Raw genomic sequence first — 121896 nt, forward strand, 5'->3', positions numbered from 1 at the left:
ATCCTGAGAGGAAAGATAAGTTATCCCACACTTTAGAATCGAGTTAGCCGATAAGTGATCTGTTTATGCAGAGGATATTATTGATGACATATGTAGGTAAATCCAATGGGAAGTACTTTAAAAAATAAGCGTCTCAATAATTTTGCATAGGATAAAAAGTATCCCACCAAAAACATTAAATGTAAAAAAATGCCAAGTCTCTCGATGCAGTCTTTCCATCGTAAAAAGTTTTGAGATCTCATAAAAGCCAAGTCCTATTCAAAATATTTTGTAGTTATAAATCAACATTTAGTAATTGTATCAATAGTTTTCTTTATATTATAATTATAGTGACTTGGCAATGAGCACAAGAAGAAACAAATAAAACGGCATATTTGGATTTAATTTTCTTTTGGTTTATCCGTGTCGTCCCAACCGAATTTCGGCAACGGCAGTCAGTCTTAGTGTACTCTCGATTCATTTACTTTCTTAAGCGATGGCCCGTAAGGTATTCTTAATTATTGTATTGGAGCATGTAGTCGGTAGTGACCATCATGATTCACACATAACAAATAATCTGATCACTGGTCTCGTCAGTAATATTTGCACATAATTCCAGGCAGCAAGCAGCTTTTAATTTGTGCTCATTGCCAAGTCACTATAATTATAATATAAAGAAAACTATTGATACAATTACTAAATGTTGATTTATAACTACAAAATATTTTGAATAGGACTTGGCTTTTATGAGATCTCAAAACTTTTTACGATGGAAAGACTGCATCGAGAGACTTGGCATTTTTTTACATTTAATGTTTTTGGTGGGATCTCATTTATTTTTTGTAAGTGTATTTCTTTCTTTTTTTTCACGTTCCATTACACTATATTTACAATTACTACTATAACAATATATTAATAGGGCTTAAACTTATATATACCCACCCAAAACAATAATGTGAAAGACTGCCAAGTTCGCCTATAAAAGAAGTGAGATCTGAATAAGTACCAAGTTCCATAGTTACATATACCTCAGTTCAAAATAGTTACTTTTTAATGATGCTTCGCCCGCGACTGTGACCAAGAGTGGACGTGTGCATAAATTTTATAAAATTTATTAAATTACCACCCCTACCGGCTAAGGGACTGTCGCCTATCTGTTAACGCTGTTAACGAACAAATTCGTACTCGCGACGTGCTGACGTCAGGCTCCACAAGCGTGCTAACCGTGCGCCCGCTGCCACCGCTTCACCCCCGTGAGAAGAGGACAATCTCCATAATTGCCATCCCGCTCGCACAGAGACTGTGCGTTCCGTGACTCACAAACAGCGGTCGGCGCGAACGCCGGCAACTGGACGTCGTCGCAGCAAGTGATTAGAAGGTAGAACATATCTATAATTTGCGTAAACATAAATAAACATTAGCATGATAAAGCGTACGCCACCCCAATCTCCGGCCACCTCCGTTGCTAGCGATTCGGAGTTACTTCAAGTAAGAAATCCAACTGTTTCACTTACCGGTTCTACGCCGAATCTTAACAGTGGAGATACAAATGTTACTACTCGCAATAAACGCAAACGCGAAGATGAAATGGCCGCATTTATGCAAGAAATACGAGATTTACTACACTCGGCTACCACTGAGTCTAAAAATAAATTCAAATCTCTACAGGAATCCATGAATGAAATTATATTACAAAACTCTGAACTAAAAAAATCTTTAGCCTTCGTCACCAAACAATATGATGATATAATATTAAAAATGGATGAAATCAATAAAGATCGGAAAACCGACCAGGCCCACATTAATCACCTGGAAAATAAAGTTGAGCATTTGGAACGCATATTAAGTTTGACAAAAATTGAAATTAGAAACATACCGAAGAAGGAAGGTGAAAACAAAGAAGACCTACACAGAATTGTTTCGGACACCGCTAAAGTATTGGATGCACCTGTCATTAGACACGATATCAAGGATATATATCGCATTCATAAAAAAAGCGGTGGATCATCTGTTATAGTTGATTTTGTTTCGGTAACCACAAAGGAAAATTTACTACACAAACTTCGTGCTTTCAATCGCAAAAACGCCCAGGCGAAGCTAAACACATCACATGTAAATATACCAGGTGCATTACAACCAATTTTCATATCAGAGAGCTTGACTATGAAGGCGCAAAGATTATTCTATCTGGCAAGGAAATTTGCGAATGAAAATGGTTACAAGTACTGCTGGACTTCTCTCGGAAAAGTATTCATTCGGCAAAAGGAAGGAGATCAATATATACTTATCAAAAGCGAAGCTGATCTTAAAAACAAATTATCTAAATGACTATTTACTTCTTACTGTTTGTTCGACCCCTACTTTGTTTATGCAACGCTTGCTATTTTGATATCAATGTTCTTCTTTCTATGTAACACACATATACACAACCAACCAACACTACACATAATACAAAACAAAACCTATATCACCTACACTTATAATACAAAATGTTCTCGAGTACATAACATTCATAACCCAGTTTTATTCTCCGCGAGTTTTAATACGATAATAATTACACCCAACAAAATGCAACAAAAAAATAATAATTACTCCGATGGCTACAACTAATAGTGATTTCTTAACACTGATAGATAGTTTTGCAGTAGCATCTTCTTATCACTGCGACACCGACGCCTGTAATGAAATAATTAAAACCAATAACACCTCGCTTAAAATTATTACACAAAATATTCGTAGCATCTATAAAAATTTCGATGGTTTCCAGGCTCAATTGGCTAGACTATCATGTGAAATTGACATCATGGTTCTAACAGAATGTTGGCTGAATGCTGATAAACCGATACCAACTATAGCAAACTATACAACTTACTCTAGTAAAAAATGTCTCAATCAAAATGACGGCATCACAATATTTATCAAGAACAATCTTCATTGTGTAGTTGAAGAACCAGACCCCATTGGAGCAAACTTTCTCTTACTAAATATTGATCCTGACATTTGTATCTTAGCTTCATACAGATCTCCTTCAGTTTATTGTATAGATAGCTTCCTTAATTCCCTGGAAAACATTATTAGTAAAATAAGAGTGAGCAACATAATACTAATAGGAGATATCAATATTGATATAAAACCCGGCAGCACAGATAGGAACAGTCTGTCCTATCTAAACTTAACTGCGGAAATTGGCCTCTTACCGGGGCATACCTTCCCTACTAGACTGCACAATTGTCTTGATCACATAATGTTAAGTACCACTACCACAACAACGGTCATAGTTATGGATTCCACAGTTAGCGACCATGCCTCCGTACTGCTATGTCTAGAGAACACCCCCTCAAAAAATAAAAACTGTAAACACAATATCAAAATAAACTATGAGAGCGCTATCGAACAATTAAAAAAAACAGATTTCTCTTTTATTTCGCAAAATTGTCATGCAAATGAAGCTGCTACAAAATTTGTCACATGCCTCATGTCGGTAGTATCCCAAAACTCGACACTAAGAAAAGTTCCCAACCGAAAAGTAGTTCTTAAGCCTTGGATCACACCTGGCCTTTTACGGTGTATTCGACATAGGGACAATCTCCACCGAAAAACCCTAGCCGACCCCAAAAATGGAATTATCGAGCTATCATACAAAAGATATCGGAATCACTGTAATCTCCTGTTAAGGAATTTAAGAAACGCCCACGAAAGTTCTGCATTAAAGTCCTCAAAGAGCAATAAAGAAACATGGGGTATCATAAAAAACATCACCAAACAAGAAGGAAAAAAGTTCACAGCTCATAAACTTCTATCAGCCGCTGACGGTGAGGATGCGCTTAATTCCATCGAGCACATAAACTATTACTTTTCGAGTATCGGGAAGCAACTGGCTGAAAAAATTGTAAAGAACCAAACTCCTGCCCTGGCCCCATACCCTATACAAACACTCCCTGCGCGAGACTCTATGGTTCTACTCTCTCCGGACGAGGCTGAAGTAGAAGCAGTCATTAACAACCTCAAAAATGACTGTGCCACTGGATGGGACTCTATTCCGGTTAAATTGCTAAAGTTGGGTAAAGGTTTACTGGTTCCACCTATTACTAAACTTATTAATGCCTGCTTTGAACAAGGCGTTTATCCCCAAATCTTTAAAAAATCATTAATAACACCTATTCACAAGGGTGGAAGCGAGGACGATGTCAAAAACTACAGACCTATTTCAGTCCTGCCAGCATTGTCCAAAATATTGGAAAAACTGCTAAACCGCAGACTAATGAAATACCTGGAGCATAACAAAATAATATCAGAGACACAATTTGGCTTTAGGCCCAAGAAAAGCACCACCGATGCAGTCAACCAATTAGCTGACTATGTGACTGGAAAACTGGATGAAAAGCAAAAGTGCCTTGGAGTGTTCCTGGACCTCGCCAAGGCTTTTGACACCGTCTGTGTTCCCACTCTTGTGACTAAGTTAGAACATGCTGGAATCAGGGGTAAAGCTCTAAGCATGTTTTCAGACTTCCTCAGCAACCGGACACAAAAAGTAAAGATTGGTGAAGTTATTAGCAAGGAGACCGGAATTGAATACGGCGTGCCCCAGGGTAGCTGCCTATCCCCCAGTCTATTCTTAATTTACGTGAATGACCTGTGTCAACAGAAGCTAACAAACGGGAAAATCTTTAGCTATGCTGACGACACAGTACTCGTATTCCATGGAGCGCGATGGGATGATGCCCGAATGGCTGCGGAAACAGGCTTAAGTAAGGTGATCCACTGGCTGGAAGCTAACTTACTTACCCTCAACATCCAGAAAACATCATTTTTACAATTTTCTTTCGCCAAAATCAGACCTACAGCTATAGATCTCAAAGCACACTCATGTGATAATGCCAATTTCTCCATACCATGCTCGTGTCTCCCAATTTCGCAACAAAAAACAATAAAGTATTTGGGTGTGATACTGGACGAAAGGCTTAGCTGGCGCCCCCACATCGAGCAAACGTCATCCCGAGTTAGAAAACTTATATGGGCGTTCAAAAAACTGCGACAAGTGGCCGAATTCCAACTCCTACGCTCCATTTATCAAGCACTGGCGCAGTCCATCATAAGTTACTGCATCACGGCATGGGGGGGCGCCTGCAAATCTTACATGATAAGCCTCGAGAGAGCTCAACGATCTCTGTTAAAGGTAATGACCTTTAAGCCATATCGGTTCCCTACAAAAACACTGTACGAAGATTGTCAAGTACTTACAGTAAGACAACTATACCTTCTCAATCTCATATTGGCACAGCATATAATCACACCGATCAAACAAGGAATCCAACATAAAAGAACTGTCGGCAATGTATGTAGCACGATCAAATGCAAGACCGCCTCGGCTCGTCGGCAGCGGCTATTCCTATCCACATATGTGTACAACAAGACTAACAAAATTCTAAACTTCAACCCACAAACTAAAAATAAAACTAAAAAGGTACTTAAATCATGGCTTCAAACACTTGATTACGAACAGACGGAAAACCTAATGAAAGAACAGTACTCATGACGACAATAACACTCACACACACACATACATACACACATATACACACACATACACACACACATACACACAAATACACACAAAGAGCACAACCCATACATATTTACATTCACTCTCATCACACCACTCAGCAAAAGAGCAAGCATATTCATTTTTTTTTTTTTTCTTATGTTTACTTTACTTATTTTGTCCTTAGATTTTATTGCATATAAAGTGTTGTTCTAAAAAACGGGTGAAGACACTGGCTCCTGTAACACAGGTTTCACCTAGCACAGGAGCCAGGGCTTCCTTTGTAATTGTATTTTATTTTTTATGCCAATAAAACATTTATTTATTTATTTATTATTTATTATATATTATGTTCGTGGATCAAAGTTACACATTCGTTATTTTCGAAACTGACGCACACTTGGTCGTTTTCAGATCAGATTTTTACTTTACTTTGACTTAATACAAACCTTTGTAACGAATTTCAGATCGGTACGACCATTCGAAGATATATTATATAAATATAGATAAATTTAGTTCGTTTTAGTTCCTTAGGGGTATAAATTTACACCGGGTATAAAACACCTTCATCACAGTCTTGTCGTGCAAGCGACCGAGCGCGGACGCGAGACGAGCGGACGGTGCCGTTGTTTTTTCGATGACTCATTTGTAGTGAAAAATGTCGCTAATTACTGTGAAGTGCAATAGTTGCAATGTAGTTATAAATGAACTGTTGGCGTTTCTGCGAAATGTCCTTGACGTGATGGATGAAGAGAGTGTGCATCAGCTGTGTACCTCCTCCTTTACGGCGGAAGAGATAGTGAAAGCCAAGACTCTGCTGTTCGAGTCTATTCCTAGCGGGAAGAAGATGCCTGTACGTAGAAAGAATGGCAAGAAGAAAGTGTCGCGGGACCTAGACGACATGATATGTTTATTAAAGGGATCAGATCCTGAGTTGTTCCCGATTTTTGTGGCCAAGGAGTTGCACAAGCTCCCTCCAGTGTCATTCGATCATGTGGATGTCACTAAGCTGTTAAAGGACTTGCTGCAGCTGCAAAATAAGGTTAGTGCTTTAGAACAAAAAGTTATCACAACAGAACAATTTGATCTATTTAAGGCAGAAGTAGAAAACATGAAGTACTCTTCGATACATGACTATCCGGTAGAAAGGAATGTAAACATACGAAGAGGAGCATGTTTACAAAACAGTATCAATTTAGATAGTGGCCCTATAGGTTTACAATATATGCCCATAAAAGTTTCGCAAATAACAGCTGATTCAAATGATAACGGGTCGGCGAGAAAAAATACGTCATCAACACCTGATCAATGCGATAATAACTGCATCTCTGTTTCGCAAGAACAAAACAGGGCGACAGAGAATCGTAGGCATGTGGGCGAGCGAGAAGGGACAGCGGATCCAGTGAGTGCGAGCGAGAACGAGTGCGTGACGACGCATGCGACGTCCCCTACGAGTGGTCAGCGAGCGAATGTGGTCACAGCGGCATCACATGCGTCAGTATCGAGTGAGATATGTGGTCCGCCAGCGCCTTGCGATGCGGTGGTGGAGGCGACACAGAGTGCGAGTTGGCGTGATGTTGTTGTGAGTAGTGTGCAAACGGTAGGTGATGTGGACGTAAACACTGAGTGGAAATTAGTGCATAATAAACGGTACAAACAAAATCGAATATCTAGCCAAAAAGGAAGGGCTTTAACTGCGCCCGAGGGTAAATTTCGTGCCGCGGATATCAAAGTGCCGTTGTTAATTTCTAATGTTAGTACTGAAGCAAGTGAAGATGACATTATTAGTTACATAAAAGACAAAACTAGTGAAATCGTTACATTGAAAAAGATAAATATGAAATCTTTTAGAAAGTATAATGCGTTCAAACTGTATGTTTCTAAACACAAAGTTGACTTGTTTTTAAACGATGAATTGTGGCCTGATGGAATTGTGTTTAGACGTTTTGTACACTTTATGTATCGAACGAAACCTCAGGAACTTAAAGTTAAAGTCAGTTAGTCTTTTAATTAATGGATAATAAAACCAATAATAACGTCAAGTTTACTAGCTTTAATTGTAAGTCGGTCAAGCGATCCATAGATAATATTAGAGATATATGTATGTGGTCAGATTTGGTGGCCCTACAGGAGACTTGGCTTCTTCCCCATGATATTCCCATTTTAGGAACAATTTGTCCGGACTTTGAGTGGACGGGTAAGTCGGCTGTGGACACTTCCGAGGGCCTATTGAGAGGAAGACCTCATGGGGGGGTAGCCATTCTCTGGAGAAAGGGGATTTTTGAGTCTGTCTCGGTAGTTGAATGTATCAGTCCTAGATTAGTGGCTATAACGGCTACATCAATGGGGCGTACGATTCTTGTGTTCTCCATTTATATGCCTGTAAACTGACCAGACAACTTACCAATCTTTACAGACGTACTAAGTGAAATCAGTGCTACCATAGCAAGTAGTGATATAGAAAACGTGTTTATGTTGGGGGATTTCAATGCTCACCCTCACAGCTTGTTCTATAAAGAATTAATGAGTTTTTGCAGTGACCAGTCTTGGATTTGTGCTGACATAGAGAAGCTGGGGGTGGACAGTGATACCTACACTTTTATAAGTGATGTTTATGGAAGTAGGACATGGTTGGATCACCTTCTGGTGTCAGTGTCAGCTTGGCATACTGTAAAAGGTGTTGATGTTTCCGAAGATCTTTATGTTTCGGATCATCTACCCATTTGTGTTGAATGTAATTTAGAAGTAGTTAGGCCAAAGTTTCAGAGTCGAGGTTACTGTCGGAACTCTGTATTATGGGGAGAAAGAACAAAGTCAGAATCGCAAGATTACCATAACTTTTGTAATAGTAAGCTGCGAGACGTTAATTTTCCCCATGAGTTTGAGAGTTGCGGTAGGGGCTCATGCGGCTTGGCCGAGCATAAAGTTGTTCTGGACAGATTGTATGATCAAATTGTTGGAATACTATGTGCGGCGGCTAGGCAGTCCAAACCGGCACGGGAGGGGGCACCGAGGCGGGGTAGGCGCGTTTGTGGGTGGAACAAATATGTTAAAGACGCTCACAGAGAGGCTAGGTTTAGCTTTCAAACCTGGACACAAAACAATCGTCCCTCTTCAGGTCCTATCTATGATGAAATGTGTGAGAAGCGAAAATCTTTTAAAGTAAGACTGAAATATTGTCAGAATAACGAGGAACAGCTTATTATGGATAGGTTAGCTGAACAGCGAGTTACGAAAAACTTTGGTAAATTTTGGAAGTCCACTAAAAAGTTGGATGCGAAGACGGGTCTCCCTGTGACTGTGGGAGGGGTGTCTGAACCCGGAGATATAGCAAATATGTTTAAAGAACATTTTAAAGTTCAATCCCCACTCGGTCCCTCATCCCTGGTGAGCGATTCTGGGCCCGGCAGTCATGAAGGGAGATCTCCGATAATTTTCTCAGCTAAACAAGTTAGCAAAGTTATCAATAGTATGAGCCGAGGGAAATCTCCAGGACATGACGGGCTCAGCATCGAACACCTGAAGCACGCAGGTATCCATCTGCCGAGAGTTCTGTCTATGTTCTTCACAATGTGTATTAGTCATGCATACTTGCCTGCTGATCTAATGAAGACCATTGTGGTTCCCATTGTGAAGAACAAAACAGGTGACATCTCGGACAAATGTAACTACCGTCCTATTTCTCTCGCTACAATAATAGCAAAGGTGTTGGACGGTGTGCTTGATTCTTATTTAAGTGATTATATACATCTTCAAGACGCACAGTTCGGGTTTCGACCCGGACTATCAACCGAAAGTGCAATCTTAAGTCTCAAGCATACGGTTCAATATTACGTAGATCGCAAGACGCCGGTATACGCTTGTTTCCTTGATCTCTCCAGGGCATTCGATCTTGTCTCGTATGATGTGCTCTGGGGGAAGATGAGAGACAGAGGTATACCGGTAGATATATGTCGAATTTTCCAGTATTGGTATGGTAACCAAACCAATCAGGTGAAATGGGACGGTACACTCTCTGAGCCGTATGGGTTGGAGTGTGGGGTGAGACAGGGAGGTCTGACATCCCCCCTGCTCTTCAACCTATATGTAGATGACCTCATAGCGGAACTCAGCAGCATGCGTGTCGGATGCAGCGTTGGTGGAGTTAGAATTAACAACATTAGCTATGCAGATGATATGGTGCTGCTGGGTCCGTCAGCAGGGGCAATCAGAGAGTTACTTAACGTGTGTGAAACCTACGCTGCTGCACATGGTTTAATTTATAATGTTAAAAAATGTGAATGCATGGTCTTTAAGGTCGGTGGCAGGAGCCGTGAGGATGGACCTGATCTATATATTAACGGATCAAAAATAAAAAGGGTATCAACTTTTAAATACCTTGGTCATTTTCTTGCTGACGACCTTAAAGACGATGCAGATATTGAGAGGGAGCGGAGGGCTCTAGCGGTCCGAAGTAATATGCTGGCCCGTAGATTTGCTCGGTGTACTGACTTAGTGAAAATCACACTTTTCAAGGCGTATTGCCAGAGTATGTACACGGGCAATCTATGGGTCAGTTACACTAAAAGATCGCTGGATGTGCTGCGCATCCAGTATAATAATGCTTTCAGGATGCTCTTGAGACTGCCTCGGTACTGTAGTGCCTCAGAGATGTTTGTGCGAGCTCGCACTGATGGCTTCCACGCTATCTTGCGCAAAAAAACGGCATCGCTTCTGAGGAGAGTGAGAGACAGTTGCAACAGCATCCTGAGAACAGTAGGTGAGAGCTATAGCTCTCCAATCATGAGACAGTTTGTGCAAAGGGTGATGGGTACTAACACTAGATAATAAGTTTTCTAATAAGTTTTCTGTTATAGGTATGTTTTACTAACACTCTATGGATTATTTTTTATCCGAAATAAAAGTATTATTATTATTATCTTGTATGTCTCTACCAAACCTCGGGACTATAGAGTCCCGGATTTTTGGGAGGCAAACGTGGGGCCGAAGCCAACACGCTGAAGCCCTTTTGAGACAACTTTAATGAAATGGTGACACAAAACCGACGATTATCCCTGTATACACTATAGAAATGTACCCAAGGACAATCCCCGGTTCTGTGCTAAACTATTGCTAACTATGGATGAAAACTACTTGGGCTATTGTGATGGGATGCTAATGGACTAGGAATGGGGAAACTACGGGAACTATGGCACCTGCCGATAACAATGTAATAAATACACGTAAAAATGGCAGGTGGAGACTCGCCAACTCACTTACTGGGCCCCCGGGAATCAGTCACTGAAAAGCAACAAGAGGGCAACAGGTACATGAGCGGCTGAGAAGGGTGAGGATACCTCGGCGGACTTTAAACGCAGATCACGCGCTCCCTGTGGGTCCAGCATCACCGGCCCACTCGCCACTTACCACGAGGCACCTACCCTCCGAGCATTGCTCTAGCGACTCCACTCTGACCGGCCGGTGAAGGCAAGCCAAGAGGCGGGAGACCTATCCCCCGTCATGCTTCACTCCGGCAAGCCGGAGATGGGGGACAGTATACTCTCCCTGGAGCACTCGGATATATAGCCCCGCGGGGTCGCTACTCCCCGTCATCCGCCTCAGATGCCCTGCGGGGCTTATTATTATTATTATTATTTTGAAACCGACTCACACTTGGCCATTTTCAGATTTTTCCCTTTACCTTGACATAAAGACCTACCTCCATGCCAAATTTCAAGTCAATACGACCATTGGAAGTGGTCTAGGTTTTTGATGAGTGAGTCAGTCAGTCAGTCAGTCAGTGAGTGTATAGTAAAAATAGCGATTTTCTGACGTCAATATCTCAAGACCTACAATAGGTATATTAATGAAATTTTGTATTTTAGATAAGTGAGGGGGTCTCAACAGATACTAGAAATTTGGTATGCGTAAATAAAATAGATTTTGAGTTATAGGGGGGTCGAATTTGGCCCGAAATGGTTCGTGTAATATAACCCACGGCCGGTGTGTCGCTTTTTTTGCTCGAACTTGGCGGACACACTGCCGTGTGTCTAGATATGCACATATATATATATGTATAATAAATAACTAACTAAATAAATATATATCTACTAACTTACAAACTATAACTAGCTAAACTAAACTAAATAACACGTAAAGTTCTCCGAATATCAATTATCACTACAATATTTTTAGTTTCGAAATGGTTTTTCATAGACAGATGGCGCTATCAAATGAAGTTTATCGAACTATTTTGGAGTACTACTTAGACTGCGCTTTGTAACGAAACCATAGCGCGATTCAGACAAGTACAACGCCATCTATCGAGCGCGCATACAATATTTATCGCAATACAATGGAGTTTTAGCTTTATTAATTTAATGAATTATGAACTTTATGTATTAATTTGTATTAATGATAGTCTATGTATTACATTTATATTATTCTTTTCTATTCTATGTATGTATTCATCCAATTGAATAGGTACTTGAACAACGAACAAAGTTAACAATGCAGTCAAAATCCATACATAATGTTCTTGCCAAACCGCAAATATAAAATTGTTTTCTATGGCATATTATTTTTTAATGTTTTTATAATTTTTCCTTTATATGTGGCTAATGAACTATCTTGGTGCAAAATTTGAAGTTTCTAAGTCTGCTAGAAGTACCTTAGATTTTTGATGATCTGTCAGTGAATCAGTGAGTCAGTGAGTGACAAAATGGTGTAACTTTGATCGACCGTAACTCCTAAACTATTAATTCAATCGGCATGTAATTTCGAACTTAAGCTTGTTCTAATGCCTACTATTATTCACCGAAAACCTAAACTAATAGCTTTGTCCACATAGAAGATATAGGAGGGGCGAAACAGCCGCGAATCGCTTCGAGAAAAGATGGTACGGCCGTGCCCGTTTTGCTCGAGACTTGGCTGGGGCACTGCCGTGCCCCCAGATAGGTACCTAAGTACGTTACATAGCTATTTATGCAAGTGAAAATTAAATACATATTACGTTAATACAATCATCAGAAAATGATCACTTACTAGAGTAAGTCATCAAGATTTTATTTTTTTAAATAATACTTTTCCAGAATAAATTTAGCTAAACAATATTTAAGAAAATTGCACATTATAATACCTATTACTTTTAGATACTTCAGAACATTAGCATATCAAAGCAGCATATCTAAATGGACTTATTAAAAGCAAGGAGGAAGGTAACAAAGCCTATTACAAAGCAGTTTTATCACAAAGAGGTTCGATACCATTTTCTATTCATTGATTTCTAAAATGCGTAAACGATAAGAATCAGATACTTGCAAACATACCTACCCTTTTAAGCATGGGGAGTAGGCCAACGGTATTTTGGGCTATGAAAAAGGTTGAATTTCTTTTTTATACTAGACTGCTCTAAACGGTGTCGATCGTGTTTTGTCTATGTTTAAAGTGGCTTCCAAATTACGAACACATTTTTTGGCACTTTTTTGTTATTTGATCCTTTAATTCAGTTAACACAAACATGACATTGACCTGATACTCCCTATTTCACGTGGTTTTAGCCGTATCTCGTACAGACCCTGTTCCCTGATACAGAGCATCGGTAATCGTTCCCAGCGTATCGCCTATCACCATACCGAGCGATTTAACTGTTACGATACAAATTCACTTTGTTATATTAGCAAAATAACTAATATTGAAATTTTCTATTAATAAAAATTTAATTTCCAAGTCTCCCAAATCGCCAGCTCTGAAACAATCCTTTGTTAACACTCATAAATACCATAATTTATATTTTTATCTCACAAAACAAATGAAAGCACAAATATCATCGTGTTTACAGATATGGGATAGCACAGGTAATAATTTATGAATATTCATTAGGGACTATCATTGGTATAATTCACATTTTACCGCTGTTCGTGGTTGTGGTTTAAATCAAAGGAAAGAGCGTGTGATTTTAGGCTTTACGGGATGACAGACCAGCCTTATTGGCTTAAAGGTAATTAATTGGGACTGTGTGTGTATACTATTCGTCCTACTTTTATCTCCATAATTATTATACCATATGTAAATACAAGTTCGTTTTTATCTTAACTCTGTGCCTCACCATTGACAGTTCCTCAAGAACTACCCTTACTTCGTCTATAAGTAGATGCGTACCCCAAGTTTATGATAACAGATATCAAAGGATATGGATTTCTTATTTATAACAACCGGGCATTTGTAGAATAGCCTTAGAAAAAAAAAATCGCTAACTCTCACAATTTGCCCTTTTTACTTTCGAAGATTTTCGCCGAATTCCATTTTCCGGATTGACAGTCGAATAGATCCTTCAGGTGGTGACCTACGAGGCCTCTCGGGCCTCTAAATATTTGTAGGGGTCCCCAATTTTATGGGTCCATAAACAACGGACTTTGTTTCTCGTTACTTATTTCAATGTTGAAATGGAAATGTGTCCATCAGGACTAGATAGAATTACAAGGGTTACTTTTGATAGAAAAACATTTTGTATCAAAGATACGTATATGTACGTGTGTGTTTCGAGTTATTTCTATACGTGTGTGTTTTATACTGTTACTGGAAATCACATCTACAAGATATTTATATGGTAGGTAGGTACTACTTCCCACTAGTTTCATCTGCGTCCCGACATACAGTCAGACAGATCCATACTTTTGAAATTAAAGCTCATACACAATTTAGTTAACCAGTTTAAGTGTACATTGGCCAAAGCCTCTGATTTTGTGCCGTATTTAAAACAGTCAGAAAAGGTTCTTTTACTTTTTCTGCCTACATACTTTTGATCGATTGAAATATACAAAACCGGCCCTGAAATCTTGCCAATACAACCGAAAGCCGACAATGTATCGGTGGATAAAACGGTCCAAGTTTTACCTGGACCGCGAGCACTTTCTTTAAAAGTTTAAGATTTTCAGTTTACAGGAAATCTATTGTTTAAAATCCAAATGGAATTGTTAAAGTCTTTGAAGTTGGTTAACGTTCAGTACTTACAATATTTATGTACACTTTATTCAGCATGCAATTGGTCAAATGGGTAATTAACTGGTTATGATTTTGTAAAAGTGTTTTTTCCGTAAAAGTAGTTTTATTTCATTAAATGGTTATGGTTTGGTTATAGTTACATGGTGTAAAGGCTAGCAAAATTTAAATAAATACAAATGCTACAAAAAAAAAAAAATCTTTTTTAATCTCAAAAAGATAAAGTTTTTGTATGTCTTATAATCGTATCAAAGGTAAAGTTAACAAAAGGATACAGGAACAAAGTATGTCCGGTGCTTAGTAATGTTTACTCGGATATAGAAACTATTTCCGTTGTTGAAGACAAAACTATTTTGCTGTTATTTTGAAGCTATACCTACTAACTAGCTATTTATACCTACCTCAGTAATGTTATTTCAGAAAATATAATTAGCTATGTATAAAAAAGCACCAAAACAGTAATCTACAATGTTAAGAGTTTGCCACAAAAAATCCCCCTAAAATCCAAGTTAATTTCCACATTTTTCTCTATGCCATTTTCAATAGGTACGTTGACGTTCCACCGGACGCAACGTTTGCATCTCACATCTGCCGCCCACCGTCTCCGAGTGACGTGAACTAGAAATATGTTCACCGAGCCATATATCGAGAAAACTCGAGCATTCTACCGATTCGATTCGCTACAATAACTTCCAACTCGGAACGCTCATGCGTCATTGAGATATCGTATTGTTAAATCGATTAGGAAGTCTTTTGTTTTGATTTGTTGATTCGATTCCGAGTTCGGAACGCTGTTGGCTTTTGTTTTTCTCGGTTATGTTTTCCGATAGTCTAGACTTTTTGTCTGGAGGAATTAAAATGTTCAGTTATTAATACAGCGTACCTAAGGCTAGGTCTAGGTACGTAAAGAATAGTCTGAATAAGATCTATCATGTTATAAATCTGAGGATTTTGAATCATACCGATTGAAAACATGTAATTCAGTGTTTTTAGCCCATTTATTAAAGAAGACTATAGGCTGCTTTTTATATATGTGCGCAGAGTAGTTTTCAGGAAGCTAGTAGAATAATATAATAAATTGAAAAAAATAGCTACCTAACCATAAAAGCTTTATATGGTGAGAAAAATCACCTCTGCCTTTATCAGTAAGCAAAACAGTGTCTGATCTTTGTTATTTTGTAAACAAGGTTATAAGGAAAATCAAAGGTAAACTTCCACGCTCTTTCATAAATGAAATCAGTTGGCGGAGTATAAGGAAAACCGGTGTTACTTCAGACACACAATTGAGTTATACCTACTTATATAAGCCATCTTAATCTCAGTAAAAGAAGCAAAAGAATATTTTGTAGTTTGATAATAATAAGTTGCCTTAAGTTTTTTATGTAGATACAACTATATCAGTTTTCTTTTAATAATATGAATAACAGTTACTTACATACTCAATCAATCACCACCATTACCTATTTTAAACTGCAGTGTATTCGTGTAACAAAAGAAAATATTCGAATTGAGAACCTTCTCCTTTTTGGAAAGTTGGTAAAATCAAGTTGGTAGCATCAGTTTTCTGGTTTTTAAACTACCTAGATTTTTGTGTCCCCTGGTTAGTTTTACTATTTGTTCACGCGATGGCTATCGGTGGCGAGAAAATAACGTTACTGGGTTTTAGATTCACGCTTACACGTTTTGCACAAAATACCAGCGTTGGTCCAACGCTAACGATCCAATAAAATCACGATGTGCCCGTTTTTTTGGCACGAATTTGTGATTGGGCACAAAAGAATGGTGTGCCGTATTTTGTTTTGGATACAGCTTAAACTTGGAGTAGAGTCAAGCTTATTTTTCTCGGAAAGATAAGGTGTGTGCTTAATTTTTTTGCAAAACTGGTTTGCGCGATGTTTCTATCCATACTTGTATAGAAGGGAACATGGGGTAGGTACGTAATAAAAGGCCTTTTGAGTGTAAAAAGGCCGTAATTAATCCGTTACCTACATTTTATAAAAGTAACTGGTTCTTTTAAACAAAAATTCGATCGTTTTACTTACAGATGTTCGTTTTCTGACAAATCCTTATCGTGTTATAACAACCGTAAACCACATTATTGTCATTCGAAACTAGTAGAAAAATAATATCATCACAATCTATCCCTTTCCGATATTCAAAAATCCCTATTTATCACAAGGAAAACCTCCAAAAGTAAGTAAGCAATATTTTCAATCTCACAAAACAGAATTCTAGCAATTTATATCAGTATCGCTGAGGAAAATATATGAATTCAATCGCAGTCGTCCTAAAGTATGAGTTAAGGAAATAAAGTCGATGGATTCTGTACGTTTCTGCCTAGCCTTTTCCCAGAAATCAGGTCCAGTTGAATATGTTTTATTTCAGGAAAACGGATGAGCCAAACTGATGTGGACCTTCTCGCAAACAGTAACAAACTTGAAAAGAAAAGTTTAAAATGTCCACGAAACCTGGGGTGAACATAATGCTATAGACAAGTTGTCTTGCTCCGTATCATTTCTGCGCAAAAGGCAGAATTGCTCCATAGCGAGTGGTGCTAATGATTATAATTTCTGATCATCATCAGCTATTTTGTTCTCTTCCCTCCCAAAACCGGTTCATGTATAGAAGGCATCACGCAGTTTCTTTTTTTCCTTTAATCTTTTGTCGTAATTTGTCTTAAAAAGCCTTCACTAAAAAGTTAATTACATAATTAATCTCTAAGCCACTACTAATCTCTAAGCTACTACTAATTTACACAGTTGTTTGACTGTGTAAATTCGGCATCTAATTTAGAAAGCTTGGGATTCTCAGTTTCGGAAACATCGCTTCAGATACAAATGTTCAGCATATCGAGCGACTAACTTCGACTGGCCCAATTTGAATACTCACAACTGAGCTGCGAGAGATTAGTGGAATTTCTGTTGATTTGAGAACTTTACCTGCATCGGGTATTAGTTTTTGTTTGTAGCATTCAGCTTCTGATGAATTTTCAATAAAACGTGTTGCAAACAACAACTACCTGAAAAGTAATTACGTTAGGAGGGTTTTTAAATTGTCATGTTGCTTTTAAAAACGACTCAAGCAGTCGTAATGAACTTCTCTACGTGTGAACAAAACTAACCAGGTAATATATTCGATATAAATGTTTACCTATGAGTCGCCAAGAGTGCTGATTAACGCTCATTCCTTCTCTGTATGACAAGACGGCAGTGCCAGAGGTACCTACAGGTAGGGCTGCCATCTCGAATTTCGCCAAACCCGGACAAACTTTATAAAAACCCGGACATTTGGCGTAAATCGCATTTTTCCCCGAACGAGTAGGTACGATTTTTTTTTAACCAAATAATACCTAATTTGTAATCCATTTACTATTAACATATACTTAAATTCAATGAGGTGCTTCCTTACATGAAAAGTGTCCGGGTTTTCCCCGGACACTTCTTGAAACCCCGCCCGGACGGCCCCCGGACGGCCTCCAAACGAGGACAAATCCGGGGAACCCGGACGGATGGCAGCCCTACCTACAGGGGACAATATAAAGTGATGATGATGGTCACACTGACATGTTTACGACCAATTCAGTTACAGTCTTACGTAAGTAAATACAATTAAGTAGACATTTCAGAAATAATCATAATACATTTTTCGACGTAATCAATCATGTTCTTCTTTTGACAAGCCTGTCACACTAATATCAACCTTATTTTTCTAAAAATACGAACACAAATGAAATGAAAGCAAAAATATCTGTGATATTATTTACTTCTCTTATTTATGGAAGAGCCATTGTAAGAAATAATGAAATTGTCGCCGTTTGTGAATGGCGTTAAATAATGAGTTTGGAGATCCTTAATTATAAATTGTACTGTTTACACGAAATTATTTATGATAATGAACAGTTGAGGTTCTTTTGATGGTCCAAAAATAGCCCTCAATTTTTTTAATTGACTTCATTAGGTTAGGAACCGCTCCCAATATAATGAGGACCCAGAATGTATAAATTCGCTTGTTACATGAGTAATTTCCTTATCGCCGCTATAATTTGAAAAATACAATTCTTAAGCATATAGATAAGGTAAAGGTATAGGTAGGTATCAAAACACATGCCCATTTATAGGCAGGACCTTTGGTAAAAAAGACAGTGAAGATTGAAATCCTATTGAAAAATCTCAAAAGCTTCTAATCCACAATCTCATGAATTTACACTAGATTGCTTTTAAGCCGTTAAGAAAACAATCTCTTGGGTAAATCTCCGAATAATATATGCCATCTGATAATGTTGGTTTAAAAATGGTTTTATTTTATTTTTAGGCAATGTCTATTAATATGACAGGTGACATAAAAATGATCTCAATTTAACGACGATTTCGAATTTACCGCTTGTCTTTATTTCATTTTTATCATGTCAATGACACGTGAAATACAGACAAACGTATAAATCTGTCATTTAAAATTGATTTCGTTAGCGAAAAAGTCGTGCAAAGGAATTTGTTACGTAGATTTTGTAAGGTTAAAATTGCAGGAAAAATCTTACAAAACAGCAATTAAAAAGTCGCTTTGATTCGAAACTTAAGTAGAGTGGAACGACAACAATTTAATTAAAATGCTTGATACTATCTGACAAAAGTCCGATATTATCGGAATGGTTCTCTGGACCGCGCAGAACGCTTAATGGGTTATTTTCAACCAATAAATTGTCGGAGATTTTTACTAAGAGTTTATTGCAAGTGAAATTCCAATGTACGATTTAATTTCTTCAATGTCGTCTATTATGTTCATTATCACTACTAATATGTATTATACATGTGAAAGTAACTCTGTCTGTCTGTCTGTTATGCTTTCACGTCTAAGCTACTTAACTGATTATAATAAAATTTGGTACAGAAATAGAGATGACCTTGAGAAAGAACATAGGATAATTTTTATCTCAGAATTTTGAAGAATTCTCTTGGAAATACGATATAACCGGACTCTACGCGGGCGAAGACGCGGGCGGGCTAGTTTTAATTAAAATACTGTTACATACACATTTTATTGAAATCCAAAATTATACCAGGAAAAATTATCCGCCTCATTTAAAAAGCATCTTAAAAAACTTAAACTTAGTTAAGGAAAAATAAAACACTATTTTCTCAAAATTGTCGTGAAAATAAAAACGAGGCTCATAAAATTAAACCTCTGGAATCGCGCCAATGTTACCCAACATTATTTGTGGCCGATCTTTGAAAAAGAAAAGGGGAACCAAGTTAAGACAAAGGGATTTTGTATTAAATTGCATATTAGATTCGTCTCATCTTTCAAGAGTAAATTACGTAAAATATGACACCTTGTTTTCTTGAATAGGTAAGATCATAATAATTATCTAGTGCACAATGTTCGAAAGAGATTATTTTAATAATCACTACGTGCATAAAATTTCCTCCGCTTTTTTCGCCAAATTTTTCTGGCTCAAAAATAATATTCATTTATTTCAGACCATGATAGAAACATAAAAATAAAACAAATAATAGTACTTAATGTTATAATAAATTAATTTTATAATAGTACTATAGAAAATTAAAATTAAACTTTGTGCGGGTTCACTGTTCAGTAATACGTTAATTTTTTACCAGTGCTTGCAAGAACAGGCAAAAATACCAAACTTACAAAAATGATACACACTTGATAACTGTCCCGAAGATCTATTATTATCATTATTCGTTCAGACATAACCCTGAAAATCCCAAACATGTTCATTTGGTAGAACGTCGTAATCCAAGAAAGTATCACCTTGATATTCAAAATCTAAAAAATAAAATAAAAAATATATATTTTCCTAAAACTGTTTTACTATTTTACTTATTCGTGGCAAAAGATTGATCAATAAAACATCCCTGCTGAAGATAGGCATCCCCTAACGTGTATTCGCTAAAGTTATAGGCGTCTCGCAACTAACTTCCGAGCAAAGGCTCGCGCATGTAACCGATATCTGCTTTGGAGAAGATCCATCACCCCCCGTCTATGTACATAATGATTTCTGCAGTGACCGGTGCTCCTACACGCCATGAAGTTTGACGACAATACGGAATCTACCAGTCTTCTACTTAACCCAACATTTGTATATGTCACCGTAAGATTACAAACATCGTTAGATTACAATCTATCTCGAGAGATTGTAAACTGTCGAATTATTGTGAACTGTAACATCTGATTGCAATTTAACGCATTACTTTTCGCTATATTATAATCTATCGATGAGAAATTGTCAAATTGTCAACTGTCCGAAAGCTCTCCCTGATTGGTCAGTCTTTTTGTAAGATCGACCAATAATCCGTTCTGTTCCCATTGAGTTCCCGTAGAGTTAGGAATGAAATAGAGGTGTCAGTTAAATAAAATAAATGCTCTTCAAAAATTCTTCAAGGATTTATTATTTAGTACGAGTATGTAATTAATATTCCTGACATATGGAGAGAACAAATTGTAACGAAATATTTATTCTTCAAACACAAATTGAAATTGGAAACATATTGATTTCTGACACTTACGCGAATATTAGACATTTAAATAAAACTACTTTTACGTATTTTATCGCGGTTATATTATATTATTTAATCCCGACGTTTAAAACCGACCGCGATAAAATCCGTAAAAGTAGTTTTATTTAAATGAAACTGGAAAATTATAAGAAACTTTTATAAAAAAAAAAAACAAAACAATTAGGTAGTTTGTCTTCAAACACAAATTCATTCCTAACTCTACGGGAACTCCATGGCAACAGAACGGCTGGTCGTGATTGGTCGATCTTACAAAAAGACTGACCAATCAGGGAGAGCTTTCGGACAGTTGACAATTTGACAATTTCTCATCGATAGATTACAATATAGCGAAAAATAATGCGTTAAATTGCAATCAGATGTTACGGTTCACAATAATTCGACAGTTTACAATCTCTCGAGATGGATTGTAATCTAACGATGTTTGTAATCTTACGGTTACATATTACATAACATACTTGACAGCCTCATAAATCTATACAAATATTATACTTAAAGCTGAAGAGTTTGTTTGCTTGATCTTGATTCGATTTGAAAAAATCTGTCAGCGTTAAATAGCCCATTTATCGAGGAAAGATCGTTTTATCCGAATTCGTTTGGAAGTTCCGGCAGAAGTTAGTTCTCAATGAGTATTCTCTCAATATGTGATATTTTTGAAGTTAAATAGCTTTAAAAATAACAATTCAGCCGACTCCATGGCTGTCTTTGTCATACTTACGTTCATGATTTGCATTGTCCTTGAGGTCATAACATTGTCCCATATGCACTATTTGCCAAACTGAAAAAAACGAGTTATTCTGAAAGGTGGTTGATTAATACATCATTAATATAGGAAACCTTTGTAAGAAAATTCGAGTATTTTTATATACGTGAAAAGTGAAATTATTTCATGATATCAAGTGAATCATCATGCAACCATTTGATTCTTGAATTGACTAATTGTTGTAAATAGCATATAATAAAAATTACCTTCATATCTTTCCATACAATTTACATAATCCATCATGCAGTAGTTTTTAAATGATTGATAATTGAAAAAATATGTTCGTGCACAAATTCTTCCAGTTCTGAAACATCCGATTCCAACTTGTAAATAACTTTGTACATAAAAATCGTCTCGTAATTCATCACACATAGTATAGAACAAAGTAACGTAAAGTTTTTTTGTACCTTTGTACAATCCTAAATCTTCAAAACTACGCAACCCATTTTCATGCGGTTTTTTTTATGAGATGGAGTGTTTCAAAGGGAAGGTTTAAAAATATTATTAACATCCATTAAATAGTGGGGAAATACTGTTATCCCGTGTGAAGCTGGAGCGGGTCGCTAGTTAATTTATAAATGTGATTTATCTTACAGATAACTTCTTTGACAATACTTGGCTAAGTAGTCGCACTGTTCTTCCAAAGTCTCCTCGCGATGAGGCGGCGTGCGTCTTCGTTCAGTCGTTGTGTTTGCTTTTTGGTACCTTGGAACCAAATGAAAATGTTTAATAGAATAGCTTGCCCAAGACTTGGATTCAATCAAAATAAAGTTCATGATGATAGTGTTTTATACTGGGCATGTCAATTCCGCGGAAAATAAGATATTTTTAGATTATCCCTACTGATTAATGTGAAAGTAACTGTCTGTCTATAAGAATAAGTTATGAAACGAAAATTCTAATCTTACTTATTTGGATCTCAATACTAATAGTTAACTAAAGTTCATTGACGTTGGCAAGGTTCAGAGTGGACCACTCCATGTTTGATCTGAAATCTTATTCTTTATGCCGTCAAGAATTTCCACTGTCATCATGCAGATGGAAATGGTATAGAAGCAGAGAACGTTATCTGCTCGACAAAGTCCTCCTGGCAATGTGGAAAGATTTACACATGCTCACTGAAATGCATATTGGGGAGCTTATAGTGTTCAAAACTTTCAACTTCGAAGACGGTGCTCCCATTTTCGAGCAAGGCATTTATGACCTCTCTGACCTCTTGGGTCAAGTCATGCTGGCCTAGGGGGTATAGAACCAATACGACGTACTTGAGAGGTTGGTTCTTTGCCTACTAGGCCACCACTGCTAGCTAGCACTAGCTGGACACACCAGCTGTGGGACTGTAAAGTGACAATGATGATGATACCTCGGGTCATTCGGATCTCCTGGTCCCCCCCCTGCTCTTGTAGTTTCAGGAGCTCCTTCGCCTATGTGTTTACTACCTGCTGCAGAGCCGCGCCCGCGAAGATGTCCCGGACTCAAATGATTATTACGGAGCTTGTAATATGATGGGTATGCAAGCGTTGTGTCCAAAACACGTTCGCCTATCACATAGTGCATTGGTACTACGAACAAGAAAAAGTTTTGATTACGTTTGTGTGTTTTTATTGGTTTCTGAACATTCTATTTTGTATTGTTTTTCGAAAATACTTTTCCTCTTCTACTTATAGTTGTAATAAATCTGTATATGACATTTTTAGATTTTCTTACAAGTCTGTGCATTGCAAATAACTTCTTCCTGCGGCAAGTAATTATATAATTTTGAAGAAATCTATTTGCTATCACTATAATGTTTACCTATTTCGCTCAAACTTATAGGTACTATGTATTTATGTTTGCTGAAGTTTGTTTTGCTTGAACGCTAATCTCCAGTCTCAGGAACTACTGGTCCGATTCGTAAAATTACTTCAGTGTTAGATAGCCTATTTATCAGACAAGACTAAAGACAACTTGTCACTAGGGTGCCCGAAATAGTTCTAGTAGATAATGTGTTTAGCTAGCAGCATTTTTTATTGCTCAATTTTATATGTGTCAACTTACCATACACGGCAAATAGTATGATTAGACATAATTTTAGCACTAAATAATACATTTTAAATAACACTTATATTTATTCGATCTCATATTAGACATCAGTTTCTACTATTATTCCACAAAATATACAACATACTTCTACTAAAGAACTGTGCTGTTCAATGAAAACTATTCAAATGATGCAATCATTTTTATTGATAAATTAATTGCATTCGGGTTTTATTGGTGTGCTAGTCAATTTATTTTGAACTCACTTTTGCATGTTATCGAAACTAGAGAAACAACAAAAAAATCTAGAGATTTAAAAAAATGAATAAATAGTTATGTACCTCTCTACCCTTCTGTTAAGGTAGCAAATTTGATGACTCTCGTATAAGCAGTAGTGTTTTGACTATAACATTGTATGTATCGAGAAGTAATCAAGTCGGTTTGTTGTTGTTTTCTTTGTTTGCCAGTATTGTATGAATTTTTTGCCAGTTTTGTATGAATTTATTTTAAGATTTGTTGAATGTGGAGGCTCATGATAATAATGTTTTACAGCTCCCCCCAATTAACTCTGCATTTCTGAAGTCAGGGATTCAACGCATCACGTATTTCTGTAATGTGTTGTTATTATTTTTTGTCATTTTTGAAGTCCCAGTAAAACTTCCCAATGAAATCTGAATGAATAAATACGCGAAGTGTCAAATAGCTAACTTCAGAAACGCCAAGTTAATTGGCGCGAACTATAAAAGTTCCTTTTTCTTCACGAGACATGTCCCACACAGTATCATACTGACAAATAGCTAGTTCTTATTTAGTGACAAATAGCTCTATTTTCTACGTGACTGCAAACTTCATGCAAATATGGACTTTACGACTTGAATTACAAGCTTCATTTCACAAAAGCCATCGTTTTGTAACGCAAGGAAAATCCTGTAGTGATTTGGCTTTGAAACGTTATGTGGAAAAATGTTTAGAGCGTGCGATCGTGGCTCATAGGATCATGGCGTATTCATTGGAAAGTAGAGACATAAAACACTTTCATTTTTTATTTTCTTATCAGGTACTCAGGTACAAGATATACTTAGATCGTCTTGATTGTGACAGTCAGCACGTATGATAGTACAGAATCTAGCTAAAGAAGTTTTTTTTTGCCAAATACTGGTAGCCAAGTTACCAAGTGGTATTAAGGCATTACCGCTATCGCTATCGTAACATCGAATTCCTGTTTGTCAAGCTAAGATGTAAAGCTAGACTTTTCGAGACCAACTCAGTAGATTTCAGTGATTTACATAAACTCATTGCTTTGCAATAGGTATGGGTAAAACTATTCCGTCCAGAAGATAAGGGTTGGTTCGGTTGGTTAGCCGCAGGGTTAATTGGTTAGCCGTTCGTCTGACAGGTCTATCTGCTGATCGATCAAGAAATACTTAACTGTGCATTACTTACTTACAGAATATAAGTACTTACCTTTAAGTAAAATATACATAAAAAATATATAGGTATACTTTTAGTTTAAAGGTCATCATTTTTGTAGTTTTTTTTTTTTTTAATATTGTTTTTTCTTATTTTTGACATGAAATCTGGACACAGATTAAGATATCGATTTTCAATAACATAGGCTCTATTTTGAAATTAATACAAACCAGACTAACTGTTGTCCAAAGCACAGGTCCAAAGCTAGTTAAAAAATGCTATATGTTTCTTAGAACAAGCAATGCACGGAGTGCCTGGTTCGATTTCTGGTAGGGTTCTAAATCACTTTGTTAGTTTTATGACGGGAAAATATCAAATGACTCCTCCCGCTGTGGGTTAGAGCGGTGAGGGAGTGTGAGACTCTTACTGACTAAGACCCATCATGTTCCTTCGTAAGCCTTTTATGTACCAGGGCCGCGGTAACTCTTTCGAACAATCGCGCAGACCCGGCAGGCCTTGGCCCTGCTGGGCCCCACTGGGACCGTCAGATACCTTCAATCGAATTTGATAAAACTTTGGCTAGGCCTTGTAAGCTTAAAGAATTAAAACAAGTCCTATTTCATCCCGCACCAACTTATCATTAAGTCCGCCATACATTTTGCGCAGGCAGAGATCATTTGAATATCACCGCCCTTGGAAAGGTCTTACGCCTAGATTACCATATTTTCATGCATCCTTAATTTCCAGTATAATGTTTAGTTCCGTGCATTTTAATGTTTTTACTATACAATGCTCGTTTCTTAAGCGTGTAAGGGTTGGAAAAATAAAAATGCTGTTAAGATAAAAATGTTTTATATTTTTTTATAATGTTAAATAAGTACCTACTTAATATCATTTACGAGGTTACTGCAGTCATAGGCTCACGTACATTATTTTGACTGCTAAATCTGATTTTCACAAAATATGTTGCAAAAAGTTTCATCACTCCACCCATACTTCTTAATCGCCAAGCAGTTAAAAAGGGTGATAGTGGAACAAACTTTAGAGTCTAATAAAACCATTTTAGTTGGTACAAAGTACCTTAGGATTTATAAATTCATGGTTTGTCAGGATATTGCTATTACATATTTGATAATATATCATGAATGGATTCGTCCGCCTACATTACATTTGGTGTAAACTGTCACAAAGTTAGCACACAACTAAGTTGTGGCTGCCCCATCTCGTTGATTACGCTCATAAGCGAAGGGGTCGCGAACGAAAATTAATGTTCAATTTGCAACCAAGCGTTATGTTGCCACTCCAGCACGCTTCTTAAATCCCAATGAGGTTACATTTTATATGAAAATTAATATTTACAGTTAAAATTGTCGGCTTAAAACTACTGGGTTGCGTAAATAAAAATACTGCTGTTGATATTTAATGTTTTTAATAAAATTACATCTCTTCAATATAAACTACTACATACGAAGTTCTATAAAGCGTGTTTAAAATAATAAAAAAACTATTATGATCCTAACGAACTATTATCCTGTTTGATTGTTTTAGCAACACTTTCACTTTCACCTTTATGAAAATGTTCAGTTGATAGACTTTTGCCTCCAGCTATAAGAAATATTTAACTTAATCTAAATTAATATATTACAAAGCAATATATTAACGACGTGTACTAGCATAATTCTTCTTTATACAAAATTATCAATTCTTCTGTCTTCTCCGATGAACGAAACACGCGCCAACTAAAGAATCAGGTCGTTTTGTGAATTCACGTGTAAGTGACGACAAAGCGTACTGATTCTAATGTCGGCGACGTGATTCTCTTCTTGAATAATTCTTCTTTCTTGTCTTCTCCTCTGAGGTTGTCATAAGCTGTAAATAATTCTACATATACAACGTAATTATTTGTTTATGCGAAACCTGATACACCTATCTAGTATTTTTATGTAAAGAATCTATGTACGAAATTTCAAAACCGTATCATGAAAAATCACAAAGTTATAAGCTTGTTAAGTTACGGGACTGTCCGTAAAAATACATAATCACCACAAAACGCACACATGCCGCGCAACGCGATAGCACTGTGCGCTCGCGCCCGCTATGAACTCGCTGTGACCTTTGTTGTGCGAGAATAAATACCTATTTGTGGTGTCCAACATTCAAAGTTTTTTAAATAATTTTGGGAAAAAATATAACATGGTGTAAAAACTATTGGAATCGATTCAGTTACTGATTCTGAACAAGCTATATTCAGGTTTCGCACAAATAATTAAACTTGACTAAATAATTTAACTTTAGGGGTGGGTTTATCGATGGTAGAAACAGCATAAATATCTTACCCTGTTTCCTTCTCCATAAGAGAAGAGTCCTGTACACTGCAGTGGGACAATAATAAGGCTGATGATGATGAATTATCTCTTTAACTCTCCATCATCGTTAAGTTGTGCCGTACCGGGTCCATATTGTGTCTTCTAGCTTATAAAATTGGCCACCTACATAACTTATCGAATGCTAATAAAGAGTTGAGTATTCATTTTACCAGTACAGCAACTATTATAGTAATCTGTGCCAGTAGGAGTAGTAGGTACTAAAAATATGATATCCAAAGACCTCAAGACATATGGTAGGTAAAAATGTTAAAAGTAAATCAAAAGAAAAACAATAAAAGGGTCCATTCCATCCTATTACTCCGATTAGGGTTGCGTTGTACTTTTTCTTAAATTTTGATTCACATCACGTCCCAGCAGACTTGACCGAGAGTATAAATCATTTAGATAAAAATGTGGGTATCGGTCCTAGTCTTCGGAAAGTTTATTTCACCACACATGTATTTTGGATTTCTATTTTTTTTTTCGTTATACTTACTTATTAAAGATGACATATGTTTTTTGTGCAAGCAGATTTTTTAAATTATAAAATACAACTTATTTTTTAATGAAGCTTATTTAACGAAAAAAATGTTTACCGTAAGGTTATGTTAACGCATTTTATATTTCATATCAAGGACGATTAGGTTACATGATTTGTTTATTTTATTTGTGCTCATAAAACCTTTTACATTCGTTTATATTAAGTAACTTCATAAAGCTATGTACCCTTGCAGCTGGTTTCCATATGTGTGCCAGATGTACCTCGGTATATATTAACTTAGCTGGAACATTGCCATGCCTGCAGTCAGATGAAAACGGTAATCAAGTGTTGTGAAACTTAATTTATACTAATTTTACCAAAGAAAACGACGAAAACAAACTTGCCCTGGATGAGGAATACTTCTTTGTAGGAAAGGTATCAAAAAACGTAGAATCTATGCATAGGTTTATATTCTGAAACAAAAACCAGCCAACGAAAAATTTCAGCTCTTTTAATTTTCTTTATACCTAAGGAGTATTCATAATTTTTTCTCCCAAATAAATTATTAACTCGATGGTTGTCGACTATGGTGGATATTTAATTAAAAAATCTTAATGTTAAGTTTCTAGCCATGTTTATTTGTAGGTATTATAGTCGTGTTAAGTTTATTGTTGTGGACAGAATTAATTTAGTTTAACACAAAGTGTGAAATTTATGTTATACCCTGGCTTAAACAAATGTGATTGTCCCAGCTTAATTAGACAAGTTCACTTTGATAGGATCCCAAGGAAAGTAATAGTTAAGGGTGAACCCATTCCTAGTTAAACTTTTCAAAAGAGACTTCCCTAACAAGTTTGTGAAGACCATAACTCGGGAAAGAAGTATTTTGTGACAAAAATGGTATAAAAAGTTTGGTCAGCTGGAAAATTATTTTCGACCTCACTGTTGTGAATCTGTAAAGATATTCGGATGTCTTCAAAACGTAATATTTTTGAGTAAAAATGAAGAAGAAAATAATTTTAAGCTTTGTCTGGTTACTCTCTGGAAATGGAAATTCTTTACAATATAACTTATAAATAAGTAAATAAAAAGATTTTTGCAATATAGGCACACAACTCTAATTTGATGATAGCACGGATCAATATTTCAAAGTTAGATTCGTTAAAACCAATCCTTGAAGCCTGAAAACAGAAATAATCAAAATCTAATACTCATTATTTACAGGAAGAAATCACAAAAAGTCAATTTCAATGAATGATAAATTGGTCTTTATTTAGCTAGGAAAAAATTATAACTAATAACAGCTCTTAATCATTTAAAACTTGTACAATAATAAACAGCCAGTGACAATAATTATAAAGGTAACTAGTATTGCATTTAGAATTTATCGGCAAACCCTAAAATAATAGTTGGTTACATTAGGCATTTTCGAAATTAGTTATTTTTTGTTTTTTGTCTGAATAAATAGACTGGGCTTGGCCTTTCAATGTGCCTATAAGATCGATCTAGCAAAATGTAACCAATTATTTTCTCCAGCTAACCTATTTCTTTGCACGGGTTCTGAGCAAGTTATTCCAAAAATATAAAGCGTTCTATTACATAAATATACTACTTATAGCAGTTGGAATAATTTAATGCTGACCCCATTAAACACTCAATTTTTTTCTTAAAATACTTTTAACGAAAGAAAGAGGAAGATAAGATTCTTCAGCCATTTAAAATGTTTAATGCTTTACGTGACATTTTTGTATAATTTAAAGTGACTTACATAAATTTTATTCTTACGCTAACTTTAATTATAAATTTTAATTATATTATAATTTAGAATATTTCAGCTTCTTGATGTTACGTGATAAAATTACTATAAAGCGTTAGTTGAAATAATTTGTATTCTCTTAGCAAAGATTGGAAACTTTTATATTACGATTAATAATTGTCACTTCAATTATGATAGATTTCTCTTGATTATAATATTTTGCTAAAAGAATAAAATCATTTTGTGATAATTATTACAATACTTTGAAATTATATTAAACATTATAGTCTATTATATTGTAAGACATAATATCAATTAGGGTGAGGTGTGACTAATTTATTCAAAAATTAGGAACTGAATGAACCGCGTGGGTTGACAATAGTGTTTTCACCCTAAATTCATATTATGTCTAGGCACTGTTAATCATAATGTTATTACTTACTTAAACTATTTTTGGAAATTACTTTTTATTGTTATTTTACTTTTGTAGTCAAGTTAAAAGGGCAAGAATGGGTTCCTTTGTATTTTCGTAAAGTTTCCCAAACAAACTATCGACCACACATGACCAAGTCACATTTGACTAACTGTAGAATTTAAATCTTATCCTTTTGTGTTCGATCCCTGCGGAAAAACCAACACACAATGGGCTCCAGAAGGAACTTATGTGGGTTTTAGTCAACAAAAGTTTGCCTCGCGAGTTATTGGTTGGTTACCTGATGATTTTCCATCGACAAAAATAGATATTACTTCACCTTCAGTAACATAAATCTATCTTAGTATTATCAAAATTTCAAGCCAACAGTTGTAATTCTCCCACCAGCATCTCTTCTTAAATCCTCAACATCAACATTCATTTAATCTTTATCTTCCTAATCCAATCCCATACAAACTTTAAGCGAATTAGATATAGTAGATTGAGCGAAACGTTTCGTGGTTACTCAGACTATTACTCCTTGGCTGTCCGAAACCAACTGTGTGGAGCTTAGCGTGAAATGAGCTGAGCTGAGATAAGTCTAGCCTTGTTTATTTAGCTCGCCATTAAACATTTATACATGAAGATAATATACGTAGATGGTCGTATTAAGAGTTTGATCGAGGCGAATGGGATTCGCTGGAAACCATTCGGAATGTCGATCGTCACGTTTTGGGATTTTGGTGGTTTTTCGTTGTTTAATATGGTTTTAAATCACACAGTTAGGAAAAAGACCTACTTGTTAATTTTCAGGTTTGAAGGCCTGTCAATTGACCATAGTTTGTTTTAACGATTTGCAAAAAGAAGAAATCATCGACGTACATTTTTGTTAATGAAATCTAAACATCTGTTATTTCTGTTTTTTACATTTCATATGCCATCCCATATCCAAAAGTGGATTAACAAAACTTTTGGAACATACGGATATCGGATTCCCAGTAAGTTATCAAAACAGATATTCTATTAAATAAATAGGTTCGCCGGGTAAACTGTACTGAATGTTAAATGACATCGTTTTCCTAGTGTGATCACGTACTCTCAGGTACATTCTAAGCATCCCAATGTGGTTTCGGAATTACCACACGAGTACCTCTGTTTTATTTAAGGATGATTGGTTAATACTGTTTTCATCTTGCCCTCTCACATTTTCTTTTTCATCTCTCTTTATTTTATAGAAAAACCTGCATTTCGTAAGTCTTCTCAACAAACTAAGTTTGCTTGTATAAAACTTTTTTAAACGTTATTTGAAGCCGACTTATACAATTAAGGTAAAAAAGAATGGTTTTTCAAGTATCTTTATCTGATATTGGGATAAAGATGTTTTAAATTAAGTAGGACAGCGGTATCTTATCCTGAATTAATTTGACATAATTTGTGCCAGAACTTGGATTGTACAGTTTCCTCCGGTGTTAATTTAAGAACTTATCTTCTTGATTGTGAAACAAAGTTATAGCAAGTTTCTAAGTTTAAAGGATCTTTTGTATCATCGCTGAGCCTATTGTTACAGTCATAAATAATACGGCATAAGGATTTTGTATTGTTCTTGTTATCTTTGTAATCTTAATCCTGAATTATTGTTATAAAATAAATAAAATTTGAATAATTTTGTCGTGTTGATAATAAGCTTTTAGTAAATGTATATATTTTTATTTGGTTTGGGTTTCATGCACCTGACTGTCCCTTGCATTTTAAGATACATTTTTCAATGAGAACCAAGCTTTTAATGATTATTTTATACTGCAATAAGTTTTATATTAATAATTTGTATTTAAGTGAAAAATACAACCCCATATACCCTCAATATAGGAATCCCATTCTTGCTCTTTTATAGATATACTGAATATATGTATAAGTATTTCGATGAAAATCATTTCGTAAACTTCCTTAGTGTAATAAAATAAAATGGAACATCTAGTCTCCTATATCTAAGAAACAATACAGTGAATATAATATTATTTGTACATCTATAAGTTACAACTAGGAATAGAAAAGAATTTGATCGTGATTTACTTAATAAAGCGTCAATCGTGAGTGATACGTTATTCTATATACAATTACAACTAACTATTGAAACTATATTTTTTATTCTACCTCACAACTTTACAAATGAATTTATTTAAAGAAAACTTTTAAAAAATATTATAGATTTTGAACAAAAAAAACATACGACTAAAAACATTTGTAAAACTGTAAGTAGAATTTAAGAAACACTTTAATATTGTTTTGTTAATTACTGATTTGATAATCCAATGTTCTTTCAAACGAACTTCAAATTATTTTCAGGTATTTATTTCAAATTATAATATTAAATTAAATCCTAAATTAAATATTATGTCAATTGCTACGAGATCAATAATACTTTTTTTGGTTTGAAACAATTTTTGATGTGCGAATGTCCTACAGGTAAGGTTATGATAAAGGCAAAATATATTCACATATTCGAATTTTCTCCAATCACTAGAGACTCATGAAATTAAAACAAAGCTCTTCAATCACTATAAAAAAACCTTAAAAACAAAACGAATTAAAATACTTAAATTAAACTTTGACTATAAAAGAATAAATAAAAAAATCGTATTACAACGCAGTGGTGGATTTTGGTACATTAACTTAATTGCAATGTAAATCATTTGATAGCCATTAGTGCTAGCGACAGTTATTGCTATTGAATTACTCTTGTGTGTTATTTATTGTAGGGTAAACGCACCACGTTATGGCTGAGTTAATTTAATTGTTTTAGTTGTTTTGGTACATTTATCTACTTATTAGATATTGCCCGTAGTTTTACCCACAACCCGTGGTGACTATTCAGCAAACCCAGATAAAAAATATCTCCGTGATTGGGCTATCTTACACTGAAAGAATTTACAAAATTGATCCAGTAGTTCGATAAATTCGCGCGTTCAAACAAAGAAACCCTTCATCTTTATATAATTAAAATTTAGTCTTTAAATTATAGCTTATTTTTTCAACATTACTCTGATTCTCAAACACTTCTCTCTTCTCTTCTCTCTCTCTACTTTTCTGGTTCTATATGAACACGATATTAAATAACTGGTCGAATCCACTGTAAGATATGTTTTGAATGGTTTATCAATATTTGATTCTTTGTTATCTGTTGTGTCCATTGTACAATTTTATGATAGAATCATCTATTTTATTCTTGGGTCTAGTATACATTATAAGCAAAAGGTTCTTCGTTTTTATTGTTCTGTAGTCCACTGTATTCGGGACATATGGTTCCTTTGGGGATAGTATCATCAAAATGGTCTGTTCCCAATCAAATGCTTTGTAACTTTATATGATTTCTTTGTTTTATACGTTATGTAGTTCTTTCTTGGGCTGACTTTTACCCTTACTCTGCTTATAAATGCGAAAGTTAATCTGCTTGTCGGGCTTTAACGCCTAAACTACTAAACCGATTGACTTACATGAAATTGTTACTTCTTTCGCGAAGTGGATGTCCCGAGACGCGTTTGAAGAATATTAGCTACTTTAAATTATCCTTTAGAATAAGACATTTCTGTATAAGATCAAGCTAAACAGTAAGGGATTATAAAGTATTTAGAACATTTATGTTACTAACATCAATAATTTTTATTTGTGACTTTGTTTCAAAAATAAATGTTCTAAATAATGTAGGTACCTATGTACACCAGGATTGTTCAAAAAGTTCGTGGGTGACGCATACATGTGAAACCACTTTTATTGAAAAGTTTTATTTTTATTCGAAAGTGGTTTTCAATTTGTGCCGTCGCCCTAATTTTGGGTGATGTGGGTACCACTTTGCATTTATTTTAGGAAAGGCAATATCTGCACGTACAATGGTTCCCTTTATATTTTGTTGGAATATTTAGTTTTTATTGTCATTTTGGTCATCAATTGCATAACTTGCTGTTGTTTATTTTGGTACCTTATAAGTGATTTCATAACAAAATCCATAACTGCGTTGTTGTATGACAATACCTATATTTTAATACTGTTTGTTGATAAAGTTATTTTTTTCGTTTGTCTTTTCGATATAATTGTATGTATTCGTAGTTTGCTTAATTTGAAGAACACGTGATAACTTTCCTTAACAAAATATTCCTAAATAAAACAAAATATTCCTAAATAAATCATGTAATATCGTTTAAGCAATTTATTACTCTCGAATAAATAGCTCTGTGTTCTGTAAAAGAGATCATTAAGTTAGGTATGTAAACTAATATAAAAAAGTTGTAACAAAATTAAATGTTTTGATAATTATTCTGAATTCTGAAGACAGCCCACCAACAGGCCTTGTTATCTTTATAACTAAAATTAGTACCTACAAATAAGACTCACATATGTGTTCTATTAAAATAATTTAAAACTTAATAACATGAACTCTGTAATCTAAAATAATAATAATTCACACGGTCGTAATTTGTCTTACATGAGATCATTGAAGTGGTCAGTGTGCAAATGCCGTGATGAGCAGCAATATAACTGCGAGTAAAGCCAGGGGCCGCGTCGAGTATGTACTGTTGCACTCGTCTGCATCACAGCAGAACGTTCTGGCACCCCACCATTCTGGAAATAGAGAAGGAATTTAGTATAATCCTGTTACGTGATGAAGATGTCCTCCTAACCGATTAACGGCCATGGCGGCTGTTCTCATATAGGAGACTAGCTTCTGCCAGCGGTTTCACCCGCATCCCGTAGGAACTACTTCCCGTACCGGGATAAAAAGTAGCCTATAGCCTTCCTCGATAAATGGGCTATCTAACACTGAAATAAATTTTCAAATCGGACCAGTAGTTCCTGAGATTAGCGCGTTCAAACAAACAAACAAACTCTTCAGCTTTATAATATTAGTATAGATAAGCCAACTGCGTGGTACATATTATACTGCAAATGAGCCAGTTATGTAGCACGTTCATGTCGGACCGTCGCTAAATCTCTCTCCAGTGGTGTCGGAATGCCATTATATCGGACTTTGAAAGTTAAGGAATAGAGTGAACCTGTGTCTGCGCAAATGATTGTGCACTATTATATATGGCCGAAAGATGTCCACTACTGGACAAAGGCCTCCCCCAAAGGCCGCCGCCCCAAAGTTACGTTTATCTGAGTTTTTCTGGAATCTGAATGAAATGCTCCAAACAGTCAAAAAACAAGTGAATAGTCATTTGTTTTTTGACATTTGATTGATTAAATATCAAATTGTTCTCGTATAATTTGTCCGCAATGTGACTGACATCCGATTTATAAATAATCCAATCCATGATTAATGCGTTTTTAATACTCTTATTACTGAATGATCGGTTACGCTGTCAAAATCAGAATAAATTACTCTTGGTGTCAATGACATACAATCATAGCATGAAACTGAATATCAAATACATTGTCAGTTCGATCAAATAAAAGATGATGATATATAGGTTCTGCCGGTAATATGAGTTGAAGATTTTTGTAATAAACAATTAGTAGTTAGAAATATTTAAAAAATGATTCTTACTACTAGATACTTAAACCTGTATAAGTCCACAAATTAAAAATGTGGTGGTTTGAATTATTATTACTTTCAAACCGAACATATAAATAATTCCATATGATAGCAGCATAATCTAATGGGCAAAATAATATCAAATGACCAGTATTACCAGTCACAACAAATAATTAAAATAATTATAATGCGACAGTACTACACAGAATCGATAGCCTGCAGTTTTCACGTGACATGAAAGTATTACGTTTATAAAAGCTATTAATATTATGTATCTGTTTAGTCATATCAGCTAATAACTACCTAATACCGACTGTATTGCGTGATGTATATCCAATAGGTAACTACTTTTCTTTCACACTGACGGGTTTTTGTCGCGCGCAGCAATACGATATTATCCCGCGCGACAAAACTCTGCCGTTCGGTTTTTTAACGTCATCGTATTCCCGAGAAGTTGTCAATCGCTTGGAAAATCCGATGGCGTGAAAGCGCTATGACAGGTGACAAATCGAGAGCATTGTTTGATTTGCTTGCTTGAGCTATGCTTGCTTTTTATTTACAGATACTATATAGTAGTAAATATTTTTAATTACTCAGGTAACTGCTAAAGTTTAATTGCTCTCAAATTAATGCTTCCCTGAAATACAATCAAACAACCAAAATTGAATGAAAAAAAATGCCATTATCGTTATGACTCTCTCACGCATTTCAACCCAATTTACTTTATGACTGTATAGGGAACACTTAAATTATTTCTGTTTATGTTTGGAACATACAAGTAATATGTAGTAAATGTCGCATTGCAGAGTAAATGCGTCTTATCCATGACATCCAGCTCTTTATTCGTAGGTACATAAATGGAAAACTCTATGACTAGTTTTAAGTACATATCGCATAAATCATTGCTTTAACTTAAAGCCCGAAAATCCGACTGGATGACGGGATTCGAATGGAAATGCAATGTGTTATTTCCACGTAAATGCTCTATCTTTGGAACCCTCGCAGACGGTAGACTAGACTGTCAGCCACTGCAGACCAAACTAGTTAGTGAATAAATCAAACTTTTTAGTCGGCCCTGTCCTAATCGTTGTATTTATTCTCGAGCCCGACCGAACAATAGGTCGACTAAAAGTTTACAGTCTACGCAAGGTCTCTCTCTCTCATATAAAAAATATTTAAAAGCAATAAAATAAATATTAACATGAACTTGCCAAGCGATAAATTGAATTACAATATAAATATTTTTGCATTCCACATTTAACATTTACAACTCAAAACATTTTAATAATTCAAGAGTCCCGTATGAAAACATTACTTAATAGTTAATGCATAAACCGCTTGTGTAATTATTGGGCCGTTAAATAATAGCAGTTATTTTGTACTGAATAAATACATTCAATTTGATTGTGAAACACTCGTAAAATAAACTGTAGAAGTTAAAATAACTGGTGTTGGTGAATGTTTTATTTTGCGTGTTAATAAAGCTCTTTATAAAATTACGGATATTTTATTTGGTTTTGTAAATGTTTCTCTCGTTGTTATTGAACACCACGTAATCCACACTATATTATGAAGAGGTAAAGTTTGTGAATTGTGAAATAATCTCGAGATTTATTAAACCGATTTCGAAAATTCTTTGACCAATAAAAAGCTACATCTGGAAGTGTTTATAAGAAGTTTCACAGACTAAAACTTATCTGAGTATGGGATGCAGTTCACCAAAAAGTCCGAGAATCAGCTGGTCATGAAAGAAAGATTTCTTACAACATTTATATCTACTGTTTACTTAAGCAACATTTTACCCAGAAGCTCTTTTTAGATAAATCCAAACTAATCCAAACTAATATTATAAATGCGAAAGTAACTCTGTCTGTCTGTCTGTCTGTCTTTCTGTCTGTCTGTCTGTCTTTTCTTCACGCCTAAACTACTGAACCGATTTGTGTGAAATTTGGTACAGACATAGTTTGAAACTTGAGAAAGGACATAGGATAGTTTTTATTACAAAAAAAAAATAAAATAAAATTATTCCGGACATATAGCGCCATCTATTGGTCAAATCAAAAATCTGCTGGTAGCCACTATTCCACGCGAACGAAGTTGCGGGCAAAAGCTAGTATTATAAATGCGAAAGTAACTCTGTCTGTCTGTCTGTCTGTCTTTCTGTCTGTCTGTCTGTCTTTTCTTCACGCCTAAACTACTGAACCGATTTGTGTGAAATTTGGTACAGACATAGTTTGAAACTTGAGAAAGGACATAGGATAGCTTTTATTACAAAAAAAAAAAAAAAAATATTCCGGACATATAGTGCCATCTATTGGTCAAATCAAAAATCTGCTGGTAGTCACTATTCCACGCGAACGAAGTTGCGGGCAAAAGCTAGTAAATAATACATTGTGCACAATGCGTAATATTCAGCAAAATAAATGATCGTTTAGGTTGCCCCAAAGATACCGCCACGAGAGGTTACATTCTGCAAGAGAGGTGTCAAACAAGCTTCTTGTCAGAAATTAACGCACAAACATGTCCGATAAACACGTGAGGGGCTGGTGAGCGTTGACGAACAAGACGTGATATGTTTCGGGAAATATTTACATGTGTGTTTGTAGATGGGGGTAGAAAGAACATCTGTTAAAATATGTATTTCCCTTTGTTTGAAAAATTGTTGGTTCTAGGATGTAGATAATGAGAGAAAGGGAGTGAAATCAAACTAAAAAAATCTTCTTTCGGTGCCTTTTCATTCCTGATAGTTTATCGTCAGGTTTATGTATTCCCCTCTGTCCAAAAATATAGACTTTATAATCAGCAAACTTGAATATTTCTAGTGAAATCTGTAAATGCAGATCGTATTCAAAATAATGGGATACTAAAGCTTAATTCCATTATACGGTAAACTGTTATAAAACAACCATTAAAGTGGAAACGATCCTTCCACATTTAATATCCACTTAGCTATACATTAAAGAATTTTATTGAATGCAGTTTTATGTTGTCTCCTATACTATCTGTTTGTGGTATTTTAATAGATTCTACAAGAAACTACCTAGGTTATATAGATAATTCCATCTTATAACGTAGGGTCTTGTCTTAATTCCTAGGTCAGAAGTCGTGGTGGCCTTGCAGTCAGTTCCATTCTATGTCAGGCAAGTATCAATGTATTTTCTTTAAAATGAATGTATTGTTTAAATATAATATCTTGGACATCAACCACTATGTATTAAGGTGAAGGAAAATATGTTTAGGAAACCTGGACTTTAAAATTTGAAACTGCCAATTTGCATTGAGGAAGCGGGGAGATTAATACTCAATGTTTCTCTACATAGAAAAGACTAGCATGTGCCTAGCAGTAGGATAATACAAAAGCTGATGATAGTTTAGCACTGTTAGCAGGAAAACCAAAACGTCTGTCTGTTGGTCAACAGAAAAGTGGAAAGAAGGCTTTTAATGTTAATTTCGTGTCTTTTGCTGATTGCATCTATTTCGGAGTGTCTGTCGACTTGAATTAACATTTTTCTTCTCTAGACTTTTACAGCTTGGCTGGAATGATGAATATATTAGGGTAATCGCTGCGCTGTGCAATTTCTAAAAGGAGATACTGCATAATTTCTTCGTGTTGGAGATGTTCCTGTCCAAGTGGATAGCAATTCTGAATGCATTTGTGTTAAAAATAAAACGTATTTCAAGATATAAGATTTTTAACTCTTAGTTACCCTGATGACTTGGTTAATGGGTTCATTGTGGTGCATCAGCCATTTTTTTCTGTCCCCCTCAAGAGTACAGACCTCGTCTCACTCAAAAAAAATACCACGCTTGCTCTAGGTAGGTGGGTGATTTCAGAATTTTGTTTCCAGGTTTCGAGCCATTGTTGTCCAAGAAATATTTACTGAGAAATTACATATCTATATATAGAAAACTTACTTTGTCACTTTCCTGATCTGGTATCGAAAGCTCACTGTCCTACTTGAGAGTGCTTCTATCATCAAAAACCCATATATCCTATCGTTACTTGAGTATGTTAAACGAAGTCTTTTTACAACCATTTGTAGACCTTTATGGTAATAGTTAGAGGTTTAAATTGCGGTTTTATTCAGAGCCTCTCAAAGCCAAACGGCTCTTTATGTAATTTGTTACCGCGGAATTGTGAATGTAGCTACGTTTTCAGGTTTTGAGGGAAATCTTAGGATCAGTGGTGAAGGTAGTTGGTTCTCGATTAAGGAGATAGTGTTGAAAAATAAATCGACGTTTGCTTCTCTTTCATCAAAATGCTATCAAATGTCTCTGTCTTATATTTTAATGTTAGTTGGTACTAATCAAATATGAATGTTTTATATGCCGACAACCTTTAGAACATTACTCCGAAAACCTTTTGAGCAACAGCAAATGTCAAAACTATAATTAGCCAGACCTTTAAACTAACACACGGAGTCAGAAAATCCTGGAACTTGGTCCCAGTAACTGAATGCGTAGTAGCAATTTGAGGTCAGCGCAGAGACATTTGCAGTTCCGTAGTTAGTAACTTTACGCTCGGTGCCAATTTGACGGTTTGTGCCATCTGTTTCTAGCTTAGTAGTTACTTATTATGTTAGTAGTGTATCGTAGCTTTGAGAATGATTTATAACATGCTTATTAGGTACGTAGACTGCGGCTGAATACTATCGGTCTGGTGCACACATAGTTGCAGATTCCATTTCTGCATGTCACGGCTGCGGGTTTGTCCGAATCAGTGACCGCGGCCTTGATACATAAAGGGCTTAAGTCAGCAAATATCTGTCACTACCTTTCGTGAAAAGCCAATACTACAGGGAGAAGGGATCCTATGATTCGCTCTCAAAAACGGTTCGATTTCAGGTTCGGGTTAAATTGTGAAATTGAGTCTGGAGTTGTAGTCTATTGAGACAGTATTCACTTGGCACTGTTGAGTTTAGTAAGAAACAGAACATATGTGGGTTCCATCAGTTCCATGTCAGTATGAAGTAATTTATAATCAACATTGTAAACAGTCACCGTTCATGGTTTCTACGTTAAGAGCAGTTCAGAGTCATAGGCGGACTGGTGAGATACTTTTAGGAAAGTCACAAAATGTAAAATGTGGTGACAGAAATAAAATAATTTTCAATAAGGCTCACTTTAGCATCGCACCAATCTCCCGGGAGAATAGAAATGCAATTCCGTCATACGACAGAAATCACAGTATGTGGCTGCAACGTTTGAAAGACAGGGTTTCTACGTAAAACGTATTTTAAATTGATTCACGTTTTCGCTAAACTATTTATTCGGAAAGGGTTGAAAGTTTGTTTTATACAATGTAAACTTTGGAAATGTAAATCGAAAGTGGTAGGAATGTTTAAAAATGGTAAAATATAGTTTTGGTAGCCAGTGGTTAAAGCACCTGCTTCTCAAATTCGATTGTGCGGGTTCGATTACAGGTCAGGTGATTTTTGAGTATGTTTCAAAAATCTTCGATACTTTATGCCGAAATGTTAAAAGGTTATATTTTGAACCGATTTTTATATTGCCGGCTAATAAAGCCAGTTTTTCAGCTATCAATATTTTTACTCTGAAAGGGATTGTTATAAAAAGTCAAAGAATTTCGCTAACAGTTTAATTATTTAACCTTTTTCTTCTCTTTGAAGTAACAGTAAAAGTTTTAAGTAATATTTTTGGCTTTCCTTATTTTTTTTTGTGAATTTTAAAAGAAGATCCTTTTACGAAGGTTCGATATTTTTAAAATAAGATAGTCCTTTTTGTAATGTAGACTTCAATTATGATTACGGAATTGTAATAGTGTAATGACCCTGACTAAGAAAACTCCTGCAAAAAATACGCATATAATGAAATGAACGTAATGAATGTATATAATGTACTGAATGTATCTATAGAAAAATACTGATTGTCTATGTAGTTTGAATTTAAGCTTTAATCAGAGTTTAATTTAAAAAATATGAATGAAACACCATAATAATATAATCTTAAAGCTTAGTTTATGTCAGTATCGACAACAAAAAATATATTTATTTTCTTTAAAATCTGCTCATTATACTTTAAAATAAACTAAATCTTTATTTACATAAACATCAACAAACATATGTATTTCGAAAATAAAACATATAAATAAAATACCTCGAAGGTCCGCAAGCTGAAAGTCTGGCAACCAGCCCAAAATATGATACTTATAAGGAAGTTTATCTTGATATAATACCTCAGTAACTAATGATCCATCTGACGAGGTCATCATTCTTAGATAATGACAACTCACTACCACATTGTTTATGACTCCTATTGTCTATTAATACCAGACCACGGAGAACAAAATGACTAGCAGAGGTGCCATGACGAAAAATCGCCTTAGAAACTAGCGCGCTAAAATGCGGGTGTGCGGGGGACGAGAAATGTGACTGCATTCGCCTTTATACGCCTTCTTTGGGTCCGACCATTTTATGTAATTCTAAAAATCGTTGACCCGCCTCGTTAGTTGACTCGTAACTGATCGTTTTGGTCATACCCACCGTACGAATTTGACCTAAAAGAAGGCACCTAATCTACCTGCATTATGGCATCTCCGCTTATCTTTCCTTACTCCATGTACCAGACATATATAGTGATATAGTATGGATATATATTAATTTGTCATCTTGTGCTAATAGGAAAATAGTAGCTTCCCAAATTAGTATCCATGATCCCAAAGGTATATATATCTTGTCCATTGATTAAGGGGCTTCAGAACCCTCATAAGTTACACCATATTGTAACGAAATTGGGCTAGTAATTAATCCATGAAAAGAATTTGATTAACAGCACATTGTTTCAGTCTTTCTAATAATTATCCTCTTTTCTTTGTAACACGCATGATTGAGTAAGGCAATAAAGGGCGCGTTACGGCATTTTTCAAATAAAATGGGCTAAAATTACAACTTTACTGCCATACCCACTACTAGGTATCTAACTAAATAGCTTAATACTCCCCTTTCTTGCGTTTGTAAGTTTTACGTATCTACAGTTTACAAGTCCTGAGATAATTATTTATAGTCTTAGCAATTAAAAAAAAAAAACATTTTTATAGCGACAATTCATAAAAAAAGCCTAGTTAATCTTTTAGCTAAAGTAAATTAAAGATGATGCTAACCGCTCCCAAACCCCACTCAGTGTAATGAATGCCCAGTTTATCTATACGTATAATAAATCTGTAGAAAAGTAATTTTTGTACATTGAAGAAATTGACAAAAAAATAGCCAGCATGTTAAAGGATAACTAACAAAACCCATTTCCATCATTTTTGTCATTTTTGTCTGTTTGTCTGTTTGTTCGTTCGGGATTCACGTAAAATCTACGAATTTAATGCAGACAATGCTTATATACAAAAATTCTACGTAACTTGGGGTATTACTTAGTTTTTGTTTCATCGAAATCGATTCACTCTATCAAAAGATATGATTAATTTTGTGAATTCAAGATGTAAAATATTACGACACGCAATCTGTTTGTCAAAACTGTACATTTGAATGTTGTACTTATATTATTTGATCGGCCTATTATTAACCTTTACACAGAAAATCACACCCTCATAAGTAACTTTGGAAGAAAAAAAAAATATGAAAATTTTGTTTAGCCAAGGTTAAAGTAGCTCCATCTGTGGTAATCTGTGGTAAATAAAATACATCAAATTTGTCAAAGGAGCGAGGTGGTAAATGACAATAAATTACAATACATTCTTTATAGAGGATTATTATTTCAACAGATGGAGTTGTGTATTTTCCGTAAATTCACCATATTTTAACAAGTAGTGTAATTTTTCGATAGACATTTCAATAGTGTTTGTCAGTTTGCCGTGCCACATCAAAATCCAATTATCTAGACACACGGCAGTGTGTCCGCCAAGTTCGAGCAAAAAATGCGACACACCGGCCGTGGGTTATATTACACGAACCATTTCGGGCCAAATTCGACCCCCCTGTAACTCAAAATCTATTTTATTTACGCATATCAAATTTCTAGTATCTGTTGAGACCCCCTCACTTATCTAAAATACAAAATTTCATTAATATACCTATTGTAGGTCTTGAGATATTGACGTCAGAAAATCGCTATTTTTACTATACACTTATTCACTTATTCACTTATTCACTTATTCACTGATTCACTGATTCACTGATTCACTGACTCACTCATCAAAAACCTAGACCACTTCCAATGGTCGTATTGACTTGAAATTTGGCATGGAGGTAGGTCTTTATGTCAAGGTAAAGGGAAAAATCTGAAAATGGCCAAGTGTGAGTCGGTTTCAAAATAATGAAGGTGTTTTATACCCGGTGTAAATTTATACCCTAAGGAACTAAAACGAACTAAATTTATCTATATTTATATAATATATCTTCGAATGGTACAAAGGTTTGTATTTAGTCAAAGTAAAGTAAAAATCTGAAAACGGCCAAGTGTGAATCACTTTCGAAAATAACGAATGTGTAACTTTGATCCACGAACATAATATATGATAACATGTCATGTCAGTCAGTTGGTAAATCTAGTCATAGTTAATCTAGTTCATTTCTTTGTAAGAAACATAGTGCATATTAAAAATCTAAAAGATAGTATAAATGAGACATTTCTTTAACTAACTTCATCATAAGGAAAAATAAAATAAACAACCTTACAAAAATAAATGAAATCCCACCCAAAACAAAATGTGAAAGACTGCCAAGTTCGATAATATGGGAATGCTTCGCCTATAAAAGTGAGATCTGAATAAGTACCAAGTTCCATACACATACCTCAGTTAAAAATAGTTACTTTTTAATGATGATTACTTGGCAAGTTTTAATAGAAAATTAAATACTTGATTCATTGCGTTTAGTAGGTTTATAACAAGGTGTATGAAAACTTGCCAAGTAACATCATTAAAAAGTAACTATTTTTAACTGAGGTATGTGTATGGAACTTGGTACTTATTCAGATCTCACTTCTTTTATAGGCGAAGCATTCCCATATTATCGAACTTGGCAGTCTTTCACATTTTTGTTTTGGGTAATTATTACCTTGATGAAAGGAAAATTAATAGTTCTCAGCCAAATTTAAAACGGTGCCATCTAAATAAATTTTTGAACATTATGTCAAAAATGATGACTTTAGTGGAACAATTAATTATCATTTAAAGTTACAGATGGAGTTCATATCAGGATTTTGTCATAAACATAGTTTAGCTTATCTTCCACTAATGTGGTGGCCTTAAAACAAATTACTTTGAGTGAGTAGTATTAAGTAGACCTTAATTATTTTTTCTGATGCTAAATATGTAAACTTAATCCTAGAAGAAAGGAGGATCTGTCTCTCGCAAGCGCTGCTAAGCGTGAGGTAGGTAGGTAATGTAGGATTCTGTAGCTTTAAAAACAAGCCCAGATACAAAGTGCAGATAAGAAATGGGAGCTTTCTCGATTTAATACCATACACACATAAAATGCTTTATGCGTCTGAAAACGTTCAAATTGCGCGTCGCATACCAGAGACATGCTTACTTTCAACTTCTGATCGCAAATACACTGGTCACGATTACGAACAGTCTCAGTAAGACCCGAGCCAAGTCTAAAAAAACACCTTTTATATAAAAATACGTTTGATGTCGTTCAATCACAAAGACAGAATTGTTCTCTGTTACAAATCCTATCCACCTATATCCTATCCTAATCCAGCATGCATTGCAGGTGTGCATTGCACAAAAACCAATGGTATCCTATTCGAGAAGTCAAAAGAGTCGACCTGCCAACGTCAGCTTCTGCGCTAAGCAAGTGTTCTTAATAGTACCATCAGAATTACATTCATCGTTGAATGAGGTGAATATATTTTCAGAAACCACAATAACAGTAGGAGCCAAAGCATATGATCGCTTCATAGAGCTCTGATTGGCCCCAGGTGACCAAGTCAGGTCTGATTTGTTCGTTCATCAGATCTTTGAAAGTGTTTCGGTGGATACTTACTGTCGTCCTGTGTGACACAAAATATGGTATATAAACGTCCTCCGCAAGAGCGAAATTTTTCCCGTGTGCGGTAGTGACGCACAGTATACAACACTTATGTTTCTTTCGATTTGCTGGCTCCACCAACAAATGACAAATTGCAAGCGTACATTTATATCACGCGCGAGCGCGCTGCTTGAGCGTCGCGTTTTGCTGCCCTGCGGCATTTGCAGCGCGCTCGCGGCGCGCGCGCCGCTTTCCTTGACGTTTCTAAGGCGTTAAGCGGGTGGCGGGGATAGTGGGCGAAGGGGTAAGAACGCAACTCGAGCGCCGCGTGCTCGCCGCGAGCGCGTCGCTTGCACTCTTCACACATGCCGCAGGGCAGCAAAACGCGACGTTCATGCAGCGTGCTCGCGACGCCCGCGCTACTCACACGCCCGAGGATCGCGCACGCCTAATGTGGGGTCAACCTTACCATAGCGAGTAAGTGCACAGACAATCCCCGTCATACAAGTGTTTCTCCCCAGTAGTGAAACTATCCTACCCTATGCGCCTGCTGATGATGATGACTCATTTTATCATCCATCCAGCTATTCCCCAACTATGTTGGTGTTGGCTTCCAGTCACCGAATCTGTTTGAGTACTAATATTTTGCTTGGAGCGACAACCTATCTACCTATCTTCAATCCAGTCAACTACACAAGCCGATATCCATGGTAAGACTGACAGACTTTCTGGCTTCTGATTAGTCTCAGCAGCTGCAGAAAATGTACAAATGACAGCTTTGTCAGACTTTAAGCATATAGACATAGATTATAACTGTTTCCTGTGAAAATTACTTTCGCACCATACGTAATAATTTTCCAAATTGGCTGACTAGATCCAGAGATATTCACAACGTCACAAACTTTACTTCTTTTGTTTAGATAAATGGTCACATCCACAACACAACCTTGATCAATGAATCTCTGCGACTGCTAAGTGCTAATCCTAATTATACTGTCACGTGAAAGAATGCACCTACGGGACAAGTAGTATTTTGACTATTCTATATGCCCACGCAGACGAAGTTGCGGGCAACAGCTAGTATTAAATAAAACCAACGTTTGTGATCCTACAATTAATTGTTATTTAATTTGAGGAGTTTTTACGAACGCTGCCTGGTAATTAGGTATGTAAATTTAAATTGATTGGATCGCTTTGTTCCGAGCTGCAGTAGACTCAAACTACCCTAAGAGCGCGTGTACACTGAGACTTTTTAGTTGGCCGATATTGTTGACTAGCTGTTGCCCGCAACTTCGTCTGCGTGGGCATATAGAATAGTCAAAATACTACTTGTCCCGTAGGTGCATTCTTTCACGTGACAGTATAATTAGGATTAGCACTTAGCAGTCGCAGAGATTCATTGATCAAGGTTGTGTTGTGGATGTGACCATTTATCTAAACAAAAGAAGTAAAGTTTGTGACGTTGTGAATATCTCTGGATCTAGTCAGCCAATTTGGAAAATTATTACGTATGGTGCGAAAGTAATTTTCACAGGAAACAGTTATAATCTATGTCTATATGCTTAAAGTCTGACAAAGCTGTCATTTGTACATTTTCTGCAGCTGCTGAGACTAATCAGAAGCCAGAAAGTCTGTCAGTCTTACCATGGATATCGGCTTGTGTAGTTGACTGGATTGAAGATAGGTAGATAGGTTGTCGCTCCAAGCAAAATATTAGTACTCAAACAGATTCGGTGACTGGAAGCCAACACCAACATAGTTGGGGAATAGCTGGATGGATGATAAAATGAGTCATCATCATCAGCAGGCGCATAGGGTAGGATAGTTTCACTACTGGGGAGAAACACTTGTATGACGGGGATTGTCTGTGCACTTACTCGCTATGGTAAGGTTGACCCCACATTAGCGTGCTCGGGCGTGTGAGTAGCGCGGGCGTCGCGAGCACGCTGCATGCGGCATGTGTGAAGAGTGCAAGCGACGCGCTCGCGGCGAGCACGCGGCGCTCGAGTTGCGTTCTTACCCCTTCGCCCACTATCCCCGCCACCCGCTTAACGCCTTAGAAACGTCAAAAGCGCGCGCCGCGAGCGCGCTGCAAATGCCGCAGGGCAGCAAAACGCGACGCTCAAGCAGCGCGCTCGCGCGTGATATAAATGTACGCTTGCAATTTGTCATTTGTTGGTGGAGCCAGCAAATCGAAAGAAACATAAGTGTTGTATACTGTGCGTCACTACCGCACACGGAAAAATTTCGCTCTTGCGGAGGACGTTTATATACCATATTTTGTGTCACACAGGACGACAGTAAGTATCCACCGAAACACTTTCAAAGATCTGATGAACGAACAAATCAGACCTGACTTGGTCACCTGGGGCCAATCAGAGCTCTATGAAGCGATCATATGCTTTGGCTCCTACTGTTATTGTGGTTTCTGAAAATATATTCACCTCATTCAACGATGAATGTAATTCTGATGGTACTATTAAGAACACTTGCTTAGCGCAGAAGCTGACGTTGGCAGGTCGACTCTTTTGACTTCTCGAATAGGATACCATTGGTTTTTGTGCAATGCACACCTGCAATGCATGCTGGATTAGGATAGGATATAGGTGGATAGGATTTGTAACAGAGAACAATTCTGACATCAAACATGTTTTATATAAAGGTGTTTTTAGACTTGGCTCGGGTCTTACTGAGACTGTTCGTAATCGTGACCAGTGTATTTGCGATCAGAAGTTGAAAGTAAGCATGTCTCTGGTATGCGACGCGCAATTTGAACGTTTTCAGACGCATAAAGCATTTTATGTGTGTATGGTATTAAATCGAGAAAGCTCCCATTTCTTATCTGCACTTTGTATCTGGGCTTGTTTTTAAAGCTACAGAATCCTACATTACCTACCTACCTCACGCTTAGCAGCGCTTGCGAGAGACAGATCCTCCTTTCTTCTAGGATTAAGTTTACATATTTAGCATCAGAAAAAATAATTAAGGTCTACTTAATACTACTCACTCAAAGTAATTTGTTTTAAGGCCACCACATTAGTGGAAGATAAGCTAAACTATGTTTATGACAAAATCCTGATATGAACTCCATCTGTAACTTTAAATGATAATTAATTGTTCCACTAAAGTCATCATTTTTGACATAATGTTCAAAAATTTATTTAGATGGCACCGTTTTAAATTTGGCTGAGAACTATTAATTTTCCTTTCATCAAGGTAATAATTATAATTGGATTTTGATGTGGCACGGCAAACTGACAAACACTATTGAAATGTCTATCGAAAAATTACACTACTTGTTAAAATATGGTGAATTACGGAAAATACACAACTCCATCTGTTGAAATAATAATCCTCTATAAAGAATGTATTGTAATTTATTGTCATTTACCACCTCGCTCCTTTGACAAATTTGATGTATTTTATTTACCACAGATTACCACAGATGGAGCTACTTTAACCTTGGCTAAACAAAATTTTCATATTTTTTTTTTCTTCCAAAGTTACTTATGAGGGTGTGATTTTCTGTGTAAAGGTTAATAATAGGCCGATCAAATAATATAAGTACAACATTCAAATGTACAGTTTTGACAAACAGATTGCGTGTCGTAATATTTTACATCTTGAATTCACAAAATTAATCATATCTTTTGATAGAGTGAATCGATTTCGATGAAACAAAAACTAAGTAATACCCCAAGTTACGTAGAATTTTTGTATATAAGCATTGTCTGCATTAAATTCGTAGATTTTACGTGAATCCCGAACGAACAAACAGACAAACAGACAAAAATGACAAAAATGATGGAAATGGGTTTTGTTAGTTACTTTTCTACAGATTTATTATACGTATAGATAATGATACAGAGATGTAGAATAATTACTCAGTATCAATATTTTTATATTTCCTCCATAACCAATCAGTACTTTTCTTGACCCCTTAAGCGAATACTTTTAAACTATACTTTAGCTGAAAAAGTGTAGCGGAAAAGTGCTACAGTGGATTTTTTTAAATTTATATTTTTTGGCAGTTTCTGTTTAAGTAGATTTAAATAATTTATTATATAGAAATTATTAATGAGGCAAATGTAAAAATTCGTATTATGCTCTGCCTCTTTAATTGTTCAAAGCCTCATAGTCAGAAAATAAAATAATACTAAACGATGTTCGAGAAAATGTAATTACACACACTCCAAATAAATCTTGTAAGAACACAATAAAAATATACCCAAATTCCATTGTAAAATAATCCTTTTTATAATTTGAATCAGCGTATAAATAAACCAATTCATTATATAAAACGAGGCCCATATATCTATCCCTTTGCTGGGCTAATAAGATTTATACGTGGGACGCAACGCCACATTACACGGGCTGACCGTTAACTGTCGTACTCAGAAACGTCACTTAGTATTTAATTAAACATTATTCTTGATAAATAGAAAAGATTAATTGCCTGTAAAAGTTTGTGTATATGAAAGTGTAAGTATTTTTTATTAAATATATTGAGAACGTTTTTGCATGCAATTTATCTTTCGCATTTTTTTTTCAATTATTCTGTTAGGATTTAGTACCTACCTGGTTAACCTTATTTCTATTATACTTTAGATATGTTATTAATTTTGTAATTTGAGATGTAACTGCCACTTATTAGGAAAAATTTTACTTAACTTTTTAGGAGAAATTATTTTGGCGAAAGTTTTTGCATTCCATTGTATTTACTTAGAATTGTAGTTGGATTCATTAAGTGACTTCAGATTGCGGCAAATAAAGGGTATAAAATACTTAAACAAAAAAAGGGTGCGTTTTCAAAACAATGCAGGGTCAGGCTATTCAGGTCAGGATTCTTTATTGGGAAACCACCCCACAATATACATATATTATGCTTAAAACAAAGCATTTTTCTATACATTTTATGGCTTTAAAAGCTGCAGAAAAATATAGCCTTGTATCCACCGGGGAATAGTAACGACATATTTGCGAACAGCCATTTTGTTTTTTATGAAACACATTTAATTTTATTATTACGATAGACCCGAATTTATTGCCCCGAAGTGTAATGTTGAATCTCATTTACATAATAAAATTCGGTATTTTATAGCCATTGATAACTTGACATATTATTTTATAGTTTTTGGGTATCTACTTGGTTTACATAATACTTAGTACCTACTTACCTATATGAAATCACCATAAAAAACTACAGATTTTTCGAAAGCCGATCGCAGCAGAAAAGCTAGGTTTCACTACGCACGAAAAAATTGAGCTAGTCGAAAAGCGCTGATTTTATAGGTAGCTGAAAACACACAAACTTTGTTTTATAATATAGTTCAAAGGTACCCAAGGCCTTACCTTTTTCACTGCAGGTCGGCACACAGTCCCGCACGGTCGTCAGCTCACTCACATATTTCTGAAACAAAACAATCACGTAAACAAAACACGTGCGAGGATTTAATTAAAGGCCCAGTACAAAGGAAAATGTACTTTACATAATAGAAGATAGGACACATTTTGCTTTAAGTTTCAACGAGGTGAAATTCAAATGGGAAATAAAATTTCGGTGTTGTGTTTTTGTTTTTTTTTTTTCTTTTTATGGGGAGTATTTGAAATGTTTCTTTCTAGCTATATAATGGGGGTGCATGTGGTGAATATAGCCCATTTATCGTTTAAGTACTCTATTAGCCGAACACCTGGCATAGATGGTCATCCATCCAAGAACCGACCACGCCAAGCGTAGCTTAAATGTCGTTACAGGCTGTTACTTAGCCATGGTCCTGATAAATTAGGTATATACAATTTGCCTGAATCTTTGATGTACTTAATTGAGTAGATGTATCACAATTGATGATCATAAACAAAAATTGAGTTAAGTACAAAAAGTTAAACGTTCGACACGCGTTTACGAAAATTTTGTATGGAGAATTTTCTTAAACATGTGTCGAACGCCTGTCTAACATAACCGTCAGTAGTTTAATACTTTCATTGACTTAACTACCAATTCTCTAAAATCCCTGCAAACAAAAGCATAGAAAACTTTGCAAAAACCAGCCTTGTTTCACATCCGAAATGTATCATAGAAAGGCAATCTTATATACCAAAACCGGCCAAGTGCGAGTCGGACTCGTGCACGAAGGGTTCCGTAAATTACAGTTAAATCAACCTATCTCAAAAACTATAAGAGATACTTTGATCAAACCAAAAATCGTTGAAAGAGTTAATTAGCATGCATCACCTCTATTTTTTTTAGAATTTTATACCCCGTAGTTATAAAAATAGAGGGGGGGGACATACTTTTTACGACTTTGAGAGCTGATATCTCAAAAACCGTTCACTTTAAGAAAAATGTTTTTTAGAAAACTTTATATCATTTTAAAAGACCTTTCCATTGATACCCCACACGGGTATGTACATCGAAAAAAAAAATTTCATCCCTCAGTTACATGTATGGGGGGCCCCACCCCCAATTCTTTTTTTTACTATTTAGTGTCATATTTTTGTAGCGGTTCATACAACACATATTCCCATCAAATTTCATCACTGTAGTACTTATAGTTTCCGAGTAAATCGGCTGTGACAGACGGACAGACGGACAGACGGACAGACGGACATGACGAAACTATAAGGGTTCCGTTTTTGCCATTTTGGCTACGGAACCCTAACAAAAAGGTACTACGAACGAGAATTGAAATGAAACTAGTGCACCAAAAGAGCGCAGCAAAGTGCTCAAAACGCTGGAAAATGGAACACGGTTAAATACACCCCCGAAATATTCGGCATCGCTAAATGTTGCTCTTGTTTTTTACAAGTAATTGGTTTGAGAGTACAGGGCACTGAACTTATGATAGTGAAAACGTTTCTATTGGTAAAGCATAAGAAAATGGCAATGATGATGATGAGACAATAGTTCTAAAAACGACTATCGTACTTAAATATGAAAGCAACTCTGTCTGTCTTACAGGTTTTCAGGCCAAAAGTCCTGAGCCGAATTTAATTGTGTACCCAGATGGTTTAGAACCTGAGGAAGGACACAGGCTGTCTTTTATCCGGATGCAGGAAGTAGGTAGTTCCATAGGAATGCAGGTGAAATCGCGGAGACAAAGGGAATTAGAAATACACTATACTTAGCGCGATACCAGAGCCACGCATAAAACTTACTATCCAATTTTCATTCTCGAGTAGGTAGGTTCTTAGATATTATATTGGCCCACTTAAAAGCCTTGTAAAATATCTTCCCCATTAACTGCACTAACAAAGTATTAACAAGCTGTTACTCCGTTTACTAGGTTATTTAATATTCTACTAAAGGAACTCGGAAACCAGGGCCACTGAAAAGAATTTCCACGGTACGTGCTAAAAAAGTAAATTGCACAGTTAATATTGTGGCGAAAGCTTTATGTCTTTGCAAACAAAACAGGCCTGAAATTTTATGAAATGTAAACCTTTTTGGATTAAATTAATTTATTATGGGATGGGTGTCGAAGTTAGCTGGAACGTGGTAGAAATGTGCTTTGTTTTTATTTTGGAAGTTATGTTAGTTATGGTAGTCTCCCGAGCCTTTTCCCTACTATGTTGGAGTTGGCTTCCAGTCTAACAGGATGCAGCTGAGTACCAGCGTTCTACAACGCGCTACTGCCTATCTGACCTCCTCAAACCAGTTACCTGGGCAACCCGATACCCCTTGGTAAGACTGGTTTCTGTCTGACCGTAACGACTCTACCAAAGATGTTCAATATATTTAGAAAAATTGCAGTACTTTGTGTTTAATTTTTTGGTTGTGTTTACTAATGGCTATTTAATTGTAATGTAATGTTAAGTTGATGGTTTTGTGATAGCTTGGTTAAACTTTGTGTTCCTCGATGGCATAAACTTTCAAGGCCAAAGTTTGTTCGATAAAATGTCCGTAATTTTAAACCCGTCAAAGTTAAAATACGTTATATATTTACTCTAGCTATTCCTCGTGTACCATGGTAACTATTTGGTTCAACCGAAAAAAAATGATCCTCAATAAATGGCCTATCTGCAAGTGTAATATCTTTTCTAATAAGACCAGTAGCTCCCAAAATTAAAGCGTTGAAGAAACAAACTCTTCAACTTTATAGCAATAGCATAGAAGATCAAGATTAAATGTGGGTAAATGCTTAACATTTTTCATAATTTGAAAAAAACTATCAGAAACTCCTAAAAATCATAGGTTCATAACCAAATTATTCACAGTCACAATTCATACTCCATTTTCTCCTATCATTTTGTTTATAATGAAGTCGGTCAACCTGTCTTCACGATCCTTATTTATTGTCCAATGGAAGGGCTTAGCTGACTGTCTAGGTCTATCAAGCTAGTTGACGTAATAATTGGCTCCGTTGTTTATCTTACACTGTTTGCTGTGGTGACGAAATGGGTTTAGTTTCGTGATCAAGTGGCCTAAACTGGACTGATAGCTTAAGGTGTTACACTTAGAGCATTTAACTAACCGGAGTCGCCCTGAGTACCTATTAAATTTTATGCGATAACGTCAATTTACAAGCGTTGGGTGAAGCACTGTAACATATAGTGTTAACCCACTTATGAATTTTTGACCACACTGTTACACGACACAATTTCCAAATATAGGCATTAACTTGATGGATGACAATGTTATTCATGTTGGTTAAATACTCTAAGGTATAAACAACTCGCTTGGTTTCGTAGAGGTAGGTAAAAGTATACATTTATATTTAAAAATTCCTTAATAATTTAATTACTGTAATGATACCTTCCACTTCTCATATTGGTAAAAATACACGAGTAAATTATGTACCCATGGATGCTTCATAAGACACACTCAACACTGAGCTCACAATTGAGTTCGAGTATCGTAGCAGTACGCGTACTCAAATAAAATTGATTTATTACGAACAAAATGTCTGAAGCTCATACATCAACCTTTTACCATCGGTACAGTCCATTATCATTTTAATTGACAATATCAGTCTGCAAACAAGTAGTACTTTTAAATTGCCGTAATTTAATTGTTTGTGGCGCATTTCAACTGACGAAACCGCGGGACGGGTGCCGTATGCAATGCAGTCTGAATGCACCGTATTTCATTCGGATGCAGCTGACAAGAGATATTAAAACTGACACTATAATCTAAATTCTGGAAACCAAGTTGTTGGGGTTTTGTTTAAATAAATTGCTTTGGTTAACGCGAGAATAGGAGTTGGGAAATTGTCGAGTACATACAGTGTGTTATTTGAAATGGAGGCTAATTTTGTAAACGGCTTAAGATTCTACAGCTAAATTAAATGCTATCAACTGTGAGTGTCAGTGGCGAGGCGTCCTTATAAGCCGATTCCCATCGGCTTCCCTTTCGAATTTCAAGAAAGAAGCATAGGTATAAGTTATAATATAGGTATAGGTATAATTAATATAATCATTTAAACCACACAATTTAAATATGTAGGTATAACAAAACGCCTACCACCGTAAAAAAATTGTCTATAAATTACTTGAAACATTTTGCTCCTACTAAACAAGCCGCGGCTTCCTCCTCCATACAAAACTACGCTTGCGTGACGTCATCCACGCCGCGCCGCGCGATGTTCGCGGCATAAGGGCGAGCGGTAAGCCGGCTCACGGAGCGGGTTCCAGCCAATCAAAACTCGCGAGTGAACGAGAAAGAACGCGTCAAGAGTAGAGTAGCTATATCTGTCTACGCGCGAGTGACAGCGCTTACAGCTCTCAAATATGTAAACAAACAAATCAGACAAATTCACTCTCATTCTTCTTATTTTGTTTTAGATAATACCATTAACAATTTGTTCTTTGTACTGCTTAATTGAATTTATTAGTTGTGTATCATTTAGAAATAACATAGTTCGTGTGTGCACAATATTTTATGTTAGTTTAAGTGTTTTAGTTACATTATATCAACATAGATGGCGTTGTGCATTTTTATGCAAATCCTGAATCGCGGTGTTAGGCGATTATCACACTGCCCCGCATGATGCAGCGTAGTGCGTGGATGCGTTTTTTTCCGTTGTATGGAAATATCTCCGTTTGTATGGAAAACACGCATAGTCCAACACACTGAAAATGCATCCACGCGCGTTCATGCGGATCACGCACATACATGCGGAGAAACACGCAACCCCGCGCGTAGGTGCGGAGTGAAACGCAAGGTATGGCACACTGAATCCCGCAGTGCCGCGCGTGATTTTGAATAGGCGTGACGTGTATATTTGAAAATGGAACTCGATGAGAGCCGCTGTGCGTGAATTTACAAAACGCACCTACGCGCGTGAGTGCGTGAAAAACCCGCACGATGATGCAGATCTGCACTCCCGCAAGAACGCAAGATGCAGCGTGATGCGGGGCAGTGTGAAGATCACCTTAAGATTCTCCGCGATTTAATGACCCTACTTGGGAATTGATAGTTTTTGTGTTCACCAAGTACATAATTTTGATTAAGTAGTTGGCAGTATCATTACTCCCTACTAATCCCCGCAATCGCACTGTGACCTAGTACTCAGTACAAGTACAGTGTGTGTAGTGAAAAAAATAGAGGGACCTACGTTGAAATGAGTAATTTTGAAACGCAGACAGTTTGCATCAGGTTTCTTTTTTGTGTACCTACTTTTAAAACTTAACTAGGATAGCATTTATCGCATTAGACGGTTTTCCGACAGATTATTTACTTTAGGAAGGAACTTATTTTTCAAGGTTAAGTTTTGAGAATAAAAACGTGTTATAAAACTCGGGCACGCCGCTCGGGTGAATTACCTACCAATAATACGTCAATATTAAAATTTCTAACGTCCTGACGGATTTATGAAACACATACCTACGATAAATATCAATGACTAACAGGCCGTTGTAAATTAAATACTTAAAAGGTATTGTTTCTAGTGCCAACTTTTCTCAGATTCTAGTAGTTAATATACCTAACTAAAGATAATAAAGTTTTATAGATATTAATAATCTGCCGAATTCCTCGAGAAAACATGTTCAAACTATCAGTCTCTCAGTCAGTGCTAAAAGGTGGACTGAGAAATTACCTCCATTACCTCTCCCCCCCATCCCTGAGTACTCCCCCCCAGTTTTTTTTTTGCTGCGGCTTCCCTATTTCATTAAACCACCCTTCGCCACTGGTGAGTGTACTAATATCTAACTTAAGAATTTTCCAAAGCAACCGTCTTTCACAGTAGTCGTCATTCAGACATGCACACAAAAAGTTTCAGCCTTTATAAAATAACAAAGGTTTGGCAATCACTGACTCTCGTGCCCGAGTGCCGAATGGTAATGCGAGAAACTCCTTGATAAAACAAATTATTTACCACTATAAATACAACATTCTTTTGACTGAATTCCTTAAAATCATTTGGCACAACCACAAACATTGTATAACAAGATTGTCACCTCGGATTGAGCGCTTGAGGCTCAGGTAATTTAATATGGCAGCACTACCGAGCTTCCATATATGTTTCACTACACCTATGTATTATGTACAAGTTTCATGTTCTGGTATATTAGAAGATAGACAATTGTGAAGGAATTGTATGTGGTTTACAAGAGGTTAATATGTTATCCTTGCGTTCATAGTGTAAGACAATAGGTTGTAAGTTCGTATTTGCGAAGGTACTTGCGTACAATGTGTTGGCATACGATTTCTCTGACTGAAACCTTGAACGTCTTACATATAGAGCTAATATACGTCTGATATGTTTATAAATATATTTAATACGTTTAGAAACTACAGGCATATAAATATAACTCTAGTATTTAAACTCATAGTACCTAATAATTGTAAAAGATCGTGCACGAATTCACAAAAATAGAGAACCGACTATTTGTAACTTTTAACTCACAAGACGTGCTCTTTATCTTAATTTAATTAGAGCACTGTGTAAATGTTGCCAGCTACTAAAATTTATCTCCGACTAGCTTCTGAAACTGGCCAAGTGTAAGTTGCGTCTTTAAACTGTTTCACGTCCTCTGTTATTATTCTTTTTATGTAAGGATGTTGATAAAAATGGTTCAATCTGTTTTGTCTTGCGAAGGGTAAGATAATACCTGAGACTATATCAGAAAGTAGATCAATAGGTAAGTATGAGTTATTTCAATAATCAAAACTATTTAGTAACTGCTGAAGTTGATAAACCTTAGTAATCTCCTAGAAGTAATACATAACTTATCAAAATATATATATACTTTAATTAGATTAGCAAGAAACTTTTTCAGAATTGATTTAGGCGGCTTTCAAATATTATAAGACAAATACACTCGTACCTACTAAATTAATTGTTACGACTTTCAAACAACAGAATTAACCCAAAAACACTCATAATTGAGTGGTAGAAAAGGATTTAATTAAATATTAGAAGCTCCATTTCGCTCAAACAAATTCTATAATTAATTTATTTTGCGTCTGACAGCCAATCATAAAGTTTGAGTCGGTGCTTTTTCACTTCTCCTGCCATCCCTTTACGTTTTTTCTTAACTAGGTCAGGATACATAAACTTCTAGATATTAATGCATCTATAACCCCTTATAAAGTATGCTAAATAACTCAGCTTTATTGTAGCATTTTTTCGTACAAATCTTGTCGAAAAGCTCTGCTTGTCCAAAATTAATTTACTAGAACTTCATGATAGTTAAAAAATGTACTGCAATTTCTGGCTTCTGACACCCATAATGACTTCCAAAAATTTTCAGAAGACAGCTTGGACCCACTAATTTGACGTTTCAAAAACTTGGAGGACCCAGATTGTTACCCATCCACGGAGCGACTGCGCCGAGCTTAACTTCACTTAACTTAAAAGTCCGTTACACTAACAAGTACTTAACTAAATGTGCCTACGCATCAGTGTAAACTAGATTCTAATCAGTACCTTTAATCAGACAGGCAGATAGTCCACTAATTAATACGAGTGATGATGTCAAACTCAGTGTAAATTGGTGTTCGTACATAGGTATTAATAAGATTGGATATTCAGTTATTTTTTTTCTATATGATCTTTTTGAAAAAAGAAGTGCTCTCATGTGAATTATGATTTAAGGATTAACGACGATTTATGATTTGATGGAAATTTTAACGTTTCAAATGGATTTTATAATGTCTCATAATGTATTATATAGGTACCTACATATCCTTGCATAGTTCCCGTTGATACCAGGTGGAGCTAACGATCAATGCTCACGGAGACACGCATACGGAATATATTATTAATTTAGGCTTCCGTGGAATACCTATTAAGGATAATATTCCAAATGTTTCACACAAATTGGTTTAAATCGTACCTCATGTTTCTGTGTGTCTATCCTTACTAATATTAGAAATGCGAGAATTATGTCTGTCTGTCCAGTATCGAAGCTGGTTGATTCTTAAATTAATATTAAGTATTAAACATTAAAAGGGAGGACCGAATTATTTTCCACGTGGCTTTTCTCAACTTACTTGAGATCGGGAAAACCGCTGGTGTGAAAGCAGTTATTATCTGTCTAGCCTTTTCCCTACTACGCTGGGATCGGCTATCAGTCTAACTGGATGCAACTAATTATCTACCAGTGCTTTACATGAAGTGTGAAAGAAATAAAATTTTGTAAAGTAAAATACACGAGAAAGTCAGATCTTAATTTTTATAGAAATACGGCTCCTTTAAAAACAACAGACGCAATAAAAAAACAAATAAACAGACAGGCTGCTAAGAACGGCTGTTTGTGCCTGCCCTAGCAGAAATGTTCCGTTTGAAACAAACGATGCAACTCTCCTATAATGACAGCGGCATTTTAAAGCTTCTGTGTTTCTACACCAATAGAATATGAAAAATCTTCAGTATGTTTTTATAGCAGTACACGTTTCAGCGGTATTTAAGTGCCGCATAAAGAATAAGAAATTTAAAGCATCTTTATCGAACTTGTCATGGAACTATGTATATAATGAATTAGATTGTAACCGAGCCTTCGACTCATTCTATGAGGATTTCAAACTGTTCTACGATCTCTGTTTTCCTATATACAGAGCCAAAATAAAGACAAATGTGCGCTCCCCGAGATGGTTGACTACAGGTATTAAAACTTCCGCTCTAGCAAAAAGGAAACTTAGATTCAACTGCTATAAAACCAAAGACTATAATAGTAAATTACATTATATACAATATACTAAAATCTTTAAAAAATGTATAACAGATTGTAAAAAAAAGAATAACAATAGGTTTATTGCGAACGCGAAAATAAATGTAAGGCAACGTGGGATGTCATTGGCGATAAACTTGATAATACTATGAGTGTCCATGATATAAAAAATATAGAATATAATGAAAATACTATAAATGATCCAGTAGAAATAGCTAAAGCATTCAATGAGTTTTATATTACAAAAACAAATAAGCGTAACAAGAATAATCCTAACTATTCCCTTCTTAATTCAGTCGATTCAACCATTTATTTATCACCTTGCACTGGAAGTGAGGTAGTGAAAGCAATCAAATCACTGAAGGATACGAATGCTGTTGGTTACGACTCTATATCAACTAAAATAATTAAAAAATGTCAAAATGAAATTGCAACAGTACTTAGTTATCTTATTAACCTTTCATTTTCTGAGGGCACTTTTCCTGACAAACTTAAACTTTCAATTGTAAGACCACTGTATAAAAAGGACGAGAAAGAGAAATTGAATAATTATAGGCCTATAACGCTAATACCCATTTTTTCTAAAATTTTCGAAAAGTTAATGCACTTTCGCATAAGTAGTTTCTTGAATAAACATAACATCTTATCTGATGATCAAAATGGGTTTCAGAAAAACAAGTCAACTACGCTTGCAGCCTTTTCTTTAATAAAAAATGTGACAGAATTTCTAGACAAGAGGAAGCGAGCCTCTGCAATCTTTTTTGATATGTCTAGCGCTTTTGACTTTGTTGATCATCAAATCCTGCTACAAAAATGTGAATACTACGGGATTCGAGGAAATGCACTGCAGTGGTTAGCTAATTACCTAAGAAATCGAAAACAATGTGTAGAAATTATTCGCGTTGACAAAAATCTTATTTCTACATCACACAAATCTCCTTATCAACTAAATAGTTTCGGAGTCCCCCAGGGAAGTGTATTCCTCTTCTTTTCTTAATATATATTAATGATCTGCCACAAGTTACAAATTTTAAGTGCACTCTTTTCGCAGATGATATTTCCATAGTAGTACCTGAGTATACCAAAGATTTTTCTGAATACAAACAAACACTTAACAGCACAATAGAAAACGTAGCAAGCTGGCTCAGTGAAAACAACCTCACAGCTAACATATCTAAAACTAAAATTATCCAGTTTAGGAACTACAATAGCAAAACTCAAAATTTAGAAATAAATTATCGCGGCCAAAAAGTTGAGGAAATCGATGAAACAAAGTTTTTAGGGATTTTCCTTGATAAACATTGTAATTGGAAAGTGCAGGTAAATAATGTTTGCAAACGTATCAACAGGTTCGTGTATGCTCTTAGAAAGATACGTAAACTCGCATCTGAGAAAACTGCACTATTAGCATACCATGGATACGTAGGCTCAATTTTGAGGTACGGAATTTTACTATGGGGTAATTCGGTAGACATTAACAGAGCATTTATATCCCAAAAAAAGTGTATTCGGGCAATAAGTGGTATTAGTCCAATGGAGTCCTGTAGACCATTCTTTAAAAAATTTAAAGTGCTCACGATAACATGCCTCTACATTTATGAAGTTGGGGTATTCGTTAAAAAACATGGTAGGTTATTCGAGAAAGTTAGCGAAACCAGAAAGTATTTGTCCAGAGACCCGAGTAAGTTGGTTCTTCCTATGATGTCGACTACTTTGTTTAAAAGGAACTGTTATTGTATGGCTATCCAAATATTTAATAAGCTACCTAAAACTATAAGGGAACTACCACTGTATAAATTTAAGAATGTGCTCAAGAAATGGCTTCTAGAGAAATGTTTCTATTCTATGGCCGAGTATATGGCTCATAAGGAAAAAACTGTTTAGGTTAGGTACCATAAATTCTTAATATTGTATTGTTAGTTTTTAAGATTTTAAATTGTTATTTGTTTTTAATTTTAGTTCTAGCTGATAAATGCGTTTTTTATTTATATTTGTATGCCGATGCTACGGCGAAACATGCAGAACTTATACCTAACAAATGTTACACCTATGTACCCCGTGTTTCATACAAATAAAGATTCTTATTCTTATTCATAAAACTTAATATATTTAAAAACAAGGCATAAACAAGTTGAGCAATTGCAATCGGACATTTCTATGGAACACTGTAGCCTATATCTGTTGGTTTTCCAACTGCTATTTTACGGCATACGTATGTATTAATATGGCATATATTTTTTTATTACATAGGTGAAACTCCAATATATTCCTCCATAGTCATTTCCTTACCAAAGATAAAGTTTACAGAACGGTCATATAATTAAACCTACCCTTCCTCTGATAACTGAGCCAAGAAAATTTATATTAATTATTATGAACCCTTAAACCTAAGTTAATAGTCTATTAAAGCCAAACTGTTAATAGACCGTTAACCGAAAGTGTAATATAATTAAAGTTATTTTTATCATAGGCCGTATCGAGGTTTAGCCTTGATAAGTTTTATGGATAATAAAATTATGGTTATAGGCAGAATATAATTTTGGCATGATTTTTATGGTTATTGACATTCTATGGTGTCTGTTTATGTGTTTATATTGAACTAGCTGCTTTCCGCGGTTTCACTCGAATCCCGGGAGAACTACTTCGCCCACCTTGTCAAACTAGTCTATGTTATTTCTCAGGCTCTATATATTACCTATATGTGTCTACAATAGAAAGTGTAACTGAAATTTAAACTAAAAAATAGTATTTATTCGATTTGTCTCACATTGGGATATATTTCCTCTAGTTGATTGGTGTGTTTTCAACACACATAAACCAAAAAAATATCTTTTTCCACTGAATAGATACTCATATCTATGTAGTTTTGAGAAACATCATTAATGCCAATACCGCTTTTACCAAATATAGTCACAAATGCTAATAAATTGGGCTTTTCCTTATTATGACAAAATATTTATTAATAACATTTAATATTGAATTAGGTATCTTATTTATTACTAAAAATGATGACGCAAATATTTGTATAGGTAATAGTTACTATGTACACTTCTGAAATAAATACCTAATTTATGAAAAACTTCTATTACTTCTAAGTATCAAATCTTTGAACTTATTTATTTATACTTTGTAGTATTTTACACTTTCAACTTGGAAGGTGAGTGGTTCTGAAAACGTAAATCTCCGCGTCGTCTTTATAAAAAAAAGTTGCCATTTAGAGCTTTTAAAAGGTTAAAAATATATTTTAAAGTTCTAAAATTCCCTCAATATAAATTTTACATTAAAAAAAATGTAACTAAAAACACAAACTAAAAACAGGTTACCTAACAGTCATCAACTATGTATATAGTTAAGTTAAACTTACCATAAATACATCTACTAAAAGAAACCTCCTTACAATAAGACGCAAAATAAAGACAAAATAAAACTTTGTAAGACAAACAAGAAACGACAAAAGTTAGGGTGAAAACACCCGTTATCATCCATGGCGGAACAAACTGCGGAGCAATAAGTTCGCTTTGTCAATACTAACGGGTCATTAGGTCAGATAAATGGCGCGCGATGATTGGATGTGTCCAGTTATTGGGATTGTCACCCTAACCTTAGTTACTGAATAATGGGCTATTGTTTACAATTTTTTTTCCGTTAAATGAAAATAATAACAAGATACTGAAGGGAAGAAACTACTGTGTAACATTTTGCATAAAATCGGTTCTTCGAAACATACAGACAGAATTGAGACAAATTGATAGATTGCTGGGGAGTTTGTCCCAACATTTCTTCTTTCCAGTAAAAACACCTAGGAACTACTAGGAAGTGGTGAAGGGCGGGCGTTTTGGGGGCTGTCGTTTGTAAACTTGACTTTCAAATAGTGCTCAGAATTTTCAGTCTATAAACAAACAAAAAAAACTGTATACTGTTTAGAATAAAAATACAAAACTACCTGAAGAATTATTTAAATTTATTTTCTTTTTTTGGGTTGGCTTCAGAAACTTAGTCAAGTAAGTATGGAACACGTCCTTTGGGGTAACAAAGTTAGTTTTCTTCCTAATATTGTTTAGAAAGTTTATGATGACGGGTTACTTTATTCATGGAAAGGTGAAAAAAGACCTCGACCGAGATACGGAAATATTTCATAGAAATGTATAAAAATGTAATATATAACTCTATATTAGGGGCAGAGTATATGTTGAGAATCAAGTTAAATAAAAAAATATGTCAAGTGCAAGTCGATTTGTTTTCAACAGTGGACGTCCTGAGGCTGCGATAATGGTGAAAATATTGTCCATTAATTACCTTAATAATGAACCAGTGTGGCAAAAACGAGGGGACCATGGGTTCAAAAGTAGCAAGTAAGTTATTGTGAATAAATTTTATTATTAAAATACAATTTGTGATCTAAAATAAAATAATATATTCGATTAAATTGCAGTTTGTTTTTCAGAGCAGGGTTTTTCCTTGTTATGACCAATTCGTATATGACATAATTAAATTAATTTTAAACTTTAATGATGCAATAATTCCTTAAAGTGTAGCTTTACAATCAAGACAATATAAATAATTGATGAGCAAGTTCTTTTAACTCAGTGTCTTGTTTAATTCGGACTTGTCAATACAAAATGAAATCTTTGAATTTGTTGGTTTTACTGTTTGTAGTATTTTATACTTGCAAAATGGAAGGTGAGTGGTTCTAGATTCCATTGTTTAAAACTTAATTTTCATTCGACGAAACTAATAATAAAATGAAAAAAAAAATGTTAAATGAATTTTAACTTTTTGTAAAAATAGCTGCGGAAAAGCGAGTATTTTTTTTACATAATAATGACTTTAAAGAAAAGTTAATTTGATCGTAAACCCTATCTATTTAAAGTTGCTTTTTTGAAAAAGACAATCGTTTTGATGAAACGTGTACCATATACTTTGTCATGTCACATACTTTTGAAGGATAAACCTACTTTTCTTTATAGCGTCTTTATAGATACTTTTTTATTTTGTGATACAAAATTTAACTTTTAAACTAATTTAACTTTGACTTTTCTTTTCAGTGGAAGCTAACATCATGCCACTTTGGCGAATTCAGTGCAGCTACTACCAATCTAAGATGATTGACGATATGCTAAGTTATGGATTTGATCATGAAGATGAATTGATTAAACGCTTTTGTGCTGAACATAGAAAAGGCGTCCAGTAAATATTCCTTTCAAAGCAAAAAAATCGTCTCATAAAGGTTGTAACTGTTTGTTTGTAACATTGTTTTTGTAACATAATTTCACATGTCACATTTTTATAAGCTGTCTAATATATATTTATTACATGATTAGTATTTTTTTTGTAAACTAACATATCATTAAGTCTTTATTTTCTTTGGTAGAGAATGCCTTCGTCACGTTATGTCCGCCAATGCACCATTTTTGTAGATAAAGTATAAATAAAAAAATACATACCTAATGCAGAAGGGATTTGGTAAATAAAAATTAAGCATGACTTCTTTTTATTTAATACTATTTGATTTCCTGCGGTTTAACCCACGTTTTTTTTATAATATATTTTAAAACGTACCTAATTGTAGGTGTTTAAAGAAACAAATTAATATCAAGTGCTGATAAAAAACATGATAAATAGAGGAACAATGCGAAAATAAATCACGCTTAGGTAATAACAAATAAATTCCACCACTTTTAACGCAATAAAAGCACGCGATAAGCTCAAAACGCCAATCTGAATACTTAATACAATAAACCGATACTCGATACCGATGCTCGATATCGATAATAATATCGAGTGCAATAAATGGGAATCGAATAAACAATTATGTCCGATTATATCGGCATTCGAGCAGTGAGTGCAATCCGGTGTTCGGTGCTGTTAAATAGACTTTGTTTTAAATCTGCAGATCGTTAGCATTTTATATTGGATCTGGAACGTTTCAATAGGTAGTTATGTCTATATATATTTAATCCTAGTTTCTGTCAGTGGTTTCACCCATATTCCGTAGGAAGTAGTAAAAAGTCACCTACACCCTTCCTCTAAATATAAATGGGTTATCATAAGGTTGATGTGATATGATAATTATGATGATACAGCCAATAAGTAGGTATCACAATTAATGTTTTTGCACCGTTATAATTTTTCGCAAATCCTGTAGATCTGCATAAAATTATTCTTAACTATTTGTATTAAAAAGGTGCGTTTTCATTTTTTTTTTAAGTAGCCCTTAGCCAGCCTGTTTCATAAATAATAAAACATGCATTTTATTTCTGCTCTGTGAAATAAATAATAAATACTGCCAGCGATAACGTTCTTCATAACATAAGTAAGTATCGGTAACACGAAACATGCAATTCTTTTAAATATAAACCTCATTTTAATTACCATAAAATATACAGGAAAACTAAAAAACAACGATGTTTATGGAAATAGGTCGGTAATCAGATTTATTGAATCAGAAAATTATTTCTATTAAAAGAAAGAAAATGTGAAAGAAATACATATATGCGTGCATTTAATAACGTTGCACAGTAAACGAATAATAAAAAATATCATAAAATTAAATAAAAGGACATACTTGCCCATGAACAAAAATAAAAGCAAAACTCTCAATTACGATCCGTAAAAGATGTGTAGGTATTGTATTTTTTCAGCGATCCTAGCGAACGTTGTTCTCCAAAAAGTATCGAAAAAAAAACGATTCCTACGACACTGGAAAAAGTCTCACAAAAACACGTTGTACCAACAAAACCAGCGAATCCAGCAAATTGCTGGATTGCAAAACTGTTTTCAAATAAACTGCAATCTTAGGCTACTAATCCTGCAGCGCTGAATCAAGCGGTACCAGCTAAAGCTTTTTAGCGCGAACCAAATTTCACTTGCAAATAATTCGCGCTCTAAATAACGTGCTGCTTTCGAAATTTGAATTCCTATTTGTAGAACGTTCTTTTCTTTTATCGGATTTTTAGGGTTTTAATAGAGTTGTGTTGTGTTTGAATTTGGAAAGTAAATGAGTAATGTAGTATACATACCTACTTTTACTAGACAAGGTTCCATGTGATTTTACGTATAAGGTAAACGTACCAATAGTCGTCGGATTTCGGAAATCACTGACTTTGAAGCGCTACTGTGTGTTAAATATTCAATAGAAAATGAAAATTTTTGCATGACGTGATAGAGTATTTATTCATTATTCTAAGTAACTAATGTTTTTTTAATTATTTTGATGGGTTTATATACTTTTTAAGGCAAAAGTAAAAAAAGGGCGATTTGTACCAATAGTCGTCTGATTTGTACGGATACTCGTCAAATATTCCCAGTACTCGTCAACTTTTAATGCTAATGTAAACTCTCTGCTCTTGAACATAAGGTTCAAGTTATGTACATTTTTTTGTGCTTGAATTTGTTAAGCATACTTGTGTTTTTGAAACATTAGGTAGGTAGATAGATAAAAAACCAAATTCCTATTTAGAATAGTAGTTCATAATCTGTTAGAAGAGCAGCTATTCAATAAAACAGATACATGGTTGCATTTTAATTTATATTCCTATCTATCAAACGCTTGGAATCACAAAACCAGTTTATAAAATATATGTTATATTTCTTAATCATAATAACCATGCAGTCATGTGCATATGTAGCACGAGTAAAAGGGTATGATTTAAGCTGTCACCAATTTAATTCATTTTGTGTTTCTTAAATAATAGGGTTTGCCCTCAAAATAGTAGATTTGTCACCAAATGTAGTCACCAAACAATATAATATCAATTTCACAATAAATTACCGAAAATCATGGAGATATGGGGTCAAGTACCAAATAAATGATTTTGTATGTATTATAATAGGTTTGTCCTAACAGTATTTAAGCAAACTAATTTAAAGAGATCACCAATAAATCATATATTATATTACTAGAAAATTTCATGAAGGTCTAAAAATGTAGGGTGGTCGTCATCATCCTTTCAACCAAAAGAGTCTACTACTTAACTGGCCATGTGCCTCCCCCCAAGGGCTTTAGTTTCCACAGGTAGTATAAATATATTTAAATTAAATTTCTAGCTGAATAGTAAATAAAACACTTAATCAAAGTCAAAATAATCAATATTTATTGTTAAAAATCTCGCTGCCCGCGCCCCGCATTGTATGATCGTACCTACAACCAACCTACAACCCATTCGTCGAGGCCCGAAAGCGCGCCAATTTGTCTTCCTTCCCTTCCTCTTCCCTTTGAACATATTTTTATTAAAATTATAAACTGATGTATTAAATTGGTAACGAATACATTATTTTAATAACTGAACGAAATAAAATGTAACTACTGTATTGGTGACAAAATAACAAATAAAAAGGAGTCGCAGTCAGGGATCGATTAATCGATTTATTTGGTGACAGATCTACCATTTTGAGCACCAAGCTATTATTTAAGTAATAAAACTATTATTATAAGAACGAAGTTTATATTCATGTAATGCACTACATTTTTTTTGGTAATCCATCTCATATTTTACACATTATATTAACAATAATTTGCTAATTCATACATGGGAACACTCTTTGTTTATCTGAGAACGAAAATATTTCGTGGCGATAGATCTATTTATTAGGTGATACAACTTGATGACAAATATAAATTTTGGTGACAAAAAATATAGTTCCCGAGTAAAATAATTACTTTTAAAATATTTAGTATTCACAAAAAATAAAAGCCACATTCATTTATATAGCTTTCCGCGAAATAATTAGGTGTTTTATATATATATAACAGAAAATAAAATATGATTAGGTACAACTAACCGTTTAAACCCAATAATAATAACATCTAATTAGCCCCACAGGGCATCTGAGGCGGATGACGGGGAGTAGCGACCCCGCGGGGCTATATATCCGAGTGCTCCGGGGAGAGTATACTGTCCCCCATCTCCGGCCTGCCGGAGTGAAGGTCTCCCGCCTCTTGGCTTGCCTTCATTGGCCGACCAAAGTGGAGTCGCTAGTGCAGGGTTAGCAGCCCTGCTCGTAGGGTAGGTGCCCCGTAGTAAGTGGCGAGTGGGCCGGTGATGCTGGACCCACAGGGAGCGCGTGATCTGCGTTTAAAGTCCGCCGAGGTATCCTCACCCTTCATGCCGCTCATGTACCTGTTGCCCTCTTGTTGCGATTTAGCGACTGATTCCCGGGGGCCCAGTAAGTGAGGTGGCGAGTCTCCATTTAAAACATTGTCATCGGCAGGTGCCATAGTTCCACATCATCATCATCCTCCGAGCCTTTTTTCCCAACTGTGTTGGGGTCGGCTTCCAGTCTAACCGGATTCAGCTGAGTAACAGTACTTTACAAGAAGCGACTGCCTATCTGACCTCCTCAACCCAGTTACCCAGGCAACCCAATACCCCTTGGTTAGACTGGTGTGAGACTTACTGGCTTTTGACTACCCGTAACGACTGCCAAGGATGTTCAAGGATAGCCGGCACCTACAGTTTAACGTGCCATCCGAAACACAGTCATTGGTGTCATTGCTGGATATACTTAGAAAGTACATACAAACTTAGAAAAGTTGCATTGGTACTTGCCTGACCTGGAATCGAACCCGCGCCCTCATACTTGAAAGTTTAATATTGGCCCACCAGGCCACCATAACTTTTTTTCCAGGTGCCATAGTTCCTATAGTTTCCTCCATAGTTAGCAATACTTTAGCACAGAACCGGAGATTGTCCTTGGGCTCATTTCTATAGTTTATATATACAGGGATAATCGTCGGTTTTGTGTCACCATTTCATTAACGTTGTCTCAAAAGGGCGTTTTAAATTTTTTTGCTGCATCTGATGTTGTGTGTGGGCCCTTGATTTACAGCTTTTATGACTTTTAAAAGGCCCTGTTTTTTTTGCGACGTTAAAAATCATCAAATGACCCCTCCCGCTGTGGGTTAGCAGCGGTGAGGGAGTGTCAGACTCTTACTGACTAAAAACCGTCGTGTTCCGTCGTGGGCCTTTTATGTACCAGGGCCGCGGTATCTCTTTCGAACAACCCGCAGCCCCGGCAGGCCCTGCTGGGCCCCACTGGGGTTGCTGACATCTCTTTGAGGAGCGCGTGGAACAACGCGCGCCGTCGACACGAGTCTGTCGTCTAAGAAGACAGAGGGACGATGAGCCACCCGAACTCACCGCCATTAAAAGGCCCTCTTGCTTGTAGCTTTCAGTCATGATCTGCTATTAAAATTACAATCATGGAATCACTAAATACAGACAATTTTAAATAAAAAAATCTTACTCTTTACCAATCAATATCGAATACGACAAGCAAAGAAGTGATAGCGATGGAAGCTATGTCATCTTAGTTTTAAAACTGATTTTAATATTTTTTGCGTCAAAACTAGTTGGATGACATAATTTTTATACAGGCGCTATTAAGGCACGTTAGGGAGACGCGCTACAATACGCGTGACCAAATGCAGTTATTTCGAAAAAAAAACATAGTGTAAGAACAGACAATTTTTGTTTGCCACAAATTGTAATCCAAGCGTAGTAGAAACAAAGGCTAGTGCTAGACCTACTTGTACCCAAAGCGGTAGATCTTAATCGAATGGCGGAGGCCTACAGCGACCAATATACCTGAAAAAACACTCGTAGAAAGTGCATACTGTTAGAAAACAGGGGATTTAACCATTAAGAAACATATGAATTGAATCGAATAACATGACTGTGTACGTGCATCTAGAACCAGCAGAGTAAAATTTACCCCTAAGAAAAAGCTTAAAAGATACGCAGTTTTATGAACAAATGTAATCTTAACCTTAAATATGTTTGTTCTAGACAGTTATCAATTTTGTAAAAGTCCCGATATTAGCTATTTATTCGCATTTTGTACTGTAAAACACAAAATATCCTCATTATGACGAGTTTAGGTGCAACTTTTGAGCATGTCCCAGTAGTCGTCATAATAATTGTAAAATTGACGGGTTTTGGGTCAAATGGGAGTTTTGAAGTACCAATAGATGTCACATTAAAAAAATATATCTTCTATGTTAAAAGTATTCCAAATTGCATATTACATCGCTAGCAAATAAACTTAACTATCTAATTAAACAAAGAAACATACCACAGACCTCACTGGAGTTATGTAAATCAAAACATAAAACCACGTGCTGAGTTTCACTTTTGACAGCTGAACTTCACGAAAAAACGATTTTGTTAGGGCACACACGTTTCAAATAACATATCTTAGAAGCCGTGACTGTTTAAACCCCGTATTGTTATTTCAATTGTGCAATATATTATCAAGAATATGTTGGTATATAAACCGGCCCATTTTAAGATCAGTAGAAAATAATAATAAAAGTTTTAAGATTAATTGACGACTATTGGGGCATGACGACTTCACCCGCGTTTACCTTACTTATATTTTTAATTGGCATTGTGTATATTTTCGGATAAAATTAAATATTTATAATAAATTATATGACATTAAGTAGATAGGCACGCTAAAACTACAGAAGTTCGTTCGAAGAAAAAAACATAAAACAAAAAAATAAAGGAGGAAAATTAAATGCTACGAAAATATCAACTTTCATTCAGAAACTGGCCATTGAAAACTGTCAAGTATTGGAAAGATTGCAATTAATTTCAAAGTTCGACAGTATTGCGGTTTCATTTACAGCAATTAGTCTTATTGCTTTCGAAGATTTCAATCAACTTTCAAGTTTAATAAAGTCTCGTTATTGAATTTGTGAAGAAGTTAAAATTTTGTAAAGCTATGTTGATAGGAAATATTGGAGTTTTAAATTTAAGAAATACTTTGGTTCAGCTACTTTACCTTTTTAGTGTACCTAACACACCATTCATTATTATTTAGGTTTTTCCGAAAATAGTAATAGTTGAGAATAAAATAAAGAAATATCGCGATTTTTGCTATTTTTTTTTTTATGATACATATAATACATTTAAAACAGTGCTGTTAAAATAAAGTACTTAGTGTTAACTAGCTGCATACTAAAGTCGTAGTAATAGTACCTACCTACAGTAGATATAGTCTGTTACCGTTACCAACAAAACCCAAGTACTAGTAACCCGATAACTACACCATTAACCTAACCCTATAAAGAATACTGACAACCCCGACCTATCCTGAGGTCAATAAAAAACACGCAAGCCGCTCTTGTTAATATGGCTATATAACCCTCATTTTCTCCGAACCTATACCTAAGTAGATCGTCTGCAAATATCACTATAGTTTCATTCAAAGGCAGCAGTAATACACTTTCATTACTGATTATATATATATCATAGGCGATAGGAGCCCATGTCCCGCAGTTTGTTCGATCATAAGGTTAAACCACGCTTGGCGCGGTTGATCCGTGGATGGGTGTTCAATCGGGTTTTCCGCAATAAAGGTTAAGGCTGCTTTCAACAAACTAGCATAAATCTACACCGGAATAAGAATTTACTGCAAAAATCTCCATAAAACTTATCTCGAAAATTAAATTGCAATAAAATTAAGCATGATTTCGAACCGATTCAATAAAAATGAATCGTTTTAAGCCCAGTGAGCTAAATCAATAGCTTGAGAAGATAAAACAAATGAATTCACTTCGATAACATCATGAACGTTTTATTAATTAAACTCTTTTGTTGGTTCTTTTTTAAGCACAGATATTGCACATTTTATTAATAAAGTGTATATTATATTATACGATGGATAATTTATAAACACATAATAAAAAAATTGCTTTATTTGAATATTCATATGATTCACTACTGCTCACTGATTCAGTAAAATCTTCACGTAAAAATAGATTTCGAAGCATCTCTCAAGCGGAACCACAAACTCTTTCTTATGAAAATATTTACTTTATCTCTTGTATTCAAAAGAACTATTCAACTGTAAACCGTTGTAACTACAGACTTTCTTCAATATTTCAAGTGTTATCGTCTCAAGCATTTGTTTCTTAAGGAAGGTACGGGTGTACAGTGCAGACTGCACACAAGCAGTCGGCCGACGGTTTACCTACTCGATCGCAGGCAACTTTTTTTTAAGGGCTTATTACACTTGACTAAATTTAGTCATCTAAATGATTCAGTCACTAAATTCAGTCAAATGTAATCGCATTTAGGAAGGTAGATTTCATTAAATCATTTAGAAACCTAATTAGACAAACCTATTTAGACGACTGAATTTAGTCAAATGTAATAAGCCCTTTAAAGAAAATTTTGCTTCCAATCAAATGTTTCAGTCGGTCTGATACAGGCTAAATACCTGATCTTGTTATGCGCGTACTACCATTAATCTTCATACTGATTCACGAGCCCAAACAAACTGTCGGCCGACTAGAAGTTTGCAGTTTACGGCTACTCTAAATAATGCAGAAAGCGTCTAGAATGTTCCGGCGGTGAGATCTCACCGAGATTCAAAAATGCAGTTGTTTTGGCGCAAAACGTTGAAATTTATATCACCTATAAAATGTTTCAATGAACAGAATTCCTTTTCTTAAGTAGAACATTAGTTACGGAGGAAATGAGCCATTTCCTTGGATACTTTAGTTTCGTTTTTTTTTTGTTGTGTTGGAGTCTTAAGAGACATTTTGGTTTGGTCTAACTTGAAGTAATGTATTGGTACATTCAGCTCGAAATGAGACTCTTTTCCTGTCCACAAACGATTTACACCAGATCTTTAAAGAGCTGTATTTTCAAGTGCTTGTATCTTAAAATATCACGAACGGGATCTTTGATTTAAGTGATCCGACAACGGGGAAAAAATGGGACCAAAAACCTTAACTATTATATACTACAGGCGGGCAATAAATAAATCAATGAAAGTTTAAAAAACAGTTCATAATATTTAAAAATTCTTTAACAGAACAAAATGAACTAAATCTAGCTAAATAAAAGAAAAGCATAATCCGAGTCTTTCTAAAAACAATTGAAGCTTCGAAACCGCCTTTGTACAACAAATAGGTCTCGCTAAAATCCTACAATTGTCATTCTGGCTATGCTCGCCTTATCGCGAGAAACGTTTCAGTTCACAAAGTAAGTCCCTGAAATATTTTACTGTCGCAGATTTTGTTCGCAGAAAAAATAAATACACTCTTTGTAAGATTTAGTGCCCCTCAAAGTGTCTTATTTTCCTCATATGGAGTGTAAATTTTCTTGAGATAAGACGGCGTGTTTGTTTGCTTATAAGAAATCACTCCGTCACTATTGCTTTTTCTGTGTTATTCTATAAACCAAACTTTCGGATTACGCTCAGATTATTGCACGAGTCTCTTTCTAAGGAAAATTTTCACTGACTTGCACCTATTTTCAGCTTCTAAAAGTGCTTGCAACGAAAAACTCAGAGCGTAAAACATAATCAGAATACCGATCATATTTCAAAGCCTTCAATATCACGCCACATAAATGTTTGGGCCGATATTTTTTTATTAAAATGACTCCATTGGAACACGGTATAAAACGTGCATAATGGGGCTATAATACCCGTGTCCGTGTAAAATAAAAAAAGGATCCATTGTGGCTTGTTACACGCTATGGTTCGCGGTGCATGGGACGTGAAATAAAAATTCAAAAGGGGTTTTATGGGTGTGCTCCCAAACATTTGAAATATGGATGCTTTTCAGTGTAGCTAAGGCATTAACCAAAAAATTAATTATGTAGGTTTCTGTATCGAAAAAAAATACTACTACCAAATTTTCACTGACTAACGGACCTCGTACCTATGTAATGAATTGGCTGTTACGATAAGTTAAAAACATGAAGTCAAAGTAAACACGATTCAAAGAGTTAAAAGGTGAAAACACCCACTAATTCAGAAAGCACTCCAAAAATGCTCTTATTCATTACCCCACTTTTCATTCACGAGCTTAAGAGGATTTAATCAAAAAGTCCGTATTTCAAAATGTGAAAAATTGTAAAGACTTGCCACCGGTGTTGCAAGCTTGGGCTTTAGTTATTTGAGTTTTTACACCTTGCAACCCCACAGAATGTAAGCCCGACTTGTCGGGATTGCGTTAAGCTTTTTTGCCTGACAATTACCGGCTATCAGGAGAAATTAACTCCGCTCCCTGTATTTAAATGAAGTGTATTTCGCTTGGAAAATGCTGTGTATATTTTAGACTGTAGATATGTGCAAAGCACAATATTACGCCTTTTTCATTATAGTGGAAGCACTTTGGTAGGCAGGTCTTTGCCACATAAGTACTTATAATCATAATTAGAGTTAAATTCTATGAATAGTCACAGAGAGGTGTTTCTTCCCTTCCCAAGGGTAACTTGCTAAAATTTGTAAATAGAAATCTTTATAATATTAATACAGATTTTCATGGAAAGTTCCATCCAAAAAGTAACAGAATAGAGAAAGCATTATTTATTCGAAGGCCTCTAAAATCTAAATATATGACTGAAAATGTCATGAAAGCGCTGTCCCTTGATATTATTAAACCCCTTGTCATTCTCTTTTATCTTCGGTTGACCAAATACAAGTACACGTCCCAAAGTACTGGCTTTTGGGATTCATGTTATGTAAACAAGGGCCTTTGTTTCGACTTGTAAAATATGGACCGATTTCTGTTAAATAAGGGCGCCGTCGAATCAGCCGCAAAAAGCCCGCGCTCCGTTGTTTAAACCCTAAAAATAAAAACGCTCAAATGCAACACTGCAACTGTGTGTAGATGCCTTTATTCTTATGTTACCGAAGGACACATTGTACAGCACACCGTAAAGTATTCAAATTCGAACCTGACTTAGAATTAATTGATTAAAGGGCTAGGCTGTCTAGAGGTATGTAGTCATTCCAGATAGTCGGAAGATTAATAAGGATGTCCGGGTTGAGGAGTTCAAGTGTTAGGTACGTTAAAGTACCAGTCTCAGCTCATCAGTCTAACCTGTCTAACCTAGAATCTGAATTACATACTTAGACGTAGTTGTGATAATGAGCTATAATTTATTAGTCGGTATGGGATTAAAACATAGGTATGTTTAGTCTTGATGAGGTAAGCTATGTATAAACTGGACAAACACTATATATAAACACATTTTTTATGCAATTTTATGAAAATTTTAAACGATATTTTACATTATAAATAACATTTTCAAAATAAAGACCTAAGATCCTCGGCAAGAAGCTTATTTTTGACAGCCCCGCTTGCCACGTTTTAAGCCGTGAGCAAAATAAAATAAATATTTTCCTTAACAAAATCATACCTAATGTAAAATGTTCTTTTTATTTTTAACGGTACAAGAAGAATCATAATATCATTTATTCGGTAAAGGCAAAAAAAAAATCGCAAGTGGCTGATATAATCATTACCTTTATGTTTTGTAATAATGCTCGGAATTATATCTTTGTCAATACAAAATGGCTTTTAATAATAGGTACGTGGAAAAGAAATCTTGATTTCAGCGCTAAACAAACGTTTTTCTTTTTTACGCAATGTCGAAAAGGATTGTTTTTTAGGTGAAGTCTTATCTGTCTTTGAGGGTATTAACCCAAAAAAACGAGGGTGAAATAAATAAGAACAATTACTTACATATGTATCTGTTTATACGATCTTACTATCACTTATAAGTATATGTTTGGAAAGAAATCCTTATACAATTCAGATGAAGTGAATTAGGAAAAGGTTACGGAGACCACGTGGCTCTGCTGAATATATTTTTAATGCCATCTTTAACTTTCGTTTTCACATCGATTTAAATACCTTTAAAATAGTAATATAGTAGTAATATCTCTTTGGTATTTTCACAGTTACAAAACTGTACGCAGAATTTTTTACGAATCGTCGGCATAGAATACACATAAAACTGTAGTCTATCCAAAACATAACCACTTAATTTAACTAAAAACTTTAACTGTTACATTTAAAGAAGCAAGTTAACTACCCTCTACTTAATGAAACCAGCTCAATAGTAAGTTAGTAAGACGTTTTATTGAATGAGCGGCGTTATCTTAATAACCTTATCTTAGAGAACGCTTAGTACGACGGACAGCGGATTGGACGGCGAATTAACATTTTGGGTTTTATTTTTGCTTTTCGTCATTTCTGGTGGAAACTGCAAGGTTTTAAATTATACCCTGTAGGCTACTAGTAGTCTAGTAATTATGTTTGTACCTACATAAAGTATTTTAATGTAATAAAATAGGTAACGAAAATTGAAGTAGGTATATCAGCAACTAGGAAGTGGTGAAAGAGGGGCGTTGTGGGGATGTTGTCTTTTTTGTAATTTTGACGTTAAAAATGCTGATCTAATTAGCCTACTTATTTATTAATATTACTTATTTATTTATTATTTAATAGGTCTAAGGTTAAAATTCAAAGGCTTATGTCATCATCATCCGAGCCTTTTTCCCAAACTATGTTGGGGTCGGCTTCCAGTCCAACCGGATGTAGCTGAGTACCAGTGCTTTACAAGGAGCGACTGCCCTGTCTGACCTCCTCAACCCAGTTACCCGGGCAACCCAATACCCCTTGGTTAGACTGGTGTCAGACTTACTGGCTTCTGACTACCCGTAACGACTGCCAACGATGTTCAATGACAGCCTGGACCTACAGTTTAACGTGCCATCCGAAACACAGTCATTGGTGTCTAAGATATACTTAGAAAGTACATACAAACTTAGAAAAGTTGCATTGGTACTTGCCTGACCTGGAATCGAACCCGCGCCCTCATACTTGAGAGGTTGGTTCTTTACCCACTAGGCCACCACGACTTATTCAAAGGCTTATGTAATAAGTCGTAAGTAGTTTTACTTTTTCTCTAGCATTACAAGCTACTTACAAATTCAACTCACAAACGTAATTTCAAATTCCGCACCTCAAAAAACCGTCACAAATCTTATGAGACCATTTTTCCGCTATCAGTAAAACCTAAGGTCCGAAATCTGGGCAAAGCTGACGTCATCTTGCCAAACGTTAGTAACGTCCGGATAAACCGTCTTGCCGTCTCACCCGGATATTGGAAGTCGCCCCATCTATCGGAAAGCTAGTGAAACTAAGATTGAGAGAAATGGTTGTTCTTGGTACAGGGATGCAGTAGGAAGAGAGTTAGTTAATTCTTGCAATTTACTTTTCCTCTTGTAAATGAAGACTAAAAGTAAAGATTAAACCAACAAGGAAAACCTCTGCATTTTTAGAGTAAACAAATGATTTAAGAATTATTATTTACTTTGAGTGAGGGAAAACAGAACAGTTTGCACAGGCGAGGATAATGTTCAAATATTTTATTATTTTATATTATTACCCCGTTTTTCTAATGCTTTACAGACATACCTACGTGTTGATTCTTCATGGTCAGAGTATATATTTGTACTAATATCATAAAGAAAAAAATATATTTTTCGTTTGTTTATAATGGACAAACTCAAAAACAACTGGATCGATTTTTCACAATTAGAAAGCGATGGATGAAACCGCGAAAAAACGGTTAGTTTATACATATTATCTGTAGCTTTTCGGAGCAGGAAATCGGAGTGATATAATTATAGGGGTCGGGTAGTACGAATCGAGAACCGCCCTTACAGAAACCAAATAATTAGTGTTTGATTGTAGGACGTGGCTTTTCGTTTTCCTTGACTTGTTCTTTTTTTGTTTGGGGAACGGATTTATATTTCTTTCAGTGTTGCCTTTTTGTGACCAATGACTATTGTAATAAAGTTGAACAGTTTGTTTATTTCTTTGAATGAGATTATTTCAGATACTTTTGTTATCTCAATATCATGGCCATATAACCACAATACACATAATGTTACATGAATACACTCTACCAAAATCTGAATAAGCAATATCCTAAGCAATCCCGTTTGAAATCAAAATAATAGTTTACTCAACCTCCAGGCGATATTACCGAAATATAAATTAATTATTTACCATACAAACATTTCAAACGTACGATTCAGAAGCCATTACTATTGGCAAATATCCTTACTTGTTATGAACTAGCTTTTATCCGCGGTTTCGCTCGTATCCTGACGGAATTGTACCGTAGCTGCCCCAACACTATTAAAAGAACACGTAAAATGCAAGAAAACTATAGAAATATAAATATGCCTAACGCAAGGTAAGTACGTGCATTTCTGGGTATTTCACGCGAAGTTCACACACAAAGGGAGAGAATTCAAGTGTTTGATTGCTACCATTTAAATTTTTCACGCTATTATAATTACCTGGCGCTTTTTTGACTTTATATTTTCATGGACTAATTTAGACGTTATAAAAAATATTGAAACCGTAAGCTATACCGTAACTTATAATATAAGTTTAGTTTTTTAGAATCAATATATGGTAAAATGCAATGTAGCTAAACTAAGCTATCAATTTTAATACACGTTTTCATAAACAATCTAACAGTTCAAAATACTCACAATACAATACTTCGCGTTGCTGGGACACTCTTCCAGCCTGACAGCAGTTCTATTACTGCACGGCGTGATAGACCCGACTCCATCGCTATACTGGCCACACTTCCAGCACTTGATAGCGCTGGAAGCGGCTGCGAGGGTCAGCAGGAAGTAAACGGTGGCTAGCCGTGCGGTGCTCGCCATTATCTGGAAAGAAAAGCGCTTTTTAGCTGGATTTTCGTTAGACCTATAAATACCGATCACAGTGCAGATTTGGTGTTACTTAAAAAAAGGATTGACGAAGGCTGCTGATAAATCCGTACTATTCTGATAAATGCTAAAGTTATTATGTATGTCTGTCTGTTTGGGCCGCTATCATGCTAAACGACTGCGTCGATTTAATGAATTTTAGAACGTAGATATTCTAAAGCCCTTTCGAGGACGAAGGTTACTTTTTCATCGGTTGCGGTAAGTAGCTTCTCAGGCTCTATCTGACTATGTGAGTACCATATTTCATTTAAATTTAGTAATTTTATGTAAAAACCAAACAAACAGACATGATTACTTTTATGATTTACGACCGTTCCCAAATATTTTACCCATCTCCTGTTTTAATAATTATAGTAATCTGTGGTTTCACTTGCTAAAGATACAAACCTCATATTACTTTTATGTGAAAATTCTATCTCTAGCAAGCAAATCAGCAGATGGATACAATATCGGGAATGACCTTAGTCACAATTATAATGTAGTAAACTTTAATATACAAAAGAGCACCACGACTCAATGAATCACTGAGTATCAATTACGGAGCGTCTGTTTGCCGCAAACACTCCTGCGTGATTGATTAGCACTTTCTGTGCCAGTATCTATGTAGTTCTCAGTTCATATTCACTAAGACCTAATGTATCAATTTACAAATAATGATAGCTTTAGGTTTCGTGAAGTTTGATATCAGTTTTACTTATAATTAGGTAAGGGATAAAGGTTTTTAAATTTTCGCGATTTAATACAAACACATTTGGCCGAAACGTCGGGTAAACAAAATGGTACAATACAGGTTCAATTATTGCGTCTGGATAAGATTGGAAGCCGACCCTTATATAATTGGGAAAATGCTAGACAGATATCATATGATAGATCATCTTAATCATCATCATATGCCTAAACTTTTCCCGAGTCGGCTTGAAGTCTTGAGTCGCACGATTATAACAAGAGCATCCCCAACCTTCCATCAAACCATAAAAGCTCCAAATAATCAGAACACAAATATCCCAACATAACACATAAGTTCATGTAAAGTCACATAGCTTAGCATATTGCATCCCATGACACCCATAAGCTAACTATGACGTCACAAATAAGGATTACCATGAATACGGGTAGATTACGTTCGTGGTGTCATGGTATACACCATGGAGAACAAAATCTCTAGTGGAGATGCCATAACAGAAAATCTCCTAAGAAAGCAGCGTGTCAAAATGCGTCTATACGGGGAACCTTGCTGTCTTCTTTGGATCGGGACGAATGATCGGGTCATTTGTTGTTAAACCAAAAACCGTTGATGTCTCAAATAATCCGAACCCCTTGTTAGTTTACACGTAACTGATCGTTTTGGCCGTGCCCACATAAGTATTTTGACCTAGAAGAAGGTGTCTGACCTACCTGCATTATGGCATCTCCGCTCAGCTTTCCTTACTGCGTGTATGGTACATGTATACTATGACGAATAAATTATGGGCTGTCTCATGTCTTAAGCCTGATATTAAAGCAATGTTTGTTTAGCAAGATTGTTATTTTGAAATTAATCTCTTTGATGCGCAAATAAGACAGGAAGACCTTATTAACATGTGTATGGATGATCTTTGTAATGGAGATGAACAGCATTCGAAAAGGTTGCAATTAAATTTTTTTATCCTAGTGTGAGAATTTTTTTCTGCGAGATACTAGTGACGAAACCTAGAATTTCAATAAATCTTGTATCTGAACCTCCCGCTGTGTCAAAGTACTGACAACTATTTTGAAGAGGCCCCAATATTCGAAGCTCCAACATTTTAAAATCATTCAATGAATATCAAACAGAGAGTCATAAAGATCTTCTTACAAATGTATAACTTCAGAAAGCCAACTGATATTACCATCCCCAATGAGACAAAGACTGGCCTCAATTTCATAGCCATTCAAGTTTTCAGACTCTCCGAGTTTGATATTATAAGACAGTCGTGAAATTGAGATGAAATGTAATTGAATAAGACTTCTATCGATAAGAAATGTTAACTAGAGATATCAACGAATATTCAAAGAGATTGTCAAAGTAGGTCTTAATACAATACAAATAATAAATAAATAGATTACCAGAATAAATAAAAAGTCAAGATTGGAAAAGAGATATGCATATACAACTGTTATTAAGTTATATGCTTTTTGAAAAAACTACACGAACAATATATTTTATTTCAACTAAAACCAACCCAAACCCAATATTGGACTGCCAATGTGACCTCAGAACACAATTATCAAAAAAAGAAACGTCAGCTCACCGAAATAATCCGACTAACGTTCCATTATACGTTATTAGATAGACCGGCAATAACTCACGTATAGGAAACAAGGGGACTGACTTTATCGAGAGAGTAATACTGCCAGTAAATTTGGACAATACTGCATCGATATGTGTTACTGAAGCCTTGTAAAGCTTAGCGGTTTGATGTGGCAACATTAATTGTAGTTCATGATTGACGTGTTTAACTAGCTGTTATGTTAACTGGTCCGTTAGCTGACTTGTGTTTGTAGAGGTACTGAGAAAAACGTTCTCCGTCTTACCACAAAAACTTTTAAACGTCAGTTTAAGACTTGTCTAAAAAATGACAGATTATGACGTTGAAATAAGGTCCATTTTGCAGTCACACTTTTTTTAGACAAGTGTTTGACACATGTTTAAGTTTTTGTAGTAAGACCACTATGGTCTGTTTAAGTTTTTATGGTAAGACGGTTTGTGTCTAAGTAGGTGCCCACTTTAGCAGAACATGATTTAAACATGGCAGTAAGCTAGCGGCTAAGTAATCGCATTGGTGGATTGATCCTACGGTTAAGCAATGCTTATCGATCCAGGATGGGTGACCGTTTTGTCTTGATGAATTCATTTGTTTTTATTCATATTTCGAAAAGCACGTTAAATTGGTGGATCGTGCCTGTCATTTTCACATCTTTGGCATTCGTAAAGGGTAGTAAAAAGCTAGAAAATAGGAAAACCAGTCTAATCAAGGGTTACCGAGTTGCCTGGTAAACTGGGCAGAGAAGGTCAGATAGGCAGTCGCTCCTAGTGGTCTATAAAAGTCTTAAGTTTCACACATATAATAAACGTTTAAAATACTCAGTTATTGAATATTCATTCATTATTTAATCACCGCATCACATCGCATTGGTCGATAAATTCTGCGTAAATGGAAGTGCATTTTAATTATCGGTATTAAAATTGTTAAACGAGCGTATTTAAATTCCAGCCAATTAATTTGCGAAGCATATATCCTGTAGCCTGTAGGCTTTCATACTTTATGATTTATTTACGATATTAAAAAGTCCACAGAATGCCTCATGACGAAACACGATGGTTTTTAGTCAGAGTCTGACACTCCCTCTCCGCTGCTAACCCACAGCGGAAGGGGTCATTTGATGATTTTTGACGTCGTTAAAAAAAAAAAAAAATGCCTCAACATAATTTTTTTTATCCATTCCTTACCTATACTGTTCACCCTCAAAAACAATTAGTTTGAGCGGGTTTTTTCAATCGCCATATAACTTTTATCTGAAAAATTTCCCCATCGGGCTATGACAGTGAAGGTGGCACAATGAGTGCATCTGTGTCTGCGCAAATGCTTGTGCATTATAATATACTTATTATGACCTGCGCAGATGGCTGATCTCTTTACATGAGAACAGCCACCGTATCCGATAATTACATTAGCCGAGTCATAGAAAATATGTGAAACGGACATATTTATTCCTTAGTTAGATAGATGATTAAAAAAACGGCCTTAAAAGAGATTTCGACAATATTCATTTTGAACTGTAATTTCCTAAATTAAAATCATACTCATCCATTATCTACACCCATTCATTCAAATCAGTATCAAACGCTCCATTGAAACCCGAACCCTCGCTTTCATTCACAACATTATTTCTTGTGCGACATTTTACAGGTATTTTTAATTATTACCGCGGGTCGGCGACGTGGAGTAGTGTCGAGTCCCCACTAACAATGCACAACAACAATGATGTCTGAAAACAAATGTTCCACAGTCTGCAATGTTCTGTTATTTGTTCTTTCGCCTTTCTAGTTTCTTGCCTGGATTTCTGCCTAAAGTAAGTGTTTGGGTTATGTGTCGTTTTGGTTGGGAAAGTCAGTTTTGAAGATGTGTGAGATGCCTTTTTTGAAGAGGTTTGTTTTCAACGCGGTTTTCAATGTCAAGTTGTTAAAAAAAAATCCTTGAAAGCAACGGACCAAAAGAGGTTCAATATATAGGAGCTGGGTGACATGTTATTTTCAAATAATTATATTAAAAATTGTGTTACGCCAAAGGCAAAGCTTGAAGTAAATCAGGTAATATTTTAAGTACCATGTTTTCTACCTCCCCAAACACAATCCATTAATTTACTAACTAATCCTTAAATTACATTACCTACCGAATAAAGAAAACATACCTATCTCCTTCAGTCTATACATTAACCAAATTAAATTCTAGACTGTAACGCATTATTTTAATGAATAATTTATGTTTCTTTGTGTTATTTATAACGGCATTTACATTGGAAATATCATCATTTATTTATATCGAGCCTTAAATAACGAGGGTTGTTCCCTCGCCTTGTCAAAGTCGATCAAATGGATTACTAAAATTATTTAAGCCCAGAAAGTTCACCTGCCGAAGTCTTTCAAAATAAAGAGGCGAATAACAAACTCATCAATGTTATGCTCTGATAGACAGACAAAGTTATCTTAAGACCCAATAATTTATAACTTCAGGATAAGCTTCGGTAATAAATTGCATTAAATTAAAAGGCCGGATTAAAAATTTTCATCCAAGTTTGACAATTAATCAAGATAGCCGATTGGGATTACGTTGATTTGACGGTTCTTTTGGGAGATCGCTACGAAACGGGAAGGAATATGAATACTGTAACTTAACTTCATAATATAAAAACTTAAGTTAGGTATATAGAACTAACTAATTATTTGCTATGTTCAGCATGTCGATTCTATAAAATATCACAACTCACTTCGACATCACTCTCACTTCGACTTCGATCTAAAGGTAGAATTCCGTGGACGCGACAATAGTCAACCTATGAAAATGTATGGCACCGTTGTCGAGGCCCGTGACAGTCGCGCGCGGCCGACGAATTTCGTAAGCTGCTCGCGGCATTGTCAAAAATTTAATTCTGGTTTTACTAAAATTCTATAGATGTTATTAAGCGCTAGACCATGTTGAGAAGCGTACGGCCGCGAGCGGCTCACGAAATTCGTCGTCCGCGCGCGACTGTCGCGGCCCTCGGCAGCGGTGCCATACATTTTCATAGGTTGACTTTTGTCGCGCGCGGCTGCGACAATCGCGACCCACGGAATTCTACCTTAAAGTTTCGTGATTGACATTGTCAAACTACACTAGCGCTTCACTATCGAGCGTGTTGACAAGTTGAACTAAATCAAAGTCGAGATTTTGACAGATCTGTCTAAATCTGTCTATCTATAGGGAGGTAGGGAGAGATGGGCAGTTGGGAGACATGATCAAATCAGAATAAAGGGGGTCCTTTTATTCTGATTTCTGATCATAGTTTTTTTTTTATTGGGTAGTTTACGTTACCGACTGGTAACGGTGTTCATCCATAGACTATCTGTCATTTCTGTGAGTTGTCAAGAACAAACACTCGTAAAAGTACTTAAATATTTTGTTGCGGTTTCGGATCGTTATAAAGAGAAAACTAATGAAAGGTATGTGTATTTTCTATTATTAATTATTGATTGTCAAAATCTCCAGTTACAATTATAGTAAGTCGATGCAATCCACACCTATTATACCTTTAGAAGAGTACTACAGCAATAGTTAATGGGCCCCACGTTTTTATTTTAGTCTAATATGACCGGGACCACCTACGTAGGTTGACAGGTAAGTAACTATTTTTATTTTCTAGTTTTCAGTGCACATAAGATAAAACCGTTTAACTTAAAAGTTTTTACCGATTTTTTTCATAAACTAAGTCAAAGTGTCCAATGCTCCCTATGGTAGGGAGGCTTGGACATACCATGTAATGTATAATTTGTAAATTTTGCTCTTCTTCGTCAGTGAAAATTTGTGAGGTTATAAATCTGCGCGAAAAATCCTTTATAGAATCTTGTTTCAGGTACCGTTGCCAACTTGATCTAGAGACTATTATATTTAAAATAGTGTTTAAATAAAGTTCTAAGTGTTTTAAAGTGATTAAGTGCCTACCTTTAACGATGGCTAGAATGTTTTGCTTAAATCTTTATTAGAAGAAGCTCATGCTTTAGATAATTTAGAAAAGCGTCAACAATCTGCTAGAATTCGTAGTTTATCTTTATTAACTCGCGATGATGACTATGTGAGCATATATAGATTGTCAAAGGAGCTAATTGACCAACTGGAGTCTGATTTACTGCCCTGATAAAGCCCACAAAACGTCGAGGCAAAGGACTTACAACTCGTGTAAAAGTAAGTATTGACACAGTTTATAGTTGAAAAATTGTAATCAAGCACACAATAATAAGAAAAACACTTAGTTCTTAATAAGGAGTATTCCCTTTATGTGGTTTCCCCGCCAGCTGATATGTTTTCAAAAGACTCTGTACTTCAGTTATAATATTGGTATTCTCTTAAGCATGAAAATAACCAAATTGGTCTCAATTTTGTTTTCACTAAATCCAGATAAAGTAGTTATTACATTTTTTATTGATTTATTGTTTCACAGATACTATGTACTTTATCATTCTTGGCTAGTGGCGGTTACCAGAAGGTTATTAAAGAGGGCATCAGAACTTATTTATCGCAACCGTCTGCATCTCGTTGCATAAATGAAGTAGTGGAAGCTCTGAACAATCCGGCCGTAGTAAAAAATATATAAGGTTTCCTCAAAATCAGCAAGAAAGGCAAATTGGCGCTGTCAGTATTTTTTCGTAGGGTAAGCATAGATTATATTCACAGCACGAATTTAGAGATTTCTGTTTATTTTATACTTAAAAGCTGCCTCAAATTCCTTACAATAACAAATTATAACTAAAACATCATATTTAGCTAAAATTCTGTGTCAAAACTGATAAAATTAAAACTGATTAATCTCGGTTGACATTTTGTCGAGTGGGAAGTCACTAGCACAGCATTGGTCGATGTCGAGCTCACTTCACTTCGCAAGTGATTAGGTGATGTTTACAGAATGCAAAATCAAGGTCGTTCTGAATCGAATGCGAAGTGAGAGTGAATAGCGAAGTGAAATGCGAGTTGTTGTTCGAATTTTATAGAATCGACGTGCAGGCAGGCCTTGGCCCTGTTGCGCCCGCTGGGTTGCTGACAGTATTCTACTTGTGTAGCCCTTTCATTTGATACCCATATTGAGGGGCTGTGCCATTTTGTGCCGGCGGCCATATTGGATTTAATTAAAGGTGTATACAAAATTTCAGACCAATCGGTTGACAGGAAGAGGGTGAAATTTGAATTACTAAATTTGATCCAAGAATAAATAATAAAACAAACGGGGTGAGCTAAATAAAACCGTTTAAATATCTCGTAATGTTGAAACTGATTGTAATTTTTAGGAAAGCTCTTTCATTATATTTAGCCGAATATAAGAAATGGCAATAAAAGTTGATAATGATCTGTAAAATCTGATTTTTTATGCAATAAATTGTGAAAAAGTGCCCATCCCTCCCCTACCTCCCCTAAAGTATGAAATGACATTACGAATCGAAGTGAAATGCGAGTTGTTGATCGAGTTTTATAGAATCCCAGTACAGATCTCTCAACCCTTGTTATATATTATTACGAAGAATCGAAGATAATCCACCCAAAGGTAGATCCTGGCATTTTATGACTTTTGTGCACAAGACGTATTAAGTAAAAAAATAATACATAAAAAAATGGAGGACCAAATCGTTGTAGATCTTAGCAACCTATGTCAACACCCACATTAATAACTGGCCATTGATAAATTTCAGTGACAAAGCTCACTGGCAGCTGCTCAATACTGAAAGCAATCACTTTACGAACCGTTGGCTGGCTTAAAAAACGGACGACAAACACAAAGAAGATTCAACTTAACCTCTGACACGTAAGGTTCAAATTTGGGTGAGATCCAAACTGGCTTGGTGCCAAATTCGAGCAATGAAAGCGATAGGAGGCGTGCAAAATTTTAATGCGTTGTCGAAACTTCAGGAGAGTCCTTCTGCGGTATATGATAACATTCGTATTCGGATCCAAATATTGTATCTGTAAATGTGAATCTACAGATTTCGACATAATCTGTGAGCTTAATACATGCTGTTTTAATATAGAAATGCCGTGGCTTCGCTTTAAGACACTTGATTAACAGGATTGTGTTTTCGTTATTGATACAAGATAGATACAACATCTACCAGTATAAAATACTTGGTTTCACTGACGAAAGTCATTCTAGCTCTTTATGCACAAGACCATATGGCACTCTTATTATACCTATGTTGATTTTTAAACAAACATTAAATAGTTACTTATTAATTACATCTTACTAAAATTATTTTGTCTAATTAATATACCAGTACTAATTGAATAACCAGATTTGAAACATATTAAGCTTAATCAAATTTAAATATTATAATTGGATCCGTTCCGGATTAATCCCAAGAGCCGGCAGTGTTGGCAAATTCAACAAAACAAAAACCGACATTGTAATAAGACCAGACCTTAAAAGAGATATTTCTAAAGATAATAATGGAAATGGAAGCAAAAAGAATATTGTATTTAATTCGTAAGAAGATATTGAAGATAATGTAGAATTTAATGTAATTTTATACGAAACTGGATTTCATTTTGTAAATGATGAGAAATACGAAGGACACGAAGACACAGTTTTAACATAAATGTCTATTTATAGAAAAACATCGTTTTAATACATTTAAACGCGAATAAAGGAACTATTCCATTTCATAAATAGTACAAAGTGAGGTATATAGGACAAGATATAATATACGTGGTGACATAATACAGGAGACTACTACAATGATTCAGAAATTCTCTTCAACAGAGAACTACTCGACTTCTATTTCTACAAGAAAGTTGAAAGCAACACGAGTGCCATTTTGAGCAGAATCTTGTAAAACACGTTGAAAAGGTTCTTCATAACAAACTGGTGATTAATATCTACCGGGTCACTGTCCGACAAACCTAAATTGAGGGTCGAGGGGGCAGTTTATTTTTGTTGTCGATTCCATTTTTCTTCTAGCTCTGACGGTCATGCTGAGTCATAAACACAAGACTGTCTAAAATACGTACTCAGTCGGAGACCACTTAACTTTGAGTTGTGTTTCTGTTGATACTGTAACGTGATACCTAAAAGTGAGAAAATAATATTTTGAGAGAAAAATTTAAAAGTGTAAAATAGAACAGAAAGCCTAATTCTGAGATGTTCAGTAAAAGAAGTAAAAACTAACGAGAGATCCACGCCAGATTCCTATTGAGGCCATATCACAAACTGTCAATTATGAAAGTAGCCATAAGTCAGTATAACTATATATCCCTTTTATTTAAAGACATTCCAATATATGCATACTTTGCTAACCTTAAATACTCCCCACAATTTCTGGGGCAAAAGGGTCAAAACAACTTTCCTATAAAATATTTGCAATAGCTTCTTAAACTTTCACACTAACCACACCATCGTAATAAAATTAAGGTTTATATCCTCAAGAATACTTTGCTAGTTCGTCTCACACCCATTTATTTACGTTTATATGAGGTTTATTTGTAATTTAATTAAAAGTTTCCCTATTAAAACTGGTGATGCTCATGTTTATGCAAAATCGTCATGCCGGGGCCCACGACAACTTTAGAAATTTAATAACACTGGACATTGGAGGCTAGTTAGGGCTAAATTGTTAGAAAGTTCGGATATTAGATTGGCTATGGGTGAAGTTATAGAATGTTTCAGTATCTCTGCAACTTATAATTGGCATGCAATTGGAAATGAAATACAGAGTCGATTCAGAGACCAGTTTTAATGCGGTTGGAACGAACCGTCAATTTTGATTTAAGTCGATTGACAACAGTTTTCTGAAGTGTTAATTTTATTTCAATTTTAATTATTAAAAATGCAGCTGGTGTAAGAGAACTTTAATTAAAATTTGTCCCATGTGCTCGGTGAATTCACGGTGGTGTGATTCGTTTTGACTGTAGAGAGTATTTATTAATTGTAATTGTAGATGCTGTCGTTATATTACTTCAATGCTAAAGTCGTCTAGGTGTAGGTGGTCCAAGATGTATGTTATCTTATACTTTGCCTAGTAGACGTGTTTATGGATATTACCATTCCTATGTCCACTGCAGATAGAAACACAACATTCAAATTCAAGCATCATTAAGGAACTGTATTTCTATGTTGAACCAAATTCACAATGGCGTGATAGTTTTAAGGCCGACCCCAAAACTTGCGACTTAAACTAAGCGCAAAGTTTTGAACAATCTCCCAAATTGAATGAACGCAAACGTGCTAAGCTATTTCATGTGACGTCATAGCTTCGTGTCGAAGATTACGAGCCTCGACAATGCTTAGTTATGAAACTAATGTCAAAATAGATTTGTTTGTTAGTTGGTGTTCAAGGTTATCAAGAGGTAGTAAAACCAGAATATAATGAATGATGAAATTTCATCTAGAGAAGAATGCATGCTCTATGAGAAGAATGCAAAAAAAAACACTGTATATCAGGCTACAATGAAAATAGGAGCGGTGTACGTTCAATAAAGTACAATGTGTAAAAGCAATAACAATGCAATAAGACATTGATTAATAGACTGTTAAAGAAATACATACATATTTTAATGATAACTGAACCGATCCTTACCATACGTTGTAAGGCAACTGGACATATAGAATTGACTGTAGCAAACACAGCTCCACCATATTTATAATTTTATCGTGTGATCCTGTGGTTTGTTTCGTACAATCATGAACCACAGCAACCTCATTCAATTAGCACGATTGCAACCAATATTTGACATAATACAGTGTATTACATGCGGACGAAACCTCTAATCAATGTGGATTGAAGTAATTATTTGATCAAGTGTGTCACAGTATATGCTTGACTGATTGTGCGGGTATATTGTGTGACATCCAGCTAATCTGGGCTGTAATTAAGGTAATATAAGGATGGACGGACAAGGTGCTATAGTGTGAAACTTATTAATTGTATGAAAGTGTCACGTATGCTACTACTATTAATTTGAAGAATCCGTCTAGCTAGACATACATACATAGAAACTTCTGTATTCTTTTTTTAATTTAAGTAGGATATCAGAGCATATATTAACAAAATTCTAAGTACACCCAAAATTACCTGTCAGGTTTGAAATAAATTATAGGCACCAAATATTCCGAATCGAGTTACCAGGAAAACAGCCGCTTGAAGCGGTTAATATCGAGGGAGCGGGGCACGAGTGACGCCTGTCAATCTGCATGTTCTACATAAAATATTAAACTCGACATTACATGGTTTCGTTAGCGTGAGTAAATTATGTTTCGAATAGTGACGATGTTAATATATTTAGTGGCATTTACACTAGTTAACATGAAATTGGTTACTACCATGTCACTTTTATTAATTTACTTAGCAAATATTTTATTTTGCCTTAAAACGAGCTCCTGTTTACGTAGTGTCTTCCATTTCAAAGGTTATTTGTATCGTCCAATTATTATAACATTTAAATTATCATCGTCTATGTTTGGTATTCTTTTCATTCATAGATAGACCATATTCATTCACAAAATTGAGCCTTAAAAGTCACAATGTGATCCAAAGCACCAATTCCAACATTCGTATTTGTCTAAGTCCTTAATATCCGGGCGATCGTAAAACGTTTTAAAATCTAATTAAAATCTCTTTATAACAGCTTTATTGAACGGAGCTAAAAAAACATATGTTAGATTCCACAGCCAAAGAATGGAAATATTGCTTCCTCTCACAATATCTTTGTGATATGTCACAGTGGATTTATACCCTTGTTTACCACAAGACCTTACACTTACGTACACAATTTATAGGCACGTGAAGATATCTGATTTTCAATATAGATATTATTAATTATGTTTGTGTCTCCGTGAAATTTAATAGGAGTGTTATCAAACGACCAATTTGGTTAACAGGATCAGTTTTTGGCGTTTCGATACGTAAATTTTTAACGTGGAACATGTTTATATTACACGATCCATTATGAAGCCGAAATTGAAATTGGTATTGTCGTGGAGTAGATAACTAATTCTAATGAAGAGCTATAGAGGAAGAGTACACTCAAAACGATGGTAGATTGCATGAAAGACGATATGGCTGGAAAAAACGCTAGCTAAATACACACCTACGGAAGAAGAAGACATATTACGCCGACCCCAAATAAAAAATGGGGTAAGAAGGATGATAGCCTAAACAATTTCAACCATGAAACCAAGGACCTCTAACTAGTTTGTAATAATAACACCTGCCAACAACCTGTATCCGACCATTACTCATCATTTCCATAGAATCCACGAAAAATTCCCTTCTTCGCACAAAATATTATACTCTTCATATTCCGTATTTATACAGCATAAATAATGAAGAAAGAAAATATTTTCTTACGACAGAGTAATCAACGAGAAATGTGTCCTTGTTACGTCAATTGTGGCTCGTGTTGAAACGTGTTCTTATTGATATTGTGATCAATAAGCATGTGTAAGTCTGCCATTGTTTATATCGAAATAGAGTAGGTTACTGGTCACTAGAGCTCGTGGCATAAGAAACAACCGCACGGGTCGATCGATCTTAAGCTTAAGCATCGCTTGGCGTGGTCAGTCCGTGGATGATTATGACATGATGAGTTCCGTGTTGAAGGCTCGTCAAATTCGTGGATATCGGTTGTCACTTGAACATCTTTGGAAGCCAGAAAGACTGACCACCTGTCTTCCCAAGGGTTATCAGGGAAACTGAGTTGCTTAGGTTTGGTAGGCAGTCGCTCCATGTCATGTAAAACATTGATATTTAGGTGCTTCTGGTTAGACTGAAAGGCTGTTAGACGTTAGTATGGAAGGAGAAAACATGCTTCGCCGACCCCAAATAAAATTGGGATAAGGGCCGGAGAATGCTGATGGTTAGACAGAAAAGCGGAGTGAGAGGCTTTTTCCGTTTTTAAATAAAACCGAGTGGAAAATCCGCTAGATTGAAACCTCTGCTACTTCAATTTTACCATTCTAGTTTAACATGAAAAGCTTTGGCACTATTGACAGGCAAATCCTAGACGCCAGTTTGGCAAAGGCCTGATGTTAACACCCTGCCAACATTTATGTTTGGTGTAATATGGCAGCATCCAAGCCATCAATTTTAGGCAGATATTGCCCAGTCACGTTTTGGCGGCAATAACTGGTTTGATACTGGCTTTGCCAAAAATAAAACATTCTAAACAATGTCTACATGGTACATTTGCAACTAAATACAACAACTAGGTAGTTGCTTATCTACCTATAAAACCGAGTACAAGTTAAATGGGTGATTAGGGAAATATGTTACTGTTCCATCAGTAGGTCATCAATCATCTTTTGTACTACTTCTATTTGCAGATCTAGATTGACTCATTCTAACTGTTATAGCAAAGAGTATTTTACTCGGACTTGTATTATAAATGCGAACTTAGCTATATTCTTCAAGCCAAAACTGCTGAAAGGGATTTAAGATACTTGGTATACATACAGAAAACCTAAGAAGGGACATAGGCATAATTTTTACCCGGACGCTGAAAGTGGTATGTCAAGTATGGGTTGGAAAGTATACCTACAAATCATGTTTACTATTTCTACCAATTCCTTCATTTGCAATAACAATACTTTTTTTCGTAGGACATGAGATAGCATTTTACGAGTATTTCTAACTTCATATCCAAAGCTATAAGCTGACTCCAGTTTTCACATTACCATTTCATTTTTTCCGCTGTTTTCTGTATTTTTACCCCAATCTGGGCGGAAAACAGTTGAATGTTGACGTTTCATTGCTTTGCTGAAAGTTATTCAAATATTATTTTTCGTTCTGCGATTCAAATGACATCCTCGAGGGTTTGTTTACTAAATTCACTGGATCCTCGAGAGCCGAGGTTTTTGGGGATCCGTAGTACAGAATGTTCACGCGTGAAACCGCGTATAAACCGAGCGCTGTCGCTGGGAAATACTGAGCTAAAAATCCTCTGAATTGAAAACGCTGTAAGGCTGCGTTCAAACTAAACTGACTGAGAGCCGCCGAATGTCAGCGTCAATGCATATTACGCATAACATATGTATATCGTCGATCAGATATGAACAAAAAAGTGAATATAAATGTAAAGACAATAAGCTGCGTAACGTTCGATCACATTCTGCGGCTGACAATGAGTTTGGTTTGAACACAGCCTAAAGTACACTTGCGTCGATCGTCATCTGTTTAGGATTCATTTTCATCATTCCCGTATGCCGTCAATTTCGAATAAAGAAAACAAAACGGAACCCTTAAAACCCTAAGACCACAGCCACTTGTCCGAATTTCAACAACTGTTTTGGGGTCAGTTTATTTCGAGCAAACCTTTATAAACTGTGAGTACTATTGACTTTTATTACAGTTTATGTGTTGAGTGATATTACTCCTAATGGAGTATTTTTTCGTGACTTTTACTTATTTTAGGACCGCGACATTTAATTTAATTTTGTTTGACTGAAGTGAGCACTTTTGTTTGGTAATCTTGAGATGAGAATATAGTACTTCTAAAGCCTGAATTCTATCCTTTAAGAGGCTGTTTTATTAAAAGCATATTTTTTTCACAATAAGTAATTTATTGCTTTTTCTGATATTCGGCTTTTATGCTTATTCATATAAAAGAATTTGATTTATATTATCTAAGTCTCATAAATAAAAAGCGAAAGCAATTTCACTATTGTCAAAGTATTATAAATAAACAATAAGGCTTTACATTTTATAATATTTCTATAATCTCAAAGATAACAAACGCATGACTGCCTAAATATCAAAATGCAATAAGTAAAACAAATGCTATAAAAATAATCTTAATTCCCATTTTTGTCTTGAATTTTTGTACGCCAATTTAGTTGGGTAACGTAAGCAAAATATAATTATTGAGGAAAGAAATAGGCCCTATTTTGCTCCTACGTCCAACAGAGCCTAAATCCGAACTGTGAACTATTCTTGATAAATCCGGTATGAGAAGCCCAAATAGCCATATTATGACGTCTATTAATATATACAACTAACTAAGTATATACTGCACTAAGTATTACTGAGCTTCCTTGATGCAAATTCAGATATCCTGTAATAATGTCTAAGCTATTTATACAGAATACACGGTCGATAGAATCTGTTGATGGCCTCTGTAATACCAAGCTTCTGCCAACAACATAATTGTGACGTCATCATGAATAGATATTTGTATTCATCAAGTATTTTACATGGAATTAGGAGCTTCTCTCGAAGTTTCAACGATGTAATACTTCCATTTGAGAGTGTTTCTTGGTTTTCAAGACGATTGTGGCAGTAAATTTTGAACATAGACTTTGTGTGTCATTCTTTCAGTTCAAAATAGGTGAACATTTGTTTAAAACATGTTTGATTTTTGATTATTGTTAGTCTCAAAGTAATATCTGCACGGATCGATCGATCTTAAAGTTAAGCAACGCTTGACTTGCTAGGTCCGTGAATGGATGACCATTAACGATGTAAGGAGTTCCTCTGTGTTTTGGAAGGCACGTTAAATTGGTCGGACAAATCTGACAACCAGCTTTGCCGAGAGGCCGAGAGGTGAACATTTCATCATCATCATCATCATCATCATCATCTCAGCCATAGGACGTCCACTGCTGAACATAGGCCTCCCCCTTTGATCTCCACAGATACCTGTTGGAAGCGACCTGCATCCAGCATCTTCCGGCGACCCTTATAAGGTCGTCTGGTGAACATTTGGTACAAAAATATACACATACAATTTTCCATTGAATCGAATACTCGTGCACTACAATGCTAGTAACCACTGCACAGAACACGTAACAATTTAATCAACTCCAAACGAAACAATATCAAACCGACAGTGAAACTTTTCAATTTAAACAGAAATCTTGTAAAACTATGCCAAACAAAAACATCAGACTGACCGGGCAATTACGAGCCTTCGCCTGTTAAAAAGTAGAAAAAACCGCGGGAGTTCATTAGTATTTGCCGTTTGTTGGACGAAGTTCTATGCTTCCCCTCCCCCCACGAATTCTGGCTGGCGAGAATCGCTGACGGGTTACACTGATCGAATGAAACGAATTCTAAAATTGAAATTGATTGGATTTTGGTTTGGTGGCCGATCATTCAAGAATTAGCTTTTGATATGTGATTTTATTACCTAGGTATTTATTGTTTTCTGACACGTTATTTATCATTTAAAATGAGAATATTATCATAAGTCCGATACGCCCTTGTCCGGTTTTTCTTTTATATACCTATTTCGTAAACTGGACCTACATACATACATTTTTAGTGGTTTGCTCTAGATTCAAGTTATAATTTAAAACGGTGACAGTTTAACGAAAATTGTTCATTTTAAATGAACTTCCCAATTAATTAATATTGGGATAATTAATTTAATTGCATAGTTACCTGAAATAACATTATTAACCCACGATGATTTAACCACGGTAGACTAATAAGTTTATGTTGATGATGTCCTCCTAGCCGATTATCGGCTACGGCGGCTGTTCTCATTTAAGGAGATCAGCCAATTGCGCAGGACATATTATAGTGCACAAGCATTTGCGCAGACGCAGGTGCACTCCCTATTCCTTCACTCTCATAACCCGATGGGACGGCAATCCGACACGACCGGAGAGAGATCAGGCGCAGGACCGACATTTACGTGCTCTCCGATGCACGGGTGTATCAATCACCAACTTCCAGGCTCCGGGCTGCTTTGTGAAAGTCTTCTAAAACCCACAAAGCGATTTCGGCCCGACTCGGGAATCGAACCCGAGACCTCGTGCTCAGCAGCCGCACTTGCGACAGCTAGACCAACGTTAGATTTATGTTACCGAATTAATAGATCAATGAAAATTAACCTTTTTTGTGTTTCAACTATTTTTTGGTCTACACCATTAAAAACTTAACTAAAATGCGTTAGTAGAACTCTTATAAGTACCTACATTAACTAAATGATAAGGACGTTGAACAATTCAAATCCTCTATTTATTTCGAAAACAAGGGGCCTATTCTGTTAATTTTCCAGTGTCACCCGCAATCTGCCGTCAGCCGTCACCCTCGAAGGAGCACTTAACCGTATGAGTCACCCTGAGAGCGATCTCGTGACATCTGGCCGGACTGACCGCTTAGTAAACTGGGAGGAACGCCTATCCACTTGAACTGAATAGGTATATAATCTTGCTTGGAAGGAAGATTGTTTTCTGGTTTGTTCGCTTTTATTCTAAGTTTTATTTAGGGCTGTTTGTCTTTATAAAAATCTTAAATTGTAGTGATAAATTTATTTGCGAATAATTATGAATTTGAACTGCTTAAACTAACCTTATTTTTGTTGTCATCCTTGAATAATTAGATAAGTCTAGTAATAAACGATGACATAATTCGTAATATTTTCTAAAAGTAAGCCAGTTATGAGAAAAATCTACTGAAACCGTTTCATCATTGTCAGAACCTAAAAAAAAAACAAGAAAAACTAATTTTCACAGCTCCACGTGTTTGAATTAAGAAATTGAATTAGATGATTCAATTAACAGGGTCACTCCAAAAAACTAATTAGAAGACTTTTTCTTTTAAATAAACATGAACTCGTGTTTTCGGTAAAAATATACCGTGCACGTGATTTTCATTTTTCTGTAGTTTTTAATTAACTTGGCTTTAAAATCAGAGGCCACGTGCTCAAAGTTTAATCACTGTAAATCTATTTTTGGACATGTTTGTAAATTATACTCGCTTTTTGAGTTTCTCTATGCTATTTAAGTATTTAGCTTAGGTATATCTTTTGCTGTCTAATCCAGGATTATCTGTATAGTGTACGTAAATTTCACAGACAAAATAAATAAGATAATAGTCAGCCATTATTAATTAAAAGACATAAAAACTTTCTGATTCATAACCTTCAAAGAAGAGGGTTACAATAACAACTAATCAGGCTTGTATAATAACGAGCGTCCCTGGAACTCCCTCCATAGCCATCAAGTTTTGTAAGTGCTAGTAAAAACATTCTAAGTTCAAGGTTACAATAACAAAGAAGTATAAAGTCCGAGAAATTTTGCGAATAACCTCATTCTTATACATGAACGCCATTTGAAATCGCAATGGCGTCGAGACACCGAGATAGACCCCCTAATTGGGTACATCAACACTATGTCCTACTTTGTGTTGTGTCGATTATCATAAACTTGAACTGAAACTTAGTTTTTTGTGTTGACCTAATAGTGGAATTATGTAAATAACGTCCCTGGTTTTAGAAGCCTAATTCCGATTTTAGATATTAATTTTTTTCCTTTCTTTTTGGCGATTAGTGGCTTTAGACTGATCACGTCAATCAAACGTCACGCAATATAAGTCTTTTTTTTTAAATCTCGATACACAAACGGTCTCTATGCAATAGATAGGTAAAGTCAGAAAGACACAAACAACCTTTACATAACAGTTTTGAAAGACAACCGTATACCATTAACTTATGGCACTAGATCCCTAAATCTACAGAAAACGAAGATCATAAACTTCAATTTAAAATTTAAACAGAAAAATACGTTGAAAACGAAGGAGTCTCGAAAACAGATCACTTCTCAGTGACAGGTGAAAAATCTAGTACTACCCGGCGGAGCACTCGATCGCTTAACTTAAACGAACTGACAGAACATTTGCACTGAATATTTTTAGATTTTTGAATAAGATCCAAGTAGGTTATGGACCTCCTCCGAAATTCATAGAACAGTTTTTGGTGACATTACAACCAGAAAATACAAACAAAGACATACGTACATTTACATATTATACAAGTACCTACGGCTCACTAGCTTCACAGTTTTTCCGTGCCCGCTTTCTCTTCCTGTTTTGAAATAAAAAAGTAGTAATCAATTACCTACATAAAGACAAATTCAGACATGTTTCCAAAAAAATACATTATTTTTTTCTGTGTTCAAAAATCTGTCTGTTTCATTTAATAGCAAAACCAGCTATAGGTACATTTAAAATTTTAATCTAGGACAAAGCTATAAATCCAGGGCGAAATATTACAAACAAACAAACGTTGATAAAGCTATAATTGTTACGTATGAACTATGATTTTCATATCTAAATTGCTCTAAAACATAAAACCATGCAGTTGTAAAAAAGTTTTAATTAATGAAGTTATAGCATACGATAGAGACAAAACATAAAGTGTGAAAGACGTTCATTATCTCCCAAAACATACATAAAATGTAATCTCAGACACCCAAGTATAAATGCTATATAAAAAATGGAAGAGCTCCCAAAGACCTCTAATTGGGTCCCCTGGAGTTCGCTGGTGTCTCAAATTTATTCCCCAATTATCATTATTTATGTTTTCTATTATCATATAAGCGACTGTTGGAGTTTTTGGCAGAGTTTTCGTAAACAATAGGGGATGGCACAGATTTCGAACATGCTGTCATTGGGTTAAGTTGTCTCTGTGGGTGAGAAAGTAGGCGGCGGTTTTTGCATTTGAAACTTAGGAATTTATAGATCTAGTCGTGTTGAAGGCATTGTTCTGAAGTTTCAAAGAATAGATGGCATTATAATAGGAAGGCAGATTTACCTACCGACTGAGCTAGCTGATCACAAAATTAATAAGGATATCTTTTCATTACGATACTAATCACACAAAAACAAAGTACGGTTGAAAGACCCAGCTCTTTTGAATACTTGTAGTCAAAATAATCATGGCTATGGACATCCGAGAGTGGATGAGCATTTCCAGTGCCTGAAGACTTGTTTCGCTTAGAACAAATGAAAATGGCTCAAGTAGTGGACAGCCCCTAAAAAAAGAAGAAGAAATCAAAATAAATAAGTTTAAGTCCCGTAAAGGACCATGTAGCACTTAAAATATTAAACCCCCGTAATAGCAACATGGCCATTAAAAAATCTCCGGAGCCTTGTGAAATTTCAAACAAGCACCATTAAATAAATACGTCGAACTTTGTGAGGTTTTACAACTTTCCCTCGACAGAGGATTGACGCATTACGTTTTCATGTCAACACCTCGACAGAGTGGAAAGATAAATATTTTGTTGTGACGCCTACTTAAAACATTTCCTGCTGAATCTTGGTTAAATAAATACAGGAGATGCAAGCTACATTAAAGTAAAAGGGTTTTACCTTAAAAATGGTGTAAGCTACAATTCCGCTTATACCTACTACTTGTAATAGATTTTGGCAGAGAATCTATGCTAATGTGATAAAGCCGAAGAAACTGATTGTTTACTTAAACGCGATAATCTCAAAATCTGCTGGTCTGAGAAAAAATATATTAGTGACGGATATAGGTTATCTGACAGGAAAATATTTTTCACCCCGCATTCCAGGTGATTTTTTCCCCTATAACTTTTGTTACCCATTGATAAAGTAGTAGTGACAAAGTTCAAACAGTGAAAGAATTTTTCAAATCGGCTCATAGAGAACAAACAGATCAAAAAATATATTTGTACTACTTATATGCTTAGATAACTGGAATTACAAATTGACCTAAATGGACCGGTAGTCATGTATAAAAAATGAACCCGTAACCAGTAAGTAACTCACAGGTTTGGTATTCAAATACCATCAAAATAACTTCTACTGAGTATAAAATTTTAAGTACTATTTTGGACGAAGTCAGCATAATATTTTCATGAGTCGAGCTAAAATTTAATTTATTCTGTTTACTCAACGACTGAAAAAACAATGTCTCGTTTGCTAACTCTGTGAAAACATAAAATTGTTTTTCATTTTTATTTATTTGATACGTTTTATGCAAATCTGTGAGTTGAGGTTGATACACGGCTTTTATTCCTTACAGGCTGAAAGGGAATTAACAAATATTTTATTCTAGCTTCCGCCAGCGGTTTCACTCCTTCTCGAATAAAAAGTAACTCTGTCTGTCAGTCTATCTGGCTTTCCATGCAAAACTACTGCACTTTTAAACGTTTACATAGTATGCATACAGAAAGTCCAGAGGTGGAGAAAATGTATATACCTAGGTACCCATTTTTATCCGGGTGCAGGAAGAAGTTACCTCAGGACCGTTTTACCTCAACAAGACTTATTAACCAAAACACATGCTTCTACTATAAAATCGGCGACACGATTTTCCTTTCCTTCAATTAGTCAGAAAGGCAATTAATATCTCGCATGTTTCTACTCCAGAAAGTTAATTAGTTTTAATATCTTTTTCGCGAACATTAGCGCATAAGCCTGGTAATAACCCTTTTTCGCTCAATTGACTTTTACGGCAAACTCACTTGGCGTATGTATCCAAATATTTGCGTCATTTCAGAAACAAAAAGTGATCCTTATTGCTAGATGCATAAAGTTCAATTTGTTATAGTGAAAGGTCAATGTTGGAGCAAATATACCAAGTTTGTACCAATATAACAGATGCTGCGAATCACATACGAAGCGTCAAGTAAAAGACTGGATTACTGTTATTCGGTGGACTGATCTTTATCTTTTGAAAGTCCCTTTTTATCGGTCCATCTCCCCTCTTAGCGAATATAACCCTAAAGATAAGATGGAGAAAAGTAAAGCGTATCAGAAATTGCTGTATTCTAAAACATAAACATTTTATATGTGATAGGACATAAATAAGTTTCGAGAGACTTGTTCGTTTTCGTTTATTGTTAGGTACCTATATCTTTAAATTTTCAAATGTACTACCATGGATTTCTACTCAATATTGTGAAATAATTGAAAAGCTGTTTTAACTTATATTAATCTTATTTCACAACGTAGATCTCTATTACGCAATAATTCAATTACGTTTCGAAACATCATTAATAATTTTTTTCACTTCACCCAAGTATATTTTTCACTGAAGTTCTACCATAAAATCACCCATTCATATTAAAACAATATACGAAAATACAAAATTATTACGTACATTAAAAGGTACATGCTATGTCTTCCCCTCAACTATAATACTATAATCTCACCACCCATTTACCACAAACAAAATCCTGAGTGTATTTTCATGCAACGCACACAACTTATACGGCACAATAAAGTGAGAAACAGTCTGTTGTATACCAAGTACAATAATAAAATGTATGTGACACGTTGTATTATGTAGATTGACATTTCATGTTATCCTGGCTGAGTTGTTGCTACTGTTTTAGGTTGAAAATTCACGGTTACAGTTCTTTCACACTTTCGGATTTTCCGCTCGGTTATCCCTACGAACCAGGCGGAAATCTCTAGGAAAAACCGAGCCTAAAATCTGTGAGGATGATAGCGCTGTTAGGAGTGAAAGTTAGCTGTGAGCCGTTAAACTACACTATGCTTATTAAGATTTAAGGTAATGTTAATTCAAAATTTATGTATTCTGCCCTAGATTAAAATACATTATATTTACCTTCAATATCAAAAACGTCTTCAATACCTTATCTTGATGTAGGTAATAAAACGCCATGATGATATCATTCTAACATTATGATTTGTCACTCTAACTATTACTACAAATTGGATAACGACTAGCAAGCTTTACAAATTCACTCAGTGTCACCTTTAGTTCCCTTCCCTGACCATCACAAATAGCCTCCATCAGCAAATACGTTCCGTTCTTCACAGTATTAGACCGCAGCCATACATAGCGGGCCTTTTTAAATATTCACACCCCTAAAGCGATGTGTCACTAAGCAAATACATATAGAAGATCAATCATTGGTTCGTCAAAGAATGCTAGGCATTTGAACGAACATGAGGTGTCAAGCAAGATGGACACATTTTCGATTTGATGTACATCCAGGAAATAGCCACAGAGTTGTGATGAAGAACAAAGACGAACACATAAAGGAAGTTTTCGAAAGAGGTCATGGTCGCAATGCCTCATTAGTCCCAGTATAGAATTGTAAGTCTGTTGCAGCTAGTGGAAGAAAAACACCTTCTCATACAGTAACTATTAAACTCAATGGCCGCGCGTGCACTTTCGCCTGTGTTGGAAAGGGAAATTGAGATCATTACGTATCGATACTATTAGATACAAAGAGGCATTAAGATCAGGTATGCATGTAATCGTGTGTACCTTTGACCTTCTTAAATGAAGGTCAAAGAAGGTGTGGAACACACACACTTGCCTAGTTTTGTTAGAACTGGTACTTCTGCACTTTTCTGCCACGAGTCCAAGGCCTAAAGCGCTCTAGTCACAGTGATTTAGTTCTGTGTGATTGCGTCAACGAGGCCCCGCGGCCGTTCCCTCATTCACGACGTGGACACTTTCCCAAATATATTTTTGTTTGGGCTTTTTTGAGAATGAGATTTTTATTAGTTTGGATTTGTTAAAGAAGTCAGTAACTAAAATTAATTGAGAGCGACAGAAATATTGGACGTGTGAGTGTAAACCAAATCTAATCGAATAATCTAGTCTAGGTACTACTTTAATTTTAAGTTAATAACCCTATGACCGTATTGTCTTATAGCTGATGGCATACAAGAGGTTGACTGACATTTGATTACTAGATAATCAAATGTAACCTAAGAAAGGACATAGGCTACTTTTTATCCAGGAAAGTGAGTTGATCCTTTAGTAGGTACTACCTTTAGAACTTCTCCCGGAACGCGGATGGAACCACGGCAATTAGCTAGCTTGCGTTTAAGTGGCTGCACCACATAAAAAAAAAATCACACAAGTTTTTTTTTATACTATCGGTATGATCTTTGATTTAGAATGAGGATGATTTGAGACTTGTATCCAAGTGAAATAACCATGTTCCATTATTGAGTATTATCCTTCCTTAACCTAATCAGAATATCCGATATTTCCGTCTCTCGTCACATCTATTATTCAAGCAGTTTCGACATAACTATCCAGCATTAAACAAGTTATTTCACCCTTCCGATAAACTGAACTACTTCGATAACCAGTTTTGTTGGAAAATGCATAAAAACAAAATAAGCAGGGCGCTGGTTTTAGCGGCTTTCATCGAAAAGTTCACAACTATTTTTTGCTCAAAACATAATCTTTGCTTTTTACAATCGATGGCTTCACGAGGTATTTTTAATTAAAATTTTGTTAATGGAAGCTGAGGGACTTTAAGTTTGATTTCTTATTTTTGTTTAAAAAACAAGAAAACGTATTAGAGTACACTTACGAACATGTAAATAGGTACATTGTAGAACTTTCTCCTGGGATGAAGTTACCTCCTATTACCAAATATACACATTTTTGTCTATCAAAAGGAATGGTTGTATTCTGAGCACTAATTAAAGTAATAACATTATCCTTTTCATTTAGTTCGGACAATGTCGCGCCAATTTACCAATAATCTCCCAATTTCATTCATTGGCTGTCATCATCATCAAATCAGCAGGCCAATATCCAAAACTGCAAATTGGGTATTCTGTCGCTCACAAAATATCCATTCAATGGACATTTGTGTTGGAATATAATTTCTTTCTCAACGCTTCTGGCAATTATTTGTGATCACATTTTAATGATAACTGATGGCCCACTTTCTCTTATAAGAAAATATTGAAAATATGAATTTGAAGAGAACGGATTTAACCTTGTCTAAGGAAAAGAAAATTGATGTGTATTTTCTTGTGTTTACTTACAATACATGTTCTATTTATCCGAGGAAAAGAACCGCCAATTTTTGGACCATTTTGCTTGAAATTCTATTCCGCTGTTATGGTGCGTTAATCACCACAAAAACATAATTGATTTTCATTTGTTCTGACATAGACATTAAATATTGAATACCTATGTATATATTTCATGTGACAAAGAAATCATTAGGTATATAATATTATGTAAAGTATACTTATCAACACTCCTCTTACAAAAACACCTTAAAATTTTCATAAAATCTCAACATGAAATCAGCATCTCAAGAGAGATTCGAACGACACTTCAAAGAGAGACTCTCGAACAAGAGTGATTTATTAATCCCTGATTTTAGATTAAGCACTTGATCTGTCAATATCGTCATAACTTTGGGAAACATGCCTTGATATTTGAACTTGAACCTTTTAGACATCCTTCTGCTTATTACTGTAAAAAAGAATATTTTAGGCAGCTAAAAAGTAACGAAACAGTGGACGATCCCTTTAGTGACATGTAGGTCATACATGTTATCATACGTTCTATAAAGACCTGAAAATACCCATTAGGAGAAGATTTCAATTATTATTTGGAACCATCATAATACACGACATTATTACATGAGCTTTAGCGCACACACAGAACCAGAAATATTTTCCCGAACTTTGAGTAATCTGATGACATGGCAATCAACATGATCGGAGAGGGATCAAGAATAAATAGATCGTCCCACGCTTGTTACAGAACACAGGCATCCCAAGCTAGGTCAAACTAAATTGATAAAATCTAACAAATAGCAAACTACAATCTACATACTTCAACTATCTTTAAAAATCTAACACGGGGCGCTTTGAGGTCGGCCCGATGCGGGCGAAATTCGACGGCGGAGTTTTGCAAAATCCGTGTTTCAAATTCCGCTAAGCATTCGAGAAGTGGAATTAAATCGGTTGCCAGCAATACATCAAAAGGGATTGTCGTGATTAGTCTCAGTTTGAATAATAGCGGAATCAAATAGATTTATTAGGGACGGACAATACCAAAAGTTGTGTCTTTGACTGTTTTTTTTTTTTTGGGTTAAGTTTAGTGTTGTTGGATTTGTTGTTTTGTTTTCAGTGTTTTATACTTTTGTTTGTAAAGCTTTCATAATAAAATAGTTGACCCAATATAAATATGTAGTTTTGTTTCGAGAGAGCGTAGCGTGAACTCCATTTGAAAGCAAATATCCTATGCTCGCATCACAGTTCGAGTATTCTTTATTGGACCGTTATAATTATTTTGCCTAATAGAGCTTAAATTCTATTGAAAAAAATTATGACACTCAAATGGGGTTAAGTTCACATATCGACACCGGATAAAATAAATTGCGAAATAAAATCTATTTTTGCTTTTTCTTTATTCATTAAACTCGGCCACACATACTCAGGGATTATTGAGGTAGGTCATATTGATCCATTTATAATTATGATGTCATCAACTGAGTGCATGATTTTTTAGCTGTGGTTAAAAATGGGTCAAAAGCATTGAGTGGCGGTGCAAAAATACAACGTATTTTCACTGCGGTAGCATTTCACGGTTATTTGAGTACGATATAACGGTAAATATACAGTTTTCTCTCATTTAAAATGATAGTTTGTTTCATGAAAATAGGTGCACATTCAAATAAATGAGTATTATATGTGAATGATTATTTATTTAACGCGACATTTATGGTAATTTGGCTGCGGAAGCGGAACTCTTTATAGGATTTTTGGAATCATTTCCGATCTTTAATGGTCGGAACAGGTTACCTATTGAGTTTTATTTAGTTAATAATTTTCAGTTTAGATACACGTACCTACCTATGCATATTTTTTTTTAGTTCTGTTGCAAATTAAACCGATAATAAAACAGCCCCTTATCAGTGTCGCCAACATAAAGATCTCAAAAACAATAAATGTAAGTAATCTAATAAAGACGCAATACGGATATTGTTAAACCCGAGTTATAACTATTTGACTCGGAACTTCTTCCAAAGATTGTTCTAGAATGGAAGTGCGTTAATTCCCCGCGGTGGAGCGCCGTTCGAATTCGAAATTGGAATTTATCGAAGAAATCGGTTTGGTGTTCCATTTTCGATTGTCAGGGCCGTTTAGGATGCAAGTTTTTTTTACTGCTTTTCAAGGACAGTTTAAAGGTTTTATTTGTAGCCAGGTTGAAATATGTTTTGAAAATAGAACATGTGTCTTTTTGATTTTGCAAAATGAGTTTTGATAACTACACATTTATTCAACCGCCTTTACTGACTTTTGATCAATTTTTACAAAATGTGGAATGTCACTTGATAAAACCTTACATAAACAAGTATATTTGTTATAATTTAGGCTCTGCCTGAGTGCATAAGAACGCCTTTATTGACAATCATATCTCGCTTAAAACAAAATATTTATACTTTTAATACTTTCTTAATTTACTTTTGAGTTTGTATACTTTTCAAATGATCTTTAAATTACCTAACCCACTATTCACAGAACATTAATAAACCCGATAATACCTACAGATAAGATTAATAACAAAACTACTATTGTAATAAAGTTCAAAACAACTTATAACAAAAACAACGCCCTTCAAATGAAAGTCGAATAAAAAACCTGAAAAAACTTTGTTGTTTTGAAAGTTTTTCGAGCAAAAGCCCTTCCTGTTTCCAAACGATGATTAATGATACTTTTTGGATATTAAATATATGACGTCAATATTAGATTAGGGGTATATTTTGACACAAACTGGAATCCGCGGTTTTACTCACGTGTAAAGGGATTAAATACAAGCCAAACTTTTCTTGACAAATAGGTCTATTCAACGTTATACAGCGGTTCACACGAACAGGTTCCGAGCAACACCTCTCGATTCATACGGGCCTTGTCATACGTGTACGTGATAGCAAACAATTGACAACCACTGGATAGCGAAACCGAGCGCAAACTTACAAGCGACACATTCCGTGTGACAGTGACGGTTTTAAACATCATTTCCCATACTTAGGTACTATTTGGAAAAGATTATTATAAATCTATATATTAGATTCAGAGAGCTTGACTCGTTACCGCGTGTCTGCCTATCACCCCTACAAAACCATGAACAGACTTCTTTATTATACCTATTAAGAATAGACCAAAGTATAGATCACTGACATTCACGAAAATGGAACTTTTGACAGAAAACACCCGTCTTTTCTTGTAGAAAGTTATTAAAAGGAAATCAATAATTCCCTTTTCAATTCACCGGGTACCCTAAAAGTTAACATCTAATCTAAAACTAATAACAACATTTAAAATAAGCAAGAGCGCAATTTTCGTTAAGATTTGATCTCACGAACTAACGAAGTGATTTCCAAAGCTTCCCAAATTGAATTTAAATTACGACTAAGTTGAACTTGCCGCCGGTTTTCCAATTTGTAAGTCACGCAAAAAGTATATTTAATTAATGAAATGTAATAGGTTCCTGGCTTTGAGCTAATGATGATGATTTTTAGTAAAGTATTTTGAGGTTTGGTCGATATTTTTTATGCTTCGCTTTTTCAGGTCTGTCTAGATGGATTTTACACGCTAATGAGTTTCGTTTCAGTACTCCCAGGGTTCACGTTGGACAAAATGCCCTCAATTAGCTATGTAACATCATTATCAATACATATTATGAAAATATCACTACAAACCTATATCAAGTCAAGAACTCCGAAGACTATAGGTAGATCTGTTTTTTCGCGGTTCACTCAAAACCTGTACGGAAAATTAACAACAACGTAATCGTACTTTACGTCGTTGTCAATTTTTGTAATTAATATTTTCCTTGTTCTGAAATATATTAATTTTAAATCAGTATCGCCTACAGCAAATTCGGAAGGTACCGCCTTTTCATATCTTTTGTCCATCCTTCTTAAACGTTTACGACAAAAAATATTGACTTTAATTATATATTTGTGGAAGCGGTGACCGTTCACTTTTCTTACGTTTTCAGATTAAAATTCATTTATAACCAAAAGTCGCTCGCAGAAAAATTTATCCAAAAATAAACAGGTATAGTAAGTTCAACTCAGTCGTGCGCGCGGCCTTATGTGTGGGTAACCCTTGTACATATACAGTGACTTTGTGTGCGTGACAAGAGGTACAGTCGGGTACAATACAGTTATGTAGGGGTTGTATACGGGTGTTTAAAGAAAAACAGTTATTACGTAATTTAATGTTTATTTATTTATAATGATTATGAATCGCTATTTGAAAAATCAAATGATGGATTTTCGGATTCGCTACTCTCCAAGGTGAATTATAAATTCTGACTCCATGTCAAAATGTCTATAGTACCTATTCTTCTTTTTTCTTTTGTACATGTCGACAAGTATTACGCCACATCCCATCATCAATTTGACTTAAACGTTCATTTATGAGTTTCATTATTTTGTTATTTTGGTCGACATTATGCGAAGCAATATAATTTTTTATTTATTGTCGGCGTACCCCGAGCTAGAAAATATGTAAGGAGTATTTAATTCTTAGATACTGTCAATGTCAATTTGAAAAGACTTATGAGAAAATAATGAAAAAACTATATTTAATAATAAAAAGCTTTGAATGTTGTTTTTTTTTTTTAAACGCTTTATCTGACTCCTTAATAATTTCACCGTGAATAACTAGTATTTTCGTAAACGACTGTACCCATAAGAAAAAGTGGTAAGAACACGTCATGCTCGGACGACGTCACTGTCACACGAATGAAAGTTGTATATTTACAAGCCGACGCACACATAGGGCCGCGCGCAAATCTGAGTTGAACTATCTATACATCCCTATTAGTGTCGACAAAAGACTGTTGACATTCTGAGTTCTGAGTTTTGATTGCACTGACGTAATTTGTCTGATCATCAATTGAATACAGGTTGTGAATAGCGGTGCATGACTCCTGAATTTTTCAAGAGCTTCATAGACTTTCATAGACTGGCCAACTCTGGAATTTCAAATGTCATTATTCCAGTTTTAAATCTGTCAGAATTCGTTTTGAAACAATTGAATATCGTAGTAGAATAATATAGAAAATTGAATAAGGTTTAATTTAAATTTTAAAAAAAGCATGTATATTTGTATCTTCCGTACCTATACCAATCATTTGTTTTGGTAGTAATTCATGGCTAGATTAAAAAATACTTAGAGAAAATCCAGATCATAACTGTATTTGAACTCGGTCCATTAAGCAGGTGCAAAAATAAAATTTGCAAGATCTTTATTTATCAAAACACCCATCTTAAAGACTATTAAAACTGTCGAGACAATGGCGAATAACTCATCTCCCTTTTAAGCCACAACTAAAGATATACGACATAAAAAACTTTGTCCTTTAAAAACTTCAGTAAAAAATGTCTTAAGCATCTGTGGCTTTTTATTAAAATTCCCGTTTGGAAGGCCTGTGACGATATATCTTGGGAGTTTTTTTAAGGGACTTCCCTCTGTAAATGTTGGAATAATATGGAGATGGAGTGTAATGAAAATCTCGGGTTGGGAATGCAAAATAGGAGAGGAGGAAGCAGAGATTGGAATGTATAGAGTAGACTGTTTAAGTGCGAACATTTGTCATCATCACACTAAGTTTGGCAGAAAGTTAGGGGTGTTGGAAAAATAACTCTCAAAATGTTTAAGTATTTTCAATCGTTGCTCTATAAATAAATATCTTTAATTATATTTAAAGAAAATGCACAACCATTTGTAAAATTAAAATAACTCCAATGCTCTAATTAAATATTTTTTTAAGATTTTAACTTTTTCAGTAGGTATCAACTTACATTCATTATAATTAAAACCCGTTTATTACTCTCTTGGGCGTAATTACTTATTTATAATTTTATAAGAATCGTAAAATACTTAAGGTGTCTAAAAATATTGGCCTTTGAGTCTTGGTTTATAATTTAAATCTGATGTAATATATACAATTATTAAGTTGAAGTTTGTTTGTACGCGCTAATCCCGGCAACTTCTGAAGCGATTTAAAAAATATTTCCGTGCTAGTGCTTTATATTTTTTTCATCATCATGTTCTAAAAAACGGATAAAATACCTAGCAACACACATACATATCTTTATATCCGGTAACAAAGTTATTTATCAATATCAACTTCTAGTACCATACCTAAGATAAATGAGGCACTTGTTAGCTTTTACTTGTACGGGAAAAATAAAAAAGAATGTATTTAACCATGATAAAGAATGGTATGTTAATCCCAAAACGGATTTTTACGTTGGGCTACGGCTACCACTTCCCTTATTTGCAAGAGATGTTAGCAATACCAATATTTATTTTATCTATGTTTTTTCTCCTTCATTAAATTACTTAGTTGATCACAAAATGAAGCTTCAGGCAGTTGATGTCTAGGATAAATGCTGAACTAGATAGTTTATTTTCACAACCTTTTTTTATTTTTAAGTCTGTTAATTCGTATTCGTTCTTTGTGTCAGTTACTTTTTTTTCTATATCTTAACTGGCTGGTTTGTACGTATCTAATATTGAATGAGATTTGTGTCACTTTATTTTGTAACAAATTTTTGAGATAAATCTCATTCAATATTAGATACGTTACAAAATAAAGTCTACATCACAAAATAAGCCCGTAATTTTGAATTACATAGGTGCTACAAACCAGCCAGTTAAGATATACGATACCAACCTACTTGGAGTGTACAATACACCCCTAATGAGAGTACCCTTGCCATAAAATGACCCTTTAACCAAAAACCTATACTTATTCCACGGAACGTGAGCTAATTCCTTAATTGGGTTAAACTTCTGACATTTTCCGGTACATAGAACTATTTTGATGCAAAAAGCAACTGGAGTTTTTAAACGAAAGTGGCATTATGGAAATGACCAATTATGGATAGGTAGTTTATTTCACATAAGTTCGATATTCCAAAGGTTTTTGCTTCGTAAGTGGGATTAATTCATCGTACATCACTCTTTAAAATTTTTCGCAAAAGGCGTTTACAGATATTATCAATTTTAAAAAACAATTCATTCGTTATGTTTACTGTAATCATGTTTTAGGTATCTGGGGCGTGCCGGGCAGTTAAACATACAGTCTTCTCCCCACTGAATTTGGGTAGGTTGTAATCTAATCATTTTATGCAGCTAAGTAGGTTTCAGTGTTTTACATGGAACTACTTCTTATCTGAACCTCTTAACCCGGACACTGTGGCAACACGATACCCCTTTGAATCAGACTATCTGGCTTCTGACTGGCCGTAAGAACTGTCAAACGTGTAAGTATAAAAGACAGCCGAGACTCACTATCTAACGTACCTGGTGAAACACGGAAGACCTCATTCAGTCTTTGTGACATAGACAAACATCCGTTGCTTAACCTCTATCAATCCATATGACTCTTACTTAGCCACGAGCCCTCTTCTATACTAAAACAATTTATTCCTCCTATCCTCGATTAAAGAAACTGGTACACGAACAGTATCTGAACCTGACCTGAATATTTCAGTAACAGCTGAAAAGAGGCCTTTGGCTTACGCCCTTTCATATTCTCATGCATTTTTAAACAGTTTTTACTGTGATTTAGTTAGCAACTTTGAAACATATGTTAGCAACGCTTTAGAATTTGGGGTAATTTATGATAAGCGACAAGGGTGGAATTTAATTATATTTTTTTTTATAGAAATTCCGGATATTTTTTTATCGAGTTCTGAAGGTTAAGGTTTTATGTTTAATATTTTAATTTAGAACGATAATATTCTTTGAAAGTTTTTTTAAGAATACAGTAGCGTTCCTTTTTTGTATAGTGTTCAGTTTAATTGGGGAAATGGGATTTTTTTATTATGTATTAATTTATATGAGTGCCGAAATATTAATTAGAGCAAAATTATATACGAAATTAAATAGTGTGGGTACCTTCTGGACTTGAACATTTATTTTAGCGCTTCTGAAATAGTTTACCAAATTACTTTCCCCAAATATCAATGCGGTTATAACAACATTGTTTCTTTATTATTCTTGAAGCTTATATGATATATAAGAGAAGATTATCAACAAATATAAATAAACATTTCTAAAATAATATAAACTACTGAAATAATTATATTTTTTATGCAGTCTTCAATTGTTATTATTATGTTATCTTCAGAACACTGTCCGTACTGATAATAACTTCCACAGTGCACATCATGCAATTATTATATGACCTATTTTAATCACACAAAGCAAAGAAAGGATAATAAATGGTTTAAAATATATTCTTAAACTTGTTTTCAAAATAAAAAACTTTAAAATATTTCTCTACCAGTTAATATAATTAAGAATAGTTAGATCATCCCCCCGTTTTTAGAGGCGAATAACTGCGCCTTATTTTTTGTATTGAATAATATGTTATATTATTTTATTTCAAATTATTGTAAATAACAACACCCAAAACTATTTATTTACAAAAAATCAGAATTTCCCTTAAAATAAACTAAACTAAAAAGTTTACGTAACTTCAAAAACTTACCTCAAAGTTTGAAAACTTTTTTTGGAACACGAAACAAATAAGTTCTGATCACTTCAACTTTATACCACGAACTAGTATCAATATTACTATAGAACGTATTTTTATTTGTCGTTTTTATTTTTAGATAATATGAAAGTTCTCGCAGCGTGCGACTGAAACCGCGGCCACCGCGAAACTGAAGGCACGGAGTCCACAGACCAATTTATCTAGAACCCTAACCTTCTTCCATAGATCTCTGCAGTACCCTATGACGTGAACACAAAAGGGGGCGAGGAAGGTCTTTCTAAACTGGTCATAGCCCTTTGCAGGTTACGGTAATTGAATTTCAATTTAAGATAGCAAGTAAAAGTAAACAATCGGATCGGAATTATGGTCGGTCGTGTAATGGAACGTATGTTGTCATGAGATAACAGGATTTATTTTTTTGTTTTATTTCGTAAGGTCAGTACGCCAAAATTTAAAGGTACCTATAAAAAACTATTACGTTTATGATTACTTATGTTATATTTTTGTTCATTTTCAATCTAATCAATTTTGATCCTCGTCTGATTTTTTGTGCTTAAAAATCGAACAACAAAATATATGTATATTTGTGTCTGAAAATGTTTTCGATACCTTTTCTATGTAATTTATTATCATAATAGAGCGGAAAGCTTGTTGATGACACCTGCTAATCTCAAGAGCTACTTGACCAACTCAAAAAAATATATTCAGTTTCGGAGTTTTAGCTTGTTTATTGAGGAAGTATACAGACTAAGAGAGTTTTACTTATTCGATTGAACCCTATAGTATATGCCCTATAGTACAATGACTTTCTTTAAATTATTTTCCTTGTCAACGGTACCGGAAAATCCTATGGAGACCAAAATTGGAAAACCTCCTTGGAAAAGCTCATAATAGACCGAACCAGAAACTAAGCCTAAATAAAGCCTCAAGAAAGAAAACTCCTTTCATCTACAATTCAAAAAAAGAACGCTTAAAATAGGTAAAATAGATGGCCGTTTTCCATTCAATGAGACCAATCGACTTACTTAAATCGTTCGATGAAATAGTTTAACTCGAGCGAAGGTTAGTCGAATGAATTGAATAGGTATATCTTTCAAGATGAATCGAATTTTGATCTCTCGAATAATATTCGGTTTCTGTATCGAGAGTCATCGTCTTGTGTAATGTAGGTACTTACTGACTTGATATATGTATAGAAAGACTAAGTCACGGAGTATTTTTTCTGTTTTCGTAGACTGTACTTACATTTTTTATCGAATTAAATTATTTTATGTGTTTTTTTCCTGCTCTCTGCATATTTTCTGCATTTTTAGCATATTTTAACTCGATCTATTAGTTACATAGAGTTATAATACATTATTAAATTAGTTGACAACTTGGTATGGGTCAGTCATCGTAGTTTCCAATATATTCTTCTAGAGCTTTGATCTCTTTTAAAACTTCCAGGCTTTATAATAAGTAGGTAGGTAGGTATATACTTCTTTACACGTCATCATTATAGCCCACAAGACCTTGTAGCCCACAATTCTATTTCTGGAACCTTCCAAGACACCAGATAATGTTTGTTGTTAGTAACAAGTTGACGTGTATCGCGAGACAGCCAATTTCCTCCCTTTTGCCTTTTGCAACATGCAAATAAAAGTATACTCGAACACGTGCGGGAGTGAATATAAATAAAACAATGATCGTATAGGAAATGCGACCTTGGTCTAATATACTTTAAGGCGATACTTATTTGATTAATGTTGTGTAAAATTTTATTGTTGTATGGTTTGTAATGAATCTAATTCTCTATAAGTCGATGTACACATACTCTGTAATAGCCGCATAGGTAACTTAGCTACCAACCAGCCAAAAGGGATATTCTAGGGACCAAGGGCCGACAGCATAAACATCAGCTTTATTAAAACTTTGTTTTTGTTTACTATGAATTCTTACGTTCAATTTAACGTTTAAAGTAAACAGTTGTTTTAAGAAAAACTGACGTTTATGTTGTCGGTGCGTTGAACTTGGGTGAAGTTGGTCAGGGCAGGAACTGCCTCGCTTGATGAATATAACGAAGCTACCTCGCTTACGAACTGAGTAAAAAAATTCCTCAAACATCAACCTGAATATGACACAGATATCGAGTATATGGTATTTTAGTATTAACACAAAAACCTTAAAAGATTTGCATACCAATCGGTCACTGCCAAAAAGCTTTTTAAACCCCTATACCTACAATAACCATACGTAGATACTTGCCAACAACATGTACTTACAATACCTCCTATACAAAAGGGTTATTTTACAATCTTTATGTATGTTATCGGAGTTAAGAAGAACATGCTATAATTTTTTTGGAGAAGTTTAACTATGTAACTCAGCATGTCCATAATACATTGGTTAGAAGACACCTCAAATCAATGCATGTTATACTTTTTTATGAACAGTAAAAACACCATAATGTCAATTTCATTATAAAGTGAACATTCATTTTTCAAATAACATTCGGACCCATCAAAAAGTGCCTTCCGAAACATAGAGAAACTCGTTACAAAAAAATGGTCGCCCAACCTTGGACAAACCGCGGTGCTTTCAGACTGATCGAATCGCGTGGCTGTAACTTGCCCAATTAAATAAATTATATATCAGTGTTTGAACAAAAGTATAATAAGATAAAAATACAGACTCATCTCGCTTCCTTTGAGACATACGGCTTTAAAGTTTGAGATACATTAGCATCGTAATGGAACTAATTTCCACACAAAAGTGATAAGTGCCCTATGTCTTATTCTCTAGTAATTTATCTTCTATCCGTCGGTTCTGTAGATTTGGCGTGACAGCGCTATAAACAGAGTTACTTTTGCATTTATAATAGGTAATTCTAGTATCGAATAAAATTTAAATGACCGTAAAGTATTTAAATTCTTTAAAATAAAATATTTAAAAGTAAGTCACTTATAGTCCTCCAGCCTTAAAATTTCATAAAAATTTCATTTATAACAAAGCCAAAATGCTATGTATGTAAAGTACCCTGTTTAATATGTACTTATGGTTTCATATACTAACATGGTCGGTTTCCACGTCACATTAACCAAATTTACTTCAAAGTTACCTGCATTGGAACTGGTCCAAACCAGTTCGGTCTACAGTCACGGTTCTTGAAAATTTACGACTTACGGTCAAAGGATGATCGGGTCTATATGGTAGGATGAGTCCTTCAACTAAGTCTAGTAAGTTTCCTAGTTTTCGTGTCTAAATGTAGATGAATGGGACATGGGGTTCTAAGGACGTTATTTTGTCAAGAAAAAAATAACGAAATAGGTAGCTGAACGGAAACCTACCTATTGAAAATAGGTAGTTAAAACAATTAAGTAGGGCAAATAGCAAAGCTTAAATCTTAAATTATTATGTGTATAGTCATATAATACTGTTACGCATCATGTTCCATGTATCGAGATCAGTTTTCTTAATACAGCAAAATAAAATAAAACTACGCGTGCTACTATTCATAAACGTTTATCTAAAGCTCTCCATAGAAGGTCCTGATTATAAATTACGCAACAAATAGTCCACTAACCAACACACTGGCCGAATAACATATTATAATATTTCCTTCCTGTCCTTACCCCAAGTTGTATATCCTTACCCCCTGTATGTCACGGTCGACCGTCCAAACATGGAATTTCCGCACTCGTGTCTATCCCACATTTATGTACCTAATGTTTATAAAGCTTCCCAGGAGTATTTCTTTAATATTCTCTGGTAATAAACTGTAGTGTGCGGCTTTTCGTCTTAGTTAGTTTTTGGAGTACTTAAGTGTTAAAATGAGATTTGGGTGCTCGGAAGCTCGTAGTTTTTGTGAATATGGTGGGATGCATAGCCACAATTTCTTAGATACCTCGACACTATAGCCTATATTGTCGGCCGATAGTTAGCCCGATGTTGCCCGATAGTTGGATGTAAGATCTATTATAATTTTTAGTCGATCTGATACCAGCCTAACTGATACCTAATCATTGAAATGAGCGCATTACTTAATTCATCTCCATACTGATTTATGAGCCTGATCAAACCAACAGCCGAATAAAAATTCCAATGTTACTGGCTCAAAAGATTTTGATTTCTGTATAAACCCATTTCTATTGTAACTGATAACAAAAATATAAAATCGTTTGTTAAGTTGTTTTCTAGTACAAGTTTAGCGCAACAATAGTTTATAGACGGTTGTCTCCGGATAACGAGTGTCAAAAAACTTTGCAGCGTAAAGTTCCGGATAACTCTATGGCTGTACGGCTGGTCTGGACAGCCGTCAAACTTATAAACCCGGTAAACGACATGAAAGTGTTAGGTATATTTATGTTTCACGGGTTATATTACGTGGGCTACAAGTTATAACACCAGGAAGTGGTACAAGAGGGAGTTTTTTTTTGGTGATGTCCAATGTGTGTTAGAAAAAGTGCTTAGGTATTTAGTAAGTCAAATTTCAATAAATGAACTTGATTTTGACTTTGCTTAGCTGTTGCTTCTGGAATGAATGTCAGCTTCAGCAGCATGTACCTATTTGGTAAAGGCGTGCATAAAAAGATCAATTTACAATCTAATAGGCATTCCCTAACAAGACTACCTACTCTTGCATAAAACCTCATTATTTCACCCTTATTTAAAGAAAATTTCCAAGTGCAAAAAGGGCCTAAAATTCGCTTAATTTCCTCAAAGTTTATGGTATTAGTTAGCTCAAGTCCCTATCCTTGGAAATTTGAGGATGCATAAAATTTCCTATTACCCCCTAGAGGCCGGACCCAAATTTTGTGGCGCTGAAATGGGGCCAAGTGTTTATTTGGATAATGAAATTGCATATACTTAATGTTGCACTGTAACTTTTTTATTAACGTCGTTTTGTTGTCCTAAAAGTTTATTTATTTTTATTTATTACTAGCCGTTTTTCCGCGGTTTTACCCGCGTCCCTTGGTAACTACTGCCCGTGCCGGGATAAAATATAGCCTACTTATGTTACTCGTGGATAATGTAGCTTTCGAACGGTGAAAGAATTTAAAAAAACGGCCCAGTAGTTTTTGAGCCTTTTCCCAACGGAAAAGGCTAATAAACGTTTATTTAAGAAAATTTTTTCGTTCCGCGTACCTCATTCCCCAGCTAATTTAAAATTTGAGAAAAATCATTACTTAGCAATTAATTACATCGAAACATCAATTGAATCATTAATAAGGCATACTAATTCCAATGTTAATTGAATATCCGATTTGGCAAATATTCGAGGGGATCAAATCTCGTTCATCCGGATCCTCCCTGAGATATCCATAATCCCTTAGATGTAGTTAAGCTTAACTAGCGAGGCCTTGTGTACACCGTCCTTGATTACTTCCATTAATATCTATACTAATATTATAAAACTTTACAGTTTGTTGCTTAAACGCGCTAATCTCAGGAACTACTGGTATTTGAAAATTATTTCAGAACTGGATTGGTAGCCCATTTATCGACAAAAGGCAAGGGCTACTTTTTATCAGGGTGTGAGAAATAGTTACCCGGGTGAATCCGCTAACGGAAGCTAGTCAAGTTGTATACTGCTTAATAAATACATTTTTTCCTACTTATACTTCAGTAGCAGCGCCAAAGGGCCCATCCGTTAAGTTAATTAGGTACAAGTCGTTTGTAGATCTTTGACAGTCAATCAGCAATCCGCAATAATGATAACCAGTCTAACCTAGTTAAAGCAGAAATTCAGAGCTAATTTACTTTATTAGATTCAACAGGAAAACTTTTAAAAGTAAAAAATACGTATTTGTAACGGGGACTCTCGGATAAAGGTCGGCTCTAGGTTTCTAAACCTAGAGCTTTGGAAAATACTTTGGAAAATACTTACTTTTAAAGACGTATTTCATTTCTACAAAAACAAATTCAGATTTATTAAAAAAATCGTATTTCAAACGGCAAAATGTTAAACTTTGATTTACCTGATTGCATTTGGCATCTCGAAGTTGGAACAAAACGTACTAATTAGTTTAGTAAGTTGGCAATCACGACTTCTTCTTATCAATTAGTAGGGAACGCCAGACAGGTGACTGCGTCGCTTCGCCCTAATTATCCCATGTCAGGAATGTTACAGGACTTATAAAATGTTCAGATGTGGCTAAAACAACTCTTGAAGCTGTTACATTTGAAGACTTAAATAAGTAATATTTTTCACCTTTTTTAAAATGATCAACATTTTATTTATATCAAACTGATATTTAGCTTCTTATATTGATTAGCCGAATGCCGTCCACTGCTGAACGTAGGCCTTCCCCAAGGAAGGCCAAACATCCCGGTCATGGGCAGCTGGCATCCATCCACTGCCCGCCACCTTATTCAAATCTTCGGTTCCTAGTGCAGCGGGACATCCTACACTATTTGGCAAAAAATAATGAAAATATGTATCATGAATGCTCAATTCCTTAAGGAAAATAATTAATCTCCAAAAGCAGATAATAAAACCCTTGCCAGAAAAATAACCAGCACAAAATATTGCAATGTTAATCAAAGCGAGTAAGTAAAAAACTTTTCTAAAGAACTACTAGCTATTATAAAAGCACACACGTTTTACCAAAGCAACAGTTTTTACCTGCAAACTAAAAAATATACTCCGCTAAATAAGGATGGCACACATTAAAAAGAAAAAAATATATGTATATACAGGGTGGAGTAATTTTCGCAGTTCGTTTGGCTGTGTGAAAGGGATGCATGCTGTACGTCTGTGCGGCTGACGGACAGTAATTTAAGTAATGGTTGCTAGGGTTGCCAGGTTTAAAAAATTCTGGGTAGTAAAACTAGTGTTATACCTATATATTGTGTGTTGAGGATATATTTTTTATTAAGGAGTCTTGGTAGGGCTTTTAAAAATAGATGCTAATAATTACATAATCTGTTTGTTTTTTTTTTCAGGTAAACCTCTACGGTATGGTACTTAGACATTTAGAGGCCAATAAGTATAATTTTTTGATTGAAGAGAAAGCAAACTTTAACCAGTCATTTTCAAAGAAGCTTGCACCCGAGATGCCTGAGTTTATTAATGCGAAAAATTCCTGCTTCACCCTTTTTAAAATCATGCTAAGTTGCATTTTTTTTAGACTTTAGCAACGATTTTAAAAACCCTTAGCAGCCCTACGGTACCACGCAAGTACTTTTCAGTGGACGTGTTAATATCAGTATTGATATTAAGAGTTTTATCCGTTCCATCAATTAACAATGTGACACTGTACAGTAATTAGTAGGACTTACATACATCACATACACAAATTACGGCCGGGTACAAACTACGCCTATTTCTATTTACAAAAAAAAAGAATGAATAAGAAGTAATACATACTAATTTGTAACTAATTAATGAAAGGTTACATAGTCACACTTTTACATACATATACAACCTCTTAGCTGTTTCCTGCGAGTCCATCCAGGTTCTCTGAGAACATCCTTCCATAGTCGGATATAAAGTAGCATAGTCGTATCTCATTTCTTACCGTACCAAATTTCATTGAAATCGGTTCTGCAGTTGTGACGTGAAATGGCGACCAACAGACGGAATTTTTAGAGCTTATTTTTCCTCGAAATTAATTTTTTACATCATAGCTTCGCGAATATAAGTATAACTCAGTATTTTTTACCTCCAAAACCTTCCATATTTTACTAACAACATTCGTAAAACGGTTCATCAATCATCATTTTGTGAAATGAGAAAAACTCCAAATGTTTTTTTTTTTATCTTTGTTTATGCCTAAATGTCAGTTTCTTTCAAAGTTGCATTAATAAAAATTACGCGAAAATAAATTATTTCTCACTGAAAGCATACCTGTTTCTGCTATAAGCGATTTTTGTTCTGATTTTAATGTGTTGTAATAACACTATTTTGAACATTAACCTATGATACTTTACTAGGTATTTCTATGACTATTTAACTGAGTACTTTTATGACAATTGAATTCTATTATACTTTTAATGGCTCATAACCGATTTAAAGTCCCCAAAAAGTATGCCTTTGAAGATATAGGGCTAAAAACAACCTCAAACTTTAAAACTACATCATTAAAAATATATAGGCATTGCGACGCACGAGGCACGTACTCCTGTGGTTTCCCCGTGTCGTGTACGTCAGCACATTCAATTAAAACTGTGACACCCGGTCTAAAGCCTACAAACACACTCTCTATCTATGCCGAGCAGCAAGTTTGCAAACTGTCCATTTTAGCCTATTTCCGCGACCTAACCTCTAACGACCTCTGAACACGCTCAAACTATGTACTCTATAGTCAGAAGCGTAGCGTGCCTTGGCGGGGCCAAATTGCTTTGGGGCCCCTTAAGAAAGGTTAGGATTTATCAGAAAAGATTATGTAAAATTAAAAGACATATTTATTTATCATCTCTGTCTGTTATTTTTTATTTATTTATTTTTTTTAATGAAAATTTAAACACTCCTTTCGATTGTTCGGAATACTAATTTCTTTGATCATTTACTTAGATGACTTTGGTTTTTTTTTTAATTTTTGGTCATGGTGATAGATCTTATAGGCGCTCCTTAAAATTGTGAAGTTTTTATAAAGTTTTACTATCGCACGATAGGGGGGACCCGGCGCCCGGGGGCCCGTGTAATTGATACAGCGGTAGATACGCCCCTGTATATAGTACGCCACACTAAATACTCTACTTCGTTCTGTTCTGTTTTTAAACTAAATGGCCAGCTATTAAGATCGTGTTTTTATTCAGTAGAGCATTGTACAGTGCAGTTGGAACGTGGTTTTGCCTATTATCTCTTTATATTCTGGTTTCAAAGGATGTTCGTTCTGCGTTTTTACCTATCTCATTAAGTGGTAATGTTGAGAAAAACTAGTAGAAGAAAATAGTCATTTTGAAGTTAGGCTACAATAATGTACATACGTAATAATGTAAATATACGATGCTTAATGTGGCTGAAATCAATTACGTATTTATAATAGCACTCACCAATAAGGTAGAAACATTTATGTATGGCTTCACCCTTACAGTACCCAAAAAGTATTACATTTATCTCTTTGTTAAAATGTTTGAAACATCCAACATAATTTCGAAACCCAAAACTTCCCATAGCACGCATTACAAGTTTAACAGAACGTTACAAAGTTAACATAACGTTTCGTTAACAATTACGATAACGTTATGTAATGTTACGCATCGTTATTGTTATAAACTTTGTTACGGTACGTCTACTTTTAAT

General features: G+C 35.2%; 2 protein-coding genes and 1 long non-coding RNA gene across 3 annotated transcripts; 1 reads left to right on the forward strand and 2 right to left on the reverse strand.

Annotated features, from left to right (window-relative positions):
• Window positions 1-20015: 20015 nt before the first annotated feature.
• LOC110379180 (uncharacterized) lies at window positions 20016-23989 on the reverse strand. The gene is made up of 6 exons (XM_021338723.3): window positions 23834-23989; window positions 23160-23358; window positions 22391-22501; window positions 22003-22100; window positions 21752-21811; window positions 20016-20284 (listed from the first exon to the last, which is right to left on the reverse strand). The coding sequence occupies exons 1-6, from the start codon at window positions 23883-23885 to the stop codon at window positions 20202-20204; spliced, it is 603 nt and encodes a 200-aa protein (XP_021194398.3). The 5' UTR covers window positions 23886-23989; the 3' UTR covers window positions 20016-20201.
• Window positions 23990-33790: 9801 nt separating this feature from the next.
• On the reverse strand, window positions 33791-112867 carry LOC110379182 (uncharacterized). Its single transcript, XM_021338725.3, has 4 exons — window positions 112665-112867; window positions 79150-79332; window positions 51067-51124; window positions 33791-34854 (listed from the first exon to the last, which is right to left on the reverse strand). Exons 2-4 carry the CDS (start codon window positions 79327-79329, stop codon window positions 34736-34738), a joined length of 357 nt encoding a protein of 118 aa, XP_021194400.2. The 5' UTR covers window positions 79330-79332; window positions 112665-112867; the 3' UTR covers window positions 33791-34735.
• LOC126056347 (uncharacterized) lies at window positions 64364-65310 on the forward strand. Its single transcript, XR_007511994.2, has 2 exons — window positions 64364-64506; window positions 64872-65310. It is a non-coding gene; the product is annotated as an uncharacterized LOC126056347 (long non-coding RNA).
• Window positions 112868-121896: the final 9029 nt, after the last annotated feature.

Source organism: Helicoverpa armigera, chromosome 21, assembly GCF_030705265.1.
Source record: "Helicoverpa armigera isolate CAAS_96S chromosome 21, ASM3070526v1, whole genome shotgun sequence".
In the NCBI taxonomy this organism is placed as follows: Eukaryota; Metazoa; Arthropoda; class Insecta; order Lepidoptera; family Noctuidae; genus Helicoverpa; species Helicoverpa armigera.

Bases quoted from the DNA above. Each gene is read 5' to 3' on its own strand.
- LOC110379180 (XM_021338723.3), bottom strand. From the start codon at position 23,885: ATGTATTATTTAGTGCTAAAATTATGTCTAATCATACTATTTGCCGTG. The intron at 21,812-22,002 runs GTAATTTTTATT...CGTTTTTTTCAG, and splicing joins TTGTATGGAAAGATATGAAG to TTTGGCAAATAGTGCATATG. The intron at 20,285-21,751 runs GTAAGTATGACA...TTTATTTTTTAG, and splicing joins GGACAATGCAAATCATGAAC to ATTTTGAATATCAAGGTGAT.
- LOC110379182 (XM_021338725.3), bottom strand. From the start codon at position 79,329: ATGGCGAGCACCGCACGGCTAGCCACCGTTTACTTCCTGCTGACCCTC. The intron at 51,125-79,149 runs GTGAGTATTTTG...GTTTTGTTTCAG, and splicing joins GCAACGCGAAGTATTGTATT to AAATATGTGAGTGAGCTGAC. The intron at 34,855-51,066 runs GTAAGGCCTTGG...CTCTATTTCCAG, and splicing joins GCCGACCTGCAGTGAAAAAG to AATGGTGGGGTGCCAGAACG.